The sequence below is a fragment of the Cornus florida genome, unplaced genomic scaffold, assembly GCF_030987335.1.
Source record: "Cornus florida cultivar Cherokee Brave unplaced genomic scaffold, ASM3098733v1 CherokeeBrave_3.0.0_Hap2_Chr02, whole genome shotgun sequence".
NCBI classification, from domain to species: domain Eukaryota; kingdom Viridiplantae; phylum Streptophyta; class Magnoliopsida; order Cornales; family Cornaceae; genus Cornus; species Cornus florida.
The window spans coordinates 92,578,709-92,722,887 of NW_026775572.1; the positions used below are offsets into that span (position 1 = coordinate 92,578,709).

The following is a 144,179-nucleotide window of genomic DNA, read 5'->3' on the forward strand; positions in this document are numbered from 1 at the left end:
ACAAATTAATCATTAATTAGGCATGTTTCATCATCATATATACCAAGCAACACATAGTCACAACTTTGGCACAACATATATACAATATAGCATGAAATTTCTACAAATCAAGCATGCTAACCACAATTTAAGAAGATTAATTCACAAAAGGCCCAAGAAAATGTAAATTAGAAACCCCTACCTCTTAAGATGCAAAACCCCCAATTCCAAGCCTTAGATTTCGAAAATCCTATTGTTGGCTAAATGATGAATTACTTACATCAATGTATAGATCTTGATGTGCTCTCCGTTTTGCTGCAAACGACACCCAAAAATTCTCAAAATTGAGAAAGATTTCAAAGATTGAAGTTTTTGTTGAGAAAAGAAAAAGAAAATGAAAAGTGAGAGGGAGAAGGAGAAGAGAGAGTGCCGGGGAGAGAGAGAGTTTTTGAGGCCAAAAATGGTCTCTTGATCATTAAAAGTTGGAGTAATTGGTGGTGGGTCCCACCAACGAAAAAAAATATCCGACTTATTTTCTATATATATATATATATATATATATATATATATATATATATAATTCAATTAAATTTCCAACTACACAATTTAGCACATCACTACAAATTATGCATAAAATAAATGTACATGATATGCAATGGACCCAAGATGCAACCCCTGTACGCAACAATTCCAGTAGCGGGTGGTGCATTTCCAAGAATCTTAAACTCAATGAAATGCCCCAACCAACTCTTGGACACACCCGGCACACCACACGGTGTCCGGTACGTAAAACGAGAAAGGACGAAAATGCCCTCGCAAAAATAAAAAATTTCAGAAATGAAAAAGGAAGCAAAATAAAAATATTACAGAACATTCTTGAATCTTCTTGAAGCTTCATAATGCCCATTGATAAAGATTACATGTCTTTAAATTAATTTTACATTTGAAATACAATGGAAAAATATAAATTATGTCTTTAATTGAACTTTCAAATGGCTAAATCAAATCCTTAATTACATTCATCCAAAGCTAAAATTACATTTAATTAACATATAAGCTTCATCTATGGCCCAAAAATACATCATCATGATCCATTCACAAATATACATACATCATCATCATATATCAATATATATTAACGTATTAAACCATACATCAATATATACATATGTATATATAAATTAAATCCATGAATGATGATTTTCTTCAAAAAAAAAAAAAAAAAAAAAGAACATGATCTCTAGACATGAATCAAACCAAGCTCAATACCATTGTTAGGGAAACGGAAGTTTTAAAAACTTTTAGAGGGATTTTCAAATAAAGATCTTGATTCATATGTAGAGATAAGTTTTATGCGTGAAGAAGATGATGATGCATTCATTTAGAGTTAATAAACTTACATCAAGGTTTGAGTAAACATTAAATGTAACGACCCGGTCATTTGCCTTCCTTTCCTTTTTCCTGAAATTTTACGAATGAATTTTTTTCGTTTAATTTTCCTTTCTGAGCTCTGTTTCGTGCCGCTTAGTGTCATCTCGAGTGCTCGAAATTGGTTTCTAAGACTCTTTCATATGAATTGACAACTTCCTTTGAGGACGGAGTCATTTTCGCATTTTTCGTTTTTGGACACTATGCGTTATTTCGTCTTTTCCCTATTCTGTCATTTTCCCTATTTCGTCTTATCTCCGTTTGTCAGTTTTTGGCACAACCTCACTTCTCATGCTCGGAGTTGGTTTTTGACTTCACACGCCTTCATCTTGAGTGGTTTCCACGAAATACGTATCTTTACTTTTACAAGAAAGTACTCTGGTTGCTCCCGGTGTCCATAGGGGCATGGATGCAAAGTTGTTTGAAATTATTTTCTTTTGTTGGGGTGTTTTTCGTAAATATATTTTGAAGATATTTTATTTCAGGGTTTTTAAGAAAATATTTTTGGAAGATATTTTCATTCTGGGCCATAAGTGCAGTTTTCACTTTTTGGAGGGGCCGTTGTGCAATTAATGAAAGTTATTGCAAAATGTCTTGTTTTGAGCCTGGATCCTCATACGGGATTCATTTTCACATTTCGTCGAGTTGGGTACTCTTGGAATTTCCTCCTGGTCGATGTTTTCCAGTTTCAGGGTTTTTGGCCCCGGTTTTCGCCAAACTTGTTTTGGGCATCACTTTCTGCTCGGGACTCGGTTGTCAACACCATTTCTTCTGTTGTTCATATTTTATCATTTTGAATCTTTTTCGTTCACAAAGTTTTGCCATTTGAGCGTATCTGCTCAAATTTTACTTTTTCGGACCCGGCAGGGCCCGTTCGGGGCACTTTTTGAGATTTCTATAAAAGGGGGGTGAGATATTTCATTTTTGATCTTCTCCCCTCTTCATGCACGACTTGGAGCTCCCATGGCAGCCCAAGGGGTGCTGCCATCTTCTCTCTCCTCTTTTGGTTCACTTTCCTTGATGGAAAGTCTTCGGCCTTAACGTTTGTTGTTCCCCTCGACGTGCTCTACCTTTCCCCCTTATTAGAATTCAGTTTTGACCATTTCTTGAGTACGGTTTTGAGGTCAAGTTATGATTTTGATGGGGCTATCATGGGGGTTATGTTCACAGCGTTGTCCCCGACAAAACCTGTAATGACCCGGTCATTTGCCTCCCTTTCCTTTTTCTTGAAATTTTACGAATGAATTTTTTTCGTTTAATTTTCTTTTCTGAGCTCTGTTTCGTGTCGCTTAGTGTCATCTCGAGTGCTCAGAATTGGTTTCTGAGACTCTTTCATGTGAATTGACAACTTCCTTTGAGGACCGAGTCATTTCTGCATTTTCACTTTTCGGACAATATGCGTCTTTCGTCCTTTTCCCTGTTTCGTCTTTTTCCCTATTCTGTCTTTTCCCCATATGTCACATTATTGGCATAACCTCACTTCTCATGCTCGGAGTTGGTTTTTGACTTCACGTGCCTTCATCTTGAGTGGTTTCCTCGAAATACGTATCTTTACTTTTGCAATAAAGTAATCTGGTTGCTCCCGGTGTCCATAGGGACATGGATACAAAGTTCTTTGAAATTATTTTCTTTTGTTGGGGTATTTTTCATAAATATATTTTGAAGTTATTTTATTTCAGGGGTTTTTAAGAAAATATTTTTGGAAGATATTTTCATTCTGGGCCATAAGTGCAGTTTTCACTTTTTGGAGGGGCCATTGTGCAATTAATGAAAGTTATTGCAAAATGTCTTGTTTTGAGCCTGGATCCTCGTACGGGATTCATTTTCATATTTCTTCGAGTTGTGTACTCTTGGAATTTCCTCCTGGTCGATGTTTTCCAGTTTCAGGGTTTTTGGCCCCGGTTTTTACCAAACTTGTTTTGGGCATAACTTTCTTCTCGGGACTCAGTTTTTGACGCCGTTTCTTCCGTTGTTCATATTTTATCATTTTGAATCTTTTTCGTTCACAAAGTTTTGCCATTTGAGCGCGTCTGCTCAAATTTTACTTTTTCGGACTCGGCGGGGCCCGTTCGGGGCACTTTTTGAGATTTCTATAAAAGGGGGGTGAGATATTTCATTTTTGATCTTCTCCCCTCTTCATGCACGACCTGGAGCTCCCATGGCAGCCCAAGGGGTGCTGCCATCTTCTCTCTCCTCTTTTGGTTCACTTTTCCTTGATGGAAAGTCTTCAGCCTTAACGTTTGTTGTTCCCCTCGCCGTGCTCTACCTTTCCCCATTATTAGAATTCAATTTTGACCATTTCTTGAGTTTGGTTTTGAGGTCAAGTTATGATTTTGATGGGGCTTTGATGGGGGTTATGTTCACGGTGTTGTCCCCGACAAAACCTCTCGGTATCGTCGAATTCGGAGCACTTTTATTTTGGAGGGCCTTTCGAATTTTTATCTCAAATTGAGGTAGGAGATGTTCTAGGTTTAAATTCTTGTTATATAACATGCTTGTGATGCTTATACTACTTGTTTGCATGATTAAATATAAAATCTAGAGATTTTATTATTTATTTTTCTTGTACGAGATCTAATTTTCCCGGTTGCTCATGACTTGGTTTAAACATGTAGCATGATTTTATATTGCCCCTTGATATGCTCATTGTCGTGTATTAAAATTGGAACATTTGAATAAGTATTAAAGATTTTATTTAATATTTATCTTAGGTGAAAGATTAATTCACATGGCCTTAACTAGCTTAAAATCAATATGTGTTAGCATATTAAATTAGGCCTTTGCATGCTCTCCAACATAGTTGAATTTGAAAGTAATTGGAGGTGTTTTGAAAATTAGTAATTATTAATTAATTTGCCCCGAGTGCACTATTCACTCTATTTAAATTCCGACTTGATATTCTTGATTTACATGCCATATAGTTTCATATATATTTGATTTAGAATATTCAGTTAGGTTTTGAAACCTTTTATTTAATTAAATTCCATGTTTAAGATTTAATCCTCATGGTGATATACAACTTGGAATTGTATTGTAAAATTAAGCTTTGGTGTGGTTGTTCACATATATTAAATTGGGATTGATTGCATGAGAATTGCAACCTTTATTTTATATTTAACTTTAGTGAAAGTTTAATTTACATAGGTGTAACTTGTATGAAATAAACTTGTAATGTGATATTACATTAGTCCTTGGCATATTCTCTAAGATATGTTAAATTGAGAGCATTTGGTTAAGTTTAAAAATCAAGAGATTTTAATTAAAAGAATTAATTAAAATCTATTTTGTGTTCCCATTAGCTTAATTAAGGTTTTAACTTGATGTTTGTATTGGCCATGACTTGTTTACTAGTATATATTAATTTGGGACTATTTGAAGTTGTTTTAGAACCTTGGGATTTAAATTAGCATGATTTAATTAAAGTTCTACTTTGTTGTTCTAACAACCTAATTGAGTTTTAGAATGGATATAGGTGATGACCTTGCCATGCCCTTTAACATGTATTAAATTGAGGTTAATTGAAATTGAATCAAAAATCTAGAGAATTTAATTGTGTTTATCTATTTAAATTCTATTAATTTGCTCCATGATCTAGTTGTGTTTTAGAAGTGGTTTCTATATTCAAATCATGGACTTAGACTTGTTGTATATTCATTTGGTTATGTTTTGAACATTGGATAACATAGTTGCTATGTTTGTATTCATGAGAATATGTTTTCCCTTATTGAATATCTTGTTGCCTTGTGTAACGATTTGCACACTTCGTTTTTAACATCTTTCATGCATAGCGTGTAACGAATCGCACACTGAAGATTCGACATTCATCACATCATATTAGTTGTGGACTTAGAGCATGTATTGTATAGGTTTCCAAATTTGGTTGTGCTTGGTAGATAGTTGATTATCTTGCATATTCCTGTTGATATATGCGTTGTTGCAAAACTTGTTGATTTTGAAAACTTAGGGATGTCGTTGTTTGGCTATGGCTAGGACGTGGTTCTAGTACGGGGGATAGTCCCTCTATATATAGTCTAGTGCGCACATAGGGAGGTTACCCATGGGCTAGTAACCCTAAAGTAACTATGTTGTCTGTCTGATCCGACGTGACGTCCGAGTATCCACTTTGTTTGATTTCGCATTTCATTTTCAAGTTGATAACTAGATGATGTTGTAACTTGTTGTTTCTTATTTGTCGTTCCATTTTAAGTTACAGGATGTGAACTTTGCGAAATTGTGCTTTATGCGTCGTATTGGAAGTTCCAATGTTGGTTAAATTGCATCGATATTGAAAATCGTGTTTTGACGTTCTAATAAAGCTTAGGATTGATCCTATTGATTCATTTATAACATAGACGTTAGGTGGCATGAACCACTACTGTTATTTTGTGCTTTAGATTCTAAGTTGATGGCTTTGAGAACTTAAACCTTGTTGCATTGTATAACATGCTCTTTTGTTGTTGAATTGCATGGATAATGTGATTCTTGTTAACTTGTATTCAAATATGCTTTTGTTATGTTGTATGGATTACTCTAGACCTAGTTCAATTGTGTTGAAAATGCAATTCATGTTAATATATGCTCAAGCATTCTTCTTATCGTGTTCTTTAGATTATTCCAACCATGATTCGTTTCATACACGTATGTATATCATGATTCTTGTTGCTTAGACTCTAAGGTAGCTTATGATGCTCCCCGAGTCTCACTTGGACATAGACGTTAGGTGGCATGAGCCCCTTTAACATGTTTCACCTTAAGGTGATAAATTTGTAAAATGCTAGGTCGATGCATGCTCATCTCCTATGAGTAGCTTTATGTTACTCACCCCTACGATACTAGGATTTCAGGTATGAAGACTTGGTTCGTGACGCCTAGCATTCCTTGGATGTCGTGTAGCCTTCAAGTTTCCATTTCATGCAAATGTTAGCATGAAATGTCATTTTGTAGACTTATATGTCAAAATATGTATATTTGATTCCATGTATGTAATGTGTACATAAGTGCACTCCTTTCAATGTATTTGACATGTATGAGATGAGGCCGGAGGCCAATGACATGTATATTGTATTTTATGCAACTTTTTAACTTCATGAAATGTTATGAAAAACTTGAAAAATCGCAAGTCATTCCTTCACCACGGTTGCATCGGGTGTGGGAATTCCATTTTCATTCTTTTATAGGGTCTTATTAATCTTGTATGAAGTGTGGCCAAGGGCCAAACTGTCATTTGATCCCGTTTTGCATTTTTGGATTCCGAGTTTTCATTCCAAGTTCCATTTTTGCCTTTTTGCCCGTTGGGGGGTCGGATTTTGTATCGGCTATATTTTTAAGCCATGGACCATTGTAGTGCGTCTAAATTGGTAAGTTACGTTTGCGTGCATGGTCGTTTCTAGGAAAAACCTTATCGTTTGTGTTTTGAGCCTCTTGTGAATTCATTTCGCATTTTTTTTGCATATTCTGATCTAGGGGCATTATGGACCTTTCACATCAGTTTTATTTTCTTCTTTTGACATGGTTGAATAGAAAACATGATTTTAGGGGGGGTTTCTTCTTCATGTTTTTCTAGAAAATGTCGTCTTGATATCGGAAATCGCTTACGAATTTCAGTTCTCAGTTTTCAAAATAGCAGCTTTTTGGACCTCCATGACCAGATTTCATGGAGGGGCATTTCGGGCATTCTACATTGCATTTTTTTTTAATTCTCTTGCGTAGCATGTCGAAAACTCAATTTTGAGGGGGGTTTCTTCTTTGTGTTTTTGCAAAAAAGTTCATCTAGGCCTCCAAATTCAGCCTCTGTTCCGGATTTTTTCTGAAAAACAAACCCACAGCAGCTTTATAGGCTGCTGCTGCCAGCCATGTGTGCACCAGCGCGCGCACGGCATGCATGGGCGTGCGCATGGGGGGCTGTCATGGCCCCCTCGTCGGGCCGCCGCGACGTCATTTCTTCTTTTGGGCGTTTCTCCTTCGTCCGGACTCCGATTCAAGTGAATTTTTTTTGAACTTGACTAATGTTTCGCTGTCTTTCCAACGGTTTGCTCGGTTGCACCCGGTTCTTCCTAGATAATTACCAATTTACCCTTTTTGCCTTAAGTGCTCGTTTTTCTTCGTCATGCCGTTTCTCCTTCGTCCGGACTTCGAATCATACGATTCTTGAGTCCATCTTGATTAGTTTTTCGTTGTCCTTCCAGCGGTGTGCTCGGTGGCACCCGAATCTACAATTTTCAGATATGACTATTTTGCCCCTAGGGGCTTATTTGTCATATTTTCGATCTTTTGCTTCCGCATCAGTTCTTGTTGAGTTCCACGACCTCATGGAAGGTCACTTTGACTTCTTAGAGTCTTGTTTTCTATTTTCGCTTCCGCATTTGGATCCGTTATTGGATCATCCTTACGGTTCATCACAGGACACGCTGGCCTAAAAACCAGGGTCGTCACAAAACCTAGTAGTTTCGTCAGATTCGAAGCCATTCCATTTTGATGGGATTTGAGATTTTCATCTCAAATTGAGGTAGGGGATGTTTTAGGTTTAAATTCTTGTTATATAGCATGCTTGTGATGCTTACACTACTTGTTTGCATGATTAAATATAAAATCTAGAAATTTTATTATTTATTTTTCTTGTACGGGATCTAATTTTTCCGGTTGCTCATGACTTGGTTTAAACATGCAGCATGATTTTATATAGCCCCTTGATATGCTCATTGTCGTGTATTAAAATTAGAACATTTGAATAAGTATTAAAAATTTTATTTAATATTTATCTTAGGTGAAAGATTAATTCACATGGCCTTAACTAGCTTAAAATCAATATGGTTAGCATATTAAATTAGGCCTTACCATGCTCTCCAACATAGTTGAATTTGAAAGTGATTGGAGGTGTTTTGAAAATTAGTAATTATGAATTAATTTGATTAATTAATTTGCCCCGAGTGCACTATTCACTCTATTTAAATTCCGACTTGATATTTTTGATTTACATGCCATATAGCTTCACATATATTTGATTTAGAATATTCGGTTAGGTTTTGAAGCCTTTTATTTAATTAAATTCCATGTTTAAGATTTAATCCTCATGGTGATATACAACTTGGAATTGAATTGTGGCATGCTAGAAAATTAAGCTTAGGTATAGTTGTTCACATATATAAAATTGGGATTAATTGCATGAGAATTGCAACTTTTATTTTATATTTAACTTTAGTGAAAGTTTAATTCACATGGTCGTAAATTGAACGAAATAAACTTGTAATGTGATATTTCACTAGTCCTTGGCATGTTCTCTAAGATATGTTAAATTGAGAGCATTTGGTTAAGTTTGAAAATCTAGGGATTTTAATTAAAAGAATTAATTAAAATCTATTTAATGGTCCCCTTAGCTTAATTAAGTTTTTAACTTAATAATTGTATTGATCATGACTTGTTACTAGCATATATTAATTTGGGACTATTAGAAGTAGTTTTAGAACCTTGGGATTTAAATTAGCATGATTTAATTAAAGTTCTACTTTGTTGTTCCAACAACCTAATTGAGTTTTATAATGGATATAGGTGATGACCATGCCATGTCCTTTAACATGTATTAAATTAAGGTTATTTGGAATTGAATCGGAATCTAGAGAATTTAATTGTGTTTATCTATTTAAATTCTATCAATTTGCTCTATGATCTAGTTATGTTTTAGAAGTGGTTTCTATATTCAAATCATGGACTTGGACTTGTTGTATATTCATTTGGTTATGTTTTGAACATTGGATAACATAGTTGCTATGTTTGTATTCATGAGAATATGTTTTCCTTATTAAATATATTGTTGCCTTGTGTAATGATTTGCACACTTCGTGTTTAACATCTTTCATGCATAGTGTGTAACGAATCGTACACTGAAGATTCGACATTCATCATATCATATTAGTTGTGGATTTAGAGCAGGTATTGTATAGGTTTCCAAATTTGGTTGTGCTTAGTAGATAGTTGATTATCTTGCATATTCCTGTTGATATATGCGTTGTTGCACAAAGTGGATGTCGTTGTTTGACTATGGCTAGGACGTGGTTCTAGTACGGGGGATAGTCCCTTTATATATATAGTCTAGTGCGCACATAGGGAGGTTACCCATGGGCTAGTAATACTAAAGTAACTATGTTGTCGGTCTGATCCGGCGTGACGTCCGAGTATCCACTTTGTTTGATTTCGCATTTCATTTTCAAGTTGATAACTAGATGATGTTGTAACTTGTTGTTTCTTATTTGTCGTTCCATTTTAAGTTACAGGATGTTAACTTTGCGAAATTATGCTTTATACGTTGTATTGGAAGTTCCAATGTTGGTTAAATTGCATCGATATTGAAAATCGTGTTTTGACATTCTAATAAAACTTAGGATTGATCCTATTGATTCATTTATAACATAGACGTTAGGTGGCATGAACCACTACTGTTATTTTGTGCTTTAGATTCTAAGTTGATGGCCTTGAGAACTTAAACCTTGTTGCATTGTATAACATGCTCTTTTGTTGTTGAATTGCATGGATAATGTGATTCTTGTTAACTTGTATTCAAATATGCTTTTGTTATGTTGTATGGATTACTCTAGACCTAGTTCAATTGTATTGAAAATGCAATTCATATTAATATATGCTCAAGCATTCTTCTTGTCGTGTTCTTTGGATTATCCCAACCATGATTCGTTTCATACACGTATGTATATCATGATTCTTGTTGCTTAGACTCTAAGGTAGCTTATGATGCTCCCCGAGTCTCACTTGGACATAGACGTTAGGTGGCATGAGCCCCTTTAACATGTTTCACCTTAAGGTGATAAATTTGTAAAATGCTAGGTCGATGCATGCTCATCTCCTACGAGTAGCTTTATGTTACTCACCCCTACGATACTAGGACATATTTCAGGTACGAAGACTTGGTTCGTGAAGCCTAGCATTCCTTAGATGTCGAGTAGCTTCAAGTTTCCATTTCATGCAAATGTTAGCATGAAATGTCATTTTGTAGACTTATATGTCAAAATATGTATATTTGATTCTATGTATGTAATGTGTACATAAGTGCACTCCTTTCAATGTATTTGACATGTATGAGATGAGGCCAGAGGCCAATGACATGTGTATTATATTCTATACAACTTTTTAACTTCATGAAATATTATGAAAACCTTGAAAAATCGCAAGTCATTCCTTCACCACGGTTGCATCGGGTGTGGGAATTCCATTTTCATTCTTTTATAGGGTCTTATTAATCTTGTATGAAGTGTGGCCAAGGGCCAAACGGTCATTTGATCCCGTTTTGCATTTTTGGATTCCAAGTTTTCATTCCAAGTTCCATTTTTGCCTTTTTGCCCGTTGGGGGGTCGGATTTTGTATCAGCTATATTTTTAAGCCATGGACCATTGTAGCGCGTCTAAATAGGTAAGTTACGTTTGCGTGCATAGTCGTTTCCGGGCAAAACCTCATCGTTTGTGTTTTGAGCCTCTTGTGAATTCATTTCTCATTTTTTTTGCATATTCTGATCTAGGGGCATTATGGACCTTTCACCTCAGTTTTATTTTCTTCTTTTGACATGGTCGCTTAGAAAACGTGATTTTAGGGGGGGTTTCTTTTTCGTGTTTTTGCAGAAAATGTCGTCTTGGCACCGGAAATCCCTCGTGAAGTTTCAGCTTCCAGTTTTGATTTAGCAGCTTTATGACCCTCTTGTTCAGTTCTAATCTAGGGGCATTTTCGGGATTTCACAGTGAGTTTTTTTCGATTCCGTCCACAATGTCGGGTAGAAAACTCGATTTTAGGGGGGGTTTCTTCTTTGTGTTTTTCCAGAAAAACTCGTCTTGACCTCCGTTTCAAGCCTCAGTTCTGGCAGATCAAAAAAAAATGTAGCAGCAGCCAAGGGCTGCCACCATGCCATGTCTTTGGGCGCCGGCATGCACGCCGGTGGGCTCGCGCATGGGCGCCGTGTGCGCCATGGCCTCTCGTCGGGCCTCCGCGACGTCAATTCTTCTTTTGGGTTTTTCTCCTTCATCCGGACTCCGATTTAAGTGAATTTTTTTTTGAACTTGACTAATTTTTCGCTGTCTTTCTAACAGTGTGCTCAGTTGCACCCGATTCTTCCTGGATAATTACCAGTTTACCCTTTTGCCTTAAGTGCTCGTTTTTCTTCGTCATGCCTTTTCTCCTTCATCCGGACTCCGAATCATGCGATTCTTGAGTCCATCTTAATTAGTTTTTCGTTGTCCTTCCAGCGGTGTACTCGGTGGCACCCGAATCTACAGTTTTCAGAAATGACTATTTTGCCCCTGGGGGCTTATTTGTCATATTTTCGATCTTTTGCTTCCGCATCAGTTCTTGTTGAGTTCCACGACCTCATGGAAGGTCACTTTGACTTCTTAGGGTCTTATTTTCTGTTTTCGTTTCTGCATTCGGATCCGTTATCGGATCATCCTTACGGTTCATCACAGTACACGCTGGCCTAAAAACCAGGGTCATCACATTAAATATCTTTACCAAAGTGAATGTTCTCACATATTGTAGATCCTTTAGCTAGATGTCTTTTCATTGGATCTCTATCTTTTTGGTAGTGATCTTGCATTTAGAAATCACCTATAAACCTTCATGAATGACCTTAGAGACAAAGCTTGTGGGAGCCTCCTTTAGATGATCACACTCACCCTAAAAGCTTAGAGAGAGAAATATTTTTCTTGTCTTCCAAAATTATGCACAAAGGCCTAACCTAAAAAAATAAATAGACCCAATATATATTTAGTCAAAATAAAAATTAATGAAGACAATATATTTCTCAATCTCTAAAATTCACGTAAGATCTCAAAGTTAATGGATCTCCAATATTAAGTTGGGCTATGGGTGAGAATCCATTAGGCTTACTATTTTTTTTTTTGCTACAATGAATTAATAATTGGCCCGGTCCATTATACCATAAACCCAATTCAATTAATTCATAAATTAATTTCTACTCCACTAAAAGAAATTAATTGAACTCCAATTAAATAATAAATAACCTCTAAGTTAATATTGCATTTTGACCTCTCTATGCATAATTAGTTATTGGATAAATAAAGCCATCAATCTGACTACTAAATTAATATATATATATATATATATATATATATATATATATTTTGGTACCTTTGATTATTTCCGACTTGATCATAATAAACATTTGTTTGACAAAAATAATAATTTAGTAATAAATACATAGAAAATCATTTTGTCTAAAACACACGAAGGCCTTCGAATTTATTTTGTGATCAACCATAATCAATACAAAATAAATACAAATAGCAATAATGCAAATATTGAGAATATAACCCTCTAACTATTAATTACATAACCACCCAAAGTGCCAGTATTTGGATTCCGAAGAATCCGCCGAACAAATCAAAATAATTAGTAATTAATAAAAGAATCCACTACAAGAAAAGATGGGTCTAGCAGCAAAAAATTAGCAAAAAATATTAAAAAATGTTGTTAAAAAATAATTTTAAAAGCACTTTATAAAAAATGCCATGAGAAAAATGGTCGTACGTGTCATCCCAACACTTTTCACTCCCACAAATAATTTTTCTTATTTTCTTTTTCATTTTCATTTTTCTCACCTCTATCCCCTCTAGTAAATCCTTACTCTCGCTCTAGGTCATGAACTTAGGGTCAGTTTGGTGCAATGGAAAATGGTGGAAACGGAAGGGAAGGTGATGGAGAGGGATTAAAAATTTGTGTTTGTCAAAAATTGTTAGAAGGAAAGGGAAGGGTTTGGAAGGATATCAGTAGGCTTAAACAGTGACTTTCTTAACCTCCCAAAAATGGGAGGAATTGGAAGGAAAGGGAAGGAGAGACTTGATGAATAATTTCTGATTTCAAATTTACCCGCACAAAATCAAGGATTTAGTTTGCAAAACAAAAATTACAGACCTTGATTAGTTGATTTAGAAAAAAAAAATTAAAACAGAACCCATACATACAAGTTAGCAGTTGCACAGAGAGAGAGAGGGAGGGGGCAAGCTTACAGCGGGCCAGCGGCTGAAACTTGCGAATGGCGAACCCGAAGTGGAACAGCCGGCGATGGAAACAGCGAACTCGAACTAGAACAGCGGGCGATGAAAACTGAAAGATATGGGTTTTGATTTTTGGAACAATCTGAAACAATATGCCGATATGGGTTTTGAACTTTTGATTCTTGCAGACAGATAGATAAACTAAAATATATGGGTTTGGAACTTCTGATTCTTATAGATTTTGTAGTTTGCAATTGGAGAAAGAGAGCTGCAGAGAGAGAACGAGAATGGAGATGGAGGCAGGGGGCTAAAATGATTTGCCCTAAAAAATTATATTTATATTACATACGTTTTTGTTTTTGTTTTTTTTATTTTTTTTATTGGCAAATATTACGTACTTAAATTTATAAATTTTTCTTTTAAAATATAAAAGGGTATCATAATAAATTTACTAAAATACTTTCCTTCCTTTTTTTTTCCCAAACATGATCATTATCACTTCCTTTCTTTTCCTTCATTAATCAACCAAACACGACAGGGGATTAAATTTATCCTTCCCTTTCTTTTCCTTCCCTTTCCCTCTGCCTAATCTTATCATTTCTTTCCTTTGCCACCTTACGAAACATAGCCTTACTCTTGCTCCATTCTCAATCAACTGATCGCATTACTTTCTCTCACTCCATGTGAAAAAAATTCAATTTGAGAGCTTCGTTTCCATTTTCAATCCAGAGTTTCGATTGTAATTCAAAGAGAAATCCAAACCAAACTGTTGAGTTCATTAATCAGTTTATCCACTTGCAGGTAAATTCCATTAATATTGCTTGTTGAATTTCATGCTTTAATTGGGGATATATGTTAATATTATATAAAACCCTAGCTTTCTAAGAGTTTGAAGTTGATTTTAGAACTCTGTTTCAAATTTTATCTATCTTGATGTATAATTTAATTCAAAATTTTTGAGAATTTTGTTGAAATCTCTTTCCTTCTCCTTTTCTGTCGAACCAAATGAACGTAAGAGTCCAAAGTTTTAACTTCTTTGTTCTCTGTTCATTGGCCTCCAATTTCTGGGCGACCAAACGGACCGCTGCTATCAGAGTTAGACATCTTCATCTTTCGTCTCCTTCTGCAAGAACTTAGTTGTGATCGCAGATATCTCTGAATAATTACTTTAAGCAAGTTCAGTTACAGATCTCTCTCTAATAATATAAACAACACTAGTTTACTCACAAATTTATTGAATTTTCACAACATTTCACTTCACTAGGGTTGATATATAGTTTACTTATATTACGAAGCCAACTGACTTTACAATATTGCATATATATATATAAATATATATCATTATAACCTTTGGTATTTGTGAGTTGTATGTGATTCGGTTTATGAAGGAGGTCACAAGTTTCATCTTGGTCAGTTGACCTTGATATTGGTATTTTTCTAGTTTTTAATCGATCTAACAGGAAACTTGTCAGAATACAAATAATATTGGTATTAATTAAATAGTACTTGTTGATGTTTTTTGAGTTTAACTTGGATCAAATATTCATATGGAGTAAATTTGAAAATAAGAGAATGAATAGGTGGTTCTGGTCACGAAATTGGTATTTTTCTTGCTTTGGGTTAAGATATTGCTTGATTTATTATTTATTATTTATTATTTATTTATTTATTTATTTATTTATTTTTGTTGTTGTTGTTGTTGTTGGACTGGAAATCCATTCTCAGCATGTAGACTATTCAATAGTAAAGATACTGCCTAAGAGTATATCTTGACCGGGGTCGGCTTGCATTTTGATTATTACCACTCTTGTTGTCTTCGGATTTGTCTTAAAATTACCATTACTAAACGCATTATATGCTATTGTAGAAAATTAGAAATAAGCTAGTGAATAAGTAAAAAGTGTACTTAAAAAATAAAAAAGAAGTAAAAAGTGTCCTGTTGATTTTTATTTAATTATATGTTATTGTAGATCACGCTTTGAGCACAACTCGAGGGTTGGGAAATAAATTAGCGAATTCAGTGTCATAGTGACTGATTAATGTTTAGGCTGTTGGGAAATGTGCAAGTTTTAAAAACTTTTCGAGGAATTTTCATTCACAGATCTTGATTCATCATATAGAGACAAGTTTTATGCAAAAATAAAATATGATGTATCATTTAATTAATAGATTGAATACTTACATCAAACGTTTGAGTAAACCTTAGATCTCTCCTCTAAAGTGAATGTTCTCACTTATTGTAGATCCCTTTGTTAGATGCCTTCTTCTTGGATCTCCATCTTCTTGGTAATGATTTTGCCTTTAGGAATCACTCATAAGCCTCTATGAATAACCTTGGAAAATTAGGCTTGTGGGAGCCTCCATTAGATGAAAAAGCAAACCCTAAAATCCAGAGAGAGAAAAATATATTACTTTTTTTTTTCTTCTAAAAGTCTCTCCTAAAATATACATGAACCCATGTATATATAGGCAACATAAAAATAAGAAAATGAAATAATAAATCCTTCTCCATCTCTAATTCACATATCTCAAATCTAATACGATTCTAATATCAAGTTGGGCTATGAGTGAGAATCCTATTGGGCTTATTATTTTCTTGGCTACAATGAATCAATAATCGGCCCTGTCCATGGACCCAATTAAATTAATTCATTAATTAATATCTACTCCATTAAAAGAAATTAATTGAACTCCAATTAAATAATAAATAACGTCTAAGTCAATGTTGCACTTTGACCCCTCTATGTATAATTAGTTATCGGATAAATAAAGCCATCAATCCGACTACTTAATTAATATATTTATTTTGGTACCTTTGATTATTTCTGGCGTGATCACAATAAAACATTTATTTGGCAAAAATAATAATTTAAATAAATAAATATATAATAAATCATTTTGTCTAAAAACACACAAAGGTCTTCGAATTTAATTTGTGATTAACCGTAATCAATACAAAATAAATACAAGTAGCATTGATGCAAATATTGAGAATATAACCCTCTAACTATTACATAACTTTGGAGGTCTAAGGATCCCGAAATATCTGCTGAACAAATCAAAGTAATTATTAATTAATAAAAGAGTCTATATTTCTCACATGCTTAAGAGTCAAATGCCATGACAGTGATAAGGAGCAATTACTTACGACAACTCTCGCAATATATCTCAACCTAACGCGGATCCAGTTCAAGTCTTAATTAATTATAAGTCCATCCATAATTACCGACTATGAACCATTTATGATTACTATTTATATTCATGTATTGATCGCCATCACATATATATATAAATATCTCTTGTAATCAAATGGACACTATCAATTTCATAATGAATTGAAACATAATACATTGAATTCACCAATTATATAAATCATAAATATTTCAGATATGTCAGGAACATATGTCACTATAATCCAAATAGGAATTTGCTATGCCAGGGCATATAAATCCCAACAGCTCCCACTTACCCTCATATCCAATTCAAATTGCATCTAACTCCAATATTATCCAGGTGTTGATCAAAACTATTAATCGATGACACCTTTGTAAATGGATAAACAAAGTTGTGTTCCAATGCAATGTCCGAGCCATGAGTCCATTTTATTAGCGGACAATATCATGTAAAATATGATACTTCGTTTCAATGTACCTTGTTCCTCTATGGAACCTTGGGTCATTGGTTTGGACTACTTCTGCACTATTGTCGCAATATAGCTCGATAGGCAGGCTAATATGCTCCACAACCTCTAAATCAGTGAGATCAAACTAAAAGGCTTCCTTTACCGCCTTTAAGGCTGCAATGTACTCCACCTGCAGGTTTGAGTCAGTAGTTGAATCTGCTTAACAATCTACTAACTGATTTCCCTTCATTGAGTGAATATACACTAAGTCATGGACCTTATATAACTGATTTGAAATTAGAACTATCATAACTGACTGGAACCACATCATCACATCCATAAATGAGTATGAGATCATTGGTTCTCCTAAAGTACTTTATGATATTTTTCACAACAGACCAGTTATCAAGTCCGAGTTCGGACTGATATCTACTGACTATCCCTACCATGTAGCGGATGTCCTATTTGGTATAGACCATGGCATATATGAGATTCTCATATGCCAAAGCATATTGTTCCAGTCTCATTTGCTCAATCTCCTCTGATAGTCTTGGAAAACTACTTACTAGAGAAAGCAATCTATGTCAATAATGCAAGTACTCATTCTTTGAGTTTTGCGTACCAAACCTGGTCAAAACTTTATCAATGTATGATTATTAAGATAAGCCTATTTTCCTTTTAACCTAATATTGCAAAAGCTTGATCCTAGGAATATAGCTTACATCTTGAAGATCCTTCATTTTAAAATAATTGAACAACTACCTCTTTAATGATGACAAAACTTCCATGACATTATAAATGATTAGGATGTCATCAATACATATAAAATTAGAAAAAATAATGACATTCCCTTATACACTCGTGATTTAATCACTAAGAAATCTTCTGGTATTCTTTTGTAGATTAACTTGCCTTCCATAGGTATCACCCTACTAGAAAGTTGTATAAGATCCCAGATTTTATTAGAATATATAGATTCCAACTCTGATTTCATAGCAACTCGCCAAAATGATCTGTATCCATATCGGTTCACACTTTCGTGTAGCTTACTGGGTCCAACTCATGTTTGACAGGGATGTCCATAAAGGTCTCACCTAAAAACATGATTCTGTCGGATTGGATGATAATCCTCCCACTACATCAATGTACCGATGTAGGAATCTGTGTACTAGATGATGCTGACGCATCAATAGGGAATTCATCTATAATTCTTAATCTCTATAATAAGTGTGTTCATCTTATGGTACAACTGGTACTAATACCATATTCTTAAACATTATGCTACTAGGTATATGATTCATAATATGATCCTCCTACAGATAAACAGTGAGTGTAAACAATCAACTTTTACCATTGAGATCATAAAATAATCCATCCTAGTGCCTTTAGAGTAACTATCAAATCTATCATGCATATGATTTGCTTCGAACTTACTTGTCTATATCAAGCGCACATGTGCAAGACTACCCTATATGTGCATGTGATTCAAACTAAAATTTAGTAAAAAACACAGCTCAAAAGATATCCTTGAGATAGACTAAGATTAAATGCAGTTCATAATGTGCATCGATATCATTAAAGCTAATCTCTAAAATGAAAGAGATAATGTAGCATATCAAATCTTAGATCTAACCATGTTAAGCAGAATTCTGTTATTCCTATTTGACACCTCAATTCATTGAGCGTCAATTGCGGAAAACTGGTACACAACACCCTCGTTGACCATATAGTCTTTGCACTATCTCGAGAAATACTCATATCCACAATCAGATCGAAGTGTTTTGATAAGTTTAGCTAATCTGTGCTCCACATCAGTCTTAACACTCTCGGAATATACCAAAAGTTTAAGACTTGCGTCGCAACAAGTAAATTTATCTAAAACGTGAGTAATCTTGCTTAGATGTTCATAAGACCACACGTGTCTGCGTGTACCGACTCCAATTGTTCTTTATGTCTATTTCATTTGGCTGATTAAAGCCCTTAGGAGTATTTATCATTCAATACAGGATTCACAAGTTGGTTTAGGCTCTTTTGCCTTACTAGGTAATAAACATTCTTTGACCAATCTTTGAATCTTATTTTGACTGATTATAACCCAAAAATAGACACTAAAAATACAATGAGTCAGGAATAACAAATTTTCTCTTAACATTCAATCCAAAAAATGCAACATTAATTTCTACATCATGCAAATATTAAGAGTTTGTGATTATAGTATATCAACCATTTTTCAATGCACCAGAAGCAATCGCACATCTATTCAATTTTATAAAACTAGTTTTACAAAATAACAACACAGTTTTTATAAACCAAAAGTGAAACAAGAATTAGATTACGTCTAACATCTGTGCATAAAGATAGTTCTCTAATACTAATATTCTCATACTCTCTAATTTCAGATGTAATACTCCCACTGACTTAGCTACAACATTGACATCAGGTCAAGTACAAATATATATCCATATTATCGAGGCTTCTGAATTCCTGAAATCCTTGTAACGAATTGCAAACATGTTTAGTGGCTCCAGAATCTATCCATCAGGAATTAATAGATACAACCACATAACATAGCTCAATGATTAAATATATATTTTCCTATGCCACGTCATTGCTTAGACAGTTCGTCCTTTAGTGTCTTAGTTAGCGACAAAAGAAACAATTTCCTTCGCCCTCAACATACACTGCCTTATTCCCTTTAACCTTTTGGATACCTATGTTTTGTGCTAGCCTAGTCCTATTCTTGTCCTTCTTCTTTTATTTGCCCTTCCACTTGGGCCTAGAAGAAGATGGTATAGACTAGGTTAGATTGATAGGAATGCCTATACTTTTGATTATCCCTTCATATATTACCAATTCTATAAGAATATCAGCGAGTGTGAACTCAAACTGGTTCCTTATTTAGTTCACTCTAAAAGAGTCAAACGAGTTTGGTAACAAGGCAATAATCATGTCAACTTAAAACTTATCATCCAAGTTAGCCCTTTTGACCTCCAGTTAATTTTTAAATAATAAACAATCATTTTCCAAAATTCAATCTTTTACTGGAGATCCTTAGGCTTTCTTGATAGTATTTAAATCTGACATAGTACTTAGACATATGCTCTATCTAATCTCACCAAAACATCTTATTAACATTTAACATGATGCTTGAAGAAAATAAAATAATGTAAATGTTAGCTTTGGAATGTATTCGAGATAAACTCTAGAATATTGCACCAAATCATATCATTTGCCTTATTTCGCTTATTAAAAGCATTAATGTTTTCTTGGGTATCTTAAAGTAAAAGGATTAGGTTTAGGATTAATATATACATTTGTACCCTTACGTTGTGAATAAAATATCTAAGTTCCTTTTCCAGTCCGTGTCAATGAGGTCCTATTACATTGAATATGTAAGCAAACAGATAAAATGGATTGGACATAATTAATCTGAATATAAATACATTCATACAATATGCAAGGTGAATTATTAATACTATCATGCATATTTAAAATTAAAATAAGTTTGTCAACCACATAGTATAATAAATCTCAATAGAAAAAGAGTTTTTTATCACTATTGGTGAACAATCTCTTTTAATTAATGCGGGTCCCTCAACTTCGTAGTATAATAAATCACACAATCAATATGTCAATAACTTATCCTGATTGAGGAGTTCATTATTACTATTGTTGAGATTTATTTGCTATTAGGTGAGCACTTCTATTAAAATAGTATGTGGGTCCCTTAACCACTGCATGAAAAATCGAATAACCAATACGCCAATAACTTATTCGGTTGGCGAAGTTCATTATTGCTATTGGCGGGCAAATCCCATCTTTTCCATATCTCTTAAGACAATGCCTTGTCTACCATATGAAATGATTCCCGATTTTGTTTAGCCTTTCTAAAATCACCTAGTGTAGACCACTCCGTTAGGGAGCTAACACTATTAATTTTAGATTGAGTGTATAACGTTATTAAATCTCTAATGAAAAATAAAACATTAAATATCTTGTCATTATAATCTAGACTCTTTAAATCATGCGTAGGGCCTTGTTTTTAAATATCTAATTATAATGAATATTTAATATTTTTATTTTCATGAAACAACCATTCTTGTAATCTCAGACTCTTCAAATCATGCATAGGGCCTTATTTTTGAAGATCTAATTACAATGGGTATAATAATGAAGGCCATGGGGTAATGTATAAAAATCTCCGCTCCCACTCAATTTTTAATTATATATAATTAGGGTTTTTTAATTCATGATTTAATGCATGCAAAATGCCTAGATTTTAATCCAATTAAATTTAGAAAATATCTGGAATATTAAATGATTCATTAATATTTAATTTGAGGTACACTTTTAAAAATAATTTACAAAAATAATATTTCGTTTCCCCTGCTGTGCCCTCAAATAATTAGTAATCTAATCCAATTAATTTTCATAATTTAATTAATATAAATCAAGTCATTTAAATAAATATCATGGATCCAATGCATGAATAATAATTAACAATTATCTATTCTACGCATTTCATACATCACATAAATAAATAAATAACAGATAAAGCAAATAAAATGGCCAATGGACTTAGCTTTTAACATTTAAATGCTCTAATTATTGCGCGAGGGTCCACTGAAACGTCCTACGCACCTGCAGGAGTCAAAACACGGTCAAATACACCCCACACGCGCTCAACATGTGTCTTCACGCGCGCGCACGCGCGTGAACGAGCAGGCAGAATGCACCAATGCGTGGCATGCGCTGCCAAGCGCCTGGTGCGCTGGAAGTGACTGGCGCATGAGGAACACACGCCATCCTCACACACCAACTGTTTGATTGGTGCATGATTGCACCACGTCTGCGCCTCATATGATCTTACCTCTCATGTTGATTTCAATATAGTGACATTGGATTCAGGTGCACCGTATGATGGTGCACCGCAAAGTATTGGAGCAACAGCTTGCACTTTCGGCGCCTCCGTTGCAGCCGGCGCCGCTCCGGTCACTGGAATATTGCCGGAAAATCGCCGAAAATTATAAAAAGTTCCAGAAAAATTAAATTTAGGCTCTAAAAATTCCAGAAAAATTGCGAAAAATTTCTAAAAAATCCCAAAAAATTCCTGAAGCCTAATTTAATCCTTTTGGACCTTCTTGAAGTTTCATAGCATCCTTTGATGAAGATTACATGGCTTTAAAAAATATTTACACTTGAAATACAATGGAAAAAATTAAATTACATCATTGAACTTTCAAATGGCTAAATCAAAGCCTTAATTACATTCATCCAAAGATAAAATTACACTCAATAACCTATAAGTTTCATCCATGGGCCAAACATACATCATCATTCATTCACAATTATACATACATCATCATACATCAATAAATATATATATATATACATATATAATTTGGATCAATGAATGATAATTTTGATAAAAACATGATCTCTAGTAATGAATCAAACCATGCTCTGATACCACTGTTGGGAAACATGCAAACTTTAGAAACTTTTCGAGGGATTTTCATTCACAGATCTTGATTCATCACATAGAGACAAGTTTTATGAAAAAATAAAATATGATATATCATTTAATTACTAGATTGAATACTTACATCAAATGTTTGAGTAAACCTTAGATCTCTCCTCTAAAGTGAATGTTCTCACTTATTATAGATCCTTTTGCTAGATGCCTTCTCCTTGGATCTCCATCTTCTTGGTAATGATTTTACCTTTAGGAATCACTCATAAGCCTCCATGAATGACCTTGGAAAACTAGACTTGTGGGAGCCTCCATTAGATGAGAAAGTAAACCCTAAAATCTAGAGAGAGAAAAATATATTCCTTTTTCTTTTCTTCCAAAAGTTTCTCCTAAAATATACATGAACCCATGTATATATAGGCAACATAAAAATAAGAAAATGAAACAATAAATCCTTCTCCATCTCTAATTCACATATCTCAAATTTAATATGATTCTAATATCAAGTTGAGCTATGAGTGAGAATCCTATTAGGCTTATTATTTTCTTGGCTATAATGAATTAATAATCAACCCGGTCCATGAACCCAATTAAATTAATTCATTAATTAATATCTACTCCACTAAAAGAAATTAATTGAACTCCAATTAAGTAATAAATAACTTCTAAGTCAATGTTGCACTTTAACCCCTCTATGCATAATTAGTTATCGGATAAATAAAGTCATCAATCCGACTACTTAATTAATATATTTAGTTTAGTACCTTTGATTATTTCTGGCTCGATCATAATAAAACATTTGTTTGACAAAAATAATAATTTAAATAAATAAATATATAATAAATCATTTTGTCTAAAAACACACAAAGGCCTTCAAATTTAATTTGTGATTAACCGTAATCAATACAAAATAAATACAAGTAGCATTGATGCAAATATTGAGAATATAACCCTCTAACTATGAATCACATAATTACCTAAAGTGTTGGTTTAAAGATCCCGAAGTATCTGCTGAACAAATCAAAGTAATTATTAATTAATAAAAGAGTCTATATTTCTCTCATACTTAAGAATCAAATGCCATGACAGTGATAAGGAACAATTGCATACGACGGCTCTCACAATATATCTCAACCTAACGCGGATCCAGTTCAAGTCTTAATTAATTATAAGTCCATTCATAATTACCGACTATGAACCATTTATGATTACTATTTATATTCATGTATTGATCGCCATCACATACATATATAAATATCTCTTGTAATCAAATGGACACTATTAATTCCATAATGAATTGAAACATAATATATTGAATTCACTAATTATATAAATCATAAATATTTCAGATATGTTAGGAACACATGTCACTATAATCCAAATAGGAATTTGCTATGCTAGGGCATATAAATCCCAATAACTCCCACTTGCCCTCATAGCCAATTCAAATTGCATCTAACTCCAATATTATCCAGGTGTTGATCAAAACTATTGATCGATGACACCTTTGTAAATTGATAAACAAAGTTGTGTTCTAATGCAATGTCCTAGCCATGAGTACATTTTATTAGCGGACAATATCATGTAAAATATGATACTTCGTTTCAATATACTTTGTTCCTCTATGGAACCTTGGGTCATTGGTTTGGACTACTTCTGCACTATTGTCGCAATATAGCCTCGATTGGCAGGCTAGTATGATCCATAACCTCTGATGAGATCAAACTAAAAGGCTTCCTTTGCCACCTTACGAAACATAGCCTTACTCTCGCTCCATTCTCAATCAACTGATCGCATCACTTTCTCTCACTCCATGTGAAAAAATTTCAATTTGAGAGTTTCGTTTCCATTTTCAATCCAGAGTTTCGATTGTAATTCAAAGAGAAATCCAAACTAAACTGTTGAGTTCATTAATCAGTTTATCCACTTGCAGGTAAATTCCATTAATATTACTTATTGAATTTCATGCTTTAATTGGGGATTTATGTTTATATTATATGAAACCCTAGCTTTCTAAGAGTTTGAAGTTGATTTTAGAACTCTGTTTCAAATTTTATCTATCTTGATGTATAATTTAATTCAAAATTTTTGAGAATTTTGTTGAAATCTCTTTCCTTCTCCTTTTCTGTCGAACCAAATGAACGTAAGAGTCCAAAGTTTTAACTTCTTTGTTCTCTGTTCATTTTCCTCAAATTTCTGGGCGACCAAATGGACCACCGCTATCAGAGTTAGACGTCTTCATCTTTCGTCTCCTTCTGCAAGAACTTAGTTATGATTGCAGATATCTCTGAATAATTACTTTAAGCAAGTTCAATTATAGATCTATCTCTAATAATATAAACAACACTAGTTTACTCACAAATTCATTGAATTGTCACAATATTTCACTTCACTAGGGTTGATATATAGTTTACTTATATTACGAAGCCAACTGACTTTACAATATTGCATATCTATATCCCTTATAAAAGTGGATTCTATTTCTATTATTTATATACATTTAATCAATTATTTAATTTCAAAAAATAAACATGACTTTTCAAATAGTCACTTCTTAATTATATAAACACTTCTTCATTAAAACATTTTCAAGCTAATTATTTTTTTAAATAGTAAATAATTGTTACCATATTAACTACAAACACCTCTCTTCTAAATGACACATTCTAACTGCAAACACCTTCAGTATTTTAATATATATGCGTAGCATGTATGCCATTTATATACACTTTAAAACAATTATTTAAATTTTAAACAAACAAAATTATATGACTTTTCAAAAAACAAAAAAACTATACTACTCAAAAGTTTTAACCCTCTTAACTACCAACACCCTTTCCGAAAAGTCACCTACTTAACTGCAAACACATCTCATTAATGGTAAGTCACCTTCTTAATATGATCAGTTATCCAATATATCATCAATACAACAGCTGCGAGACAACAACATTTGTAGGAAAACCAACATTAACACGAATATCAAGAGAGTAGTCATTGGAAAAAATGTCATCGATCATCATCAATTTGTATCTGGAGATAAATTTCATGCTCCAATATATATTATTCTTTGTTCACTCAATAGCAATTTATTCTGGCCAGTGCTTGGGGTTAATAATGGTGGTTGTGGTGCTAGGCTTCCTACTGATCGATTACCCTTTCTTACTATCAATTGTTCTTGGATTTTTTTTATATATAATTATTATGAAAAAATAACATAAATTATTGCAGTTGCACAATTGCATTGCAGATGAAAGTGAGGAGCAGATTTCTGCTACAAAAAAACGTACATACATTCTTTTGCATGTTCCAGTGAATAATTGAGTAAGATTTTACACCAGTCATCTTATTTGTCATTTGATATTCCACAACGTGTTTCATTTTTTCCTATTGTCATTCTAAAGGAATTTCTATATGTAGTATATTATATGTGCAGTTTTCCGTGAGAGCATGATACTAAAATGTATGATGCTTTAATGCATGTTATTTGTTTTGTGGCATATCTTATTGCTTCACTGCAGATTCTACACACAACAAGAGCATGGGATATCTAACTTTTTGTTATCTATATTTATTTTCTTGAATTGAAAAACTGTAGAAAGTTAGAAACGTCTTTTATTTTTATTTTCTAATTTCTAAGAAAAACTTTAGATCACACTAAAAACATTAAAATTTATTTTACAAGTTTGACAATGCTACTAATAACAATGGGGTTTTTCTTTTCTATATTATTTTTGTACATTTTAAAATAGTTATTTAAATTTCTTTTCTTCTTTTTTATATTATTTATATACATTTTAAAATAGTTATTTAAATTTTAATTTAAAAAATTAAGTGACTTTTCTTTTTCTATTAAAACAACTATACTTAATATTTATGTGATTTTTCATTCCTTGGAAGAGTTAGTGTTATCACAGAGTTGTCTCGCTCGAAAAAAAACTCTAGAAGGAATCCAAAATATATTTGCACAAACAATCTTGTAAGTGTTTTGATTAAAAAAGAGTTGTCTATGATTCACATACTCTATTGAGTGCCTCAAAAATATGATTACACAAGTTATTCAGAATATATCCGACAGATCATGAAATGTTTTTCCACTCTGAGAGGTACTATTTCAATTTCTCCTTTTTAACCAACCATAAACCAATCAAATTTAAGGAAATTATGTTTCAATTACAAATCAACTGTCTAAAAATAAGAACGTTAAATAAAATTTAATTTCAATTTTTTAAAAAAAACATTGACTGTTGTTAGTAAGTTGGTGTCCGAAACTTGGCGTCTCTTGAAATGTGTCCATTCCAACTTATATAATCTATCTCGGTGTCTTTTCAAAAATTGAACTCTTTTGAAAGAGTTCTATGATTCTCACACTGTGAGCGTTCGGAAATACAATTGTATAAGGTATTAAGAGGAATGCTCATATTGGAACGTTTACTTCATTCTAATAGGTACTATTTTAATTTCTTCTTCTTAACTAACTCTAAATCAAATAATTTTAAGAAAATTATCCTACAATTGAAAATCAACTCTAAAGAAAATTTTAATTTTAATTTTTCCCCCCTAGAATACAATGACCGATTCAAGTTGGTTGATATTTGAAATTTCGCGTTTGTTGAAATATGTCGGTTGCAACTTATATAATCTTGACATCGAATTTTTCCTTGTATTAGTTTCTCTCTATATTTCTATGCAAAAATTGTCAGATGTACTTTATGTCTTCCAACAACACCTTTAGGAGGAAAGCCGTTCTTGGTTCATATGCATCAATTGCAACTCATTAAGACCTTTTTTTTTTTTTTTTTTTTTGAAGGTATGTTTCATTTTATATCTCCCTTGGTCATTGAAAATGAAATTTAAGTCGCCAATAGCACGAGCTTATTTTTGCAACCTCATTTGTAACCCCCAATAACCTACTATATAAATACATACATACATACATACATACATCTATATATATATATATATATATACCCTATAAAAGTGTATTCAATTTTGATTTTTTATATACATTTTTAAATAATATCTTTAATTTACAAAAATATTATACCGACGTTATCGTTTTCAAAGAGTTGCAATATTTCTCTTTATTAACATCACTTTTCTTGTTCCATATTTTACTTTCCTTTCTCTTTTTTTTTGCAAAGAGTTCTTGTCTTAAAAGGAGTTTCTCTTAATTAAACATCAAATTGATGCAACTTTTTTTTTTTTTACATCTATTCGGTTGGATTTTGACATCTAAACACACACGTCGGTTCAAGATTATATAATGAGCGGTTGACATTCAGATTTCTCTCTGTCATTCTATCCTTTTTTCTATAAATTGTTGAAAAAAATTTTCTTCTATGTTCTATTGCAACTTTAAATATTTCCAAGAAAATTCGTATTTGATTGAAGCGCATGACTCAAGCTTTATTTTTATTGAGGGTATGTTTCAATTTGAATTTCGGTTCAAATTTGATCAAATTTAATCAACATCTGTTCATTTTTTGAAGGTAAGTTTTAATTTGAATCCTATACCAACCAATTTCTAACCTTTTTGATAAAAAAGCCATACAACTTTTGTTTTTACTTTTAGCGTATGATTACATCTATTTTAGGTTGCATCATTGAGATGTAATAGTTCTATTGTTTTTCAACATTGTTTCTTGTTTTGCATAGATCGAGCCAAATTTAACATCCAAGTCTTTTTACATTATTTCTTTAGAACTAAAAAAAATTAATAATTATTTTGGATGCAGAAATTAGAATATCGTGTCAAAACTACGACGGTAATCATCTACTGTATCAGGAATGTATTATTTTTCCGTCTGGGACTTAAAATTTTGGTTTAAAAATTTTAACCCTTTAAGACAATACTTAAAACATCGTGTCTTCTATATGTGTGATTTAGTGAAACTAAAACACCAGTTATAATATAATTGTAAAAGTTATATCCTTTGGTTAAAACTCATTTAACCTTGATTATAAGAGACATCACTTTTCTGATATATCAAAGCTCTATAGATAAGTTAGAAAGTTAGGACAGTGCTTGGGAAGAGATAAACAAGATGATTATTGAATATGTTTAGAGAGGACAAACAATTATAACGGCGAGAGTGGAGAAGGTTTTCTCTCTATGGTTGGGATGTAAAATCTATATGGATCAATTTCGTGCCAGTTCTTATAACGGAAGCTTGGCAAGGCTTTCCTTTCAAAATGAGATATGAAATTGATATTGATGTTACTTAGTGAGTTAATGGTGAAGGATTCACATGGTTCCATGCCTTTCTGACTTTTTAGTATTTTTAATTCAACCGTAACAAAATTTAAAATAAGTATTATTATTATTATTTATTCAAAATGAAAATAGTTTTCACAGACGTGACTTTCTACTATTTTTCAACAGATTCCTGTTCCTAACATTAATTAATAAAATTAGAGACAAAAAATTCATAATTACCTTAAAAGTAATTTACTCCAAAACAAATATTGTTCTATTCAAAATTGAAGTCAAATTAAATAACTAAATGGAACAGAGTTCCAAAATAGAAACAATAAAGCACCTATGAAATAAAAAATGACAGAATAAACATGCTAGAAACAAATTTTTAGAATATGTTTGCCATTAGAAAACCCAGATCTAAACACACACAAGGACATCGCCTATAGCAATTTCTACCATTAATTCGGAGTTGACACAAAGTATCGGTGATATGTAGAAGTCCTTATATGAGTATAATTATTCAACGCCATTGTTGTATTTCAGCATAACATCATTCATTGATTGTGTTCAAACTCATCTATATAAGTCACCATTTTCCATCTCAGAGCATCCGTCATTTTTTTTTTTTTTCCTCAGAAACTCCTAAATTCAATTGAGCCTCCTATTCTAAATTTTACCACTATACAAACCTACAGTCATAAAACTATAAAAAAATATTTCATTCAACTCTTTTACTGCAAAAAAAAAAAAAATTGTATAGAGAAAATCTTTGGAAAGAAAAAAACATAGGAGGTATACAGAGAGGGATTAAAAAGCCGTAGGTAGTTAGATTCAAAGCCTTGTTGTAATGTCCTGTGGTTTATGAAAACATTAACATGTAACTTTTCAATGAAAAACAACATACATTCAAAAAATCTTTTGAATTTTATTACCATTAGATTGAAAACACTAAAAAAAATTTATTTTAAAAAATATTTGAAATTTTATTATTATCCTTTTTCAAACGTATTTTAGAAAAGTTATATACTAATACAAATTTCTTGAAAAGTCTTATAGTGTTTTTTATTTATTTCAGACACCTTTTATTTAAAAATTTATTACAATTTTATAAGTTCGGCCTTTTTAGATACATGGTTAGTAAAAGTAAACCTACTTTTTTTTTTTTTTTTCAAATATGTTGACATGATCAAAGAAAACATTACTGTTACTTCTAGTATTTGTTTTAGTTTAAAGTTATATTACTAAAACAATTTTTAGAAAGGAAAAGTAGAATTTATATATATATTTGGAAAATATTCACAAGCATATCTCTATTTGAAGAATAAAATTAAAATATTCACAAGCATTTTTCCTCACGTGCGATGCACGTTCATTTTTCTAGTATATATATATATATCATTATATCCTTTGGTATTTGTGAGTTGTATGTGATTAGGTTTATGAAGGAGGTCACAAGTTTCATCTTGGTCAGTTGACCTTGATATTGGTATTTTTCTAGTTTTTAATCGATCTAACAGGAAACTTGTCAGAATACAAATAATATTGGTATACTTGTTGAGGTTTTTTGAGTTTAACTTGGATCAAATATTCATATGGAGTAAATTTGAAAATAAGAGAATGAATAGGTGGTTCTGGTCACCAAATTGGTATTTTTCTTGCTTTGGGTTAAGACATTGCTTGATTTTTTATTTAATATTTATTATTTATTTATTTATTTTTGTTGTTGTTGTTGGACTGGAAATTCATTCTCAGCATGTAGACTATTGAATAGTAAAGATACTGCCTAAGAGTATATCTTGACCGGGGTCGGCTTGCACTTTGATTATTACCACTCTTGTTGTCGTTGGATTTGTCTTGAAATTACCATTACTAAACGCGTTATATGCTATTGTAGAAAATTAGAAATAAACTAGTGAATAAGTAAAAAGTGCACTTATAAAATAAAAAATAAAAAAGAAGTAAAAAGTGTCCTGTTGATTTTTATTTAATTATATGCTATTGTAGATCATGCTTTGAGCACAACTCGAGGGTTGGGAAATAAATTAGCGAATTCAGTGTCACAGTGACTGATTAATGTTTAGGCAACATAGGAGATCATCTGCACTCATTTGAAACATCATTAATACTACTCTACATTTTCATTTTACTTAGCTTTCATACTCAATTATCAAAACCATTTCAAGGTCACATATCTCTCAGGTCTAATCTAATTAGATATTTGATAGTAATTGGTATAATTTATAACCAACAGTAAAGTGTAGAGAAAAATCAACTCCTAACCTTTAGGCAATCTAACACTACCAAGATTTCATGAAGGTATATCTTCTTTATATCTTATTTGTACTGTAATTGAATGTGTGGTATCGGCTGCCATCGCTAGAGAATTCCTGTATCAGGCTTTCTATTCTGTGGATGATATACATGAGGCTTTCTATTCTGTGGATGATATACACACACACATATAATTCTTCCTGTATGACAATAAAGAAGTAAAATAAATTTGAGTGTCTTTTAACAACATGGGATGTTTGATGTGTCCATTGCATCATGTAATTTTGTAGGCTGTTCTAAAACTGAATGAAGCAAGGAAGCTCGAATCAACTGAACATTACAATGATGATTTTGGGAAAGAGTAGAAGTAACGTTATTTGTTTATAGAGCCATGGATATTTGGGCAGTGCGTATCCTTTACTCCGCTCCTACCTACATAAGCTCGACCTTTTAGAACTCTGCACACTTTAAAACAGTCTTGTTCATTTGTTCATTTATGACTTGTATTACCTGAGCTTGAAAAGATGGCCAGCTGCATTGAAGGCAAAATGTTTGCTATGTGGATGTGAGATTCTTTCTTTTTAAGAAAATTTTATCCTTATTTAGATGCTGGTCTGTTTTAGTTAATATTGGAGGTTCAACTCCAATGTAGTCATCTATGCAGAGTATTTGGAGCTTCCATGGAACGCTGGTCATTCCATTGTTCTCAGTAGCGCATCTGGTATGTGCTTTTTTGTAGTTCCAAAATGGCTCAATTTCTACTTTTCTAGCACTTAAAAAGAAAAAGAAAATACCCTTATTATGATTTGATCTAATAACTTTATTTCTAATATCTAGCATTTGTTTGTGAAGTGCTTTGTGGCAGCTGGTGGATAATTTCATTTTGATGCTTTCTTATAAAATGATAATTGCATCGACTGCTTGTTCAAGTGTGCATTCTTCTTATTTCCTAATGTTACAAACAAAACAAGTTCGATGCTAACTACTAAGCCCGAATCCTTAGGAATTGTTTATGAGAATATCTTTTTAATATTCTGTTTTGTTACTAATTTGTTTAGTTTGGTAGATAGGCAGCTACTTTTCTATTTATCTTGTCTTGGACTCTTATTTTTAATGTAGGGAATCCAAAATAGCATTTGATGGAGAAGTTTGTGAGACTGTGTTGTATGGGTCCTCTCTGTTTCTGCTTCTTGGGCTTGTTCCATTGGCTTTTGCTGGGCATGACTATGGCCAAGATCTTAGCAAGAGCGATTCTCTTCTTTGAAGCTCAGAGATCTGGTTACCTTCCCAGTAGCCAGAGAGTCCAATGGAGAGGTCATTCTGGTCTCAATGACGGCAAGACTAGTGAGGTATGCTCTAATTTTCTCTAATACTTCAAATTTTCCCTTTGTTTTCCATGTGAGCCATCATAATATTCGTGAACTGCTACAATTAAAGTTTTTTCTCATGTGTGACTAACTAATAGGCTTTTACTGGAAGTCTATAACTTATTTATGATCCTTCATTGTTGTGTGTGGTTTGGTAATGTTTGGTTCCATTGTTTCTTTTTTCTCTTCTTTGTACTATCACTTTGTGAAATAGTTTTTGATTTTAGTTTTTAACCATTATCTTTAGTAAATTATTGAAAAAGTTCATGAAAGAGGATTATATAGATGGAGTTGCACATAATTATGATAGCATCAATAAAATTATATGCTAGATTGGAGTTGGCTTTATCCATCTTGTTTATTTGACAATGATTCTATAAGTCATCGAAAAGTGGAAAAAATTGTCTTTGAATTCGTATGAATTACCAAATTTTGGATAAAAGCTTGGCTTTGAATTCTTTTGCTTTGCCAAATTTTGGTTCAGTGTGTGTACAGATCATCAAAACTTTTAGTTATTCAACTCAACTTCTTTTTTTTTTCTCCTGTAACAGATCATCATGAATTCTTTTGATTTGACAATGCTTCTACAAGGCTCTGTATTGTGTGTGTTAGAGAGGGCCCACATTAGATACCTTTATTTTTCTTCCATTGGTTTTGAATTGAAAGTTGGAACCAAGCTGGATGGAGAGTATTTAAGTTGAAAGGAGAAACATTTAGTTCTGAAATTGGACCTTTTGAAGAGTTTTAAGGTTTTGAATTGTGTGTACAGAAAAATTGTGTACTGTGTGAAGTGACTGGATGGACTGTGAAAACATAAAGCAAACTCATTTTGGTTATTATCCCACTAGATTTGAATTGACAAGGGAGAGACTGACTTTTATAATCATCTTGGATTTTCTAGTTAATGAGAAAGTTGGATGAGCTCATTTGAGAAAAATATGTTAATGGGTAGTTTTGAGTTTTAGGAGTCTTATTACACACTGGGTTTTAGGTAGGGTTTAAGGGTCTGTTAAGGGGAGAGAAAGAAGTCAGAGGGAAGGAGGTGTGTGAAAAGAAAAGCAAAAGAATGGTATTTTTCTTTCTAATACATACATACATACATATATATATATATATATATATATATACACACACACACACAGATCCCTATGGAATGCAGGGATGCATCCCAGCATTGCTTGCTGGAATTTATTCTTTTAGTTTAGTTTAAAGGAACCAACTTTGTTCTCTTCAGTAAGAGAGAGAGAGTGTGTGTGGGGACTGACAGGAAGGGTTGCATAGATAGGAGAGAGTTTGTTTGGTTCTTGGGATAATATTTCTTGGCTTCATAAGTTCTGGAACTAGACTAAAAAAATCAAGAGAGAGTGGTAGGAAAGAGATTTCTTTTGAAATGATTAGCTTGTATTCATTTAAATAATAGTTGTTAATTTCTAATACGTTAAGTGTTTTATTTCAGGTTGTACGTAGAGAAGGATGACACTTGGAGGATAACAAGGCTGATACATCGAGTCTTTTCTCTTCTCTTTTTAGGATTTGAGACATTAAAAAATCTTTTATTTCCCCAGAGACATGGTTACACTCATAAATGCATTGTAATTATTATTATTATTATTATTTTTATTGTTGTCGTTGTTGTTTTTGTTGTTGTTGATGATGATGTGGATTGGATTTATTTGGTTAGTAAATTTGGTTTATGAATGAATTGAACTTGATTATAAAAATTTAATTTTTTTAAACAAATTTGCATCATTTAAATATATTATTATGACCTTTAAAAATAAGTGTCATTTTTCGCAGCATTTATCTTTGCTGCCAAGTAATGGTACAATTGCTGTCATGCTTATCGCTGCACAGGTTATGACAACAAATACAAATCCTGCCATAAATGCTGCCAAGTAGCTATAGTAGCATTTTTTCTACTTTTAACTGCAAATAAAATTGTTGGTAGAGACCATAATTGTTGTAGTGGTTTATACTTCTCTCATACTTAAAAGTCAAATGTCATGACAGTGATATGGAGCAATTGCATATATACGACGGCTTTTGCAATATATCTGAACCTAGCGTGTATCCAGTTCAAGTTTTAGTTAATTAAGAGTTCATCCATAATTACCGACTATGAATAATTTATGATTACTATTTATGTTCATGTATTGATCATCATCACATACATATAAATAATTCTTGTAATCAAGTGGACACTATCAATTTCATAATGAATCGAAATATAATATATTGAATTCACCAATTGTATAAAGCATAAATATATCATCTCAGATTTACTAAGAATATATGTCACTTTAATCCAAATAGGAATTCGTTATGCCTGGGCGTACAAATTCCAACATTAACAAGTTCAATAACTTCTTCTAACTCAAACACTGTATCATTAGTGAATTTTTCCATTTTTTGAGAAAAAGAAAGGGAGAGAGAGGATGGGAGGAAACGTGAGAGATATTAAAAAAAAAAAAATCTGTTCTTGCTTTTGGCGCCAAGAATCCAACCCTTAAGGAAAGGGCAATTATGGAATTAAAATTATAAGAAATAAACCTTGTGTGATGTGAGGGTAACATTGTAATTTTAGTTTAGGGAAGAGAGAAAGTGGAGTGCTTTAGAATTATAATGGAGTGCCAATGTTAGCTCCTTATACACACACACAAACACACACATATATATATATATATGATGGTAATTTTGTAATTTTATCCGGGGCATTTGGGTCAAGGTGTTAGTAGTATATTTATCATTTTATAGTAAATGTAGACTGTGAATGTCTTTTCACATGAGGTAAGAGTAACTTTGTCATTTTTAAAAATTTGTTAACAATTCAGAAAAATAAGAGCGTTCTTGAGGACACACGTCAAACCTCAATAAGGTAAAAATAATAAGTCTTTTAAGTATTCATGGGTGTATAATTTGATAAAACTTGAGGAGAGAGGTAGGTGTAATTTACCATATTCCATTGACTCCCATTCATGTAAACAACTCAATTGAAAAACAATGAAGCTCTCCAGGATCATACATATGGCAGCATGCCCATGAACAATAACCACTACAAATATTCCTAATCCACTTTAGAAGGATTTCAAAGAAATCAATTCATGTACATATAATAACTTAAAAACATGACAATTGATATAATAATTAGGGGTGCAACTTGGGACGGGCCAGTCCAGCCCAACCTGAACCTAGCCCGAGATTTTCGAATTGGACTGAGTTCACCAACAAATCGGGTTGGCTTTGGGTTAGACACATTTCAACCTGGGCCTATTTTCGGGTTGGTCTCGGGTTAGAACATGGTCAACCCGAGCCCAACCCGAATTCTTACCCAACCAAACATGGCAGCCGTCCCTCTACCACCCCTCCACCTGAGCCGCTGCTCCATTGATCTAGTCTCTGAGTTTGTGGGCTTTTTACACAATCAATCAAGTTCCCTAGCCACCCGGCCCGAGCGAGGGAATGAGTTTGATCTTACAAGACAAGAAGAAACTCGCAATGCCACAATAGTTGCAACCTCAAGAGGTTCCTTCTTAGGGGCGAAGCCAATTAAGGCCCAGAGGTACATATTTTTGCTATATACATATACTTATATGGTAATTTTAAATAGTGTCCCCCTAAAATTTTTAAATTCTTTTAATTTCCTTTTGAAAAAAAAAAAAAAAAAAAAAAAAAAGTTACATATATCTCCTTATTCAAGTGACGTTTGTGATTATATTTAATTAAAATATTATTAATCAATATTTTGATTTTTCTATTTGTAACTATATATATATATTTACAGTATTTATTTAATATATTATTTTTTTCTTGTTTGTCTTTTGATTTAAAAAAATTAAAAATTCGTATTTGTTATATTTATTGATTTTTTTTTTTTTGCAACAAGTGCATTGTGCAACCTCTGAAATAAAATTCTTGCTCCGTGTCTATTCTTGTTCGACGAGGTCCGGGTCGTCGGCTCACTGTAAAGCCTCTTTGATTCTCTCTGTCTCTTCTCAAGGAACTCAGATTTGAGGCGCCGTCACTTCCATTTTTTTTTTCAAAGCCCAGAGAGGCATTGGTTTCTCTCTCGATCTTCTTGCCTATCTCATCAAATCTCTCTCTGCCAAAGAAGCAACACATATATATGGGGAAAATATCTATATTATAATTGTTATGATATAATAGCCTAAAATGGAAGTAATTAGGGTTTTTGATACATGTTACATACCATTTATGAATAAATTAATAATACCATATCAAAATTGTATTTTCCATCTAACAAAATAAAAAATTTGGGAAGCTGATTTTCTTTTTTGTATTATTATTATTATTTTTTATTAATTTTCTAGATATATATATTACTACAATTTCAATTCCTTTGCATATATTCGATCTTATAACCACCATAGACTCAATAATCCTCTATTTGAAATTTTTCGAATTAAAAATCAACCCGTGAAATCCGGTCCGACCTGTCCAAAATATTCAGGCTGAGTTATGATCATAACCCATGTTGGGTACAATTCGAACTGGCCAATCCAACCCGATTTCAGGTTGAGGTTGGGTTGGGACTGAGCTGGGTTGAGCCAGCCCAACTTGCAGCCCTAATAATAATGGATAAATTATACTTACTTCACTGAGGTATGAACAAATTTCACACAAGTTGAGCGTTTAAGTGAATGCTCAACAATTTCTTCTTCATCAAAATTTGTAAAAAAAAAATCATAAAATCATCAAGTTGTCCTTCCACTCAATTTTTTATTTACTTACAATATTTTTTTTTAAGAAGGGATAATGGTGATGGAGAGAAAAGAGAAAGTAATAAAAGAGAGAGGAGATAAAAAAAATTGATTGAAATTTGTCCAAACCTAGAAACAGGTAAGTGTAATTTACCCTAATATAACAACAACAAATGTATCTTATAAACAATACAAAAGTTCACTGTGACTAAAGCATAAACATGCTGGATGAAGAAACCTCTCACCATTCAATTAAGTCATGCACCAAAATTGAGAGTTGCAATAGAGTGAGAAAAGAAACCACAAAACTTTAATATACAATTCAAAAAGAATCTGAACCTTTTGAATCAATAAATAAATAAACATCATATAATTTTAATTCTCATGCTAAAAATATATAAATATATATATAATTTTAATTCTCAATTTCCATCTCAATTACTGTATAAATTATGGACAAGTCTTTACATGTAACTATAGCCACTTTTGTGGAATGACAGGGGGAGGGAAATTGCACAATTGTGATTGACTGGGGAAGCAGAGGTTCTCTTACGAAAATTTGTCCGAGTACACAATTAATTTAAGAATATGAATTTATTAAAAATCAAATGGAATCACATATGTCAAAAAGACAGCTGCGTCTTGGTTCTGACCAGCCATCCAAACCTTGAAGTCGTGATCAAAGTAGGCAGCATCACTCTATCGCTTCAGTGAAAGCATCAGAAAAGGCCTCTGTACATTGCCCTGAGGATCCATATAGTGCCATATTAAGCTTTCGGGATTATCATCATCGCTCAGATCAATCACCAGAGGAGCCCTAACCCACTTGTCCATAATTTCCTGAAAGCTCTCTTGTTCCCGGCCACCACTTTCACTCCTTCTCAAAACTGCTGGCCCTTTCTGCTGTTGTATCTGCTGCCTCTTTAGGTTATCACATAAACTGATCAAAAACCATAGTAAAAGCTATACAACATTCTATTCTCTTCAGGTCACATATATGGCGAGATGGCGACATACATATTTGGGCCCAAAAATGATTCCTTTATATATGATTCTGATATTTGGGCCAAAGATTAGGCTCAGAGAATATGTGTTTGATTGGTCATTAATGTAATAAATAAAAAAGTGAAGGATCTCATTTTTTTTATATTTGGCATACATTGGCCAATTAACACTATTCGATTGAGAAATTAGGTCTATCTCATCCGTCTTAAAATCATTTTCTTTTAATATATATATCCTCAAATTCAAATATATATATATATATATATATATATATATATATATATAACTGTAATTAATTAAAAAAAAAAGTTTAACAATTGTACATAATTGATGATTAAACCACACAATACTTTTAAATTTTGGAGAATATCTTGCAAAATCTTTGAGTGCTTTACCTCCGTCTACAGTTAGAATTAAATTCCACCAAATAAAATTAGAAAACCACAATTCAAATGAATAAAACCATACTCTCATACCATAAAATTAAAAAATATAACTCAATCTATCAAATATCAATAATTATATTACAATGCATTTTTTATTTCTTTATCATCCTACACAATAGCTGAATTGTTTGTTATTTAAACATACCTTTTTCTTTTTTCCCCTTAACGGACTAAAACGTTGTAGACAGCTTTAATGTTGTAATGTTTCTCCCTAAATTGGTTGTTTAATTGTCGTTTTTAGTCACAGCGGCATAATTCAATGCAGTTTTAATTATCATTTACATATACACAGTCTAAATGGAATGTTCAATATCTTTTCATTTTTTGGGGGTAAATTGTTAAACTTTTTATATGAAAACAACCACCATGATTCAATTTTGCATTTTTATTCAGGACACAGGAAGAGAGATCCTGAAGAATGCTCCTGGTGTAGTGGGTATAGATGATGGTGCATTTCCGAACCCATTGAATGTCTCAAAATAAGATGATGTTGCCATTTCATTGGCGGAATACACCATGATGTTTCCCAAGACGGGAACCGTGGATAAAAATTTGATTTATGGCCAGTGCTTCTCCCTAATTCTTTTATTATTATTTTTTAAAAAAAAACCTCCCTTTGAATTCGACAGGTCAGAGATGTTACTATAGTCCAGACTTGATTATGTTGGTGAGGTGTCAATTCATGAAATTTATATATAGTGAAAATAAGTAAATTCAGTCAGAGATCATGTTTAGTTGTCAAAATCATAGTCATTGTTGGAAACAAATTTGATTGTTGCATGTAGCACAACCCATCAAGAGTTTTTCGGTTGCAGCTTCAGCTCAAATCTCATTTTAAAGTGTTCTTATCTGTTTTTTTATTTTATTATATTTTTTATTTTATATATATATATATATATATATATATATGTATACATATATAATTGAATTTTTGTACTGGTTGGAGGGTTGTTTTTATTTTTTATTTTGATAATTTTACAATTTGCGAGCATTATATTGCAAAATTGCATTTACTAATAATAGCATGTTATCGGTTTTGCTCTTTTAGGACACCGGTAATTTGTGCATCACAATTTTCTAAAATAATTTTTTATTATTTTTTGGTGATTTGGCATATTCTCTCTATATAGAAGCACACCCGTGAAGGATATGGTTCTTGAAGTAAGTGTTTGGGAATAAAGAATTACCCACAACAAAAAAAACCAATCATTCATAGCAGCAAACCCGCATGAGATATAAGTTGTTCAGCAAATACATGCATGCATTCATGGAGAGTAAGATTTTCATTTAAGTTTGTAAATTATACAAGATAGAGAATTTCACACAGAGATTTCACTCAACACCCTCAACCCTTCACATACCCAATCACTTACAAGGAAAATCTAATCTTTAAGTTCTTCGCGTGAAGTGTCCTTTTAATATATATATATATAAGTAGTCCTCTAAAACAAGTGTTTAAAATACAATGAATGTAATTTTCTCTATCAATCTCCCACGTGAGATAATTATCAAAGATAAGAGTTTATCGATCGCCTTGACGTTACGTCTGTTATAACGTGGGTGAACCCCAACAATCTCCCTCTCCACCCACGAGGAAGAAAAATCACCGAACATACCCGCACAACACATGAGACTCATACTTGCAAATCCAAAAACAGTCTATTACCCTTCTGGATACCAGCTACACATAACCGAACCAAGTTCAAACTCCGCCTTGATTTCATGGCCAATGCATACACGTAGCTAAACCAAGTCAACACAATCAAATGACTCTGAAAGGGGACCTCGATGAGACCTATTCACAAACAGGAATTTCCAACTCATCATCATTTGTCTTTGTCTTGAGACACGGCACCTCCATCTCTATTGCATTTACCAATGCGACCTGTCGCAAGATCTTGCTTTCACATTCTCGTTTCCAATCAGCAATCGAAGTCCGAGTACCATTAGTATCCCTCACCAAATGATATAAAACACCATTTTTTTCTCTTCACATCAACACCATACAACCCTTTGTAATTTTCATGACTCCCCCTACAATGGAACACTTGCAGTCTATGGAACTGAACCGGCTCAAGAATATCAAATTATACTGCAACTTTGGTATGAAGGAAACATCCCTTAAAGTGCATTCCACTCCATAAAAAATCTTGTTTTTTATCGTTCCCACACCATTCACAATACACTTATCATCATTAGGGATAGTAAAAGAACTATTCTCAAGTCCATCAAAATATTTTTTCACAGAACAAATAAGGTTCGTAGAACCCAAATCTAATATCTAGTCATGTCGAGTAAAAGTGTTACATTTAAATATTATGAGAGCATCCAAAGTCTTCATCTGACGCACATGCGATAGATGCATCATTCTCGCCGCCATCTTCCTTTCCCTTTCCACCTGGACAGTCTTTTTTGATGTGGCCCCATTCATGGCATCTATGGCATATATGTTGTTAGATCCGCGCTCCCTCCTCTTATTATTAGACAAGAGAGTGGATCCTCCATATTCAATGTTTCTTTTCCACGTGATTGTCATAAGTGCCCAAGACAAACAATACCAGTGTTATGACAAAAAATCTAGATCGAGAATTTTTTATCAAACAACTTGTGTGTAAGCCTATGGCTCTGATACCAATTATTGTGGAAGTAAAATAATTACCTACATAAAAATAAAAAAATAATAATAATAAAATAATAATAATAAAAATAAAAATAAAAAAATACACGGGAAATATACGTGGTTCGGCAAATACATTCCTACATCCATGGAAAGTAAGATTTCCGCTCAAGATTGTATATTGTACAAGATAGAGGATTATACACAAGGATTTCACTCAATACCCTCAACGGTTCATGTACCCAATCACTAGCAAGGAAAATCTAATCTCTAAGTTCTCCACACGTAGTGTCCTTTTAAATATAATAAAAGGTATCCTCTAAAACAAGAGTTATAACCCTTTCAAAATATAATAAAAACAATCCTCTAACAATCTCCTATAACATTATTTATTAGTTGTGTGACCCACATAATTTGGACATGGGATATATTTCATTAACTAGTGGTTAAGTAAATAGATATTAGATTAATATTATATTATTTGGTCAACTTATAAATTATTTTTTTAGTAATTAATTATTGGTAGGTGTTTTCCTATTTGTTCTTTACTTTGATGGAAAGTGGAATTAAGGTTACTGAAAGAAAAACTGGTCCTCTCTCTGTCATTATAAAAGTGCATATTCCCATCAATTATGTATGCGAATGAAAACAATAAGTATAACGTTTATGTGTGCAAAAGGTCAAGAGAGAGAAATCGGTTTCCACACTTTGAGTTGCAATTTAGACGTTATTCTTTCCGCATAAAGGATCTCGACGTTTGTCTTGATCTCTTCAAGATTTGCAAATACAAATTCAGGTATTTATATCTAACTATTTATTTTGGCATTAAGTTCAAAACTTTGATATTCATGTTTATTTGTAATTAATTGTTTGTACTAATAATTATAGTTTACATCTCCTGCATAAGATAAATATAAAAGATAAGAGTTTGTCCATGCCTTAATGTTACGTATACTACAACTTGGGTGGATCCCAACAGTTAGTTGGTAGAATTTTCATTGTTTTCACTTTGCCATTCGATTATAGATAATTCACAACTAAACTAACGTAATCGTGTAGTTATTGATATGGTTTCATATTAATTTTTTTATAATTAATTTATTTACTTTGTCTTTATAAGTAACATCACCTAATCTTAATATTTCGAATCAATTTTCCCCTCATGTATTATGCTTTAATATGTACATGTAAAACCATTAACTTGTATTGCAATGCTATGCTAGATCCAGTTTTTAAATTAAAAAGAAATCAATGACACTTCAATTACCCTTTTAATGTTTTAAAAAATGGAGTAAGTGCAAGAAACACCCTGAAATATACATTTTATAACACTTTTATTCCCTATTTAAAAAGATGTGCAAAAAACATCCCTATTCTTTTCAATTTGTGCAAAAACACCCCTCAATTAATATAATACCCATTTTACTCTTTTACTCTTCCAAATACCCCTACCAAACCTTACTCTCCACCCCAAAATGGCAACCACCGGGCAAAGCGAGTACATCGATCTTTATGCTCGGCTATGGCGACAAGTGGTGAAAGATATACATAGAAAATTACAAGTTGAAAGATATACACAGAGAATTAAATTACTTGAATCCCTGACATAGAGACTAGAGAAAGAAATGAAACCCCAATCTATACTACACCCAATTTTAATTTCACTCTTCTTCTTCATCATCATCACCGAATCAACAGACATCCAATTAGGATCAACCCTCTACGCCTTAAACCAAAATAGCAGCTGGAACTCACCAAACGACATGGCTCCGGCACCATCGTCTGGTAGACCAGCATCACCGACCGTGGCGTACGTCTACTCCACCGCCCTCGACCATTCAGGACATTGTTTCACCGGAGACTCGCCAAAAATGAAGACGGCTTCAACACACGATGGCTAAAGAACTAGTAGATTTTGACCAAAACCGGCGTCCCATCTTCTTCTTACTCACCTTTACATTGGTCTTTAGTACTGGGCTTGGTTCACCTTCAGTTGTAATAGAAAACTGCCTCTTCGACGTCATATTTTATGATTCTTTATGTTGAGGGCCGACCAAGGAGAGGGATCCAGCACTCATGGCTGGGCTTTGGTCCCCTCACCTTGACTTTGAAATATCACACGGATGCGAAGTACCACGACTCAGTATCGTGCACGCCGCCATCACCGTGCCCAGGTCTTCTTCACAGCCGACCGCAGTTCACCATCGTGAGTTCAGAGTCACAGCCGCTGTGAGTTCACCATTACAGCCCGTTGCTCGCCAGTCGCCAATTCAGTCCAGCCCTCTACCAACCGAGCTCTCCTTGCCGTTCCCCATCTCTTGCTTGCCGCCGCCTCCATCACGGCCGAGCCACATCACCGAGCTCTCTCTTGCTCACCGCCGCCTCTATCACAGCCGAGCTTTGCCTCACCGGTCGTCCTTCACCACAATCGAGCCCGTCTTCTCTTTGCCCGCCGATGCGGTGCTGACTCATCACAGCCGAGTCCTCCGTTCCAAGCTCGACAGTCAAGCTGTCGTTCACCCCTCCCTCACCACCCAAACCCAAATTCCAGTTAAGGGCGTTAAGGAACTAATCCTCTGATTTCGTAGAGTTCTCTAGCAGAGACCCAATTTAAGGAGTATGAGAGAAAACAGAGGGCTTTGACGGTGGAGAGTTGTAGATTCCGGCGACGGCGACAGACGGCTAATAAAGAAGAAGAAGGGCCAAACCCTTTTTTAATCATTTCACAAATTATATATATATTATAAAATGTGTTGCTAAGGTATTTTAGTCCAATTTAAATAAATAAAATTTATTTGTACAAATTTCATAATTTAGGAGTGTTTTTTGCATAGGAAGAGTACAATATATATTATAAATATAGTATATGGATATTTTTTTGTACTTAATTCTATTAAATATAGATACTTTTATAGCATTTTTTAAGGTTATTAAAACTTATCTATATAGTACTACAAACAAACATGATTATAATATTTATAGAATAATAATTCTTGAATGGAATTGTTTGAACTGAAATCAGATAAGAAATCGCTTAGCTCTCTCAATTTGGATTCAATATTTCGGTGACTGCTCACAGACAAATTTATTTATTTAGTTTTTAATTTAACAATAAATTATCTTCACAAAAACTCAAACTCGAGAAGTAAATAACAAACTCATGGCCATTGGCCTCCCCATGATTTTATTATATATATATATATATTTCTTTTTCTAACATGTGAATGCTATAGTAACTTTTCCCATCATCACTGAGGGGACCATGTGGATATGATAGTGAATAGAATTGGCGAATGGGACCAGTGAGTGTACTATCCAATCTCCATTCATTGCTTGGGTGCTAAGTTCTTGAATATTGGTGCAGATATAGTACTACTATATTTTTTCTTGTCTGAAGTGAGTGGACTGGGTCAATTGGCCCAAACAGAAACAAACGTTATAATTAATGGAACCTTCCTACTTTAAAACGGGAGAATTAGTACAGCTAAATTGTTATTCTCTGTCTCAAAATAAATAATTCTTTTAAAAAATTATGACTCATCTAAAAAAAATATTCTTTTTAAGATAAAGATAAAGATATTATGTCTTTTTGAATTAATGAAAGATCTCTTCTCTTTAGAGAAAAGGTGAATTCATTTAAGTATGAGAATAGGTCGGATGGTCCTTCGAAATGGGTCAATTTCACCTTGGGCGGTTCTTCTTTTATGGCCTTAGTCATGTCCTTGACATAGTAATGGGATCCTAATGTTCTTGTCCAACTTTCACGCCAACACATTCAAAATGATATTATTCTTGTTCATATTTTTGGTGATATTCTTGATTTAGTGATCAAGGACCGTTTGTTTTGATTTAGCTGCAGTTATTTGTTTGCTAGGTAAAATATATATATATATATACAAGAAGATACAATTTTAAGGTGCTATAAATAGCATCAAATGAGACGTTCTCAGCTCACGCAAATTTGAATATTGCACGTGTGAAAATTAAAATCCATTCAATATAGTACAACATTTAAAACACCGCAACAAAGATGCAATCCAATATCACTTGCCCTCAGGGGCTTGGCTCAGTTAGTAGGTGTTTGGCATTGGCTCACATTAGGTCAGTGTTCGATCCCTGCCAATCCCATTATTACCCCTGACTTACCTAGTGTATCTTTGGGGTTTGACTCTGCACCTCTAAATTTGTAACTTAAAGTGGGTCTCGAAAGAGCCCTGCTTAGGTAAATTTCTTGTGCTAACTGAAAAAAAAAAATCCAATATCACTGAGTAGCAGGTTGAGATATGTATGGATTCTTTCGGTGGGGATTAGATAATGAACCTTGGTCTCCACAATGCCTATTATTAAAAGTAATAACGACAAAAGCAGGAAAATAAAGAATTTGTGCTTGACTTTGGCAACAAATCATCCTCAATGGTAGTGTACGGAAGCTTTGGAAAATGGCAAAAGAAGTCCAATAAAGCGGAAAGCATCAATGATCAACCCCATGTTATGGAATGCCTTTAGCATTCATTAAACTAATGTAAACACTCTTGGTCAGGAATTGCTTTATTAAAGAAGATGTGTGTGTGTGTGTGTGTGTGGGGGGGGGGGGGGGACTCTTGGTCATAAAGAAGATGTGGGGGGGGGGGGGGCTGTCTAAATCCTTTCTAGCTTTATTTATGGTTAATAAGGTTTATTTGAAGGGAAATAAAAATCTTACTTTTTATTAAAATAAAAAAAGAAAAAGGGAGAGAATTTGAAGTAAATAAATAAGAAAAATTGTTTATGTGGTTTGGTTCTCCAATTAGATGAGAAAAACTAATACATTGAGTTGTTTGGAAAGAGAATGTCCTTTTCAAGCTCACAAAATTGAGATAATATGTGGTACTTCTTCTGTTTCAAAATTCTTGCGTAATCCAAGAATTAAATTTTTTTTTTTTTTTTTTGTAGTATATTTTTAATATAATTTTTTATTGTAATGATAACAATGAATTTACAAATGTATTCTTGTTAAAAGATAAAATAATACTTCGTAATTAGTGCATTGTTTAGTAAAAATGATATATTGAGAATGTTATAAAAAATAATACATCAATTTTTAAAATGAAACATGTATTTTGAAACATCCCAAAATAAAAAGATGGAAATTAATTTTGGATCAAAATGAGTAATGATTATTAAAAAAAAGTATAATAAAAAGTATAATATCATATCGTATCAGACAAGTGACGCAAGGATGTTTTGTTGCAAGGGACCTTGATTCAGTTTTTGATCTGTTGAAATGTGTTTTGCTATAGTTATCTAAACGCATTATTTCCTCTAAAGTTAAGAAACTAAATAAAATAATAGGGTTATTTATAACGACACGCCCTGACGTTTACCTATTGACAACCATATACAAATTGACTCATTTCTAAATAATGACACCCCCTCAGGTTTAATAAAATTAACAAAGACACCCCTAATAGTCACCACACATGGTGACTTGACATTGCTACCCCTGACCTATTTGAAATATGGAATTACTTTTTTAATCTTTAAAATTCATTTTTCTAGGACCAAACTACCCTTTAAATAGGTAAAATGATCCTCACCCTTCCTTCTTGCATCATTGCCACATCCGCGCCACCGCATTACCCATATTCGATGCCATCTTTCTTTCTCTCTTTCCACTTACCACTAAAACCTCCACCCCACAACCACCACCCACCATTAAAAACACAACCTACCAAAATACATATTATTATTTCTATCGTCTTCTTTTTTCTTTTCTTTTTTTATATTACGGTACTCATATGATGAAACAAGGTTTTCTCTTTCAAAGTATGATCCCTACTCCTTTATCTCTCTTCTTTGTTTGTGTTTCTCACGTAGTTATAGGAGGTGTGTTTTAGCCACTCTCTACTGGGCAAGTGTTGCTCACCCCTTTCTTAACATTTTCAGGAAATGGAAAGAATGTAGAGGAGCTTGTGTTGCTGATCTATTTTGCCTATTTGGAGAGTTACTTTGGACACGTATTTTTATGGTTAATGTATGTATACCGAGGATGTTTAATGTAATTGTTGGGTGATTAATTTTCGGGTCATTATAATACAAGCATGTGAATAAGCATTAAATGAACGAATTGGGAGCATTACATATTTAATCAACATTGGCATGCTTTATGCTTCTATCAATCAACCAAACATGCTTGTCATCAATGCAATGTCATCAAAGCCATCTATGCATTCTCAAAATAACAATTTCTACACATAACATGCTCTTTAAACAATTTAGCACCCAGATATACAAACCAACATTTGAACATATTTTCTTCACATAATTACATAGCTAACATTTCTACTCAGATATTATCATTTAAAACATGCTTGGTGTGAAAATCAAAGCAAGAGAACTCAATAAAAGGCAAAGTATGATAGGTTAAACACCCCTACATCTTGAAGAGCAAAACCCTAAGCTTGGCTCCACATGAAACTCCATCAATTTGGAGGTTAGGGCCCTTCAAAATGAAGAGGAAGATAAGGGGAACATATTTTCCTCTTGAAGCCACCCCAAAAGCCCAAACCCATGCTTAGGTCGAAAATCCACGATGGTCCAATGGCCTACAAAATCACATCATCTTGTAGATCAAGACATGCTATACAACTTTCCTAACTAGCCCCTTCTTCAATTCCAACTTCCAAGAAACTCGAAATTTCAAAGTAGCTTGAATATATAATTTTCTTCCATGGTTGTGAAAAGGAGAAGAATGGGAAGAACTTTTTCTTCATGGGAACCCTCAAAATCAAAGGTTAAGGGCTCCAAATCCAAGCTCTTCCATGCATGTACATGGTGGACGATACATAGATAAATATAGAAAGAAAGTGTAAAGAAGAAAAAGGTGAATAGTGGTCCATAGGTTGCTAAACATTTATATATAGTCCTCTCTTAACTTTTCACTATTTACATCACTTAACCCCGAATGTTTATAACTAATTGCCTTATCCTCCTAGAAACTTTAATGTAACAATCCATCGGAAATATAATAATGATGCCCTCTAATGATCTTACACTTTGGCTCTCGTCATTTCCATGCATTCACATGGCACACGAAACGAGACTCGAAAATAATGAATGCAAAAATACAAAAAAAAAAAAGGCCAAAAAATAAATTAAAAAAAAATCCAAAGCATTGCAGTTGGAATCTGGGCTTGTTGCCAGGATCCTCATTGGTATTTATCTAATTTCTCACCCTCTCATCGGAATTCTCTTCTCTCTAAGACTTCTCTCCCAAGTCTGGCACACTTCTAATGGGCTCACCTCAAACCCTTTTATAGGACCTCAAACCCTTTTATAGGGCTCCAACTTATGGGTGCACTAAATGTTGCATTTAATCGATAAGCCCAAAGGTCGTCCCACTTCCCATGTTGAATGGCCCAGAGAGTCTCGATAGATCAGACAATACACGAACCCGAGACCTTTTGTGCAAAATAAAACTCATAATCTTCATCTACCAACTAAGCAACTTGTTGATTGTGTTATAAAATAAGAAATAAATATATCAAGAATATTTTAAAAATCTATATAAAAATAACTATATATTTTAAAACACGTTTCGAACAATAATTACACAAAGGAAGAGAGGCAGACTGGTTACTTGAGTCTGATCATTGTTTATAATTTAAGAAAAATGATATTTTCGCCGATGAATTTGACCGATTTGTTAGGCAGATTCCTATATGGCGTCTAGCTAGCAAAAAGAATGGGCCCCAGTCTCTCTCCTCTTCATCCATCTGAAACAGCACATAGAACCCACCACAAATTAGCAACTATTCCCTTTACTCAACACAAGAAAATCATGAAGATGAGAAACATAGGTAAAGTATACCCATCTCCACCTGTATCTTCATCATCATCTGTGCCCTCTCACTTCGTGGCAAACAGAGAGGCTTTATCTGTGTTGAAGTTCCTCGCCACTGCGATTCTCTCTCTAGCTTCGGTTATCTTTATAGAAGACTACATGATTACTAGGTTGATGATGATGTCCGCCTTGAACCCTTCTTCGATCAGCGCCGATGACAAGAAGAAGAAATCGACCAACAAATCTGACGCCCGCAAGTCTCCGGTCTTCGATTGTGGATGTTTTAACTGCTACACGAGCTACTAGTTCCGGTGGGACTCGTCACCGAACCTGTGAGCTCATTCACCAAGCGATTGAGGCCTTCGAGGAACACTTGGACAACGGCAAGAAGTCTAAGAAGGGAGAGAAAGGAAAGAAGAGAGAGAAAGTGGGTCTTTCCCACCGGAAAAGGCTGAGGAGACGACGGAGAAGAACGAAGAGGAGGAGGTGGTTGAGGAGGAGACCACAGAAGAGGAGTGCTTGCTGGGAGAGAAAGAAAAGGCATCGACGCTGTCTATGACGGCGATGATTAATCGACGCTGCCTTGTTGTTTTGGTTGTTGGTTGGATATTCGCGGGCCTTAAGATGATGTTAATGATTAATTTATGCCAGCTGAACCGCCACCTCATTTCTGCCTAGCAAATCGGTCAGACACTTCTCCCTGAGTATTACGACCCATAATTTAAACTTAATAAATACAATCATAAACAAATCAACTCAGATATATTTAATAAAATTATACATAAAGTGAAATATTTAATAATTATAATTATAGATTTTGTTAAAGAGAAATATTTAATAATTATAATTATAGATTTTGTTGACTTTATGATTAAAAATTCAAAAATATCATAAAATTAATGAATAGCACAGAGTTTGGAGTGAAACAAATTAAACAGCAGAGAGTTTGGAGTGAAACAAATTTGAACTCTAATTAGCAAACGAGTTCCTGATTAGAATATAATTAAATCATTTCTATTAAGTGGGCGAATAAGTTTATTTTTTTTCGGGAAATTAAGGGCCGAATAAAATTGACACCCAAGAGAGTTGATGTAAGTAGCAAACGACAAACGCGCGCACCCATGCATGAAATATATGGATATATATTACTACGTATTATATATATGTTGGTATATATATTTTGAAGCAATAACAAGCCGAAACGTGTAATTTGACCCAAAAAAAAAAAAAAAAAAAAAAAAAAAAAAAAAGGTTCCCAGAGTAACATGGAATTGATCTGATTGGATGATAAAACAGTTGCAACGTAAGCAATATAACATCAGCGAGTACTACTTTACCGCGAAGCTCATGCGAAACATGGTAGCCTTTTCCAATTATTTCCTATTAATCAGTACTACAAATGAGAGAGAGGGGCAGAGGAGAGAGAGAGCTGTTTCTTCTCCACTAAGAGAGAGAGAAGAATTGACTAGGGATTGACGATAAAGAAACAGCAATGAGAGAGAAATTGACTAGGCATTGACGATCAAAGTGTCCCTCTATATATATATACACACATATAATTAATTAACTGAACTATCTTCAACTGGTCTTTGTTTGTGTGAAAATAGTAGCAGTTGAAGCCTCTGCGCTTTCTGGTGAGATTCTTTATTTTCTTCCCTTGAATTTACTTTATTTGATCAATTGTTGCTCTTTCTTGATTTTCTCTTACATGTAAGAATGTGAACTCTTGAATTTACTTTGATCAATAGTTGACTAGGTTCATTACATGATCATTGCTTCCAGAGAGAAGAGGGTTAGAGTGATCTGGACCATTTTCCTGTATGCATTGTGGTTTCTTAATTTGAGGCCGTTTGGCTGCTGAGAAAACTGGAGTAAAGAAAAAGGAAATGATTGATTGTCAAACTTGCTGTTCTTTTGCTTTCTTATCATCTAAGCCAAATATTTCTAATATGATCGGTGAAGTGGGTTCTTTTTACTTTCTGGGTTGAAAACTCGTTTTCTTGAACTTGAAATTTAATAAAAGTATAAAATGGATTTGATGCTTTTAAAGCCCTGAACTTGAATTAGGGGACAAGGCAGAGAAAGATCCAGGGGAAGATGTTGATACTGTGAATATCATTCCTTTAGATTGACACTCACTCATCCTTTAACTATGTAGTTATTAGGCATAAAATTTTACTTCGAATATGATGCAAAATATAAATCCGTTGACTATATAGTTCGATCTATATTTGTGTCCAAGGTTTTATTTTTGTTTATAATTTTTTTGAACTGCTGGTTGTAATTAGTATTCTTAGGAACTTATATTAGTCCTTGGGACCTGGTAATCCCTTTTTGATAGATTAGAATCTTATGATCCTACGACGCAATTTGCTAAATCAATTCCGATCGCATGAAAAATCGCTTGGAGGTAGGATCACAGTAGGATCTGTAGATACGGAAATAGGGTAGTAGAATCTTATGATCCTATGACGCAAATTGCTAAATCAATCGGGATCGAGGGAAAATTGCTTGGAGGTAGGATCACAGTAGGATTTGTAGATACGGAAATAGGATCGTAGAATCCCATAGATCACATGATCCTACGGATCCTACTAAATATTGTTATTTTGTTCTTCATTTATTTGGACCTACAATGCATTTTGGACAAAGAAAATTTGATGCTTTTAAATATGAAGCCAAAACTCTTTAGCCTAATTGAAAAAAAAAAAAAAAAAGGGTCAAAGGTAGAGACGATTCAGCTAACTTTCAAAGGTATGGTTCAAAACTTCAAAAAAAAAAAATTCTTTATTTTGCTTTATTCTTCTTAATTTCTCTTTCCCTTTCTTTTTGAAAACAAGAAACAGAAAAAACTCTATTTTCCTGCCTATTCCTTTCCCATTTTGAAACAAAAAACAAGCAGGCCCTTTGTTTTTTTCCCACTGTGCTTTCTATCTGTGTTTTGTTGTTGTTGTTGTTTGTTTATTTATTTATTTTTATAATTTTAATTTCTGAACCAAAAAGTAATTTTTTGAACTAAATTTCTCAAACAATTCGGCAATTAAATTGTATTTTTCTTTCTGTTTCTTTGTGCCCTTTTTTCATTTGTTTAGGCTTTACTTTAAATTTTTTTTTTTTCACTTTTTATGTGATATTCTGTTTGACTGGTATGCTGATGCTTTTGTATAATTGATTTCAAGTGTTTGCCATGTGCTTAGTATCTTTTAATACTAATTGATTTTGCTAGGATTTTGACCATGTTGGTTGTTTAGCTTTATTCTCTACTTATATTGAAGATATTTTGATTTAAAAGGATAGTTTGTGTCATTTTTCTAATAATATTATAAAATCTTACAGTTGTCGATCCGATTCTATGATTCCGAGCCTATGGACCCCTCATCGATCTTACATAGAATCCCGGTCCTTACAAACTTGATAATTATCAATTGCATGATTAATTTTGGTGAATTATAGTGGGCTTTCAAGCATGATAATGTGAATTTGAAGATTAAGCAGCTAATTTGTGAAAATAACACCAAAGATTAGGTTTGTATCTAGTCTATGGCTTCCAATTGCCTTGAATTACCCATTTCTTTTAACATCGGGAATGAAAAATTTAAATGCAAATATTAAACTTCTAACTTCCAAACTATCATTAGTTGATCAACTAGACTGATTGGTTACAATGGTTGCAACCTCGTCTGACTTCTGATTTTCAAATGTTATCGTGTTCTTTATTTTCAGGCACCATAAAATATTCTAGCTTTTACCAACCATGGTCTACCATGTTTTTATCCCGGTTGTGTTTCTTACTGTTCCTTTTAAGATGTTATTCCAGGAAGTCAGGAAAAGAAAATGCTATCAAACAGATCAAGAGAAACCTTAACATTCAAAAGCCAATTTTGTGTAATATATCTGGCAAGCTTTTAGCATATGGAACCACTGTTTGCTCAGTTCTTGCAAGATATCAAGATGTTTTCACCTTTTTCAAATCCTATTCTATGATCCCCTACTCTTGGTATTGAAACTACAAGATTATGTCACACTGATAATCTTAGATTTTGTTCCATTGATAATTAATCTTTAACCAGATGAACTGAATTAACAATTAGAACTCCATATTATTATTCAGTGAATCCTTTTGTGTTTTATATGATTTTTGCTAGACACTAGTTCACTTGGCTAATATAAGTGAACTAGGTCTTTATTGGCTTCATTCTATGTTATGCTGTAAAATATGGTCCTAAAACATAAATTCCCAGAATGAATGTTTTTCCAGGCAGGTGCCTGAAAACCTTTATTACTGCCATTGTGATGTAAAATAGTGATTTTTAGTAGGTCCTTAGCCTAGAAGAGTATGTGAACAAAAAATATTTATCTTTTGTAACAATTAAATTTCTTTCAGACATGTGAAATATAATGCTAATGTTGGAGTTAGATTGTTATACTAAACCTCAAATACATGAAAAGAAAATAAAAATAAAAAGAGAAATAATAACTTTATGTTTAATTAGTTCAAAGAAGTAAAATAATATATATTGCTTCTACTGTATTTTATACAAGTATATTTTGGTAGTGTTTTGAATTTATTATGACATTCACATTAAAAGTTCACTTCATATTCCTTAAGACATGTCAAAGTATTTATTTTATGAGGAAAACGTAAAGATTGAAAAGAGAAGGTCATTGCTTGGTGCAACTTTTAAAGTTTGGACTGCCAACTAATGAATATGGCTATGAATTTGAAGGCTTCCACTTGGTGGAAATAATGTCAAAGTTTAGGTTACATGAGGTAATGGTTTGTGTAATCGCTTAGGCAACATTTTAGGTCTGCATTGATAACAATGAGTTAATTACTTTCTACTATTTAAAAGGAATTTGTTAAATATTTGTTTGCAGTCTGGCAGTAAGGATAGTGAGCATGTTCAAATTGATGTATCCAATACTCTTTCCTAAACCTCAAATTGGTGGGGATTAGGTTTGTCTAATGACAACTTCAGTTAATGCTAAAGCACTTTGGGTATTACCCAGTGGCATAGTTGGTAGATCGCCCAGCTCTCCCAGTTGGTGTGCCTGTGTTTGAGTCCTCCTCTCCCTAACTTGCAGGGAAAAAAAAAAAAGAAAAAAAAAAAAGAAAAAAAAAAAGAAAGACTTAAGCACTCTAGATACAAGGATCAGAGCAGTGAAATTGATAGATTTTACAGATCAAATTGGAAATATGTTGTAGATAAAGAAGAAATAATTCGATAATCACTGCATGGTGTTTAGGAGTAATAAAAATTGCATGAATCTCAATAAGAAAAAAATAATTTTAATTGTTGATCACTAAAGTTATTTATTTATTTATTTTTTATTTTTAAAAGAGATTCGTGTAGATATCCATTAACTCAAAAAAGCTAATTCTGCTTCTCTAGGTGGTTCAAAACGGTCAAATTTCAAAATCAATGGAGGAAATAGAGATTTATATATGAATCTCATTCATTTCTTCTATTTTTTATCTATTATATAGAATTTTCCCATAAATATATATTTTATATATGAATCTCATTCATTTCTTCTATTTTTTATCTATTATATAGAATTTTCCCATAAATATATATAATTTTTCGGTGGAGACATGTTCTCATGGCTTGGATACCTGATGTTTAGATGATAAAAGCAATGTACCACATGGTAGGTTACACATTGGAACTCATGCACAATGTCTTTACTTTTAATGCCTCTGGCTCATAGTAAATGCCTCAACTTTTATTGAAAAAGCTTAATGTCTTTGATTGCTTTCACAAATGAGTTGGGGAGGGCATAAGGGGATCTTATGACAGTGAATTGATTGAGGCTCCCAATCTAAGCAGCACGGACACTTCTAAGGAGTCGTGTTTGTGTTGGACACCAACAATTCTTTGACACATCCAAAATTTAAAAATAAAATTCTTAATTTCGGACACGTGGCCGACACTTCTTGGACACATGAGAATAAAAATTAACATTTAATCAATGAACCTTAACTTTTATAAAGTTTGATCTATTATAGAAGCAAATATGAAGGTCAAAGAATGGATATACGAGTAGGACAGGGAGGAGTTATCAAATTGAAGTGTATACATTTATATCTACATAAATGTATAATTGAATACATATAGTGTCCTTATTATGTCTTTTTCGATGTGAAATAGTTGATTATAATTTTTTTATTTATAAGCTATAAACTTCATATTACAAACATGCAGTACTAAATGGTCATATATAATATAATTTGGGTATAAAAATATATATTTTACTTCCGTGTACTAGTCGTGTCTGCGTCTACTTTTTTAAGTTTTGAGGTGTGAACGTGTCCGTCTCATGTTGTATCCGCTTACCATGTCCGTATCCATGTTTTTTGGCTCCCAATCATGTTTTTCTATATTGGTGTTTGTCAATGCATCTTCCCTGCATCTTGATCCTCGGAAAGGACTCAGTATCAACTCAAACACTGTATAGACTGTTTCTATATTGTTGTTTCTTTCTACAGCCCTGTTGCCCCTGTTCCTATGCAGTACAGTATACGTGCTGTACTGCAGAGGATCCACTCACTTCTTTTGGATCATTGGAAGAAATAAAAAAACTATATAACTGGAAACGGGAATGTTGACATGCATTAATTGTACACTTTCCATCTACAATATGATTAGAAATGTTAGTACAGCCACTGTTGAATTACTCTATCGCCACTGTTTATTATTCAAGGAACTATAAATGCGTATGGGGATGTTGATGTGCCTAAATTGTACACGTTACTACCACAATTTGATCATAAGGGTTGGTACAGTTGCTGCCACAATAATTTACTGCAAATATTCTTATTGTTTTATTGTTCAAGACTCCTGAAAGTTCTCAAACTTGTAAGGTTGAACCTTAATGTTCTCTTCACAATTGAAACCTTAGTATATGATTTTTGAAGAAGGTAGTGAATAATTCTGGAAAAAAGTATTTTTATGTTTCTCATATTTTGTTTTATACTCCCTATTGTAACATCAGTCACTGATTATCAGAGTGGAGCCTTATGTATTTGCAATTGCTGACTGTATCTGATCTGATAATGAAACTGCAGATAAATAACTGAGACTGGATGGGTAAGACAATTAACGTGCATGGATTCCCGCAACGTGAGCCTGCAGAAGAAGTGAAGCGTTTTTTAGAGTGCTATACGGGTGATGGAACGGTATATGCTATAGAGATTTGGCAGTGTAAGAAAGGAAGAGGAGGTGCTAAAGTCCAATTCACGAGCGACAAAGATGCTGATCATATCATGTCCTTGGCTAAAAAACGCCTACGATATGGATCTTCTTTTTTGAAGGCTTGGGACGTAAAGTCTGATATCATTCCAAGACCAAGGACCTATGTAAATAACATGGAATCTGTAACCCTGCATTTTGGATGTCAGGTCTCAAGGGATAAGTTTTCAGTGCTCTGGAAAAGTGCAAATGTTTCTGTGAAATTTGGGTTTGGACTGAGAAAAATGTATTTCTTCATATCCTATCGATCTGTTGACTACAAGCTTGAACTATCCTATGAAAACATCTGGCAGATTGAGCTACATCGTCCACGTGGTCAACCAAAGTTTCTCCTCGTTCAGGTTTGCACAATTAAATTTCTATCATTGTTGATATACCCTTATTTTCTTTTTTTAGCCTTGCTTGTTAGAAAAATAAATTCTTTAATCATTTTCGTGTCCAATACAAGATTCAATAATTTGCACGTTTTTGTTATGTGGAGAATTGGTTTCAGTATGAGTGTCAAATTCATTAATTGATACAATGCTTAATGGTGTCGTAATGAGGCTTAATTGATTGAAGAATAACAATTATGTGAATCCTATACAGTTATTATTAGTATTATTATTATTATTATTTTGATAACTGTGAATTGTAAAAGTTATGACAAGGCCACAACAATTGGTTCACCATTCTTGATTTTGAGGAAGTCATCATCGTCATCATCATTGCCTTAATCTCATATAAATAAGGTTAGTCATATGAATTCTTTGTCTGCATTCCTTTCTATTACATGCCATTTCATCTATATTTAGCCTTTTAAATTCATTTTTAACAACCCCATACCGTGTTATTTTTGGTTGCTCCCTTTGTCTCTTACCTTCTACATAAACTAGTCTTCTTTGTCACACTGGCGCATCTATAGGTCTCCATTGTATGTGTCCAAATCATTTAAGTTTTCTCTCTCTATTTTCTCGTTGATGGGTGCCACTCCTAATTTTTCTTACACTTTTATTAGTGACTCTATACCTTTTAGTAACTCCAATCATCCATAGCACTCTCATTTCTGCTAGATGAAGGCACTCTCTTTTTAAAATCCCAACACTCATATACCATAGTTGGTCTAATAACGGTCCTATATAATTTTCCTTTTAATCTTATGTGTTCTTCTTTTATCACACAAAATGCCACTAGCTTGTCTCCATATTGTCCACCCTACTTCAATTCTATTAGTCTTATCACTAGCTATCTCACCATTATTTTGTATTATTGATCCTAGATATCGAAATTGGTTATTTTGAGTAAGCTTTTGGTTTTGAAGTGTTAATATGATGTAATCAAGATTCGAGTTTTTTTAAATTGATACTCCATAAGTTTTAGCTCGTCTAATTCTCAGTCCTTTGAATCTAAATCATTTCTCCACATTTTTACTTTTCTTACTAAGTTCTCCTTAGTGTTGTCTAATAATACGATATCATCGGCAAACATTATACGGATATCGATTTGGAAGTGTTTTATTATTTCATCTAAAATTATTGAAAGGAAATATGGGCTTAGGACTAATCCTTGGTGTAATCCTATGTTTATGGAGAACTCACTTGTTTCATTACACATGGTACAAACTGTAGTTTTTGTGTTCATATGCATATCTTGGATACTCTTTACGATTTGTCAAGTAGTTTGTTTTCTTAGTAAAGCCCACCAAATTATATCTCTTGGGCTGTATCTAAAGCTTTTTCTAAGTCTATAAAAACCATATGTAGATCTTGTTGATTTTAAGGAAGTGTACTTTGTATTGAACAAATTAAAAGAGGGTAGAGATGCCTGGGTGTTTTAGTGCAAAGTTTTAAGTGAGGCAGAGATTTTACTTGGTAATATTGTCTTCCTAGGAGCTAGTAAGCTTTATATGGAATATGTGGCATTTCTTAGGTAGGCTATTTTACATGCCTTAAAACATTTACAAGGTTTGTGGTAATTGGCTACTATAGGCTCATGGACTTCATCAACTTGAGTCTTCTAGGCATAATCTCTGCAAAACTTGTAGCCAAGTTAGTTGGGGCTATATTTTGAACATTTCATTAGGTAATAGGTGACAACTATGCCAAGATTTGCAGAACTTCCCTTGTTAGACGGGATTAAGTAATTGGTGTGATTCCTCTTTATATTCAGGCACATTCTTATCCTCTTAGTTGTTAAGCACCCTTGAGCTGTTATAGTAATATAGGACTTGCACTGCAGCTGACAAGTGCTAAGCTCTTTCAAAGAACCCTAGTGATTTCCACCCTTGAGGGTGCCACATACTATGGTGCATTGCCTAAAATGATGTGCTTCCACCCTGACGCATTACAATATTTACGAGAAAAAGTAAAATATGTTTAAATTAGCCTGACTCTTAATAAGACTAGCCACTCTTTATATATATGCAAAAATGAGTAAATAGTAGAAATATAATATAGTAGAAATATAATATAGAAGAAAAATGAGAGAATTGTGTAAAGCCTAGAATGAGATGTCTTAAACACTCATTCACAACTCTCATATTTATATACTAAAAAGAGCACATGTTAATATTACAATAAAGGAAATTGAATGAAATTATTGCATATTCTATGCCTAGATATATGTGTAAATAAAGTCAAATCCATGATTTGTGGCTATTATATCTCAGATAATATGGTAAGTCACAATCCATGATTTGTGCCTATAATATCTCGACTAATACTCCCCCTCAAGTTGGTGCGTGGATGTCTGAGATACCCAACTTGGACAATGCATCCTTAAACACGGTCTTGCTAACACGTGCAAATCTAATTAGCGATGTTTTTCTGTCAAATGAAGTGTTGATTAACAAATAAAAAATGTCTTCTCAGACCATAAACAATTAATCATGTCTCCTCAAACTGTAAACAACCAACAATGTCTCTTCAGACCATTTCCCTTCATACACATGTTTAAAACATGTAGATGGAAGAGTCAACAATGTCTCTGTTGTCAGGGGCTTATTTGTTATTACTTATATAATGTTGGGGCTTATGTGTAATTTCTAAAACTTGTTATTATAAATAGAATGTGGTGGAAGGATGAAAGTCTTCTTTCATTCTTTCCCTCTTTCCCCATCTTTCTCTCTCTCTCTCTCTCTCTTTCTCTCATTCGCTTTCTTCTCTTTTTCTTCTTCTTCTTTATCACTTACTCTTGATTTGATTATACCCTGTTGCTTTCTAGGGTTTGTGTGGTGATCGTGTGGTCGTTTTTTTATGCATCTTAGAAGACGGTAATATTTCTAGTTGAAGTTGGTGTGTTAGAAAGGTGGTTCTCTACGTATTTTGTTGCTACTTTTGTTTCTGTGGATTGTATACCCAAAAGCTGTTTAATAAAATGTCTGGCTCAGAGGTCACTTCAAAAGAAGTTGGGTCTTCTCTTAGTCTGACTCTAGTATTGGGAGGTAGTAGTGATCACCATCCAGGCCTTTATATTATGACTATTAGGCTGGATGAGATGGAGTGGGCTCAATCTGCTCGTATGCATATCATTGGTCGTAGGATGATCGACCATATCGAAGGGACTATCACGTATCCCTCTAAGAGCGATCCTGAATTCAAATAGTGGAGTGCAAATAATGCACCAGTTATGACGTGGTTGTTGCAGTCAATGTAGCCACAGATCAGCAAAGGGTTTCTATTTTTGAAAACAGCTAAAGAGCTATGGACGGCTGTGGAAGAGACGTATTCCTCGGTTGGTGATTTTGCAAAATTGTACGAACTCCAACAACATATTTCAAGATTCAAGCAGGAAGTCCAAACTCTTGCTACATATTACCACACTCTACGTGGTAAATGGGAAGAGTTAGATCACTACCAAGACTACATACCTGTATGTGCAGCTGATGTTAAAGCATTTCATGCTATGGTAGAAAGGAATCGAATCTATGAGTTCTTGGGTGGTCTGTATCCGAGATACGAGCATGCCAGGGTACAAGTGTTAGGCAGGTATCTAGCCCCTACTTTTGTTAGAAATGTGTTTTCATATATCCTAGCTGAGGAGAGTGAAGGCTACGTCTGCACCTGTATACACTAAGCCTGAGCCAGAAGTACCATTGTTTGAGAGGTCTGCTCTTACCACACAACAATGGAACAAGCCTAATCCTCCAAGAGGAGGGAAGTAGGATGACAAAAGCAAGTTGAGGTGTGATCACTGTGGGCGTACGCGCCACACTAGGGAAACATGTTAGAATCTTCACGGTCGCCATACTTTAACTCCTGCTCATGCAAATGCTAGGCCAAGGCGTAGTCCATTTAGGGGGTTATCTACAACACATACTGTAGAGCGTGAGACTGCTTCTACTGATCATACCTCCTCAGGGCCACCGAGTTCTTTGTCTGGGCCTGAACTTGATGCTTTCCTAATCTTACCTTATCCTCTATTCTTCATGTCCCAAAGTTTACCAATAACTTCCTTTCTGTCAGTCACATTACAAAAGGCTTGAATTGTAGTGTAACCTTTTTTCTATCTCACTGTGTGTTTCAGGACTTGGATATGGGGAAGACGATTGGAAGTGGACGTGAGGACAATGCCTTGTATTTGCTGAACACGAGGCCAACTTCTTATTATATTGCAAATCAATCTAGTGTTAGGAATAACAATGTCAATAAAGATCTGTTAATGCGATGGCATAATAGACTAGGTCATTTACCTTTTCCTGTTTTGAAGCATGTGCTTCCCCAGTTTGATTTTGTTGAATCTTTTGAGTTAAATTGCGAAACATGCGTTCTTGCCAAACTATGATGGCCTTGGTTTTTCAAGCCAATGTGTCCTATGATGACCCGAAGTTTGATCCAATAACAGATCTCGAATGCGGAAGCGAAATAGAAACCAAGTCTTTAGAAATGTACCGCATCCCTAAGACACCAAGTGACCTCCCATGAGTCACGGAAACCAAAAGGAAAACAAATGCGGAAGCGATGTTTTAAAAAAAACGAACAAGTTTAACCCTAGGGGCAAAATGGTCTTTTCAAAATAGAAATGAGTGCCACCGTGCACACCATGGGAAAGACAATGAAAAATTAATAAAGTTAGACTCAAGAATCGCCTGATTCGAAGTTTGGATGACAGAGATATGGCCATTTGAAAACGGAGCATCAAGGCTGCCAAGGGGAGGGCACCATAGGTGCCCACGACGCACGCCCCGCGCGCATGAGCTGCATCCCCCGACATTGCCAATGGCCTGCACTGATTTTTGGGATTGAAATGCTATTTTGAGGGCTTAAACGACATTTTTTAGAAAAAAGTTGTGAAGTAAACCCCCAAAATCATGTTTTTTACGTGACCATGTCAAGAGAAGTTTTTATTTTTCAAGTGAAATATCTAAAATGCCCCTTAGATTAGACTTTTCCGTGAAAAAGTGCGCGCACCAGAAAATCAGATTTGACACGGGGTTTTCGAGATCGAGACGACATTTTTTGGAAAAATATTGTGAAGAAACCCCCCTCTAAAATCACATTTTCTAAGTGACCATGTCAAGGCCGAAGCTTATTTTTCAAAAGAAATTCCCAAAATGCCCTTAAACCATATTTTGCATAAAACTTAAAAATAAAAGATGCTCCAAGTGCTCATTTCATGTCAAGCGATGTTGTTTGCAAAAACGATTATGCTCGCAAATGTAAAATGTCATTTTAGGCGTGTTGCAATGACTTACGGCCTTTAAATAAACCCAATGCAAAATATCATACCCCAAACCTCAATTTTCATCATTTTTGTAATTTAACATGAAATCAAAAGTACTTAAAAGTAAACTTAAAGGTTCTTGGCCTTGGCATCATTACATACATGTCAAATACATCCCAAAAGGTACACTTATGTGCACATTACATATTTAGAACAAAAGATACAAGTTTTGGCATATAAAACTAAAATAAAGTAAAAACATGTTACAAGTGCATTTAATCAAATATTCAAAATTACTCCATGATACCAAACTATTCAAAATATTCAAAATTACTTTAGGGATGTTGTGCATTCCCAAGGAGTGTTTCCTTACCTGAAAAATATCCCAAACAACTAAAGTTAGTAAACAAGTTACTCGTAGGAAATGAACATGCGTATAACCCAAAATTTTACAAGTTTTGCAAGTTAATATAAATCGATCCATGTGATTCACGCCTCCTAACATCTATGTCCAAAGTGAGACTAAGGGATCCTAAGCTACTTTAGCACATCATCTACGTAAACCACAAGGTTAACATAATTAAACCACATTGGGATATCTAATACCACACAACAAGTTATAATTTCTCAATATTATCAACTTGGAAACGAAAATGCGAAATCAACTAAACTGGTTCATGCCACCTAATGTCTATGTTCCAAATGAGTCTATAGGATCATTCCTAAGATACATTACAATAATTCAACATAAACTACAATATTTATGCAATTTAACAAAATTGGAGAACCGAAAATACAACAAGAAGTTACAACAATTTAGTACTATCAACTTGAAACAAAAATACGAATTTAATAAAAGAAACAACAATTTAGTGATATCAACTTGAAACGAAAACCAAAATCATACTAGGTGGATATACTTGGACATCACGCTGGAATAGACACGACACAACGGTCACTTTTGGGTTACTAGCCCGTGGGTATCTTTCCCCTAAGTACGCACTATAAAGTAGGGAGAACTCGTATCTCCCGTACTAGAGCCTTACTCTAGCCATAGTCAAGACAACGACATCCCAAGTTTCCAAAATCAACAAGTTGTGGAACAAAAGTATATATATATATCATCATGTATATACAAGGCAATAAGCTATCTACCATGCACAACGAAATTTTGGAAGCACACAATATATGCTCTAAGTCTTTAAACTATAATGGCATGTAATATGTCAAATTCATAAAGCGTATCAACATAAACTACATCTACGACATCATTCATAAAGTTCGCTTATGTAATCGTACAACAAGTTCAAATCACATGTCAATTTCATAATATGAATAAATACAAACTACAACTATATTTTCAATACATAAAGTCCTATTATGTAATTATAAAACAAGTTCTAATTTCATGATTTAATTTTTAAAACAACTTCAAATATATAATTAAATCATCACATAAAAAAAAAAAAAAATAGAAGTTCACTAATCAAATTAATGAAAAATACAAGATTTCAAAACATATCCAATTGAATAAAGCGTAATATATGTTGAAGATCAAGTCAAGGCCTTAATAAACATCAAGTTTAAAGTCGATTCCACGCAAGATACAACTACTTACAATTCTAGAATCTAATTAAAATCATATAATTAAATCTCTGGATTACAAAACATCTTTAATTGATTTGAAGTTCATGAATGTCTTCCAAATAAATGATTAAATCACTAGAACAGTTAAATAGAATTTAATTGAATAAAATAATTAAATTCCCTAGATTTCAAAACTCATCCAAATTATTCCAAATTTATATATGTCAAAGATCAAGGTAAAGCCTAATTTAGTATCATGTCATAGCCTAATTAAATCAATGGAATAATTACATAGAAATTAATTAAATAAAAATAATTAATTTACCTAGATTTCAAACCTACTCCAACCGACTTCAATTAATTATATGTCAAAGATCATATCATGGTCATTACATATATCAGGTCAAAAATATAATAAAAAAATGTGGAACAATTAAATAGAATTTAATTAAAATAAAATAATTAAATCTCTGGAATTTAAAACAACTCCAAATGATTCTAAATAATTATATGTCAAAGATCATATCATAGTCATTACACATATCAAGTCAAAACTTAATTTAAATTAAAGGAACATATAAATAAAAATTAATTAAATTAATTAATTAATTAATTTCTCTAGGTTTCAAAACAACTCTAAATGACTTCAAATTAACACAAGTTATAGATTAAGTTATGGTCTTTCCAAATATCATGTCTTAGCTTAATTTCATGCAAGGTAACACTATCAACAAACATTATAATTAAGTTAAAGACATGCATATAAATTATATTAAGCTATAAAAGCAAACACTAAGATTATAAACATATAACACCCCCTACCTCACTAGAGAAGTGTTTCTCTAGAATTCAAAGAAAGCAAGGTTTTTCAAGAAACCCTTCAAGGGTTTTGTAGAGGAGGGTGAGGGGAAGTTTTTGTTTTCCAAGGGTTTAGCTCTAAGGTGAGTGGAAGGGGACCAAAATGGTGGTGGTAGGTCTAAGTCAAAGCTTGTTTCAATGGAGGCAAGCTTAGGGTTTAGAGATAAAGAGATGAGAAGATGAGAAGAAAATGTGTAAGTGGAGAATCTAGTATTCCTCCACTCACTATGTGCACTAGCATCATCACTTACACATCTTTAGATAATTGCACACCACTTTTTATATAAATAAACACAAAACATTCCAAAATAATTCTAAAATAATTGCAAAATGGTCCCTCTTCCAAATGTCTTGCAAATTAAATTGCAAAATAGTCCCTAAAAAAAAAGTAATTACAATTTTTAATTACCTGTAAACCCCAAAAACAACAAATGTTTCCGAAGAAACTATGCATCCATGCCCTTTACAAAAAAGTAAACAAGTAGCTTGCTTTTTCTAAAAAGTAAAACTACTCATTTCATAGAAATCAAATGTTAAGGATGTATGCAAAGCTAGGATCAAATCCTAGCACAAAAAGTGAGGTTACGCGAAGGAAATCGAAAAACGGGAAAAAGACAAAAAAAAAGAAAATGCCGAAAAAGAAAATATGAAGATGACACGGTCCCCACAAGGACGTTGTCAATCCAAAGGGAGGAGTCTCAAAAACTATTTCCGAGTACTCGAAACAACCCAAAGGGACAAAAACCCGAACTTGAAAAAAAAAAAATTCAACGGAAAAAAGAAAATCCGTAAAAATGGAAAAAAGAAAGGAAGAAAATGACCGGGTCATTACAACTTACCCTCCTTAAAAGGTTTCGTCCACGAAATCAGGAACATCCCGAGGAGAACCGAACAAGGACCATATGCATGGTCACACCGAGGAATATAGAGCGCTAAAGGACAACTCCAGAAGCCTCAAGATCAGGCGAAGGAACACGAGACCACGAACCGTGGGACAACTCTCTAAACGAATCGAAAAGCAACCCCAAGGTTACTCACCAAAAGGAATTCCCGAGACAATGACACGTCGAATCAAGACACCTAACTAAAAGCAACATGGCAGTATGAATAGTGACCAGAACCCGCCCACAACGTACTCAAATGCGTGGTAGCAACGACAGCGTCTAGTGCCCGCCCACACTTACTCGTCAATGAGGTAGCATCGACGACAACTAGCACTTGCCCACAACACACAACTTTGTACGGTAGCATGACAGTATAAGGCACCAGTTCATAACTTGCCCCAACTTCTCGATACAAATGACATCAACGTCCAAAATGATCATTACCTAAAGCACTACGGGAACCAGACATTTTGTGAGAGTTGGGATATGGTCCAAAGATGTCTAGCTGGACCATCTTGGCTAATCCCAAACTCTAATAACAATGTCATAGGCACCGCTATGCTTAAGGTCTTAAATCCTTAATGCAAGTAGAGCCAACGACTCCTACATTGCAGAACACCTTTATCAACAACCTCCAATTACGAATCCAAAGCCTGATAAGTCTGTGCCCTCAAGCCAATGGATCGGACCCCACGAAAACGAAACCCTAAACATCACCCCAAGTCTCTAATGACAAGGGAGAATAATTAATTGCACCAATGCAATTAATTACACGAAACTGCTCACATCCCAACCGTAGCTCATAAGAGCTGTCCAAGGCAACACAAAATGGATTTTAGGTCAGCACACCTATTAAATCCCAAAACCATAACTCTAAAAAGATGAGACATGAGAACCTCGTCGTTGAGGCTCACAAAGCCAACTCCCAACTACCTAAGGAAAGACTCAAGTCAGTCCTGACTCATTGTCCCATGACCCTAAAAACAAAGACTTCAATGACATTATCACATCAAGGTCACCACAAAACCCTAAGAGATGATACCAACACCTTAGACACCCCATGACCCTGTCACGAAGCTATGAAAGAAAAAATGGGATGAAGCGGTGCCTCCACGACCCACGTCTCGTTCCTTCAAACAAGGATTGCAACTCTATGCTCACTTGAGCCCTGACGAGAAGACCCTCCACGAGTCAAGACCGTGACGCTATATGCGTGAAAAAGAAACGAGGTCAATAATAACATGAGTTATCATGACCGAAAGCAACTCACTTCGTGAATGCATGGAACAAAAGGCACGTCAATGTATGCATCATACGGTCGTGCTAAAACGGTTAAAGTAAAGCTTCTGACCATACGGCCACAAAAGCACTTAAACATGGAATCACATCAAACATGTTAACAAGAAGCACGTAAGCATATAGCATGATGACACATGCGAAACAAAACATAAGGCATGAAGACGTGTGTCACATACCATCATTTTAAAGCAAATAAGGAAAGCGTTTAGAAGTTTTCAAACACATAAGCATGTAAACATGTTATCATACAAAATCATGTTAACAAAAAACATATAAACACGTAAAGCATAGCAACAAAAACATGATATGCACCAAAAACCTGTCGTCCTAAGGTTTTCGAACTCGGACGCTCTGATACCACCTGTGACGGCCCTGGGTTTTCAAGCCAGTGCGCCCCGTGATGACCTGAAGTTTGAACCGATAACGGATCCCGAATACAGAAGCGAAAACAGAAACCAAGTCTCTAGAGATGTACATCGTCCCTAAGACACCAATGTGACCTCCTATGAGTCATTGAAACCAAAAGGAAACCAAATGCGAAAGCGATGTTTTAAAAAAAATGAACAAGTTTAGCCCTAGGGGCAAAATGGTCTTTTCAAAATGGAAATGGGTGCCACCGTGCACACCATTGGAAAGACAACAAAAAGTTAATAAAGTTAGACTCAAGAATCGCCTGATTTGGAGTCCGGACGAAGGAGATATGGCCATTTGAAAACGGAGCGTCAAGGTTGCCAAGGGGGAGGGCACCATGGGCGCCCAAGGTGCATGCCGTGTGTGCACTGCAGCCCCCCTGACATTACCAATGGCCTTCACTGATTTTTGGGATTCAAATACTAATTTGAGGGCTTAAACGACATTTTTTGGAAAAAAATTGTGAAGTAACCCCCCCCCCCACTCAAAATATATATATATATATTTTCTACATGACCATGTCAAGAAAGTTTTTATTTTTCAAGTGAAATACACAAAATGCCCCTTAGATCAAACTTTTCCTTGAAAAAGTGCGTGCACCACCAGAAAATCAGATTTGACGCAGGATTTTTGAGACCGAGATAACATTTTTTGAAAAAATGTTGTGAAGAAACCCCCCCTAAAATCACATTTTCTAGTGACCATGTCAAGGCCGAAGCTTATTTTTCAAAAGAAATCCCCAAAATGCCCTTAAACCAGATTTTGCATAAAACTTAAAAATGAAAGATGCTTCAAGTGCTCATTTCATGTCAAGTGATGTTGTGTGTAAAAACGATTATACACACAAACATAAAATGCCATTTTAGGTGTGTTGCAATGGCCTACGGCCTTTAAATAAACCTAATGCAAAATATCATACCCCAAACCTCAATTTTCATCATTTTTGTAATTTAACATGAAATCAAAAGTACTAACGTAAACTTAAAGGTTCTTGGCCCTTGACCTCATTACATACATGTCAAATACATCCCAAAAGGTGCACTTATGTGCACATTACATATTTAGAACGAAAGATACAAGTTTTGGCATATAAAACTAAAATAAAGTAAAAACATGTTACAAGTGCATGTAATCAAATATTTCAAATTACTCCATAATACCAAACAAGTCTAGGGATGTTGTGCATCCCAAAGGAGTGTTTCCTTACCTGAAAAATATCCCAAACAACTAGGGTTAGTAAACAAGTTACTTGTAGGAAATGAACATGCGTATAACCTAAAGTTTTACAAGTTTTGCAAGTCAATATAAATCGATCCATGTGATTCATGCCACCTAACGTCTATGTCCAAAGTGAGACTAAGGGATCATCCTAAGCTCTACTTTAGCACATCATCTACGTAAACCACAAGGTTAACATAATTAAACCACATTGGGATATCTACTACAACACAACAAGTTATAATTTCTCAATATTATCAACTTGGAAACGAAAATGCGAAATCAACTAAACTGGTTCATGCCACCTAAAGTCTATGTTCCAAATGAGTTTATAGGATCATTCCCAAGCTACCTTACAACAATTCAACATAAACTACTATATTTATGCAATTTAACAAAATTAGAGAACCGAAAATACAACAAGAAGTTACAACAATATAGTACTATCAACTTGAAACGAAAATATGAATCTAATAAAGGAAACAAGAAGTTACAATAATGTAGTGCTATCCACTTGAAACGAAAAGTGAAATCATACAAGGTGGATATACTTGGACATCACGCCGGAATATAGACAAGACACAACAGTCACTTTTGGGTTACTAGCCCATGGGTACCTTTCCCCTAAGTGCGCACTATAAAGTAGGGAGAACTCGTATCTCCCGTACTAGAGTCTTACTCTAGCCATAGTCAAGACAACGACATCCCAAGTTTCCAAAATCAACAAGTTGTGGAACAAAAGTATATATATATATATATGTATATACAAGGCAATAAGCTATCTACCATGCACAACGAATTTTTGGACGCATACAATACATGCTTTAAGTCTTCAAACTATAATGGCATGTAATATGTCAAATTCATAAAGCGTATCAATATAGACTACATCTACGACATCAATTCATAAAGTCCGCTTATGTAATCGTACAACAAGTTTAAATCACATGTCAATTTCATAATGTGAATAAATACAAACTACAACTGTATTTTCAATACATAAAGTCCTCTTATGTAATTATAAAACAAGTTCTAATTTCATGATTTAATTATTAAAACAACTTCAAATATATAATTAAATCATCACATCAAAAAAAATAGAAGTTCACTAATTAAATTAATGAAAAATACAAGATTTCAAAGCATATCCAATTGAAGTAAGCTTAATATATGTTGAAGATCAAGTCAAGGCCTTAATTAACATCACGTTTAAAGTCGATTCCACGCCAGATACAACTAGATACAATTATAGAATCTAATTAAAATCACATAATTAAATCTCTAGATTACAAAACATCTTTAATTGATTTGAAGTTCATGAAAGTCTTCCAAATAAATGATTAAATCACTAGAACAGTTAAATAGAATTTAATTGAATAAAATAATTAAATTCCCTAGATTTCAAAACTCATCCAAATTATTCCAAATTTATATATGTCAAAGATCAAAGTACAACCTAATTTAGTAACATGTCATAGCCTAATTAAATCAATGGAATAATTACATAGAAATTAATTAAATAAAAATAATTAATTTCTCTAGATTTCAAACCTACTCCAAACGACTTCAATTAATTATATGTCAAAGATCATATCATGATCATTACATATATCAAGTCAAAAACATAATCAAATATGTGGAACAATTAAATAGAATTTAATTAAAATAAATAATTAAATCTCTAGATTTTAAAACAACTCAAAATGATTCTAAATAATTATATGTCAAAGATCATATCGTGGTCATTAAACATATCAAGTCAAAACTTAATTTAAATCAAAGGAACATTTAAATGAAAATTAATTTAATTAATTAATTAATTTCTGTAGGTTTAAAACAACTCTAAATGACTTCAAATTAACACATGTTATAGATCAAGTCATGGTCTTTCCAAATATTATGTCTTAGCTTAATTTAATGCAAGGTACTACTACCAACAAACTTTATAATTAAGTTAAATACATGCATACAAATTATATTAAGCTACAAAAGCATTTAAAAAACTAAGATTATAAACATATAACACCCCCTACCTCACTAGAGAAGTGTCTCTCTAGAATCCAAAGAAAGCAAGGTTTTTCAAGAAACCCTTCAAGGGTTTTGTAGAGGAGGGTGAGGGGAAGCTTTTGTTTCCCAAGGGTTTAGCTCTAAGGTGAGTGGAAGGGGACCAAAATGGTGGTGGTTGGTCTAGGTCAAAGCTTGCTTCAATGGAGGCAAGCTTAGGGTTTAGAGATAAAGAGATGAGAAGATGAGAAGAAAATGTGTGGGTAGAGTGTTCCTCCACTCATTATGTGCACTAGCACCATCACTTACACGCACACACTAGACCTTTTTAATATAAAAAGATTGAATCTTTGAAAGAAAATGAAAGTGTTTTGTTAAACTTATTCGAGTTTTCTTTAAAGTCACAACGAGTTTTTTAGTGAGTAAAGATTGAATCTTTGAATGAAAATACCTCAATCAAGGTACCTACTATGTCACTAGACCTTTTTAATATATAAAGATTGAATTTTTGAAAGAAAATGAGAGTTTTGAGTTAAACTTAGTTGAGTTCCACATGAAGTCGCGAAGAGTGTTTTAATGAGTAAAGATTGAATCTTTGAATGAAAATACCTCAATCTGTGTGCCTATTATGTCACAAGACCTTTAAAAACCCCTTTTTTACATAAATAAACACAAAACATTCAAAAATAATTCTAAAATAATTGCAAAATGGTCCCTCTTCCAAATGTCTTGCAAATTAAATTTTAAAATGGTCTCTAAGACAAAAAGTAATTACAATTTTTAATTACACATAAACTCCAAAAACAAAGAATGTTTCCGAAGAAACTATGCATGCCCTTTACGAAAAAGTAAACAAGTAGCATACTTTTTCTAAAAAGTAAAACTACGCATTTCATAGAAATCAAATGTTAAGGATGCATGCAGAGCCAGGATTAAATCTTAGCACAAAAAGTGAGGTTACGTGAAGGAAATTGAAAAACGGGAAAAAGAAGAAAAAAAAAAGAAAATGCCGAAAAAGAAAATGTGAAGATGACACGGTCCCCACAAGGACGTTGTCAATCCAAAGGGAAGAGTATCGGAAATTATTTCCAAGTATTGGAGACAACCCAAAGGGACAAAAACCCGAACTCGGAAAAGAAAAAGGAAAAAAAAAAAAATTCAACGGAAAAAAGAAAATCCGTAAAAATGGAAAAAATAAAGGAAGGAAATGACCGGGTCATTACACAATCAATGTCGTGTTTCTTATCCTACTAGTATTAATAAAAGTACAACTCCTTTGCAGTTTGTTCATTCTGATGCGTGGAGTCTTGAATCTATTACTTCGTTACTTGGTTTTCGTTACTTTGTTGTGTTTGTTGATGACTTTAGTTGATATACTTGGCTTTATCTTATAAAAACCAAAGATAAAGTTCATTCCATTTTAAAAACCTTTCATAGGATGGTATGTACTCAGTTTGGTTGTCCCCTCAAAATCCTTCGATCTGATAATGGAGGAGAGTTTATGTATGGTGGTCTTGCCTCCTTTTTTGCTGATAATGGGATTGTCCATCAAACCTCTTATGTCGATACACCACAACAAAACAGAGTAGCTGAAAAAAAACGTCATATTACGGAGGTGACCCGTTCTCTTCTAAGTGGGATGGGAGTTCCTAAAAGTTATTGGGCTGATGCAACCTTAACAGCTACATACCTTATCAATCGCATGCCTTCAAAGGTTCTTGGCTATCAATCCCTGATCTCTATCTTACACCATGACACTGCCTTATTTACTGTCCCTCTAAAAGTGTTTGGTTGTGTTTGTTATGTTCACATTCATCATCGCAAGGACAAAATGGACCCTAAGGCAATCCGATGTGTCTTCCTTGGATACTCCGCCACCTAAAAAAGGTATCGGTGTTATAACCCTACCACTCATCGTCACTTTGTCTCCATGGATGTTACATTCTTTGAGTCTGTTCCTTTTTTTTTCCACTGCTCGGGATTCGCTACAGGGGGAGACTACTATATAGGTAGAGAATCTGTTGTCCATTCAGAGGGAATGCCCCCTTCCTTTGCCTATTCCTATTCAGGGGGAGCTTCTTACTGAAGTGCCTATGTCTAGTCATCCTAACACTAATGATTTGCAGCAGGGAAAGCAGCCAATTGTATACACTAGGAGGGCAAAAAAAGTTATTGACTCACCCCAAGACCAAGAAGTTTTCTTCGATTCAGGTAATTTCTTAGTTGACATTGATACTCCTGATTCTTTTCCCAATAACATTCCTGTTGATTTTAATGTCCCTATTGCCTATCGTAAGGGTGTTTGTAGTTATACAAAACATCTTATATCTCAGTTTGTATCCTATGATGCCTTATCTCCAACATATCATGCTTTCACTTCATGTATCTCCTCTGTATCTGTTCTTTCTAGTGTTTTAGATGCTCTCAGTCAAACTCTATGGAAGAAATCCATGCTTGAAGAAATGAAGGCCCTTGAGAAGAATGGTACTTGGGATATTGTTCCATTACCTAGGGGTAAGAAACCAGTAGGTTGCAAATGGGTCTACACAATAAAGTATCATGCAGACGGAACAATTGAGAGATATAAAGCTTGATTAGTTACAAAGGGCTTCACTCAGACCTATGGAATTGATTATCCAGTTGCCAAGATGAACTCTATACGCGTTCTTCTTTCTTTGGCAGCTAATTTGAATTGGCCTTTACATCAGCTGGATGTAAAGAATGCTTTCCTTCTTGGTGACTTTTAGGAAGAGGTGTATATGACTATGGCACAAGGGTTTAAGCTTGCCAATGGTCAGAATTTAGTGTGCAAGCTAAATAAAGCCTTATATGGGTTAACGCAGTCGCCACATGCTTGGTTTGAGAGGTTCAACACTGTTGTGAAAAGAGTAGGGTACACACAGAGTCGGGCAGATCATACTCTCTTCATCAAGAAGCACCAGGGTTGCAACACTGCCCTTATTGTATATGTAAATGATATTGTTATCATTGGAAATGATCCAGAAGAGATTCGTCGAAAGAAGTTATTCTTAGGGACAGAGTTCGAGGTTAAAGACGGTAAAGACCTCGAATCATTGAGATACTTTCTTGGCATCGAGGTGTGCAGATCGAAGAAAGGGGTGTTCATTTCTCAACGAAAGTATGTGTTAGATTTGTTGGTTGAAATAGGCAGGCTTGGAGCTAGACCTATTGATATTCCCATTAAGCAGAACCATAGGCTTAATGATGTAGATGAAGACTTATTAGATGATGTGGGAAGATTTCAGCAATTGGTTAGGAGACTGGTTTACTTATCTCTTACGTGCTCGGATATTGCCTACACTATTAGTGTGATTAGTCAGTTTATGCATGTTCTACATACACCTCACCTTGAGGCAGCTGATCATGTTCTTCGCTACCTCAAGGGTTCACCTGGTAAGGGGATATTGTTTGGCAGTCATGGTCACTTGTATGTTGAAGCCTATACTGATGCTGATTGGGTAGGGTCTATGACAGATCGACGATCTACTTCAGGATATTGCATGTTTGTTGGAGGTAATCTTGTTTCATGGCGAAGCAAGAAACAGTCTATAGTAGTTAGATCTAGTGCAGAGGTTGAGTTCAGATCCATGACACATGGAGTTTGTGAGTTGTTATGGCTACGTACGATGTTGGGTGAGTTGGGTTATCCTGTTCGCGAGTTAATGAAGTTGTATTGTGACAACAAGGCTGCTTTTAGCATTGCCCACAATCCAGTTCAACATGACAGGACAAAGCACATTGAAGTTGATCAACACTTCATCAAGGAAAAGCTTCCTCTTGGGATGATTTGTACTCCATACGTCAACACACATGATCAGGTTGCTGATGTTTTGACTAAGGGTGTGAGAAAGACTTGCTTGCAAAATATGTTAGTCAAGCTGGGCATGATGGATATCTTTGCACCAGCTTGAGGGGGAGTGTTTTTAGGAGCTTATTTGTTATTACTTATATAATGTTGGGGCTAATGTGTAATTTTTAAAACTTGTTATTATAAATAGAATGTGGTGGAAGGATGAAAGTCTTCTTTCATTCTCTCTCTTTCCCCATCTCTCTCTCTCCCTCTCTCTCTTTCTCTCATCCGCTTTCTTCTCTTTTTCTTCTTCTTTATCACTTTTTATTTGATTATATCTTAAAGTCAATATTCTCCTCAGACCATTCTCCTTTATACATATGTTTAAAAAACAATGTCTCCTTAAACCATAAAAAGAAACAACTATGTCTCCTCAGACCATTTCTAAATGGGTGATGCCAAACTCGCAATGCCCTTATTGAGGTCGAACCACCCTGCCTACTCGACACCTACCGAATGGGTGATGTCACCTTAGACCATTCCCAAATGGGTGGTGCCAAACTCGTAATGCCCTTATTGCAGTCGGACCACCCTGGCTTTGATACCAAGTAGAAATATAATATAGAAGAAAAATGAGAGAATTGTGTAAAGGCTAGAATGAGATGTCTTAAACCACTCATTCACAAATCTCATATTTATATACTAAAAAGAGCACATGTTAATATTATAATAAAGGAAATTAAATAAAATTATTGCATATTCTATGCCTAGATATATGCATAAATAAAGTCAAATCCATGATTTGTGGCTATCGTATCTCAGATAATATGGTAAGTCACATCCCATGATTTGTGCCTATCATATCTTGGTTAACATAAATCAGTCCTTAACATAAGGAGCACAGCAAGCCTTAATATAAGGAAAGAAAATAAGGAAACATCAATCCTTACCATAAGGAATGGAAATTAAGGAAAGGAAAATAAAGTCAAATTTCCAACACTCCCCCTCAAACTGGAGCGAAGATATCAACCAAGCCCAGCTTGGCTATAGATAACTTTGGTAAAGATGATCCTATTGATTTTGTAAACATATCTGTAGTGATGAAGGAACAAAAAAATGGAACAATAATGCCTGACCGAACCTTCTCCCGGATGAAGTGAATATCAACTTCTATATGTTTTGACCTTTCATGAAGAACAGAATCTGAAGCAAACATAACCGCAGACTTATTGTCACAAAATAATTTAGATGAACCTTTGACATGTATACCCAACTCAGTGAGAATAGATCGAAGCCAAAGGAGCTCACATGCACCCTGAGCCATAGCACGATATTTAGTTTGAGCTAAGGATCTCGAGACTAAGACTTGCTTCTTACTCTTCCATGAAATAAGATGATTGCTATAGATGTACAAAAGCCAGAAGTAGAACGCATGTCTGTCTTACATCCTGCATAATCTGCATCAATGAAGCTGAAGCATGAAACCCCTGATCTCCTCATGCATAGAATAAACCAAGTCCTGGACAAGATTCGAGGTACCTCAATATATGACAAATTGCATCCAAGTGAGATGTACGAGGAGCATGCGTAAATTGACTAATAACGCTTAGTGCAAAGGGTCTGGCCTAGTATTGGTCAAATAGATTAGGTGACCTACTAAGCGCTGATACACAATTGGATCAGGAAGCAACTCCCCAGACTCAACGGAAAGTGTCTTGAAGAAGATCCAAAGTGTATGTACACTGAGAAAGAGGCATCCCATGACAAGAGCGAACAACCTTAATGCCAAGGAAGTAACGAAGGGAACCCAAATCTTTCACATCAAAAAACCGACCAAGATCTCTTTTCACATGTGCAATATCTGCAGAATCATCTCCTGTGATAATGATGTCATCAATATATACTAATAGAACAATAAACCGACTATCTGAACGGTGACGAATGAAACAGGTTTGATCAGAGTGACACCTCACAAAGTCCACAGAGAGAATGACATCACTAAATTTGGAAAACCAAGCCTAAGATGACTGTTTTAGCCCATAGAGAGATTTACGAAGGCGACATACCTTCCCTGTATACTTCCCTTTAGCCCGAAAACCCAGCAGAGGATCCATGTAAATCGTCTCAAGTAAATCACCATAAAGAAAGACATTCTTGACGTTCATTTGATGAAGAGGCCAAGAATGAGATGCAACTAGGGACACAAGAAGACGAACTGTTGTCAATTTAGCCACAGGAGCAAAAGTAGCACTGAAATCTCTCCCAGGTAAATCCTTTGGCTACAAAATGAGCCTTATATCGGTTAATGGTACCATCTGCCAAGTACTTCATAGTGAAGACCCACTTACACCCCACAGTCTTTTCATCTTTAGGTAATGGAACAAGTTCCCATGTTTAATTCTGCTCCAAGGCATCCTTCTCTGCTTTCATGGCAACCACCCACTTATGGTCTTGTAGAGCTTTAGATACCGACCGAGGAATATGGACCGATTCAACCATCCTCAAAAAGGCCTGATATGAATTTGAAATGCTCCGATAAGAATCATACTGGGCAATAGGACGATTAGTACTTTCAAAAAAACCATATCGAGAAGGAGGATTGCGAATTTGAGAAGGATAACGGGATTGGGGCTCAGAGGCATTAGGAACTATATGGGCAGGAGAATTACTTGATTTCGTGGAAGATTCTGGTAGAGGAAGCTAAGGGCAAGGGCGATGAGAATAAACTTGTGAAGGGGAAGGAGAAGACTTTTGCACTAAAGTTGGCTAAAAAATGGGAACATGACGAGCAAGTGGAGACTTCTCTGTAGTACCAGAGAGAGGGTCCTACACTGAAGGGTGAATGCCATAAAAAGGAACATCTTCAAGAAAAGTAACATCAAGAGAGTGATATAAGTGTTTTGATATTGGATCATAACAACGATACCCTTTAGACATGATAGAATACCCTAAAAGTATACAACGAATAGCCTTGTCATATAGTTTAGAATGAGTAGGACTATGATTTTGTACAAAACAGGTGCACCCAAAAACCCGAGGCAAGAGAGAGAACAAAGTACTATTGAGCTGAAATAGTTGAAGTGGAGCTTTACCATTAGTGACCCGACTGGGAGTACGGTTGATCAGATAAGTGGTTGTGAGAATAACCATATGCCAAAAGGTTTTAGATACTTGCATTCCTCTTAAGAGACATCAAACCATAACCATGACATGACGATTTTTACGTTCGACCACACCATTTTGTTCAGGTGTATAAGGATAGGTAAGTTGTTGCAAGATGCCCTTTTGGTTAAGTTGAGAGCGGAACTCATTTGAGATGTACTCACGCCCATTATCTAATTGAATATTTTGCACAATAGTGTTATATTGAAATGAATTGAGAGAATAAGGTAAACACATCAGACTTCTTTTTCAATAAATAAATCCATGTACATCTAGAGTAATCATCAATCAAAGTCACATAATAATGATTCCTAGAGAAAGCAGTAATGGGGGAAGGTCCCCACACATGAGATTGAATTAAGTTAAAGACACGAGGAGCGCGATGCATTCAAGGAATATGACTAGATCATGTATGTTTAGAAAGTTCACATACCACACAATGAAATTTCTAAGTCTTTTAAGCTTTTATTAATGACAGAAATAGCAAACATAGATACTGAAAGTTTACGTGCCCTAAACGAGCATGCCATAATTGCGAAGTGTCTAAAGAAAAACCTAAGAGCCTGAATCAAGTAACACAAATGCTTGAAGACCAGAAGAAGGTGACTTCAAAGGTGGTGACTCCTCAAAGTAATACAACCCATTGCGCTCATACTCCCTGCCAAAAATCCTTTTCGAAAACAGAAAGCAATTGGGTAAGAATGTGACTGCACAATTAAGATTTGAGTAAGACGACTGACAGATACAAAATTAAAGGCAAAGCTAGGAACATGGAGAACAAATTTTAGGTTAATTTCAAGAGATAGACACATATCACCTTTACTACAAATAGGAGTGGATGAGCCTAGGTTTTCCAGTCCTAACATGAAAAGAAGTACATGTGGTAGTCATGGCAGTTGAAGCAGATGTTGCACGTGCCCTAGCAGCATGTTTAGAGAACCAAGCTGGTTTTGAAGCTGGCTAATCTGAGACCAAAGTTGACTGAAATCAAGAAAAGTAGTAAGGGGTCCGGTAATAATGGTAGCCTTAGCAACTGTAGCTGTGTGTGAAGGACCAGAGATACGATTTCTAACAAATTTCTGTTTCAACTCAGGATGTAATTTGAAACAGCAAGCTTTGATATGTATTGGTTCCTTACAGTGATGACAAAAAATCTAACCCCTAGCAGAGTGAGATCCTGAATTAGCAGCAAAGGCCATCTGATTAACCGCAGGAGTAGGATCGGATATAGGAACCGAGATAGGTTGAATCAAATGACATCCATGCTCATCACCATCAATAATAGCAAAAGCCTCGAACAAAGATGGCATGGGAGATGTGTTTATGATCTGTGTTCTAAGGGATTTAAACTCATATTGTAAACCCATTGGGAACTGATATGTATGCTGATGATCAAGGCGTTTTGCCACAATAGAAGTTGCCTTTGTTGGAAATTCACTTAGGGGCTCATATTGAGCCAACTCCTCCCACCTGGACTGTCAATACCCAAAGTAACAATCCTAATTTTTCTTGAGAAATATCTCGATACAACTCAAAAAGTTGGAGCATCATTGCGCGTATGCGCATGTAACGACCCGAACCCGTAGGTCCGAACCGTTAATCGGATCCTTACCCGGACCCAAGGTCAACTAAGGGTAACACTGTCCTTTGCTAGGCCCATAGATGGTATACAGATCATTCTAAGGTCCAAGGTACTTCAAGATATGACTTGGGAGGAAAGTCAAAGGTACTGGTCAAAAGGTGCAAGATCAGCCGGCTGATAGCCCTTCGTTAGCCTGCTGAAAATGCATGGTCAGCCGGCTAACCTACAGGGTCACCGGCTGAAACGATCCTCAAAGTTTCATGCTCTCGGGACTTTTACAAAATGGAGTGTCGGCCGGTTGAAGATGGAGTGTCGGCCAGCTGATGATGGAGTTTCGGTCGACCGATGGTGAGGTTCGGCCGGCCGAAACAAGGTTTTGCAATACCCAACTCACTGGAATGGTCATGAAAAGCCTGTCAGTCGGCTAACATGCCTTGTCAGCCGGTTGATGAGCTCTGGGATATTGCAATGTGCAGCCTGAAGGTCCAAAAAAAAACTCTAGGCTCTTTGTGAGCTAACTTATACCAAACCTGAAACATGACCCAAATTCCAAATTTACGGCAACAATGCATGATATAATATATTTAAAAGCATCCATAAATTCTGAAGGTATAATATCACATTCCCATTCAACATGAAATATCTACTTAGTCTCAATTTACATCAAAATATTATCAAGTGTCGTAATTACAGTACACGGCCATGCTTTACAAATGAAACACATTTTCAAGGTGACACTTTACAAAAGATCGGGTTTCCAAAAATACAAAAGTTAACACAAGTGAACTCCAAATCTCCGAACTAAGATTGTGGTAATCCGTCATCCGCCACTTCTTTCCCGAGACCTGAAAAATGTAGGGGAGTGAGCACATTGGCTTAGTAGAGATTGCCTAAGTGGCACCTCCTCAACAAGAGTAAGTAACCCAATGCTTTACACACAATGAATAGGAAAAAGGAGTGGGGTCATGCGAGGGATTTCACATATGGCATTTAAATTTCCAAGTAATTCTCATCATTATCACATACAATGTAATGCATAAAAATATCAATGCAACCGCACGTCACACCATACCCTCACTTATTCACACATCCCGTCCATACCACCATGTATCCATACCTCTCTTTCCCACTCCCACATATCTCATCTACACCCTCACCTCTCTTATGCCCTTCAATGCCCTCATGCCATGCATATAGAACATTTTAATTTCAACCATTCAATTTTCAACATGCCTTCATTATGCAATAAACAATTTCATGGCCACAACAAGATAATTAAACAACTTTAGCATGCTTCAACATACACCGAAACAACCATACTAGAAGTAACACTTATATAATCCACCACATAGTCACTTTTTAGCATGTCATTAGAAATTCATATACCAAATAAACATTTAGTTTCATCAAAACCATCAATTGGGTTAAACTCAAGCATAGACCAAACCCTAGAATTTGCATTATTCAATTAATATCAAATTGACATGCCAAAGGAGGGGAAAAATATCAAACTAGCTACTAAATCCAAGGAAATCGACAATTACACAAACCCTACCTCAAATTGATGTAGAAAACTCCAAAATTCCCTAATCCAAGCCCTAATTTTCGAAATTCCAAGGTGCACCAAAAACACTTTTGCTCCGATCAAATCGTAGATCTTGCCGAGCTCTCCAACTTGCCACCGGCACTAAAAACTCCAAATGGTTGGAGAGAAATCAAGGTTTATAGCTTTGTAGAATAAAAGAAAAGAAAAAGAGAATGAGGGAGAGAGATTTCGTAGAGAGAGAGAGGAATGAGGAAAAATGAGGCCAAAATGGCCTTTTGGCCATTAAAAACACAAATAAGTGGTGGTGGGTCCCACCACTTAAAAAAAATCCCATTTTCCTATATATATAAATATAACTTAATTCTCAACCACACCAAATTCTTAAATCACAATAGCATAAATTTCTCAAACACACAAAATTCTTAAATCACAATAACATAAATATACACAATTAATTATGCCTGGAATGCAATGAACCCATGACACCACTCCCGCACACAACCACCCCGATAACAGGTCCCACCCGGGACTTTCGGGTCCGAAAAACAGAAAAAATGCCAAAATGGCCACCAATAGATTTCCGAGAGTTCTAGACTCAAAGAAATGCCCCAAACAACTCTTTGACACACCCGGCACACCCCACGGTGTCCGGCACGCAAAACGAGAAAAGACAATATATGAAGTCATGAAGGTTATATATATTTGTATATGAAGGCAATATATGAAGTCATGTACCAAAGGACTACACAATTTTGGGAATTTAAGCAACCACAACAAACTCTTGTTCCCAACCGTTCGTTCCCCACTTACGTTTCCCAGATTTACATCCGTCAAAACTGAAGAGATGATCTCACAAGAATTTGTTATAAAAATGCAAAAGGGTATAGCGGTAAATTTGATACAATGGTTTATTTTCCTTTCCTTAATATTTTTTTTTCCAAACAAGAATAATGGTTTTCGTTATCCTTTTTTTTTTTTTTTTTTTCAAAAAGGGATAAGATTATATTTTTTCTCGCATAACTAATGTTATCCTTTCTAGGCTTTTTCATCTACTTATCAAAACAGTGTAAGAATTTGAGTTTCTATTAATTTTGGGCTGGTATATATATTTGTGTCTTGAAGGTGGATCTCTCAGGATTTCTTTATGGATTTTGAGAATACCTGGTTAAATGATCGTTACACCAATCTTATGCTCTTAATCTTAAGTTCTACCTTAATTCTATTGTACTTCTTTTTTAAAACCTTCTCTGTCATTCTAAACTCAATAAAATTCTAAATCAATTTTTTTTTTTTTTTTTTTTTTTGTTTACAACCCTATACTAGATTTGATCCATTACCCTAGACAACAGTACATGGACTATATCTGCTTAATTTTTTTGTTATTTTCTATGGATCAACTTATTTTAGCCTTCCACAGGTATGAAGACACTTCCTTGACAATTTGACCTGTTAATAACAAAAGTTGACATTCAAAATGTTTTTAATGTGTATATGAAATTGTTAGATGTCATTTTAACTATGCGCACTGACTCAAAATTTGATATGATTCATTTCATTGCATTAGAAATTTGGCTTTCTTTTATGCTTTCTATTACTTTCTGTAGTTCATGTTATTGTTGTTAGTCTATATGGTACAATTAGTTCAATATGTGTTCTGCTTGTAGATGAGAATTAAGTTTGATCATGAGCATCTTTTTTTTTTCCCTGTGATTGCTAGTTGCTTGGTGCTCCTCGGATTTATGAGAAACTAGAAGACTCTGTTTTCAGCTATTTTAAGGAAATTCCTGATGACCAATGGTTCAGGGCAACTGATTTTACTCCATCATGCTGTATCGGGCAATCTTCTACTTTTTGTTTGCAGTTTCCGTATAGTTTTCAACTTCCAGACTTAAGTGAAAATTTTGCTTATTATAAAGAATATACAAACCCCTTCATCTTAGAGAGTTGTTTTTCTTTTTCTCGCAATTTGGATCTTGTCCCCATCATTGGTCCTCCCCAAGGGCTTGAGTTGCCATTTAAAATATTATTTAAGGTATGTTCCTTGGTTCAGCATGGATGTCTCCCGGGGCCATCAGTTGATATCAAATTTTTACGGTTGGTTGATCCACTGAGAATATACATTGAATGCATAGAACATGCCCTGGAGAAGCTGTATAATTTAAAGGAATGTTGCTATGAACCTGTAAGGTGGCTCAATGAGCAATATGCAAAATACCTCAAGTCTAGGCAACTTCCTAAACCAACTGCCATTACTTTGGATGCTGGGTTGGTATATGTACGCAGGGTTCAAATAACCCCATGTAAAGTGTATTTCTGTGGTCCAGAGGTTAATATGTCTAATCGCGTGCTACGCAATTATTCTGAAGATATTGATAATTTTCTCCGGGTTTCTTTCATTGATGAAGAGCTGGAAAAAATGCGTTCCACAGATTTATCCCCCCGTATAACTTTAGCCAATGGTGAAAGAAGAACTGCCATATATAAAAGGATACTATCAATTCTTAGAAATGGCATCATTATTGGCAATAAGAAGTTCGATTTTCTTGCCTTTTCATCTAGTCAGTTGAGGGAAAATTCTTTGTGGATGTTTGCTTCAAGACCTGGTCTTACTGCTGCTAAAATAAGAGGATGGATGGGTGATTTTCGTCGGATCAGAAACAAGGCGAAATATTCTGCCAGACTTGGTCAATCTTTCAGTGCTTCCACTGAAACTTTGACTGTTGGTTTGCATGAAATTGAAATTATTCCTGATGTAAAGCTTTTAAGGGGTAGGACCAGATACGTTTTCTCTGATGGAATAGGGAAAGTTTCTTCTGACTTTGCACGGAGAGTTGCTATTAAATGTGGCCTTAAAAATACTCCATCTGCATTCCAGATCCGGTATGGTGGGTATAAAGGTGTTGTGGCTGTTGATCCCACATCGTCAGTGAAATTGTCCTTGAGAGAAAGCATGTCGAAGTATGATTCAGACAACATAAAGTTAGACGTTTTGGCTTGGAGCAAGTATCAGCCTTGTTTTTTGAATCGCCAACTGATCACTCTTTTGTCTACTCTTGGGGTTAGTGATCATTTTTTTGAAAAGAAGCAAAGAGAAGCTGTAGATCAACTGGATACTATCCTAACAGATCCACTGAAGGCACAGGAAGCATTGGAGTTGATGTCTCCAGGAGAGAACACTAACATACTAAAGGAAATGCTTATTTGTGGTTATAAGCCTGATTCCGAACCATTTCTCTCAATGATGCTGCAAGTATTTCGGGCATCAAAATTGCTGGAACTGCGGACTAAAACAAGGATATTTGTTCCAAATGGAAGATCAATGATGGGATGTCTAGATGAAACCAGAACCCTAGAATATGGGCAGGTTTTTGTGCAATTTTCTGGATCTGGACGAAGGCAGTTTTATGAAAATTCCTCTCGTTTGTTCAATGGTAGTGATTCTGATAAGTGTAATTATATTGTTGAGGGAAAGGTGGTTGTTGCTAAAAATCCATGCTTGCACCCGGGTGATGTTCGTGTCTTAAAGGCTGTAAATGTACGAGCTTTAAACCATATGGTGGATTGCATAGTTTTTCCACAAAAAGGAATCAGGTAAAACATTTCATAATATCTCTCCCCTGAATTTTGAATCATGAAGTCCTATAAAAACTCAACTCAACTCAACTCTACATAGCGTTTTCGAAGGGTTGGTTGCATGAATATTGTTTCATTACTCCACTAAAATTCTGTTTTGATGATGAAGATGAGAAATTCTATGTTGTTGTCTAATTATCCTAGGTTCATATTGGGCTAGCTACATAGTTTATAAATGTTAAATCCTTAGCCAAATAAGAATTTTGTAGTGGTTATTTATTCAGAAAAGGAACACAGATTTTATTATACATTGACAAAATTTTAATAGATCTTTTTCCTAATTTTTTTTTTTCCGGAAGGTAGATCTTTTTCCTAATTTGAATCCTCATATTGGGTAGGTAATATTTTTTCTGTTTGTTATTATGGACTAGTTTCTTTGGACTCCATTAACATGAATGTATAGAAAAACTCAGCTATTGTTTTTATCGTAGGAATAATACTAAAAGGGGTTGAAAGACCCTTGCCCCTCTATATAAGCAAAACTAAAAGTTATGGCTCTGACAAAGGAAATGTTGACCCTGCCAAAGGAAGTGTAGTTCCATAATTAATTATGGAAAGCTCTAAAAATCCATCCAATTTCTGGAACATGCTTCAAATGGCTTGAGAAGACTAGATTAATTTTCCCAAGTGTTTCCCGGACTTTGGTTTTTGACTTATTTACAAAAACACCACTGCCGCACATTGTGGCATGCTGGCAGCCTACTTGTGCCCCACGTTGGGCTGCCAAGGGCCTAGCTAAGCCTCCTTTGACTTAGGCCCTAGTGTGGAGAGACTGTTAAGGGTCTAATAGAAAGCATGGATCCATGGATCAACTTAGCAAGCTTCCTCTCTCTAACCATTCTCATTTGAACATTGGTAAATCTTTTTTATTAGTTGCATCCATGCCCTACTTTTTTAGAATTTGACGTATCGATGTATTTGTGTCGTATTGTGTCCATGTCCCGTGTCAGTGTCCATGCTTCTTAGGTTGTATATTTTTGTGTGTGTGTGTGTGTGTATATATATATATTATAGTGTAACTTGAAATAAGATGTATCCTGCATACAAAAAAAGGTTTTATTCTTGTTAATTGGGACATGGATTGTTCTCTCTACCTCAGTTGTAAACCGGGATGGGATTCTCGTTTCGTGCCTGTGTTGGGTTTGTGATGGTATGGTAGATATATTTCTATTAGGGCTAGGGTCGGGGGAGGGGCACCCTGTTCCTAACCTAGCCCAATGCCATTCTAGCTAGCATTGTAGAGGCATTGTTTTGTTTGTTGATGAGCACACTAGTCTCAAGATTAGCCTTTAATTTGCTTGAATATGCAATGAAGTGGAGGCCTCTAGATCTTCTGAAATCCTTCATTATTGATCTTTAACATGGTGAACCTTTTGAGATTAGGGTTGAGACTCCACTGAAGCCGCAACAATATATAGATTGTTATGTGTTAGAATATTTATATGTAAATATATATTTATGTTGGGGTCAGATTGTATTTAGATATAGGGTTTGTGGCCATTATGCAAATAGGCCTTTCTTGTATGGTATATTTACCCTTTTATGTTTAGGGTTGAATTAATTTTTAATGAAATATACAGAGGCAGAGCCTCCATCTTTGCACTCTCTCACTGTATCATCTCTGTCTCTCTCTCTCTACTCTTGCATTTTCACATTATGCATTTGGCCAGTCCACTAACTCTTGTCCTTTAAGGGTCTAGGAAAAACACAACCAAGTTTGGAGAATGAAGGGTCAGATTGTCAAATTTCAAAGGATTGATGGGAAAATGTGAGCAAGAAGTGTAAGTAGGAAATTGAGGTTAAAGACAATACTTCCACATCTAATTCTTTTAGTTTTCTTACTCATTTTGAGGTGGCAAACTTTATTGGAAAATAATATGAATTGACTAACCAAAAAGAAGGGGCTAGTGGTGATTTTTTTAAGACTTCTAAAACTAATGAGTCCGAGGTTGAGATTGTTGATATTGTGGATAAGAATTTGAATCAGTCTTAAGCTTGCTCACGAGGGGATGATTGTTCTTAGCTGTAGTTATTCAGGTAGTCCAGTTACTCAAGAGCAGCCTACTAGTTCTAGCAGTCATGACCACATTTCTATTGTCTTATTGGAGAGAATTCCGAATTCTTTGGGTCACAATATGTCCTTATTACTTCTCTCGTCGTTTGTTGAGAAGCTCCAAGAAGGTCCTCAAGCTTCTGGTTCTCCAAGGAAAGGACTTCTTTTCTTCCTTATCTCTCAACTTAACCATGTTTTTCGGATAGATTTCATAAACCTGCTATCAGGAATGAGTTTGTTGTTTCTTATCTTGAGTAATAAGAGGTTGTATCATTTATTTTCCTAACCTCTCAGGGTGTGACAGAGACTGTTCTTTTAAAACCCTTTTCCCTTTTCAAATTTGGAGTTCCTTTAGGATTTTTTATACATGCTTACTTTTCTTTTCTTTTTTTCCTAATAAAATTTTACTTGGCAAAAAATAAAAAATAAAAAATAGAAAAAGGAAAAATAGAAACAAATCATGCAAGGATGATTAGTTCTTCTCTTAGCATTAGCCATGCAATGAAAGAATGTAATTGTTGTGATTGCTTTCAGCTTTAACCGCATAATTTTATTTTTATTTTTTTATATATCACATGTATTTTTTTTTTTTCCAACATAGTACTTGCAACAAAAATAGAATGAAACTACAAAGTACACTGGCGCTATAATGGAAGCTATTTATTATTTTGTTTCTTGATCCATGCAAAAACTCTTATGAATTTATGCTTCCTTCTTTCATTGTGATTAATTTGAGGATCGTGAGTATAACCTTCAGGCCCTTTGGGTTTAACTAAAATTGAAGCATCACACGATTCTCATTAGTGCATGGATTGTTTACGTGAATGATGAATGGGCTCTATAATTTTCTCTGTTTATTGAAATTTCTTTTAGCATTTCATCTAAGAGGCTCAAATAAGATATTTTTGATGTTTGTAATAGCCACATTTTAAATTAATTGTAATTATTTTTGTGAAGTTTGTAATGACTAGCGGTTACTTTGATTTGATTTCTTGTTGCTTCTCCAACAGTTATAGTAGATAGTTATTTGTAGCTTTCTTTTCTGTTGAATATTGCTGACATTAGTTCAATTTGATAACAGACCACATCCAAATGAATGCTCTGGGAGTGATTTGGATGGAGACATTTACTTTGTCTGTTGGGATTCTGATATGATTCCACCTCAGCAAATCGAACCCATGGATTATACCCCAGCACCAAGTATAGAGTTAGATCATGATGTTACAATTGAGGTAATACTATTTCTCTTAATCACATTTTAAAGCAGTTTTGGACCTATTCATTTCTTTCCCATCACATGTTTGTCCTGTGGGTTAATATCTCTTAACTACACATGAATTATGATCTCTCTTTCCTTTTTGTTAAATGCTTCGTCAAAGTATAATCAATAATTAGCATAAGAACTTTGAAATTCTCATGTTGATGTGATATTGTGTGTGAGTGTATAAAAATACATACTGAAAAGCCGAAATGTTGTATGAAATTGTGGATAATCTATTCCAACTTGCTTCTATTAGGTCTATGGGACTAGATTGGTAAATTTCGTAGAGCAAAGCATGCTCAATGTAATTTTAGTTAGTTTTGGCCTAATAGTGTATTACCTGCCTCCTTAGCTTCAGGTTGTCAATGGTCAGAGTCTTTCACAAAACTGCTGTCCAACCAAAAAAAAGCCACCCTAGGAAGGGCTCTGATGCACCAAGTAGCCTTCCAAGGAAAGGATTCCCCGTTAGGGACAACAAGCCTACGAAAGAAGGTCCAGCACTCAAATCTCCCATGCTGAAAAAAGATCCAAGTCCACTCATTCATCTCTTCCACGACCATAGTCTGATGATAGATTAAAGCCAAGAGATCTCCCACATCTTCCACCTTCTGGTCCTGGAAATGCCTAGAGAATTGTTCATCCCAAGACAACCTCCCGTTATTAAGCCGATAACAGTCAGTGATCAAGATCTGTGGATCAATAGCAATCCCGAAGAGCCTCAAGAAAATGCATGCAAGTGGTCTATCCCCCACACCAAATGTTCAGCCAAAAGCGAATATGCCTCCCACCCCTCAACCTAAATTCGGATATGCTTTGAAAGTTCATCCCATCCTCTACGGATGAATTTCCAAACACCCACACCAGCTAGAATCCTCAACTCCAAGGAACGCCAACAACAACTAGAATCGCCATATTTGTGGGAAATCACTCTCCTCCACAAGCCCGGAAAATGATTCTTGAGGGAGGGTGAATAGAGTCTTTAGGCAAGCTTACTACTTTTCTGAAGCGAAGGCACTAAGGGTCTAAGACTAGTTAAGGAAGAAACGCGGAACAAAGACAAACAATGAAATCAATGAATGGAAAGCTAGGGACTGATTTGGTCTCTGTTTTCTTGCTTTCTGTTTTCTTGCTTAACACTTTCGTATATGCGTGAAGTGCTGCAAGTGTTAGCTAAGAGAAACAACCTGAGAGCAAATACTCCCTCTGTCCCATATTAGATGTCCCTTTTGGGGAGTAGAACTTTTCAAGGGGACATGTAATTATTGCATTGTTTTCTTTGAAAATTACCAAGTTTGAATATGTATATAATCAAGTATGTAGTTTTTTTAAACTTCAAGGGTGTTTTATGGAAAGATGTGAAATATGTTGTTTAAACTTCTTTAAGTGGACAAGTATTTTGGAAATGAAAAGATGGACAGCTAAATTGGGACAAAGGGAGTAGTAATAAAACAAAGCTAAGCACAAATGGGTTTGCAAGAAACACAACAAAACAGAGTACTAAGTGTAAAGAGCATCCAAACACACACACACACACACAACACACACAAGACAACAATTTTACAAGGTTCGGCACCTGCCTACGTCATTGCCTTTGAAGCTCCTTTTGAGGATTCCTAATCTCACAATATGATCCTTCTCTTTACGGGTAGAGAAGAAGCCTTACAATGATTATTTTACTTAGACTTAGGATCAACCCTCTCTTTTACAGGCTCAGAGGAAATCTTTTCCTGCTGAGGGGTAGCACCCACTCAGAATTCCTATGAGAACTGGATCGACTGCCACAAACAGCTCCGTTCCTTCAATGGTTCTTATCAGATATGGTTTCTCCGATACACTGGAGACGACGAATATTCACTACAAGAAAGCGGAAATTTTTTACAAACAGAAACTTTACATGAAGAATCCTCAAAACAAGAGAGGAAAAGAGATAATGAAAAACAGATATCCCAAACTCTGCTAGAGCGTTGGTTTATATAACATTTTTAAAAGGTAAACAGTTCCGGAGAAGATAAGAAGGAATCTTTTCTTTTACTGTTTACAAAAGATGTGTCGGCAGCTTTCACTGTTTATGAATAGTGTGTCGACAACTTTCGGCTACTTTTGCTTTTGGAAAAGTAGACAAGACATTCTTCTGTCGTGTGCTGGATCAGGGTTGCAGTCGATCAGAGAAGAGTGTCGGTTATCCCTCCATGGCATTGATGATATTATGAAGTTCATATTCATCAAGTGAGGGAGGACTGTCTGGTGACTGAGCATCAGCAATGTCCCATTCGAGGTTAAGACGTTCGGCTCCATCTTTTACTCGAAAAGGGATATCAAGTGGACTGAGGCTGACGATATCTTTTAAGAAATCTTTAGCAGTCTGGACATTGTGTTCACCTTCAGTAGTATCGGCATAATAGCAACGAATGGTGGTGATGAAGAGTCTGCGTCCATCACAACAATAAAAAATGGGCTCCTGGTGGTAATATGATCCATCAAGAACTCGTCTGGCAGTATCTTGTAGGTGTAAGAAACTGTGGATCTCAAAATAATAAGGATCTAAGCTGTCGGCAAGCTCCTTGGAATTTAACAAGTTGTTACGTGAATATTCGTCGTCTCCAGTGTATCGGAGAAACCATATCTGATAAGGTTCGAAAAAACTGGTATCAGAGCCTACTTCGATTCTGGACCACTGTAAGTTTTTCGTAATAAAGTTTTCAGTTTTAGTTTGTGCTTATGATATATCTCTGATGTTAGTTTACTGTTAAAAGCCCAGATTATCCTGTCTTTGCTTATATGTCAATGTCTGTATGACCTTAGTGACTTTGTTAAGCTGCTTACAGGAACCTTTGGTTTTAGGCACCAGGACAGTTTATCCAACATCTAAGAATCTATCACTATGGCACACACTACTTCTGTAAATTGTATACGAAACCTTGCAGGTCAAAATATCGAAAATGAAAACTATCGTCATATCGCCCACTTTAATACTACCGAACCTGTTTCCTTCCCTCACGTCGGTGCCGGACTCAACTTCCTTGTCGACATGGTTACGGACTGGAAAATCGACTTCCAGCATAATTTAGAGGCAACCAATACCCATATGGCTTCCTCTTTTGATGATGTTCAACAGGGACTACTCTCCCTGAATGACAAACTTGAAACTCTTACCCAGATTTTCACTCTTTCCACTCCTCCTGATAAAGCCCTTCAGGACCAACTAAATCAAATGACTCTTGATTTAGCTAAACTTCAAAAGGCCAAACTGTCTGATTTATATCCTCCAGATCCACCCGATCCTCCATCTCAGGCTACGGTTCTCCCTTCTGAAGAGACTCCCCCGACGACCACAGACCAATCCTCTGTCAAGAAACCAACCCGTTATAAAGTCAAACCTTTATTCTACGGTCATGAAGACACTGTTGAAAACATTAAAGTTTTCTCCACACCCTCTTCATCCTCTTATCGACGAGATGATTATGACAGCATCATAGATCAGCTCAATTGCTTGCAAGCTTTATACGTCAATCCCCAACTCACGTTTGACGAAAGCGCTCATATAATCACTCGTATGAGACAGATCTCCTTACAAAATGAGAATCTACTTTCTCACTTTGGTTACACCCCAAATGAGACCTCAAGTTCCTCTGACGAAGAAAACACTTCTGACGACGAGCACATTTATGCCTTTTCAGACAAATCGGATTCTTCAGAAGAACTCGATGAAACCATAGAGGCCGATCCTCTTCCGGCATCTTCCTCTTCTTCCGAGACAACTATCGAAGAAGCCCCAAAACCTTCTAAAAGAAAAACTTCCAAAGGAAAAAAGAAGCGTCAGTCCGATACGATTCTAGACGAATCTTTCTATGGCAACTTTCCTACAGAAGATTTTCTTCCCGCCGAAGAAGTCTCTGGTTCAGGTCAAAAAACCGACGAAGAAAAAGCTAAACCAGCTGCTGAACCCAAAATTTATACGTCTTCGTATAAATACGACTTTTCTACGGTCCCTTCTACAGTCCCCACCTGGACCCGAAAAGATGACCTCAATAAGTTCCCCATTTCACAAAATGGCACTTATCTTGATCTCACACATGTTCCGTATAAGGACCATTTGAAAACAATCGACGAATGGGCTCAGTCGTTAGCTATTCTCGTCAACAACTACAAAGGAACCTGGGAACGTCCCCGATTCCTTGATTACCTATCAGCAACCCTCCAAGGCGATGCACTTGACTGGCTGCGACAATGGGATCAAACTCCTCAAGGTAAACAGCAAAAGGATGCCCTGTTAAATAACTTCGATAAAATCGATGGTGTTTTACGCGGTTTTGTCAAAATCCTTAAAGAAGAATTGGTCGGGCATACCGGTGAGCAACTCCTCACGGATGATGCAACATGTGCTCTTTCGAAAATCGAATTATGCAACATTTGCCAATTTCCCGAATACGTAAAGTTATTTACCAAATACTTTCGTCGACTCCCACCAAATGCGATCGAACATTGGTTACCTCAGTTCTTTCACAAACTTCCAAGTCCTTGGGATGAACTTGCAGCAAAGGGCTATCCCGATTTCCTCGTTCGCATCCAGAAGAACGATAATATAGGTTTCCGAACCAATTTTGTCTATCGTCTCATTAACGAAAAATGTCTTGAGACCAAAGCCAAAAAACAGGTCAAAAACCAGATCAATGGCACCGCAGAAGGACAACGCTGTTGTGACAAAATTCTCCAGGAAACTTGGAAAATTGGTTGTGCTCCCTACCGAGCGACCTCCTCAAAGCGACCCAAACGAAAAAATTTCCGTTGGAAGAAATGGAAAGGTCGCAAGCCTAAAGCGTCTAAAAAATACGTTACCCAGGCTTCTCCTCCTTCGAAACCTGCCAAAGGCCGAAAAAAAGGATCCAAAAAATCCTCCAAAGCACTCGAAACCAAGAAGGATTGCAAATGTTATATTTGCAATGAAGCTGGTCACTATGCCACAAATTGCCCCCAGAAAGGCAAGAAGGCCTCCAAAATGGTTAAACGTTTACAAACTGATAACCTTTGTGTTGCCTATGGAAACGAAATCACCGATCCCTCTACCATTCTTTATGAACTCTCCAGTAGTATGTACTCTAGCGACTCCTCTAGTACATCCGACCCTACTTCAGATGACTCGTCAGATATTGACACTATCTGCATGATGAACGTCACCCCTTCTAACCCCGAAGAGAATACGAATATCAAACTTAGTGACATCATTGGAGAAGAAGTCCAGTTCACTAATGAACAATTGATTCAGTTCGATAAACTCCAACGAATCAAAAAAGAAGAAGTCTACAAAACTTCCAGATTTGCCATTTTTTCTAAACGCATTTTAGAACAATTCAGTGGCAATACAACAATTGACTATACAGCAAATGGTCAATGTGGATTTAATATCCTCAGTAAAGATAAGGTTGAGCGGTGGAAACTACAAAATCCTCTGGCCCGTTATATCCATATTGGACTTGTTCAAATCAAGATCACTTCCCTCTTTCGACGAGGAACAGATCAACCTTTAATTGCCCTCCTTATGGACAATCGTTTTCATAAACCCGTTGATGCACTTATTGGCGGAGTTCAATCCAATCTGGTGAACAATCTTATTTGGTTTAAAATCAAACCAAATTATTTCATCTCACTTTCCGACCCAAACATCGAAAAGGTCCTCCAAGTCAAACTCCAGTTTTCCAAACTACAAATGGATTACGATTCCCCTAGCCTTGGAATCCAGTGGAAAGTCCTCTATGAACTCACTAGAGAACCCGAAACTGCCACTGTTCCTACACTTGACTCTAAACTAGTCACTCTGTTTGAACCTAGACCATTCGATACCATAATTGAGCCCAAACTACTCAATTGGACTGATCTAGAGATCCCTAAAACTTGGTTATTTGATAACATCATTTCTGTTCCCAAGTTACGTATCACAGAACCCACTGTGGCTACAATACATGCTCCTGGTTCAAATCTTTATGTTACCAATAAAGCGAAACCACCTCAGCTACAACGATCTGTATCTGACCGAAATCCTGGATGGGACAGATTCCTTCCCCCAAGAAAATCCGTCGAAATACCTCCTCGACGTCGTTTTACATGGACCGAAAAAGGAAAAACTCCTATCGATCCTCATGATGCCCCCTTTTTGCCTGGATCCACACACAAGATGAATTCTGCAAAATTCTTCCATTTCCGCACCGGAAAAGATGAAATTTTGATTGCTCCTTCGCAAGGCAAAAAACGAAAATATACTTATGTTAACGGCATCCTCAATTTCAAAGGTTATAAACCATATGGCCTTTGTGTTTTAATAGACACCGGCGCAACTACCAGCTGTTGTAGATACAATGCTCTGCCATCCGAAAAATGGCAACAAATGAAACATCCTATTGGTGTTCAAGGAATTGACGCTGAAGCACCTTTAAACGTCATCCAGTTTAAGGCCAAGGATGTAGCAATCTGGCTTAATGATAAAAAATTCATTATACCCAAAATCCTGTGTTTCCCATACATGCATGGCGATTTCATTTTAGGATGTAACTTTATCTATAGTTACCTTCCTTTACAATTAAACGAAAAAACCATTTCGTTAACACTAAAAGATCAAACAGTTGTTGAAATTCCTATACAGGAAAATTTAGCCTCCGTTTGTAACGAAAAGTTCTCTCCACCCAAAAGAGAATCTGATGCCTTGGTACTACAAGATACCCATTGGCTCTATAACTCTCTTCGACAAAACTTCTCTGAAAATCCACTTACTTTGTGGAAACGAAGCCCTCGTTTTTGTCGTCTACAACTCAAAAATCCCAATGTCATTATTCGAGTTAAACCCATGATCTATCTACGCCGCGACATTGATGAATTTGATGCCCAACTTCAAGATCTCCTTGAGAAAAAACTCATTGAACGCACACGCAGCCCACACAGCAGTCCTGCTTTTATGGTAAGAAACCATAGTGAAGTTAAACGTGGAAAAGCCCGAATGGTCATCAACTATAAAAGGCTAAATGAACATCTAGTCTTCGATGGATACTTTATTCCTCGCAAAGACGTTCTCCTCAATCAAACTAGAGGTTCAACAATCTTTAGTAAATTTGATTGTAAAGCTGGTTTCTGGCAGATCAAACTACGCAAGAAGTCCAAACCGCTAACAGCATTTAGCACACCTCACGGCCATTACCAATGGACCGTTATGCCCTTTGGTCTTAACACAGCACCACAGATTTATCAGCGCTGGATGGATTCAATCTTTAATGACCTTAAAGATTTTGTTGTTGTTTATATTGATGATATTTTAGTTTTCTCTAAAACTAGGGAAGAGCATAAAAAACATCTAATCTGCCTCTCAGAAAAACTAAAAGAGTATGGCATTATTCTCTCTCCAACCAAGATCGATGTTGAACAAGAATCCATTGATTTTCTTGGTTTAGTTTTAACCCACAAAGGAATAAAACTACAAGAGCACATCATAATCAAGATCCGTGATTTCCCTGATATACTTCAAGATAAAAAGCAACTCCAAAGCTTTCTAGGAATCTTGAATTATGGCCGCTCCTTTATTAAAGGCTTAGCTCAAAAAGAACTCCCTTTATTAAAGAAGCTCCAAAAGAATGCCCCTTTTGACTGGACTGATAATGACACCTCCATTATCCAACAAATCAAAGCCGATTTGGTTCAGATCCCTGAAGTTTATTTTCCTCAGAATGGTGATAAACTTATTCTCGAAACAGATGCTTCTGACCTCTGTTGGGGATGTGTCTTAAAAGCCATTCCACAAGAAAAATGGACGGATGACACCCCATCCTCTCCCATGATCCGCGCTCGCAAGAGTCCCATCTCCAAGCGTCTTCAAAAAGAAGAGCTAATTTGTGGATATAATTCTGGAAAATTTAAACCAAATGAACAGAATTATATTATCTATGAAAAAGAGCTTCTGGCAATAAAATTAGCAATAAAACGGTTCCATATTTATCTTGCTCCAGAAGATTTTATTATTAGAACAGACAACCAAGCTGTTAAAGATTTTCTAATCAATAAAAGAAATTGCTTAGATGGTCGCCGCTTAAAATGGTATAATGTTATTGCTCAATATTCTTTTGCTATTGAACATATCAAAGGAACTAACAATTTTCTTGCAGATTTCTTAAGCAGACCTACGGAAGTATCTAACAAGGATATTTCTTCTCTCCTTCTAACAGATGGATGAATATCCTAAGCCTACGCCTGATAAAGAAGGTTGGATCACTGTTGCTAAAAAGGCAACCTCCAAACCATCTCCATCACAGCCACAAAAATGGTTCGTGGTTTTTGCAGGTCATCAGCCTGGGATCTATGAGAATTGGATCGACTGTCACAAACAGCTCCGATCCTTCAATGGTTCTTGCTTTAAAGCTTATGACACACTTATAGAAGCCCAAACAGTTTTCTATAATGTGGGCCAAGCCTCTAACAAAATGTTTTCAAAACACCCAGACATTTTAGAAATTAACAATTTCTATGATCCTGGTCTTCCAAACAATTTGTATAACGAACTTAACACTGTTTGGAAAGCACATAAACTCGGTGCTAATAAAAAATTCAGACAACATCTGAGTTCTCTTGCTGCTCTCATGGCTGAACAAACAGCTATGACGGTTGAGCTTAAACAGCTCTGCATACAAAGCTGTCTTTCTATTGACTGGGAAAAAGATTTTTCTCTTTCTCAAATTAATTGTTTTCTTAAACTTGCCCAGTTAATAGGAGAACAAGAGTTTCCTACGAATACGTTTGCCAAAATCAACCGTATTTGTCTCCTGGAAAAAGCCAGAGAAATCTTGCCTTCAGATATTTTTCGGTTTATCTACCGACAAATTGAAAATCATTATGCTATAATAAAAACATATTATACCACCTATCATGAAGATATCAATACCTTTGATACTCTTTATAATGGAAAAAAGGTCCTTAAACTTGACTTCTTTATCATCCCAGGCCTTGAATGGTCCATGGATCCGGTTGACTGGGGACTAGTTAATAAACTTACTTTTTCCTCTCATGACTCCTACCAGAATTTTCCAGCTATGATCAGGTCCATGATTTATAAAATCAGTCAACACTGGCACTACAGTCGTCACCTGACTTTCTGGATTTCTAGTTCTATTGGAAGTTACGAAAAAACTCGCTTCTTCCAACCTTATCAGATATGGTTTCTCCGATACACTGGAGACGACGAATATTCACGTAACAACTTGTTAAATTCCAAGGAGCTTGCCGACAGCTTAGATCCTTATTATTTTGAGATCCACAGTTTCTTACACCTACAAGATACTGCCAGACGAGTTCTTGATGGATCATATTACCACCAGGAGCCCATTTTTTATTGTTGTGATGGACGCAGACTCTTCATCACCACCATTCGTTGCTATTATGCCGATACTACTGAAGGTGAACACAATGTCCAGACTGCTAAAGATTTCTTAAAAGATATCGTCAGCCTCAGTCCACTTGATATCCCTTTTCGAGTAAAAGATGGAGCCGAACGTCTTAACCTCGAATGGGACATTGCTGATGCTCAGTCACCAGACAGTCCTCCCTCACTTGATGAATATGAACTTCATAATATCATCAATGCCATGGAGGGATAACCGACACTCTTCTCTGATCGACTGCAACCCTGATCCAGCACACGACAGAAGAATGTCTTGTCTACTTTTCCAAAAGCAAAAGTAGCCGAAAGTTGTCGACACACTATTCATAAACAGTGAAAGCTGCCGACACATCTTTTGTAAACAGTAAAAGAAAAGATTCCTTCTTATCTTCTCCGGAACTGTTTACCTTTTAAAAATGTTATATAAACCAACGCTCTAGCAGAGTTTGGGATATCTGTTTTTCATTATCTCTTTTCCTCTCTTGTTTTGAGGATTCTTCATGTAAAGTTTCTGTTTGTAAAAAATTTCCGCTTTCTTGTAATGGTTCGTGGTTTTTGCAGGTCACATCTAATCTGCCTCTCAGAAAAACTAAAAGAGTATGGCATTATTCTCTCTCCAACCTCCAAACCATCTCCATCACAGCCACAAAAATGGTTCGTGGTTGGTTTAGTTTTAACCCACAAAGGAATAAAGCTACAGGATCGCAGAGTTTGGGATATCTGTTTTTCATTATCTCTTTTCCTCTCTTGTTTTGAGGATTCTTATCGAACTGAATCAATTGTTCATTAGTGAACTGGACTTCTTCGGAAGAATTTTGCAGAATTCATCTTGTGTGTGGATCCAGGCTTAGCTCAAAAAGAACTCCCTTTATTAAAGAAGCTCCAAAAGTACAAGAAAGCGGAAATTTTTTACAAACAGAAACTTTACATGAAGAATCCTCAAAACAAGAGAGGAAAAGAGATAATGAAAAACAGATATCCCAAACTCTGCTAGAGCGTTGGTTTATATAACATTTTTAAAAGGTAAACAGTTCCGGAGAAGATAAGAAGGAATCTTTTCTTTTACTGTTTACAAAAGATGTGTCGGCAGCTTTCACTGTTTATGAATAGTGTGTCGACAACTTTCGGCTACTTTTGCTTTTGGAAAAGTAGACAAGACATTCTTCTGTCGTGTGCTGGATCAGGGTTGGTTTATAACCTTTGAAATTGAGGATGCCGTTAACATAAGTATATTTTCGTTTTTTGCCTTGCGGGACATTGCTGATGCTCAGTCACCAGACAGTCCTCCCTCACTTGATGAATATGAACTTCATAATATCATCAATGCCATGGAGGGATAACCGACACTCTTCTCTGATCGACTGCAACCCTGATCCAGCACACGACAGAAGAATGTCTTGTCTACTTTTCCAAAAGCAAAAGTAGCCGAAAGTTGTCGACACACTATTCATAAACAGTGAAAGCTGCCGACACATCTTTTGTAAACAGTAAAAGAAAAGATTCCTTCTTATCTTCTCCGGAACTGTTTACCTTTTACGAACTTAACACTGTTTGGAAAGCACATAAACTCGGTGCCAGTGTTGACTGATTTTATAAATCATGGACCTGATCATGGCCGCTCCTTTATTAAAGGCTTAGCTCAAAAAGAACTCCCTTTAGCAGAGTTTGGGATATCTGTTTTTCATTATCTCTTTTCCTCTCTTGTTTTGAGGATTCTTCATGTAAAGTTTCTGTTTGTAAAAAATTTCCGCTTTCTTGTAATTGGTATCAGAGCCTACTTCGATTCTAGATATCGTCAGCCTCAGTCCACTTGATATCCCTTTTCGAGTAAAAGATGGAAATTTTTTACAAACAGAAACTTTACATGAAGAATCCTCAAAACAAGAGAGGAAAAGAGATAATGAAAAACAGATATCCCAAACTCTGCTAGAGCGTTGGTTTATATAACATTTTTAAAAGGTAAACAGGTCCGGAGAAGATAAGAAGGAATCTTTTCTTTTACTGTTTACAAAAGATGTGTCGGCAGCTTTCACTGTTTATGAATAGTGTGTCGACAACTTTCGGCTACTTTCGCTTTTGGAAAAGTAGACAAGACATTCTTCTGTCGTGTGCTGGATCAGGGTTGCAGTCGATCAGAGAAGAGTGTCGGTTATCCCTCCATGGCATTGATGATATTATGAAGTTCATATTCATCAAGTGAGGGAGGACTGTCTGGTGACTGAGCATCAGCAATGTCCCATTCGAGGTTAAGACGTTCGGCTCCATCTTTTACTCGAAAAGGGATATCAAGTGGACTGAGGCTGACGATATCTTTTAAGAAATCTTTAGCAGTCTGGACATTGTGTTCACCTTCAGTAGTATCGGCATAATAGCAACGAATGGTGGTGATGAAGAGTCTGCGTCCATCACAACAATAAAAAATGGGCTCCTGGTGGTAATATGATCCATCAAGAACTCGTCTGGCAGTATCTTGTAGGTGTAAGAAACTGTGGATCTCAAAATAATAAGGATCTAAGCTGTCGGCAAGCTCCTTGGAATTTAACAAGTTGTTACGTGAATATTCGTCGTCTCCAGTGTATCGGAGAAACCATATCTGATAAGGTTGGAAGAAGCGAGTTTTTTCGTAACTTCCAATAGAACTAGAAATCCAGAAAGTCAGGTGACGACTGTAGTGCCAGTGTTGACTGATTTTATAAATCATGGACCTGATCATAGCTGGAAAATTCTGGTAGGAGTCATGAGAGGAAAAAGTAAGTTTATTAACTAGTCCCCAGTCAACCGGATCCATGGACCATTCAAGGCCTGGGATGATAAAGAAGTCAAGTTTAAGGACCTTTTTTCCATTATAAAGAGTATCAAAGGTATTGATATCTTCATGATAGGTGGTATAATATGTTTTTATTATAGCATAATGATTTTCAATTTGTCGGTAGATAAACCGAAAAATATCTGAAGGCAAGATTTCTCTGGCTTTTTCCAGGAGACAAATACGGTTGATTTTGGCAAACGTATTCGTAGGAAACTCTTGTTCTCCTATTAACTGGGCAAGTTTAAGAAAACAATTAATTTGAGAAAGAGAAAAATCTTTTTCCCAGTCAATAGAAAGACAGCTTTGTATGCAGAGCTGTTTAAGCTCAACCGTCATAGCTGTTTGTTCAGCCATGAGAGCAGCAAGAGAACTCAGATGTTGTCTGAATTTTTTATTAGCACCGAGTTTATGTGCTTTCCAAACAGTGTTAAGTTCGTTATACAAATTGTTTGGAAGACCAGGATCATAGAAATTGTTAATTTCTAAAATGTCTGGGTTTTTTGAAAACATTTTGTTAGAGGCTTGGCCCACATTATAGAAAACTGTTTGGGCTTCTATAAGTGTGTCATAAGCTTTAAAGCAAGAACCATTGAAGGAACGGAGCTGTTTGTGGCAGTCGATCCAGTTCTCATAGATCCCAGGCTGATGACCTGCAAAAACCACGAACCATTTTTGTGGCTGTGATGGAGATGGTTTGGAGGTTGCCTTTTTAGCAACAGTGATCCAACCTTCTTTATCAGGTGTCGGCTTAGGATACTCATCCATCTGTTAGAAGGAGAGAAGAAATATCCTTGTTAGATACTTCCGTAGGTCTGCTTAAGAAATCTGCAAGAAAATTGTTAGTTCCTTTGATATGTTCAATAGCAAAAGAATATTGAGCAATAACATTATACCATTTTAAGCGGCGACCATCTAAGCAATTTCTTTTATTGATTAGAAAATCTTTAACAGCTTGGTTGTCTGTTCTAATAATAAAATCTTCTGGAGCAAGATAAATATGGAACCGTTTTATTGCTAATTTTATTGCCAGAAGCTCTTTTTCATAGATAATATAATTCTGTTCATTTGGTTTAAATTTTCCAGAATTATATCCACAAATTAGCTCTCCTTTTTGAAGACGCTTGGAGATGGGACTCTTGCGAGCGCGGATCATGGGAGATGATGGGGTGTCATCGGTCCATTTTTCTTGGGGAATGGCTTTTAAGACACATCCCCAACAGAGTTCAGAAGCATCTGTTTCAAGAATAAGTTTATCACCATTTTGGGGAAAATAAACTTCAGGGATATGAACGAGATCAGATTTGATCTGTTGGATAATGGTGGTGTCATTATCAGTCCAGTCAAAAGGGACATTCTTTTGGAGCTTCTTTAATAAAGGGAGTTCCTTTTGAGCCAATCCTTTAATAAAGGAGCGGCCATAATTCAAGATTCCTAAAAAGCTTTGGAGTTGCTTTTTATCGTGAAGGATATCTGGGAAATCACGTATCTTGATAATGATGTGATCCTGTAGCTTTATTCCTTTGTGGGTTAAAACTAAACCAAGAAAATCAATGGATTCTTGTTCAACATCGATCTTGGTTGGAGAGAGAATAATGCCATACTCTTTTAGTTTTTCTGAGAGGCAGATTAGATGTTTTTTATGCTCTTCCCTAGTTTTAGAGAAAACTAAAATATCATCAATATAAACAACAACAAAATCTTTAAGGTCATTAAAGATTGAATCCATCCAGCGCTGATAAATCTGTGGTGCTGTGTTAAGACCAAAGGGCATAACGGTCCATTGGTAATGGCCGTGAGGTGTGCTAAATGCTGTTAGCGGTTTGGACTTCTTGCGTAGTTTGATTTGCCAGAAACCAGCTTTACAATCAAATTTACTAAAGATTGTTGAACCTCTAGTTTGATTGAGGAGAACGTCTTTGCGAGGAATAAAGTATCCATCGAAGACTAGATGTTCATTTAGCCTTTTATAGTTGATGACCATTCGGGCTTTTCCACGTTTAACTTCACTATGGTTTCTTACCATAAAAGCAGGACTGCTGTGTGGGCTGCGTGTGCGTTCAATGAGTTTTTTCTCAAGGAGATCTTGAAGTTGGGCATCAAATTCATCAATGTCGCGGCGTAGATAGATCATGGGTTTAACTCGAATAATGACATTGGGATTTTTGAGTTGTAGACGACAAAAACGAGGGCTTCGTTTCCACAAAGTAAGTGGATTTTCAGAGAAGTTTTGTCGAAGAGAGTTATAGAGCCAATGGGTATCTTGTAGTACCAAGGCATCAGATTCTCTTTTGGGTGGAGAGAACTTTTCGTTACAAACTGAGGCTAAATTTTCCTGTATAGGAATTTCAACAACTGTTTGATCTTTTAGTGTTAACGAAATGGTTTTTTCGTTTAATTGTAAAGGAAGGTAACTATAGATAAAGTTACATCCTAAAATGAAATCGCCATGCATGTATGGGAAACACAGGATTTTGGGTATAATGAATTTTTTATCATTAAGCCAGATTGCTACATCCTTGGCCTTAAACTGGATGACGTTTAAAGGTGCTTCAGCGTCAATTCCTTGAACACCAATAGGATGTTTCATTTGTTGCCATTTTTCGGATGGCAGAGCATTGTATCTACAACAGCTGGTAGTTGCGCCGGTGTCTATTAAAACACAAAGGCCATATGGTTTATAACCTTTGAAATTGAGGATGCCGTTAACATAAGTATATTTTCGTTTTTTGCCTTGCGAAGGAGCAATCAAAATTTCATCTTTTCCGGTGCGGAAATGGAAGAATTTTGCAGAATTCATCTTGTGTGTGGATCCAGGCAAAAAGGGGGCATCATGAGGATCGATAGGAGTTTTTCCTTTTTCGGTCCATGTAAAACGACGTCGAGGAGGTATTTCGACGGATTTTCTTGGGGGAAGGAATCTGTCCCATCCAGGATTTCGTTCAGATACAGATCGTTGTAGCTGAGGTGGTTTCGCTTTATTGGTAACATAAAGATTTGAACCAGAAGCATGTATTGTAGCCACAGTGGGTTCTGTGATACGTAACTTGGGAACAGAATTGATGTTATCAAATAACCAAGTTTTAGGGATCTCTAGATCAGTCCAATTGAGTAGTTTGGGCTCAATTATGGTATCGAATGGTCTAGGTTCAAACAGAGTGACTAGTTTAGAGTCAAGTGTAGGAACAGTGGCAGTTTCGGGTTCTCTAGTGAGTTCATAGAGGACTTTCCACTGGATTCCAAGGCTAGGGGAATCGTAATCCATTTGTAGTTTGGACAACTGGAGTTTGACTTGGAGGACCTTTTCGATGTTTGGGTCGGAAAGTGAGATGAAATAATTTGGTTTGATTTTAAACCAAATAAGATTGTTCACCAGATTGGATTGAACTCCGCCAATAAGTGCATCAACGGGTTTATGAAAACGATTGTCCATAAGGAGGGCAATTAAAGGTTGATCTGTTCCTCGTCGAAAGAGGGAAGTGATCTTGATTTGAACAAGTCCAATATGGATATAACGGGCCAGAGGATTTTGTAGTTTCCACCGCTCAACCTTATCTTTACTGAGGATATTAAATCCACATTGACCATTTGCTGTATAGTCAATTGTTGTATTGCCACTGAATTGTTCTAAAATGCGTTTAGAAAAAATGGCAAATCTAGAAGTTTTGTAGACTTCTTCTTTTTTGATTCGTTGGAGTTTATCGAACTGAATCAATTGTTCATTAGTGAACTGGACTTCTTCTCCAATGATGTCACTAAGTTTGATATTCGTATTCTCTTCGGGGTTAGAAGGAGTGACGTTCATCATGCAGATAGTGTCAATATCTGACGAGTCATCTGAAGTAGGGTCGGATGTACTAGAGGAGTCGCTAGAGTACATACTACTGGAGAGTTCATAAAGAATGGTAGAGGGATCGGTGATTTCGTTTCCATAGGCAACACAAAGGTTATCAGTTTGTAAACGTTTAACCATTTTGGAGGCCTTCTTGCCTTTCTGGGGGCAATTTGTGGCATAGTGACCAGCTTCATTGCAAATATAACATTTGCAATCCTTCTTGGTTTCGAGTGCTTTGGAGGATTTTTTGGATCCTTTTTTTCGGCCTTTGGCAGGTTTCGAAGGAGGAGAAGCCTGGGTAACGTATTTTTTAGACGCTTTAGGCTTGCGACCTTTCCATTTCTTCCAACGGAAATTTTTTCGTTTGGGTCGCTTTGAGGAGGTCGCTCGGTAGGGAGCACAACCAATTTTCCAAGTTTCCTGGAGAATTTTGTCACAACAGCGTTGTCCTTCTGCGGTGCCATTGATCTGGTTTTTGACCTGTTTTTTGGCTTTGGTCTCAAGACATTTTTCGTTAATGAGACGATAGACAAAATTGGTTCGGAAACCTATATTATCGTTCTTCTGGATGCGAACGAGGAAATCGGGATAGCCCTTTGCTGCAAGTTCATCCCAAGGACTTGGAAGTTTGTGAAAGAACTGAGGTAACCAATGTTCGATCGCATTTGGTGGGAGTCGACGAAAGTATTTGGTAAATAACTTTACGTATTCGGGAAATTGGCAAATGTTGCATAATTCGATTTTCGAAAGAGCACATGTTGCATCATCCGTGAGGAGTTGCTCACCGGTATGCCCGACCAATTCTTCTTTAAGGATTTTGACAAAACCGCGTAAAACACCATCGATTTTATCGAAGTTATTTAACAAGGCATCCTTTTGCTGTTTACCTTGAGGAGTTTGATCCCATTGTCGTAACCAGTCAAGGGCATCACCTTGGAGGGTTGCTGAAAGATAATCAAGGAATCGGGGGCGTTCCCAGGTTCCTTTATAATTATTGACGAGAATAGCTAAGGACTGAGCCCATTCGTCGATTGTTTTTAAATGGTCCTTATAGGGAACATGTGTGAGATCAAGATAAGTGCCATTTTGTGAAATGGGGAACTTATTGAGGTCATCCTTTCGGGTCCAGGTGGGGACTGTAGAAGGGACCGTAGAAAAGTCATATTTGTATGATGACGTATAGACTTTGGGTTCAGTAGCTGGTTTAGCTTTTTCGTCGTCCGTTTTTTGACCTGAACCAGAGACTTCTTCTGCAGGAAGAAAATCTTCAGTAGGAAACTCGCCGTAAAAAGATTCGTCTAGAATCGTATCAGACTGACGCTTCTTTTTTCCTTTGGAAGTTTTTCTTTTAGAAGGTTTTGGGGCTTCTTTGCTAGTTGTCTCGGAAGAAGAGGAAGATGCCGGAAGAGGATCGGCCTCTATGGTTTCATCGAGTTCTTCTGAAGAATCCGATTTGTCTGAAAAGGCATAAATGTGCTCGTCGTCAGAAGTGTTTTCTTCGTCAGAGGAACTTGAGGTCTCATTTGGGGTGTAACCAAAGTGAGAAAGTAGATTCTCATTTTGTAAGGAGATCTGTCTCATACGAGTGATTATATGAGCGCTTTCGTCAAACGTGAGTTGGGGATTGACGTATAAAGCTTGCAAGCAATTGAGCTGATCTATGATGCTGTCATAATCATCTCGTCGATAAGAGGATGAAGAGGGTGTGGAGAAAACTTTAATGTTTTCAACAGTGTCTTCATGACCGTAGAATAAAGGTTTGACTTTATAACGGGTTGGTTTCTTGACAGAGGATTGGTCTGTGGTCGTCGGGGGAGTCTCTTCAGAAGGGAGAACCGTAGCCTGAGATGGAGGATCGGGTGGATCTGGAGGATATAAATCAGACAGTTTGGCCTTTTGAAGTTTAGCTAAATCAAGAGTCATTTGATTTAGTTGGTCCTGAAGGGCTTTATCAGGAGGAGTGGAAAGAGTGAAAATCTGGGTAAGAGTTTCAAGTTTGTCATTCAGGGAGAGTAGGCCCTGTTGAACATCATCAAAAGAGGAAGCCATATGAGTATTGGTTGCCTCTAAATTATGCTGGAAGTCTATTTTCCAGTCTGTAACCATATCAACCAGAAAGTTGAGTCCTGCACCGACGTGAGGGAAGGAAACAGGTTCGGTAGTATTAAAGTGGGCGATATGACGATAGTTTTCATTTTCGATATTTTGACCTGCAAGGTTTCGTATACAATTTACAGAAGTAGTGTGTGCCATAGTGATAGATTCTTAGATGTTGGATAAACTGTCCTGGTGCCTAAAACCAAAGGTTCCTGTAAGCAGCTTAACAAAGTCACTAAGGTCATACAGACATTGACATATAAGCAAAGACAGGATAATCTGGGCTTTTAACAGTAAACTAACATCAGAGATATATCATAAGCACAAACTAAAACTGAAAACTTTATTACGAAAAACTTACAGTGGTCCAGAATCGAAGTAGGCTCTGATACCAATTACAAGAAAGCGGAAATTTTTTACAAACAGAAACTTTACATGAAGAATCCTCACAGTTTCTTACACCTACAAGATACTGCCAGACGAGTTCTTGATGGATCATATTACCACCAGGAGCCCATTTTTTATTGTTGTGATGGACGCAGACTCTTCATCACCACCCATCACAGCCACAAAAATGGTTCTCCCTGAATGACAAACTTGAAACTCTTACCCAGATTTTCACTCTTTCCATCTGTCTCATACGAGTGATTATATGAGCGCTCAAGAGGTGTGTAGGCTATCAGCACAATATGGAGCTATCCCTTGATGGACAGATATACAACGAAATCCTCACTACAAAGATTCTCTCAAAAGATAGATATACAATTAGCTCTTTTTCACACAAGCTCGAGAGTAGAGGATATGGCAATTAATCTGGCTCAACTTCTACAGTATGATTTCTTAAGACTTCTTCAGATATTCAATGAAGATCGAGTCTTTTTTTCCTTTCTTTTTCTGAAAGCTTTTTCAAAAGATAAGAGTGAAGTTTTGAAAAGCTTTTCTGGTTTTTCTTAAAGGGCTCTCTACAGGATTTGAAAAAAATGTTTGATAAGATATAACTATTGCTCTAGCTAATGTGGATAGCTCAAATGAGAGAGAAAAACTTTCCTTTATAGTCTCTTTTGAAAATATAGCCGTTTGAGGACTTTGAGACTTGTTTGGAAACTGGTTTAGTTATTCAGTAAAATGTTTAAGTTCAATAGCCTGTTTTACCGGTAGTGATCGTCTGCTGCTCGATTCTGAAAGCGTGTGCTCTCTAGCTACGAGCCAACTCAGCAAGGTGAAGAATCGTAATGTTGGATTGCTTCAGGGCCAGTACATTGCACTAAGATCTTATTCATTAAGTTTGGCCACACCATCGGCTAAGGATAACTTGCACATGCAAATCTTTGTTCCTTTGACTCTCTTGAATTTGAATTAAAGCAATCTGGATTCTATAGAGAAGCCAGCCAATGACCCTTGATGACTTCATTGCTCTTGTATCAAGATAAGAATTGAATCATAAGAGCTGAGTCATATAACCTTAAAGACCACAAAATCAGTGTCTTTTACCCTAGGTCCGGTTATTATCACCTATAGTTGAGCATAGAATCATCTTGCAACATAGCCAATACTGTGTATTAATTCTAACACTCACCAACTCAAATACCATATGATCTTGAACTTGATCTTCTATATGTTTGGTTCCATTGCCATGTGCTGGGTTCAGCCGTATGGTTGAGTCCATGTGCTTTGTAATGAATATAGCTTGGTGCACCATCCATTGATCAACTAAAACACCTGAGTTTTAATATATTCCTGAAATTCAGTACACTTAAGTAAGGTGTTAAATACACATATTAATAGGTCGTTATCATCAAATTTACTAAGTTTCTTTTGGCTTGAAACCTTGGGGCCAGCAAAGTTGTGCTTCTCAACTCCATATCTCCAATGCCATTTGCCTAAAACCGCTTTGTTGAAGACATCCAGCCTGCTAATGCCCAAGCCACCAAACTGAACAGACCTACAAACCTGCTCCTAGTTAACAAGATAGTTCTTAAACTTCTCAACCATACCACCCCCACATAAAGTTACGTTGCAATCGCTCTAACCTCCTCCCCACCGAAGTGGGCAAATGAAATAAAGACATAAAGTAAGTTGGGAGGTTTAAGAGGGTACTCTTCAAAAGAGTGAGCTTTCCTCCCTTGGACAAATATTGTTTCTTCCAACCAGCCAGTCCCCTCTCAAAGCGCTTCACCACTAGGTCCCAAGAGGAAGATCTTCTTAAAGACTCCCCCAATGGCAACCCTAGATAAGAAAAAGGGAAAGACCCAACTCTGTAACCTAAAATATTTGTCAAGGAGCCTAACTCCCAATCTACCCCATTGGCACTATCTCACTCTTCTGCAGATTATTAACTTTTAGACCAGAGACAACCTGAAAGCAGACCAAAACACTTCTCATGTGTCTCAATTGGGCCTCATCAGCATCACATAAAACAATAGTGTCATCCGCAAATAGGAGATGAGAGATCTTCACCTGACTGGAGAGTCTATGCCAACTCTGAACCCCTGATCATTCCCAACTCCACATCCGTCCTCATCAACTTGTTGAGAGCTTCCATCTCAAAGCCCTCGAATTGTCGAAGAAGCCAGTTGGGGAGCCATCGACTAAAACAGAGAATCTCATCGAGGAAATGTAGAACTAGATCCATCTCCTCCAAACATCCCCAAGACCCATCAGCTCCAAGACATATAGCAGGAAGCTCCAACTAACATGATCATACAACTTCTCGATATCGAGTCTGCACACAACCCCCGACACACCGCTACTCAGTCTGGAGTAGATGGACTTGCTAGCAATGAGAAATGAGTCCAAAATCTCTCTCCCACCCACAAAAGCATTCTGAGATTTCGCCACTACCCCATCCAATACTTTCTTCAGTCTCAAAGCTAGAATTTTAGCTATAAGCTTATATATGTACCCACTAAGCTTATAGGTCTAAAATCCTTCACATCCATGCTCCTTTATTGGGAATAAGCGCAATTGAAGTGGCATTCAAACTTTTCTCAAAGAACCAAAGTGATTAAAAGAGTTGAATGTCTCCATCACCGCCTCCCTAACAACCTCCCAATTCCGCTAGAAGAAAGCCATAATAAATCCATATGTACCCAAAGCCTTATCCCATTGCAACTCCTTAATGCCAGCAGGATCTCCTCCTCCTCCTCAAAAAGCTTGGAGAAAAACTTTGTGTTCTTGCCCCCCCTCCTTGAGCCACAAGGCTCTAGACTTCTATCTTCGTGAAATCTCCTTCAAATTAGGAATCTCGTTGATGCCGTCCTTGCACTCCTCTCTCAGGGATTGCTTCGCGTCACCCAGGCCCATCTCCACTTCCTATCCAACTTACTAAACTCCATCAATAATCTGTTCTTCCGCCGCTCAAGATTACGGAAGACTTCTTTATTCCATTGCTCAATCTCCCCCTTCAATAAAAGGAGCTTACTAGCAAGAATGAAGCTCTGCGTGCCTCCCACCTCAAATTCCACCCACCAACCGCTAATTCTTTCCTCGAAGTCTGCTGCCGCCTGGAGTCACATATTCTCAAATTTGAATGGTGTCTTCTGTTTCCTCAGAACCCCCACTATCCAAGAGTAATGGAATATGGCCTAAAATCGATCTCACCATTGCCACATAAGTTCTTTTGGTTTATAGTTAGGAAAAGAAGATAAACTTTTGGCATTGTTCTAGGGTTGTGATCAGTACTCATGAAGAGTAAAAGGACTTCTTTTTTTTCCCTTGATGCTAGGGATGAAATTTTGAAAAGTGGTTGGGCTGTTCTTAGAAGGATAAGTTTTTCTAAAATAGATTTAACATTACAAAATCTGGTGGTGGATTTAAGAGCTTACACAAAGTTAATGATTAGGAGGATAAAATAGGAAGTAGGGGTTAGGGATTGGAGGTCTGAATTGCATCAGGTGAAACCAATAAAGGTTGAGAAGCTTTTGAAAACAATCTTAATTGATCCCTGTGAGAATGAAAGTGTAACGGCCCGAAATTTCAAAACCCAGAGCATTAGCAGGTAACCCGAAACTTTGACCCGATAACGAGTCTGAAATGCGGAAACGAAAACTAAACAAAAGGTCACTAGAGACGACACCACCTCTAGGACCACAAAAGAATCCCAAATAGAGTCAACAAGACTTAATTAGAATACAAATGCGGAAGCAATGAACTAAAGGAATCAAACCGATTCCTAAAACGGAAGCCGAAGGGTAAAATGGTTATAATGACAAATTAGTTGTCATACAATGTCCCGAAAATACATATACATCAATATAATGAAATATGAGGTGATTTTGGTCAAGAAGGAGTGACAAAGAATGAACACAGAACAAGGAAGCAGCAAACTGGGAGCTGCTAGGAACCGGTCGACGGGTAAGGCTCACACGTCGACCGAAAGTTCTAACTCGGTTGATGTGAAGGTCACTTTATGTCGATTAAAAGCTGTGAGTCCCAAAAATGTGCACTGTGCTTCAGTAAAAATGAGATACCAGTTGACGTGAAATCCTTACATGCCGACCGAAACTCTCAGCTACACTAAGGTCCTGAAATCTGCAGAAAATACTTGGGTTACTCTTGGCTCAATTCTAAGCATGCAAATAAGCTTAAATGTGAAACAAAAGCTATTCTAAAGTCGGTACAAGACATGGCATGGAAGTGAAGATCCAACATGTGTGTGTGTCAAGGCAACATGTAAAAACATACTTAAACATTTAAAGCATAAGTTGAAATAAAATGGCTCATGGCCTTGAATACATTACTTTGAAGTCGAATATGCATACATTTCCAAAAGTGAAATATAAGTTTACATTTACAATGAAAGAAAAGTACATCATTGAGTGTCAAACTCCAAATCACAGATGATAGCTTATATACATCAAGAATGAATCCAAAAAGAGAGAAAAAGATGCAAGTCCACAAATGAGTCCCAAAATGAGTCTTCAACTCTAGAGTCATGTTCTCAAAAAATGTTTGTATGATAGGGGTGATCACTGCCGCTCAGTAGGATATGATGGATTATACAAATAAAATGCGTCCTTTAGAATCCCCAAGGACATGCGAGAAAATGATCGGCATCCCAAGGATGAAAGGTCATACAACCTGGAGTTTAAGCTCCGTGAAGTAAAAAGGTGTCATACACCCTAACTCTTATTTACGTAGCATGATAGTCCGACTCAACTCAAGTAATCCACATAACCAAGTCATGCATCAAATGTACCCAATTTGTAAAATAATAACCATAATGAACCATAAATCGAAATAAAGCACATTATCACATAATGGCTACCACGAAACTATAACCGTAACAAGATCCACATAATCCACCATGACACAACCTGCACACGTGAATGCTATGATGCAAAATGATAATGCATGCCCTACATATCCAGCTCATGAAAATAAATAAGTGCCCTTCCGCACCCTATGAATAGCATTTATCCATCAAATATCTCATGCATGCCATGCATACACAACCCATGAACTCAATAATAACCACAATGCACCCATGGTCAAAGTGTCACCCACACCATGACCCATGCATGATGAAAACAATGCAATGCATCCCAATGTCCGGAAATAGTCTAATAACCTCATATAAGCCAACCAAAGTACATATGGTACACAACAATACATATATGCATCAAATGCCCCCAAAATGAATACAAAGCCTCAAATAACTACAAAGGAAATACCATATGTCAAAACTTAACTCATTCCTTTCCTATTCTATCATGCTCAACAATTCCAAAACCCAATATAGCTGAAGGCACAATTAATAACAAATTTATACCTTAAATGTTGCATATATATCACATATATATAAAGTAAATCAAGGCTCACATATACACATTGCAAATAAGCATGCTTTACACCTCCCGCACCCATAAGACCCAAAGAAAGTGCAATTTAAAGGCATAAGACACCCCTACCTCAATTTGAGGTGAAAACCTCAAATGATGCCAAAACGAAACCGCTCCAAAGGCGACGTAACTTCGGGGTTACGTCGGGGACAACAAAGGCAACAACTAATTCTCTTGTGGCACCTCCAAAATCCAAACCTGAGCTCAAACCAAAAACTCAAAAATGCTATAAATGAAATACTGATCGGATAGAAAGCAAGACCTTACCAAGACAGACATATCTCTCTTCTATGGTAAGAGGTGAATCACAAAGGAAGGCTCTCATATGGAGGAGAGAAGAACTAGATCTAGAAAAAGAAAAAGGAAGAAGAAGAATGAAATGGCTGCTAATTTCTCTCTCTCATCCCTCACTTTTATACTAGGTCAAGAAAGTCAAGAAGTCAACAAATGGGTCTCACACGACCCCAAAAAGAAAAAGTCGTCAAAACGAGCTCAAACGGACAAAACTGTGAAAGTAAAAATACCAGTATTGAAAATAATGAATAAAAAAATTAACGGCGTCGAAAAATAATCCCAAGCTGAAAAATCCGTCCCGGACTCACACGGTGACCTCCAGGGTCAAAAATCCAAAAATGAAGGAAATGGTCCGGAATGCATTTCTAAGAGTCTAGAACTCGAAGAAAGTCTAAAAAGAATCTCGAGAACCCTGTACACGTATACCAATGTCATAAAAATAAAAGAAAAAGAAAATCCGAAAAATTAGAAAAAGGGTTGGTCTTTACAGAAAGATATATATGTGTGTGTGTGTGTGTGTGTATTGCTAGCTTCTGTTATATTATGTCGACTTTTCGAACAACATTTGTATAGTTAGGCAAAGGAGACAAATTTTTGGCATTATTCTAGGACTGTGAACACTACTAATGAAGAGTAAAAGGACTGATTTTTTTTTTTTTTTTCCCCGGATGCTAGGGTTGAAATTTTGAAGAATGGTAGGGTTGCTCTTGGAAGTGTAAGTTTTCTAAAATAGAATTAATATTACAAAATCTGGTGGTGGATTTAAGGGCTTACACAAAGTTAATTATTAGGAGGAGAAAACAGGAAGTAGGGGCTAGGAATTTAAGGTCTGAATTGCATCAGGTGAACCCAAGCAAGGTTGAGAAGCTTCTGAAAACACTCTCAATTGATCTCTATGAGACTGAAAGATTTAAACAGCATGTGTATAGAATGCACATTAGCATAATAATCTAAGGAAATAACGTAAGTATTCAACTCAAACTGAAACTTGATTACACGAGGTTTCAACCACATTAAAATTGGAATTATTATTATTATTTTTTAATTTTCTTTAATTTTCTTGGAATTTGTTTGTTTTTGAGCCTCTTGAGCACTTAAATTATTCCCCCTCAATTGGAGAAATCTCAACATTGCGTTTTAAACATTGAAGTGCCAAATATTCAAACTTTCATTGCTAACTCGTCATGAAAAGTTTGAAGACTATATTTCCCCCTCAACTCTATGTGAAATATATTTTGATATAGCTCTAAAAAATAAAATAGTGCTGCCTAAAACTTGTAGCTTTTTTTATGGACTTAGGTTATTAAATACAAAAGTAATTTGGTAAATTTGGCATACTCAATTTGAGAGCTTGACTATCATTATATACAAGAGGAAAATTACAAATATGGAAAGAGAACAAAAATCAAATTAGAATAAAAATCAAATCCCTAAACAAAAGCCTAAACACCAGCCTATAATGAAGACCCAATAAATCTACCACAATCATTGAGTCAACTTATAGATATGATTTCCAACACTCCCCCTCAAGCTGTAGGGAAGATATCAACCAAGCTCAACTTGACTATATTAAGATGTGAAACAACCGTATCCTTTCCACAATAAGATTGCAATGCTACCGAACACACCGGCAACCCAAATAAGGCAATAAATACTGTTGGAGATATGGAAACGGCAGACACCATGCTACTGAACTCACCGGTAGCCCAACAAGGCAAAGAATGATGCTACCGAACACACCGGCAGCCTAACAAGGCAAAGAACAATGCTGCGGAACACACCGGCAGCCTAAACAAAGCACAAACAACACTGAGAGACCCTTAGAACATGTCAAATGCTAAGGGGATACCCCCCAAAAAGGGTTCAGGGGTCTTAACCTGGGAGTAGAGCCCCCCTACACCGGAGCTATCCATCCGAGAGATGAAAAAGATCTGAAACAAAGTTGGAAATACCGGAACAACGCCAGGAAAAAGGCTATGCAATATTCTCTTGGGCCAAAATAGAGAGCTCCAACAAAATCAAACGACGAAAGAGAAATCTGAAAAATGACGCCTTGAGATGGCATGGTGGTTGAACCTTGGACCGTCGCCGGAGACGAGGCTTATGCCGCCATTTCCGGCGGTGGCTCTGATACCAAATTGAATCATATGATAGGTGGCTCTGATACCAAAAAGTAATTTGGTAAATTTGGCGTACTCAATTTGAGAGCCTGACTATCATTATATACAAGAGGAAAATTACAAATATGGAAAAAGAATAAAAATCAAATCAGAATAAAAATCAGATCCCTAAACAAAAGCCTAAACATCAGCCTATAATGAAGACCCAATAAATCTGCCACAATCATCGAGTCAACTTATAGATATGATTTCCAACAAATACTATGAGTGTGAAGTAGAAAATAGGTTACAGGACAATGGTTGAAGTTGTTTTATATGAAGGGTAAGGTTACTAAATTTTTTCGTAGTAGCTATTTTGTAATTCTAGGTGCCAAGGATCAAGGGTTGTAACGAAGGCTTTTGGACTAATGTTGATGATTGAACAACATACAAAGAGGCTTATACTGAGAGCATGCGCATATGGTTTTTGGTTTTCATCAATATTTTTTCATTCTATATTGGTGAGTTTTGTTACATAAGTTGGATCATCTACTTCTGTGTTTAACTGGAATTCAATGCAAGCTGATTGCTCTACAGAGATTACAACTAGTAGCCTAGAGATCCAAGTACCACAGAAGAAGCAGATTACATGAGTAGTGATATATGTTGACGGAGCAGACTTTGTGACTGTAGACTCTAGTTGACATAAACAGAAGCTATGAATGTTCACAAAGGAACGGTAAACAACTTTGAATCCACAAAGTTAAAAGAAAATTGCAAAGCAATCTGATATTTATTCATCAAAAGGCAATCTGATATTTATTCATCAAAAGGTTCTCATTTTGCTAGTGCAGTAAATGCATATATATATATAAAAGAAAACCTAACACTATAAGGAAACTAATAACATAAAGAAACCTACTAGCAAAAAGAAACTATTTGCGCAAGGAAACTACAAGCGTAAAGAAACTACTTAAAATTAAACTCTGAAAATTATAAAAATGAAAAAAAAAAAAAAAAAAAACTAATTAATAAAAATTACTAAATACAATAAAATTGTCTTATATCAATAGCGGACTACATCACTAGTGGAGAGTTTGGTGGATTAGTAAGGGTCAAGAGGTAACAAGGGGTTGTAGGGTTTTTAAATTGTTAATCTAGTGTAAATCTCTTTCTTTTAGTTGATTTGTTCTGTTAGGATTAGGTCGCGTGGTTTTTTTCCATTGAGGGTTGAACGTAAAAATCTGTGTCCATATTAGTCTACTTTTTACTGCTTTTACCTAAAAAGCTTGATTGGCCATATGATTACGGCATGATGGGTTGAGTGATTTAATAATTTGATATTTAAATTATTGGTAATTTAGTTAAAATTTAAAAGTTCGTTAAAATAACTAGCTAGACCTGTTCACGATCCCTCTAGGTATAAATTACGGGCTTTGTGCCAACTCTACGCTAGAGCCTAGGGTTACGGTCCTTTACTTCTCAAAGGCTTGTAATATAGGTATAAAAGAAGGAAAATTTTGATTGTACCAATGCTGCTCTACTGATTAATGGTGGTTTTAAATTATGGAAATTGGAAAGCTTAACAACCTGTAAGCCATCGTGAATTCTTTCAATTTTATAGTTTCAATATAGGGTTTTCTGTAGCATCTATTAAATCTGTTGAAAGATTATATAATGTAACTTAAACGCTATGTACAATATTAAGAATTTCTTGGAGCATTTTAAGTTCTGTTCACAACTTGTCTCTCCTTTTGATCTCTCAACTCATAAACCCAATCTTTTTGTACATACCAGTAACTCTTTTACCAAAAAAAAATAAAAATGAAAAAAATAAAAAAGAGAGTTAAAAGAATATTTGCTGCTCTCCTACAGTCCATGCCCATAAAATATGAATCTCCTAATATATCCTCGACTCAATAAAGCATGGTTAAGCATAAATGATACTGAATCAGCATCATGCAAATGTAAAGAATCTGGACATGTACTCGTATCTATATCCATGTTCTAGAAATTCTCTTGTTTTGATCTCTTGGTTTACTTTTTCCTCAGATACTCACCAAACATGAGTATCTTTACTTTTATCAAATTTTCTGCATACTAGTTACTTTTTCTGCTTCTATCATATGTTAATTTGGTGCTGATCAATTGTATTATTTTTATGGTGAACAGCCAATGCTGTGAGAAAGATCAAGTACTCGTATAATATACAAATGCTAGAAACCTTCTAGCTGACTTCATAGCATTAGTTGACACTCATGAAAAATTCCTTGAAATATTGATCTGTTGACTTACTTCCATGTACACTTTTACATGGTTGATATAAATTTATGTTAGTGAAGTCAATTGCTCTCTCCAATGTTCCATCTTTTCTCCCATGAACTTGTAGTTGACTTCTCTCTCTCTCTCTCTCTCTCTCATTTTATTTCTGCACTACAGGAAGTCCAGGAGTATTTCACGGACTATATCGTCAATGACAGCTTAGGAATCATTGCCAATGCTCATACAGTCTTTGCTGATAGAGATCCTAACAAAGCAATGGGCAAGCCTTGTGTAGAGCTCGCAAAGCTATTTTCTATAGCGGTTGACTTCCCAAAGACCGGTGTGCCAGCTGAGATACCATCTCATCTACGTGTCAAAGAATATCCAGATTTTATGGAAAAGCCTGACAAGACCACCTATGAATCGCAGTGTGTGATTGGAAAGCTTTTTCGAGAGGTGAAAGACATCGCGCCACACAAATGCTCTATTAAATCCTTCACCAGGGAAGTGGCAAGGCGGTCATACGATCCTGACATGGAGATAGATGGTTTTGAGGATTACCTTAGGGATGCTTTCAATTACAAAAGCGAGTATGATTACAAGTTGGTGAATCTAATGGATTATTATGGCATTAAAACTGAGGCTGAAATACTCAGTGGTAGTATCATGAAAATGTCAAAATCATTTGACAAGAGGAAGGATGCGGAAGCCGTTGGTTTGGCTGTTAGGTCCTTGAGAAAGGAAGCCAGAACTTGGTTCAACAAGAAAGGAAGAGAGTCTGATGATGATGAATATGCAAAAGCATCAGCTTGGTACTTTGTTACGTATCATCATACTTATTGGGGCTGCTATAACGAGGGAATGGATCGGGATCATTTCCTTAGTTTTCCATGGTGTGTTTATGACAAGCTCATCCGCATCAAGAAGGATAAATCAAATGGTGAAAGCGCTCTTAATATGCATTCACTTGGACAAAGATTCAGTTACGGTTTGAATTTGGGTTGAGAAATTCAGATCACGTCAGTTCCATGATTTAGAATTTGAAGCATGTGAAGATAACTGTATTGTTTTCCTCAACCAGCTTAGCATGTTCATATATTTATCCATTCTACGTTTGCTTGTTAACTTTAGTGTATATTTGTTTGGAATATTACATGTGTATATGCACTGTATTTGTGGTTATTTGATCTTCCTGAACCTGAAACTATGTTGTTTGTAAATTGTAATCGTTGGAAATCATATCTATAAGTTGACTCGATGATTGTGACAGATTTATTGGGTGTTCATTAAAGGCTAATGTTTAGACTTTTGTTTAGGGATTTGATTTTTATTCTGATTTAATTTTTATTCTCTTTCCATATTTGTAATTTTCATTTTGTATATAATGATAGTGTTTTGTTAGAGCTCTCTGTTCCATCATCATCCCCTTCATTTTTCAGATTTTATATTTGATTTTTAAGATTTCTCTTTCGTCATTTGATTTTGCTGGAGCTCTGTTTTACCAAGTTACTTTTTGGTATAGAGCCACCTATCATATAATTCAATTGTAACAGTCTGTTTCAATGTCTCAAGACTGTCATTTTTAATTGCTGACAAATCTTCTGTTTCCCTGGTAAATGCCGCAAGACACATAGGCTACATAGCACATACATCGAGTGTTAGGGGTTGTGTCTTATTCCACAGCTATTATTTACTTATGTTCAACACTTGCCACGCCCATCTCTTCTTGGAGTGTGAATTTGTTTCACCTATTTGGAGGTTTATTCATGACAAGTGCACGTTCTACACATTGAGTAGCAATTGGGGCCAGTTTGTCAATTGGGCGCGTCAACATTGGAAACAATACTCTCCTTGGTTTGGGGTACGTCATTTGGCCCTAGCTTCTCCTGTCTAGGATATATGGCGGGAAACGAACAATAGAGTCTTCAGGAACTCACCATCATCAGAGTCGAGTGGAAGCTTCAAGAAGTGAAAAGTCTCTCGTCTACAGCAATACGTCCACGGCCAATGCCTCCAGACTAACTAGAGCTCAAAGTAGCCATTTCTAACTGGCAAAGCTCACAGCCATTTTCAATGGCTATTTCATTAGAGGTTTGCTAAACTCATGCCTTTATTGCAGCTAAATTTAGTAGTAGCAATTGAACCGAACTCTTTATGCCATGATTCAGGTAACACGTTGTTTGAAGTTTGAACTTTGAGCAAGCCGCTTTCAATTTTGGCTCTTTCATCTTCCATTCTCCATCTTCTATCATTTCGAGCATTAATCCAACTGCTATCATAGTTTCATGTCACCAAGTTTAAGTGAAATTGTTGATGAGATGACGATGAAAAAGTTCTTAAAACAATGCCCTCCTCCATTAATTATGATTGGTTGTGATGATAAGTTTAATTGTTATTTTGTTTGGTACGAAGGGTTGTAGCATTTACATCGAAAATGTAATGTTATGCAACAATTGCATTAAAGATGTAATAATATTGATAGGGAAAAATATAAACCTACCCTACCCTCGATAAAATTGATTATATTTTATTATCAAGGATAATGAAATCTGACGTGGTTCAACAGGATAAGAATAATCCTATCATAATTGAGGTCAAAAGGATTATTCATATTTCCGACAAATCTGGCAACAAATCTCCTATGATCTCGCACAAGCGGAAGATAAGATCAACCATTGACATCGGCGGAACCAATTGGATTCCAATCAACAGCCATAAATAGGGCACCAAGCCGTTAAAGAATGTATGAGAAAAAACTCCTAAACAAAAGATACATAGTTATTATGTGATACGATTACAAGTACTAACTTGATCGTCGGAGGGTCCTTGGCTGGCACCCCACCGGTGCCATTCAAAGTGACGTCCCTTTGTTTTGCAGGTAAACGCCGTCGTTCCGAGTCGTGAGGATTTACGCATCAACAGCTGGCGCCGTCTGTGGGAACGATTAGTTCTCTGAAGAAATAATAATCCCGACGCGACTTGGCTCGGACGACAAGACGAAAGTTTCTGATCATGGAAACCTTCCCAAAGTCATCAGTTGACAACGGGTTTCCATGTTCTTATATAAGGACGAGACTCTACATCTTGATTACTTGTCTATCATACTGGGGGCAAAACAGTGGGTTACATGATGCCACCTTTCAAAATTTGGCACGTCGACCCAGGCAGTCCAATATGGTGTTTTCCATCTAGCGATGCTTGGTCCCTTCACTATTGAGGTTTGGTTGTCTAAGACCAGACTCCATCTCATATCGGGCAGCAACCAATTACCAAGGTCAGATCATTGAAGACTAAGGTCTGGTCTGTCTGTACCTACATAAATGGGTAGGTCTCCACCCATAAAAAAGATCACCACCAACAAGAGTGTCTCTACCTACTAGTAAAGCTTCTACTACTAAGGATGTCTCTAACAACGGAGTTTCATTACTCCGTCCGTTCATACAATCAGGGTGGCCTTCTACACCCAAGAATGTATAGAGACTTTCAGGTCTAAGGAGGTCCAATGTCCCTCAAGATCCCATGTCCAATGAGGTCTGTATTCCCAAGCAGGTTCCTAAGTTAAGGGCGATCATTGGACCCAACGAGGTACTGACCACTAGACCGTCATCTGGTACTGACCACCAGACCATCATCTGTCAGTCGTTCGGTACCACGCCTCTATCCACCAGGCATCAAGCCAGTCACTGGACACTAAGTCTCCACCTACCAGACGACAGTCGTCACCTCTCTTCCCTTGCAGGAATGGCCTATCGACTTCAGATTATGCAGAATTTTGGATTGATAATCCATTGCAGGTTAATTTTTAGTAATTACTTCTAACCCAATCCAATATTTTTAGACAACTGTAAATTGTTGCAGCACCAGACACCCCATCTGTTGCATAAACGTCTATAGAATGGGTCATCACCCAAGATCCCAACATGGGGGGCAGAATAGTGGATCATACGATATCAATCGCCGATCTACATATGATGACAAGGTTTAGAAGATTGATCGTACCTTGGTACATCGAGCTATTCGGTTTTCTATTCTCTACACGACTTGGTTATTATAAATCCTTGGTTATTATAAATCAAGGCTTGGTTATCCAAAACCAAGGCCTAGTTAACCAAGACTAAGAATTGATTGCCCAAAGTCTACAAAGGCTCGGTCATCCAAGATCAGTGCCCGGTTACCCCAAGTTTGGTCATCAAAGACCAAGACTAGGGCCTAACTGACAAAAGTATGGTCATCAGAGATCAGGACTTAACCTACAAAGGTCAGGTCAAAAAACGATCCTCCCCCTCACGTGTTATACTTATGTGTTAAGGGTTAATTTCGTTCAAAAAATTGCTTCAAAAAATCACTTAAACGGATATCAGTTAAAAGCACCCCATTAGGATAAGGGGGATTTTTTTACCAAAAATATTTATAAGGAGGGTTTTTCGCAACGGGGTAATAGTCGAGGGGGATTTTTTGCAGTTCACCCAAACAAATTTTCTTTTATTAACCATACGATTAGATCTTAAGATTAGGATTAAAAGTGAATATATTGCTCTTGATAACCAGGGAGCAATTGAATACCACTATATATATATTTATCAAAACAAGCAAACAAATTTTCATCCATAGCAAAATTTTACTTACAATCCATGGTAGCCAACTCAAAACATTTTGAGAGAAGTTGGACTCCCGAACATTGAACATATTAGCATACAAAGTAATTTAACTCCAACAATGGGCAACTTGATTACCCTTTCTCCCTATCCAATTAAGAGAGAATTGAGTCTGTTGCTAAATCACACACCAAATGTCCTCCCAAATTACTGCATAAGAGTTGTGTGGAATTGAGGAAGCCATCAATGATTTGCGGTCACCTTCAATAATTGAGTTGCATTGATTTAACAACTCTACTGTCAAATTTTAACAACTTTACCAAATTTTAAAATGTGGTCTGGGTCCAAGCAGTGTTCATAATTCTCAACCCGCATCTCATTATCCGTAAACCAGGGGAAAGAACTTTTACTTAGTAAAGCTTATCCTTTAACCAAAAATAAATAAATAAATAAATAACTTTTACTCAGCTTGACTTCTTGGACACTATTTTGAGGGGGGAAAAAACCACTATTTTGAATATGTTATAATTATGAAAGAATTATAAACTTATAGAAATAGAAAGAAGAAGTTTGAAATGATATAGTACATGCCTGTTTGGTAAAGCTATGGTTTTTATTTTTCCTGTAATTTTATTTTATGAAAATGATAAGTTTTGAAAAGTTGTGAATTATGCCAACCAGGATTGTTCGTGAATTCGCCAAGATCGATCGTAGATTTGCAGGATCGTTCGTGATTTCCCAGGATCGATCGTGATTTTTCACTTTATTGCCAAACTCCAAAAAGACTTTAATGCACTGAAATGAACCCTTTTATGATGCAACAATTTGAAAATGACAGTAATGCAAATAAGTACTAAATAATGAATAAAGATAGGGTTAAAGTGCTAACGATCATAAGAATAAAGATTGAAATATGCATATTTCAGCACTAATCAATAAACCTAAAAATAAAGCTTCTCTAAAAATTCTGAAAAATTAGAGAAAGAAACTTAATAAAATAAAACTCTAAATATAAAATATGAGTGCAATCCAAGTCGTTTAGATAACGAACGAAAATTCTGAAATATTCGACAAGCTTCTTTAGGATAGAAAAACCTCGTTTTGAGGTCCTAAACGATGATATTTCGTCAAAAAGCAAGTTACATCACAACATAGCTGTGAGTCTTGCTCGTTGGGCCATTTTCAGTTTAAAAAAAAAAACAAAAAAAAAAAAAAACTCTTATGTCGGGTCAAAAACTAAGGGTGGGCAAATAATCCATGAATCCGATCCGGTTCGATCCTTGTGGATCGGATCGGATTGCTACACTGACGAATCGTGGCAAATTAAAAAAAAAGGAATTCGTAACTCACGGATCGGATCACAGATTAAAATGTTAAAAATCCGATCCGATCTACGAGTCCGATCCATGAGATTTATATATATATATATATATATATATATATATATATATATATATATATATATTCAAATAATGTATTAGTTAATTTAATTAGTTGATTGTTATTTAATGAATTCTAAGAATGTAGTAGTAAATGATCATTTAAATATATAAATTAATGGTGGTAAATTAAAATTTTATCTATTGGGTTCTGGTTAAAAAATAAATACTATAGAATATTTAGGAAAAATTTCAATCCGTGAATCCAATCCAATCCAATTTGTTATTCAATGGATCCAATTCGATTCGATCCGTGAGATAATGAATTGGTGGTGGATTAAAATTTTTTCATTCAGTTGAGAATGAATCGGATTAAGATTGATGCCCAATCTGATCCAATCCAATTCATGACTACCTCTATAAAAAAATGCACACTACAAAATCAGCTTAAAAAATCTGTTATGATTTCGAATTAGGTTTTTTTTGCTTATGGTTTGAATCGGATGCCCAAGTTGTTGTGGATGGGGTGTTGCGTGGTGAGTCTTGTCCAACAGAAATTGCTGCTATATGTTTTGATATTAATTGAGATCTTCGGAGATTTTATTCTACTACTTTGACTCATGTTCGTCGCCGTGGTAATCGGGTGGCTCATGCTTTAGCTACTCTTTCACATCCTGGGCTTGGATTGGATAGGTTTTTGCCTTCTCTTCCTCCTTCCATTGTGCCTTTTGCTATGGCGGATGTCGAGTGTTAGTTGTTTGTGTAGCTTTGGTTTTTTCTGTATAACTTTGTCATAAATAATAATAATAATAATAATAATAATAATCTGTTAGCATATCAGTTTGGTCCCTGTTTCGATGGTCATAAAGATTCAAGAATCAGTACTGGATCAAGTAGTGTTCATAATTCTCAACCCGCATCTCATTATTCATAAAAGCTAAATGGGTGGAAAGTGTTATATATATATAATTGTGTGGGGTTCAAATGAATTATGTAATCCACGACATCACTGTTTTTGCTTGGAGAACAAGGCCACATTTGTGGCGTATCAGGGAAGCTACACTGTGAGCCTAATTAAGGCCTTGTATGTTTACTATTTTCTGATATACAAATACAAGCTTTTCATTCTCTCTTTGTCTCTCTTTCGTTCTCTCTCTCTTTCTCTCTAAAGTTTTCATTTCATTTATCTAATAAGTATTATACTATATATATATATATATATACTGATCGGTTGATCAATTATACATCAACCTTCGCAATAGCACGAATTATTGTAAAATAGGGCTATTGGTCGGGTAAGTCGAACCACTGGGACTGCGCTAATCTATGACAACCTAAGTGTCTAGAGTCATTTTAGAGTGATAAGGTGTAATAAAGAGTTGTTGATTGGTTTGTCACTAAGCTAGAAATGTAAAGATGCATAAAATAATAAATGGAAGGAGATTAAAAGGAGTGAAACTTAGGTGGAGAGGACTAGGGAAATGAATCCACCACACACCTCATAAACATGCTAGCTTGCAATTAACTTGGGGAGCTACTTATGTAAATGACCATGATATGTAAAGATGCATGATAACTACACTATCTTCAAGAAGTTCATACAATCAAGAGCTAAGCATAAACCATCTAAGTATAATCCCCTAGGAATGGCCTATCAAATCCCTTACTTTGTATGGTAAATGCACATGTAATCAAAGACTAAGTATAATCCATCCACGGTTGGTATGAACCATCTACTTAATTACATTAAACTAGGGGTGTAGTATGGTTCATCGTTCTTAGGAATGGACTATCAAAACCTTCACAAGACATGCCAAGAAAACCATTTCATAATCTCATCTCCATTCCCACTATGAAGATGCAAGCTATAAAATCATGAGAGAATATAACCTAAAACAAGATGATAAAACTCAACATAATCATTAATAGAAATTAAGATCCATTACAACATGTGTAGAGCTCTAGATTATGAAAAATACCACATACATACTTCATTCCCCAAATTAAGAACAAAACTAGAGTATGCTTACAAGGGAGGCTTCATCACCTCCCTAGAAGAAGAGTTAGTTACCCATTGGAGCCTTAGAATGAAGAAGAAGCTTGAACTCCATCTCCAATTTTCGAGCTCCCCTTTGTTAGCTTGAAGAACTCCTTTCTTTTCTCTCCTCTCTCTCCTCTTATCTTCTAAAAATGAATGATAGGATGCCTGTGGCCCTTAGTTGCCTTATAACTTTCAACCAAGCTCTCTCTCTCTCCTCCAAAGACATTCCCAACCACTTCATAAAGAAGGAGGGTGGAAATGTGGAAACCAATGCACAAGTGGGCTAAAGAGGGGTTCATTTCCGAGCTGCAATCTGGCTGATTTTCGAGCACTCGAAGAGTGGTCTCGAGCACTCTAAATTAGTGTAATGTGCAACATGCTCTTCTTGCTCAGCACTGACCTACTTTGGTAAAACTGCTATAACTTTGTGCCCCAAACTCCGAATGATGATCTGTTTGAAGATTTGGAGAGATGATTCAGTGCTTTAAAAACTTCATGTTTTGATGAAGACCCAATTCTCAAGTCTGGTTGGTCGAAAATGGGGAGAAAGGCAGTACTTCAGTGCTGCCAGGCAGTTCTGCGCACCTCTGTTAAGAAGATCATAACTCTCTGTTCCGAACTCCGAATGACGAACCGCTTGAAGATTTGGAAAGCTGATTCAGAGCTCTAAATCTTTCATGTTATGATGGAAGTCCAGTTCTTGAGTTTTCTAGGTCGAAAATGGCGACAAAAGTCAGGTTCTACTGCTGCCAGAAATTCAGAATTGGCACCCTTTTTGTTCATAATTCCACAAGGCATCATTTTTGCTTCCTTTTTGCACTTTAACCTGAATATGCACAAAAACATGCAAATGGAGTTAATCTACATAAAATAATCAATTAATGGACTTTGTTAATGTAATTTAGGGCGCCTGAATATACAGTATTCAGCGCTTATCACACCCCCAAACTTACATTTTGCTAGTCCCTTAGCAAAACCAAAATGCAAAGCTCAATGGAATGAAAACATGGGAATGCTATTACAAAAATATTCACCATGGCAAAAATAAACATAAACATAGCTCAAATACAACTTGAAACAGATAAAGAGCTGGAGACGGGATCATTGGGAAGACTACCTTGCATATATGAAGCATTGATACAAAAATTGGGAAAAACCATTTCAACATGCATGCATCAACATCATAGTCCATATAAATAATTCAATTGTCATCTCTTAAATGGAAATAACTCAAACTCCAGTGAAAGTGAATTGGATTCTCAACATGCGGCTTTTACTTTCTTTTCCAATTCCAAAGCACAAGTTTTCAAATCATTGAATTCCCCTTTAAATGAGGTCCCTAAGGCATGATTTTATTTACAAGACAACTTTTGTTGCTTGTTGACAATTTATTGCAATTCATAAGCGAAACATAGAATGGTTGTGCAATGCTGAAGTCCTTTAAGCTTTCTAACCAACTTATGTAGCAAGCGTTAGGCCAACAACTCCCAAACCAGATGGCTTTAGGGTGCTAAGTGTAGAGACACTCCATAGGGCTTAATAGCTCAAGTTGGAAAGGCTACGAACTCCAACGAACCATGTTTATTACAATTTTTTTTTGACTGACCGTGCAATGTTAAAGTCCTTTAAGCTTTCTAACCAACCCTTGTAGCAAGCGTTAGGCCAACAACTCCCAAACTAGATGGCTTCAGGGTGTTAAGTGAAGAGACACTCCAAAGGGCTTAATAGCTCGAGTTGGAAAGGCTACGAACGTCAACTGGTCATTTTTTCTTTCTTTCTCAGTTTTTTTTTTTTTTTTTAGACAACTTAAATCATGCCAAAGATATTCATCTATTAGGTTCATCAAATCAGATTAACTAAGCCAAGGTCAAGGTCGATTAAGTTGCATGCCTCACAGTTAAGTTTCCAATGTGCATCTGTGCATTGTGAAGCTTATAAGAGTGTAAATCCAGCAAGAATCTAATTGAGGCATTTATACAGACTACATTGTATTTGCATGATCACTTCAAATTCAAATTTCTTTATTTTCAAAAATTTCTCAATTGCTTCTATACACAAGGTATTAAACATATGCTTTGTCTCCGACAAGTTCCAAGTTACACTATCATTGCTTTACAAAAATATGATACCCAAAACTATGCCAAGAATGCTTTGATGCACCCCCAAACTTAAACTACACAGTGTCCTCAATATGGGACATGGATGTAAGTTAGAGACAAAAATGACAAAGAGTATAAAAAGGAATAACAATACCCAGGGGGAGGAAACGGCATGGTGATACAAAAACCCCCAAACTTGAATTGGACTGCGCAACCTGGAGAGCATCATGAAGAACAAAAAGAAACAACCACAAACAGCATTAATAGCACAAGCATAAATACAGAAAAAGAATGTACCGAAAGTTAATAGAACAGAAAGAATTTGCATTTCAAAAAGAGTTTACATGATTACAAAAAGAGCTGTACAGGGATGATGTCTACCAGAGCAACCTATACATAGCAAATTCTTACAGTTCAAAAGGAAAACAAAAGATACAAGAGAAATAGTTACATATGAAACAAAAAGATAAGGGCCAACACTCGCAACAAGCTAAGGTCCAGAGGGTAAACGGGCGAGGATGGAATGGAGGAGAGATTGAGTCTTACGCCGTTCAGCGGAAGCTAAACGACGTTCCTCAGCTGCGACACGATGGTCTTCAGCAGCAAGACGACGATCTTCGTCAGCACGTGAAGAAGTCTCACATAGAGTCCGAGTGTACGCGGACAAAGAATTCTCAAAACGATCCAGTCGCTCATAATACCGGCAATGCTAGCCAGGATGAAAGCCTGGTCCTGGTGAGAGTCGACCAGAGGCTCTACCCTTGCAGCGGCTGCTGCGGTGGAAGCATCCTCAGAAGGAGGAGGTGGTGGAGCTTGGATGAACAGGGGGGCAGCAGGCTGAGGGGTACTAGAATGGCTAAGAACATTGATCCACCGGCGCTTGGTAAAAATTTTAATCTTTTCGCCTTTTGGTTCATGGGGAGGAACAACGAAACCCTTGTGCTGAAGGAGCCGAGTGATGAAAAATGGAAAAGGCAATTTCTGATTTTCAACTCGCGGAACCCGTGCATTATGAGCGTCATGCCAAAACTTCATAAATGTGGTCCAAATGAGCTATGGGATGGAGAACCATTGGCCTTGGTCCATGGCATATAAGGCTTGCAAAAGGAGGCCCCGACGCTCGGTGCTATGCACCAAAGGGCAGACATTGTGCTTGAAGACAGTGTCAATGAACCAGAGGCATTTCGGAAGATTGGTTTTGCGGATAAAAGACCGGGGCCTAGTAGGATGGTCAACAGTGCAAATGGCAGCGGCAATCTGCTCCACAGTTAATGTATCCGGCTCCTCATATAAAGGGAGATTCTCATGATTGACAATGTCATCGGGGCACTCAATGGGGCAACTAGAAACCTGAATGATGTCAGTCATAGTGAAAGCATAGGTGGTGCCATCAATTGATGTAGTGAGAGAAATGGGTGGCTCTTCAGGGCATTGGAGATTCTGATAGAAGAGGCGCACTACACGGGGGTAGGCAACCCTAGCAAGGGGCGCGCAAATGTGCTGCAGACGCCGGTTAGTCAATTCGGCGACAGCCCACGAAGTTGTGGGGAGAATATCAAAGGCATCGGTGAGCAGAAAAGAAAGCTCGTAGTTGAGTTGTTTGCGATCCCAAGGATCACGTGGTCGTTCACGATTGACAGCACGGGCACCCGCAGAGGGTCTAGGAGGGCGAGAATGACTGGCACGAGACATTTAGAGAGGTGGACTTAGTTGAGGAATTTCGGCGAACACCTGGCGTGCACTACAAAAAGGAGAAGGTGAAAATGAGTGGGATGGATGATGAAACCCAAAAATTTGTGGCCCTGCAATTGCAATAACTACTCCTAAACAATCACAAATCGCCATTACATGCAAGCCCATCCTCCATTTATACCAAAAATGTGAAAGAGGAAGAGAAGGAAGAAACTCACCTAATAATGGAGATCCACAGGCCTTATGGATCGTCGGATTAAGTGGTGGGGATGGGAGGAATTTGCCTAAAGGTGAAGAGGATGGTGAGGTTGGTTGGGTTGGGTAGAGAGAGAGAGTTAGTTGCTTGGTTGGTGTGGGGTGGGGGATGAGCCGAGAGAGAGAGAGTTGGGTTGGAGTGGGGATGGGTTTGTGAGTTTAAAAGAAAGAGAGGGAGGCTTGGTTCGAGAGAGAGAGGTTATGTGGTTTTAAAAGAGAGAGGGAAGCTTGGTTCGAGCACTCGAAGGGTGTCTTCGAGTGCTCGAAATTGGGGCAGTGGCCTCGCCTGAGGATGGTGCATTGTGCTCCACACTTCGAGCACTCGAAATGGGACTTCGAGTGCTCGAAGTCTTGGCAGTGAGTGAGGTGAGGGTGGTGAAAGCATGGTGTGTGAGATGTGTGTGTGAGGTGGATGTGTGAGATGTGAGCCACCATGTGGGGGATGCTAATGTCGAGGGTGATGGTTTGATGGAGAGAGAGGCTGGTTTGGTTGGTGCCGAGGGTGGAGGGTGAATAGTGAGGGTTGATGGAGCATGCATGGTTTGCATGCTTGGTTGCTGGGGTTGAGAGAGAGAGGAAGAGGGAAGCCGAGAGGTAAGGGGTTGTGAGGTTGAGTGGGGTGGTGTTGGATTGTAGTTGTTTGGTGCATGCATGGTTTGGTTGGTGTTGTTGGAGAGTGCTCGAGCACTCTCCAGGTGGGTGCATGGGAAGGGTTTGATGCTGAAGGTGCATGCATGCATGGAGCTTGCATGCATGCAGGCATGGCTTGGGGATGGGTTGTGAGAGAAAGAGAGAAGGGTTGGGTTTGTGGAGGAGAGGGAAGATTGGTTGTGTGGTGAGAGAAGGAAGAAGATGGTTGTGCATGCATGCATGGGGCTTGCATGCATGCATGCAGGTCTGCATGGTGGCTGCGAGGTAAGGTTGTGTGTTGCAGTAGGTGTGATCGTGGAGGATGGTTTAAGGTGGTTCATGCATGGTAGGGTTGAAGTTGAAGAGAGAGAAGCCGAGATTGGGAAGGTTGGTGGGGTGTCTGCAAAGATGCCGAGATTGGGAAGGTTGTTGGTTTGGGTTGTGGTAAGCATGAGTTGGAGGGTGGTGCTCGGCTTGAAGAGGTGGTGGTGGTTTGGTCATGAGGAGGTGTGGGTTGTTTGGTTTGAAGTTGCATGTCTCAAGTTGCCGAGAGGAGTAGAGGTTGATGGTTGGGGGTAGGATGTGAGGTGGTTGGTGTCATGCATGTCACCTACAACTTGGGAGGATGGGTGTGATGGGAATGGAATGCATGCCGAGAGAGGGAGGGTTAGATGGTGGGGGTGGCCGAGAGGAGTGGTGTGTTGGCATGGAGGTTGGTTGGTTTGGGAGGGGTTTGCTTGGGTGAGGGGTTGCCGAGTGATGAGATTTGCATGGTGTGGCTGCATGGGAAGCCGAGAGAGAAATGGTTTGCATGGAGTGTGGGTGGGTTGGGGATGGTGTTTTGTGAGGAAGCCGAGAGTAGGTTGGTTGTGAGGTTGGTTGATAAGAGATTGAGGGAGAGGTTGGGTAGGCTGGTGGGTGAGATTGCATGGAGGTCATGGTTGATGGTGGAGTTCGAGCACTCGAAGCTTGGTCTTCGAGTGCTCAAAATTTGGGCAGTGAGTTGGGTTAAGAAGCTTGGGCACTCGGAATGGGGTTGGGATTGCTCGAGAGTAAGGCAGAGAGTTGGGGTCTTTGGGTGAGAGAAGTTCGAGCACTCGAAGTTCAACTTCGAGTGCTCGAAGCCTGGACAGTGAGCTCAACTGATGAGTGCATTTGAGTGCAAGCTTTATAAGGGCATTTGAAGATTAATCAAGCTGTTGCATGCAGTGGGCTTGAGTGTTGGGTAGGAGGAGTTCGGATGAATGAAGCTTGGGAGGAAAACTGGAGCACTCAAAGCTTGCATGAGGATTCAAGCAATGCATGAATGCAATGCAATGATGCCTTAATGCAACATGTGAACCTGAACTCTAACATTTCTTGACCATTTCATGCAATGCAAGTTCTTGAACCTGAACTTAATACAATGCAAGTTCCTTTGCATGCATGAATAAACTGTGCATCATGTTGGCATCAAAGCTGCATGCATTATGATTATGATGATGATAAAAATATGTATATATATAAAGATTTGATTATTGATTATTTATTTATTTATTTTTTGTTTTGTTTTGTTTTGTTTTGTTTTGTTTTTTTTTTTTTTTTTTTTTTTTTTTTTTTTTTTTTTTTTTTTTTTTTTTTTAACTTTGCAATTTCTAATGCATGGAAAAATTGTCAACTTTCAGAACATCACACAAAGCATGATTGAAATTTTCGGAGAAAATTTTAAACTTGCAAATTCATTCCATTCCAATGCATGGGAAATTTTGAAAGTTTTGTTGTGAAACCTTACAATTTTTCAACTTTTTAATCATCTCAAATGCATGAAGAATTTTGAGAAAATTTTCAGACTTTTCATTAAAAATGAGAAAATATGTACATGAGTCGCATTTGAAAAATCTAATGAAATTGCGAGAAAGCGATGGAGACTTCCGGGAATGAAAATTAGAGTTGAGAAGGTCTAAGAAAAATCAAACTTTTGGCTTTTCTACACCGTTTCCCAGAAAATTTGCAAGGCACGAGCAATTTCAAAGAGAAGGAAGCTTGGAAATTGAAAGAATTGCTTCCCTTGAGTTGCTAAATTTAATGTCGATAGCTAGACAAAGCTAGAGCAGGCACTAATCCTGATAAATTGGATCCGTCAAGAGGACTTCCTCAACTTTTCGGGTTAGGATTGTGCCGTCAATGCAAGGCTTAAGCCGTTGGCCATTTACCTTGAAGAGTGATCCACTTGCAGGATCATGAAGTTCGATTGCTCCATGAGGAAAGACGGTAGTGACAATGTATGGACCATCCCATCTTGACCGGAGTTTACCGGGAAAGAGTTTCAAGCGGGAATTGAAAAGCCAGACCTTTTGTCCCGGGGCAAAAGACTTCTTGACGATGTGTTTGTCATGAAAAGCTTTAGTCTTTGCCTTGTAAATTTTTGCGCTTTCATACGCGTCATTACGCAATTCCTCAAGTTCATTTAATTGCAACGCACGATTAGAGCCGGCTTGTTTGAGATCAAAATTGAACCTTTTTATGGCCCAATAAGCACGGTGCTCTAATTCTACCGGGAGATGACATGCTTTGCCAAAGACAAGTCGATATGGTGACATGCCAATGGGTGTCTTATAAGCTGTCCGGTAAGCCCAAAGCGCATCGTTTAGCCTTAATGACCAATCTTTGCGGTCCGGTCTAACCGTTTTTTCCAAAATGTGCTTAATCTCCCGGTTAGAAATCTCTACTTGACCACTCGTTTGAGGGTGGTAAGGTGTAACAACCTTATGAATGACGGAATACTTAGCAAGGACGGATTTTAGATAACGATTTCGGAAATGAGATCCACCATCACTAATGATTGCTCGGGGCACACCAAAACGACTAAAGATGTGAGACTGAATGAAATGGATCACGACTTTATGATCATCGGTTTTGGTAGCCTCGGCTTCAACCCATTTAGACACATAATCCACCGCTACAAGGATGTACTCATAGCCATAAGAAGATGGAAATGGTCCCATGAAGTCAATCCCCCACACATCAAAAATTTCAACAATTAAAATGTTGGTAAGGGGCATCATGTCTCTTCGGGACATGGATCCAAGTTTTTGACATCGTTCACACGATTTGCAAAAATTGTATGCATCCCGAAACAAGGTAGGCCAAAAGAATCCGCTTTGAAGAACTTTGTTAGCGGTCTTTTTGGCAATAAAATGGCCTCCACAAGCAAGAGTATGGCAAAAATTTAGAATGCTTGTGGCCTCGGTTTTAGGAATGCATCGCCGGATGATTTGGTCCGGGCAATACTTGAATAGTTCCGGATCTTCCCAAAAGAAATGCTTGACTTGGGAGAAAAACCGGTCCCTCTCTTGTTTAGACCAATGAGCTGGAATTTTGCCAACCGCAAGATAATTGACAATATCCGCAAACCATGGAAGAGTAGAATGTGAAACTTGAAGAAGTTGCTCATCCGGAAAGGAATCACGGATGGCTGCGAGTTCTGAAGATTTCTCAATAAGTAAGCGAGAGAGATGATCGGCGACAACATTGTCGGTCCCTTTTTTGTCCCGGATTTCAATGTCAAACTCTTGAAGTAAGAGGATCCATTGAATTAAACGGGGTTTTGTCTCTTTTTTCGCTAACAAATGCCTAAGAGCGGCATGATCCGAAAAGACGATGACCTTGGAGCCAAGAAGATAAGAGCGAAATTTATCCAAGGCGTACACCACAGCTAGCAATTCTTTTTCAGTGGTGGTGTAGTTTAATTGGGCATCGCAGAGAGTTTTGCGAGCATAATAAATGACATGCGGAAGTTTATCCACACGTTGGCCCAAAACCGCCCCTAATGCATAATCGGATGCATCACACATGATTTCAAAGGGAAGAGACCAATTAGGGGGTTTCATGATTGGGGCGGATGAGAGGAGAGTGCGAAGTTTGATGAAAGCTTCCATGCAAGCGTCATCAAAATTGAACGAAACATCCTTGGCTAAGAGATTACACAAGGGCCATGAGATTTTGCTAAAATCTTTGATGAAGCGACGATAGAATCCGGCATGGCCAAGAAAAGAACGAATTTGACGGACTGAATTCGGAGGAGGAAGATTAGAGATTAACTCAACTTTTGCCTTGTCTACCTCGATTCCCCGCTTAGAAATGACATGTCCTAAAACAATGCCTTCTTGGACCATGAAGTGGCTTTTCTCCTAACTTAGAATGAGATTCGTCTCTTTGCATCTTTGGAGCACAAGAGATAAATTTTTGAGACACGAGTCAAAGGAGGAGCCAAATACGGAAAAATCGTCCATGAAAACTTCCAAGAACTTTTCAACCATATCGGAGAATATGGACATCATGCACCTTTGGAACGTTGCTGGTGCATTGCATAAACCAAAAGGCATGCGTCGATAGGCAAAAGTACCAAAGGGACATGTGAATGTTGTTTTCTCTTGATCTTGGGGGGCGATTGCCACTTGGTTATAGCCGGAATAACCATCAAGAAAACAATAAAAGCTTTGGCCGGCTAACCTTTCTAGGATTTGATCAATAAATGGGAGTGGGAAATGATCCTTCCTAGTTGATGAATTGAGTTTCCGATAGTCAATGCACACACGCCACCCGGTGGTGGTTCGTTGTGGCACGAGCTCACCCGCTGAATTTTCAACAACGGTGAGACCGGATTTCTTGGGGACAACTTGTGTGGGGCTCACCCACTTGCTATCAGAGATAGGGTAGATGATTCCCGCATCTAGCAATTTGATCACCTCTTTCATGACCACTTCCTTCATATTTGGATTTAACCGGCGCTGGACCTCTCTAGTAGGCTTTGCGTCCTCCTCCATATGAATGCGGTGCATACAAATTGAGGGGTCAATTCCTTTCAAATCTGCCACTGTCCAACAAATAGCTTCTTTATGCTCTTGGAGCACCGCTAAAAGGTTGGTCTCTTGGTCTTTTTGAAGGTCCGAGGCAATAATGACCGGAAGGGTTTGCTTTGGACGAAGGAACACATACTTGAGATGGGCCGGGAGCGGCTTAAGCTCAAGTTGTGGCGGAGATAACAATGATGGGACCGGAGGAGTGGTGGAAAGTTGGGGAAGTGGTTCTTTTGGAATTTTCCAAGGAGGTACATCCATGATAGCATTAATATCAAGCAAGGAATTGACTTCTTGAATGGCTTGATCAACATCAAAGTTTAAGAAGTCAAAACGGGACATGTAAGTTTCAAGAGGATCTTTGCTTAGAATGAAGGGGAGAGATTCTTCGACCACTTCATCAATGACATCCACAAGAAAACAATCATCCTCACTGGAGGGATGTTGAGTTGCATGAAAGATGTGGAGTTTGACTTGCATGTTTTCAAAAGCAATGTCCATCACTCTGGTTCGGCAATTAATTGATGCATTAGCCGTGGCTAAAAATGGCCTACCAAGGATCACGGGAATGTGCTTTTTTGGGTCATAGACCGGTTCCGTATTAAGAACCACAAAATCTACCGGGAAGTAGAATTTATCCACTTTGATGATAACGTCCTCGAGAATACCTCGTGGATGCTTGACCGATCTATCGGCAAGTTACAAAACCACGGAAGTCGGCTTAAGATCTCCCAAACCAAGTTATTGGTAGACTGAATATGGAATTAAATTCACACTAGCCCCTAAGTCAAGGAGGGCCCTCTCAATTTTGGTGTCACCAATGATGCAAGAGATTGTGGGGGCACCCGGATCCTTATACTTCGGAGGAGTGCTGTGCTGAATGATAGCACTAACATTTTCAGTCAACCTCACTTTTTTTGGCAAATGATTTTTAGAAGTGCGTTTTTGAGTGCACAAATCTTTAAGAAATTTTGCATAGGGAGGGATTTGCTTGATAGCATCCAAGAGGGGCAAGTTAATCTTCACTTGCTTGAAAACTTCCCACATGTCTTGAATTTTACAATTCTTGTTCCTAAAATGTGTCGACTTTTGAAGACGTTGAGGAAACGGAGCTTTTGGCTTATAAGTAGTTTCCACATTTGGGGTGCCATGTGTGGGATTTCCGTGAATGGTATTTGGACAAGACTTTGGATTTGAAGAGCTTGGATTTGGATTTTTCAAAGGAGGGTTTTTCTCACTTGTGTCTCCATCAAACTTGTTGTCAACCACTCTACCACTCCGAAGGGTGGTGATAGCTTGAACTTGTTCATGAGTCGGCCCACTCGGAGGAGGGGTGTCATTAATTACATGCATTCCTCTAGGATTTTCAAAAGGTCGAGAGGGAAGCTTGCCCTTGTCCTTTTGAAGCAATTGATTCACCGAGTTATCTATTTGGCCCACTTGAGTTTCGAGATTAGCTATGGATTGAGTATGAGAGTGAACCATTTGGAGAGTAGGCTGCAAGGATGTCAAGAGTTGCTTGTTGGCATCCATTATTTGCTTATTTAATGATTCCATCATTTGCTTGTTTGCAGCTACTATCTCATCAGTTGGACACACAGGAGGTTGATTAGAGACATTTGGATTGTAAGGAGGACGGTAGCTTGAAGAGGCTTGGAAAGGTCTACCTTGATATTGAGAAGAAGGCTGATTTTGCCGCCCTTGGTTTTGGAATTGGGAATTTTGTGGGGCTTGTTGCCGCCACGAGAAATTCGGATGATCTCACCAACCCGGATTGTAGGTGTTGGAATATGGATTGTTCCCGGGCCACGAGAACATGGCATTAGCTTGCTCTTGGTTGGGATTGGGAAATTGCTCCGGTGTGGGGCAATCTTCCGAGAGATGGAATGGACTAGTACATGAAGCACAAACTGAACTTGCCGAATTTTGAGACAATGAAGGAGGAAGATGTGGTGCCATCAATTGGTAGAATTTATGAGCGATGGCATCCACTTAAGATGATTCCTCCCTTATTGATTTTGGTTGACAAGGGTTGGTGTTCTTTGCAATGGTTGCGGTCGGAGCCCTACGAGAATTATGTTGAAGTGAATTTTCTCTTAAATTCTCAAGTAGGGTCCAAGCCTCATCCGCATTCTTGGACATGAACATCCCACCACAAGAAGAATCAACCATGAATCTATGGGTTTCGGTCAAGCCGGCATAGAAAGCTTGCACTAATTGCCATTTTGGGATCAAATGATGAGGACATTTTCGAAGAAGATCTTGTAGCCTTTCCCAAGTCTCATGGAGTTGTTCTCCATCAACTTGAGAAAAACTTAGAATGGAACGCCTCATTTGGTTGGTTTTACTCATCGGATAATACTTCTTAAGGAATTCTTGTTGCAATTGAGCCCAAGAAGTAATGGAATTGGGAGCGAGGGAGTTCAACCAATATTTTGCCCTATCCTTTAGGGAGAATGGGAAAAGATGGAGATGAAGTGCATTGTCCGGAAAACCTCTCAACCGGATGGTCGAACAGATTTCAAGGAACTCATCAAGATGCTTATATGGATCTTCATTATCAAAGCCATGAAATGATGGAAGCATTTGGATGGTGCTTGATTTGATCTCATATTGAGCTACATCGATGTTTGGCATTACTATGCAAGAAGGAGAAGCATAGGTGGTAGGAATGAAATGATCTCTAAGAGTCATTGGTTCTACATTAGGAATTTCAGCCCTTTCATTCCCTGGATTTCCTACGTTATCCCCCATTGTATTGAATTCAGTTTCAAGATCCCTTGTAAGAGTGGGTTCCCTAAGGTTCCATCTAAGAGTTCTTTCAAGTGAATTTATATCAATAGGCCAGTCAAGTGTGGGTAGAGAGAGTGACCTACGGCCAAACATCAACAACAAAGCATAAATTCAACAACACAATTCATCATCAATACTCCACATACGATGTTCCCTTTCTCCTCAATTATCAAGACAGAAAATAAATGGCCACGACAAGGACCGATGCTTGTACACGAAATTAAACAAGATAATAGCCTCTACAAGGGCTTCACAACTAAATTAACTACTTCTAAAATTAACACATGTACTGTATCTATAAGTTGAAACTAGAAGTCTAGAGACTTACCTGGGGTCCTCTAGACTTACAATTTGCTAGCGTTCCCACGGCGCTTCAAGTCCCTAGAATCTTACAACACGAAAATGGTTAAACCACACAAGAAATATTCACAAAACACAGTATTCACAATCAAACTAAAATTAACCCTAGAACCTTGGTCGCTAAACCATTTGCAGTCCTCGGCAACGGCGCCAAAAATTAATCGGTTGATCAACTATACATCAACCTTCGCAATAGCACGAATCATTGTAAAATAGGGCTATTGGTCGGGTAAGTCGAACCACTGGGACTGTGCTAATCTATGGCAACCTAAGTGTCTAGAGTCATTTTAGAGTGATAAGGTGTAATAAACAGTTGTTGATTGGTTTGTCACTAAGCTAGAAATGTAAAGATGCATAAAATAATAAATGGAAGGAGATTAAAAGGAGTGAAACTTAGGTGGAGAGGACTAGGGAAATGAATCCACCACACACCTCATAAACATGCTAACTTGCAATTAACTTGGGGGAGCTACTTATGTAAATGACCATGATATGTAGAGATGCATGATAACTACACTATCTTCAAGAAGTTCATACAATCAAGAGCTAAGCATAAACCATCTAAGTATAATCCCCTAGGAATGGCCTATCAAATCCCTTACTTTGTATGGTAAATGCACATGTAATCAAAGACTAAGTATAATCCATCCACGGTTGGTATGAACCATCTACTTAATTACATTAAACTAGGGGTGTAGTATGGTTCATCGTTCCTAGGAATGGACTATCAAAACCTTCACAAGACATTCCAAGAAAACCATTTCATAATCTCATCTCCATTCCCACTATGAAGATGCAAGCTATAAAATCATGAGAGAATATAACCTAAAACAAGATGATAAAACTCAACATAATCATTAATAGAAATTAAGATCCATTACAACATGTGTAGAGCTCTAGATTATGAAAAATACCACATACATACTTCATTCCCCAAATTAAGAACAAAACTAGAGTATGCTTACAAGGGAGGCTTCATCACCTCCCTAGAAGAAGAGTTAGTTACCCATTGGAGCCTTAGAATGAAGAAGAAGAAGCTTGAACTCCATCTCCAATTTTCGAGCTCCCCTTTGTTAGCTTGAAGAACTCCTTTCTTTTCTCTCCTCTCTCTCCTCTTATCTTTTAAAAATGAATGATAGGATGGCTGTGGCCCTTAGTTGCCTTATAACTTTCAACCAAGCTCTCTCTCTCTCCTCCAAAGACATTCCCAACCATTCCATAAAGAAGGAGGGTGGAAATGTGGAAACCAATGCACAAGTGGGCTGAAGAGGGGTTCATTTCCGAGCTGCAATCTGGCTGATTTTCGAGCACTCGAAGAGTGGTCTCGAGCACTCTAAATTAGTGTAATGTGCAACATACTCTTCTTGCTCAGCACTGACCTACTTTGGTAAAACTGCTATAACTTTGTGTCCCAAACTCCGAATGATGATCTGTTTGAAGATTTAGAGAGCTGATTCAGTTCTTTAAAAACTTCATGTTTTGATGAAGACCCAATTCTCAAGTCTGATTGGTCGAAAATGGGGAGAAAGGCAGTACTTCAGTGCTGCCAGGCAGTTCTGCGCACCTCTGTTAAGAAGATCATAACTCTCTGTTCCGAACTCCGAATGACAAACCGCTTGAAGATTTGGAAAGCTGATTCAGAGCTATAAATCTTTCATGTTATGATGGAAGTCCAGTTCTTGAGTTTGCTAGGTCGAAAATGGCAACAAAAGTTAGGTTCTACCGCTGCCAGAAATTCAGAATTGGCACCCTTTTTGTTCATAATTCCACAAGGCATCATTTTTGCTTCCTTTTTGCACTTTAACCTGAAAATGCACAAAAACATGAAAATGGAGTTAATCTACATAAAATAATCAATTAATGGACTTTGTTAATGTAATTTAGGGCGCCTGAATATACAGTATTCAGCGCTTATCATATACACACACACACATCTATTTATTACACGTTATCAGTACGAGCTCTATCCATCTGAGATTTGAAGAATAAGCTTTCTCTCCCTCTTTCTATCCCAACTATATATCTATTTTGTGATATTAGTTTTGATAGATTGTTGGGTTAGTTTGCTTTATCAAAGAAAATAGTATTTCTGACTTCAAAGGTTATTTTGAAAACGTCAAACTTGACAAAGATGGAATTCGTGGCCCTGGATATTTTTGGCAAAAATTATTTATCTTGGATTCTGGATGCTTAGATCCATTTGGATGCCATGGGCCTTGGAGACACAATTAAAGAAGAAAATGATGCATCATTACATAATAAAGCAAAGACCATGATTTTCCTCCGGTGCCATATTAGTGAGGAACCAAAAACTGAATACCTCACTGAAAGAGATTCACTATGTTTGTGGAACAATTTGAAAGAAAGATATGATCATCAAAAAACAGTTATCCTTCTAAAGGCTCGGGCTGATTGGCAGCAATTGCGGTTGTAAGATTTTAAAACTGTTGCTGAATATAACTCTGCCCTATTTAAAATCAGCTCTACATTGAAATTATGTGGTGATCTCATTACTGATGAACTTTTGTTGGAAAAAACATTCACTACATTTCACGCCTCGAATGTACTCTTGTAACAACAATATTGAGAGCATAGATTTAAAAAATATTCAGAGCTAATATCATGTTTACTTGTGGCAGAGCAAAATAATGGGCTTTTGTTAAGAAACCACCAGTCCCGTCTAACTAGATCGACACCGATCCCTGAAACATATGTTGCCTCATCCCGTGGTCGTGGATGCGGATGTGGACGTAGTCGTGGTGGTAGAAATGAATATGGTCGTGGTAAAAATAACTACCACAATAATGAATATGGTTGTGGTAGAAATCATTCTTATTATCGTGAAGGATATCAATCCTCACATTTTCGCAATCAGAGATCCACACCATATCTCCAAAAGAGAATAATGAAATGAAACAAGTAAAAGGGAAGGATGTGGCTCAACCTCCCAAGGCACATGATAATACTTGTTATCGGTGTGGCATGACAGGGCATTGGCAAAGCATTTGTCGTACACCTAAGCATCTGGCTGAACTTTACCAAGCCTCAATGAAAGAAAAGGGGAAACAAAAGGAAATGAATTTTATTGATCATGATGAGCCCGTTGACATCACAAATCTGGAAATGAATTTCATTAATCATAATGAGCCAGTTCACATCACAAATCTGGATGTATCAGATTTTTTCGAGGACCGTGATGGAAAGATAGACTTCCTAATTGGTGATGGAAATGTCCACACCAATTAAATCCTATTTTCTTTTCATGTTCTGTCTGCTATGTTTCTATTTTCCTTGTATTAAAGTTTTTATTTTCTAGTTTGTATTGAAGTTTCTTTTCTTATAAAATTTTCGTTTATGATAAAGAAATTTGCATGAATATGAATGGATCTGACTAGTTTCAAAATAAATGGAGAAGATATATGTCTTGCAGATAGTGGAACGATACACACAATCCTTTGAGATCAAAAATATTTTTCTCACTTAACTCTGACAGACGCTAGTGTTAGTACAATATTAGGTCCCACCAACTTGATTGAAGGCTCTGGACGAGCTAACGTTATTTTACCACATGGACCAAGATTACTGTAAAGACCCGGTCTTTTTCCTTCCTTTCTTTTTCTCAGATTTTCACGGATATTTTTTTTTTCCGTTGATCTTTTTCCTTCCTAGGTTCAGTTCCTCGTTGCTTAGTGTCGTCTCAAGTGCTCTGGAGTGAGTTCTTAGACTCTTTTTCTTTGGATTGAAAACTTCATTTGAGGACCGAGTTAATTCCACATTTTTTCGTTTTTCAACACTATTCACTTTTCGTCTTTTTTCCTATTTCTTCATTTTCCCTATTCTGTCTTTTCCTCGTTTGTCACTTTGTTGGCATAACCTCACTTCTTGTGTTCGAAGTTGGTTTTTGACTTCACATATCTTCATTAAGTGGTTTCCACGAAATACGTATCTTTACTTTTGTAAGAAAGTACTCTGGTTGCTCCCGGTGTCCATAGGGGCATGGATGCATAGTTTTTCAGAATCTTTTTCTTTTCTTGGGGTGTTTTTCATAAATATCTTTTCAAGATATTTTATTTCAGAGGTTTTTAAGAAAATATTTTTAGAAGATATTTTCATTCTAGGCCATTAGTGTAGTTTTCACTTTTTGGAGGGGCCATTGTGCAATTAATGAAAGTTATTGCTAAATGCCTTGCTTTGAGCCTGGATCCTCATACGGGATTCATTTTTACTTTTTTTTGAGTCGCGTACTCTTTGAATTTCCTTCTGGTTGTTTTTCTCCAGTTTCAGGGTTTCCGGCACCGGTTGCCGTCGAACTTGTTTGGGGCATAACTTTCTGCTCGGGACTCGATTTTTGACGCCGTTTCTTTTGTTGTTCATATTTTCTCATTTTGAATCTTTTTTATTCATAGAGTTTTGTCGTTTGAGCGTGTTTGCTGGAATTTCACTTTTCCGGACTCGGCGGGGCCCTTTCGGGGCACTTTTTGAGATTTTCTATCAATAAAGTAACTTAAAAGAAAATATCAGATTTTTCTCTCTCTCTCTCCCCTCTCTTGGCTGGCCATCCATGGCAGCCATGGCTTCCGGTCTTCTTTCTTCTTTTCCGGCCACTTCCCTTTTATAAAAAGGTGTAGTGCCTTAGTGTTTATTGCTCGTCTTGACGACACGCGTCTTTCACCCTTATTAGAACTCGCTTTTGGCTAATTTTTGAGTTCGGGTTTGAGGCCAAGTTAGGATTTTGGTAGGTCCTCTTTGGAGTTTACTGTTCACGGCGTTGTCCCCGACAAAACCTTAAGTATCGTCGGATTCGGAGCCGTTTCATTTTGGTGGCTTTTGAGATTTTCATCTCAAATTGAGGTAGGGGATGTTTAAGGATTTTGTATGTGTTGTATTGAGTGTTCTTATTATACAACTTATTTGCATGCTTTGTATCAAATCTAGAAAAATTAGTATTATTTATTTCTTTGTATAAGATTGATTTAATTTTCAAGGATGTATATAGTCTAGAATTGAGTTGTGGCATGATGATTAATTATGTTTTAATATGTTTGTTAACATATATTAAATTGAAATTATTTGAATAAGAATTGCACTTTTTATTTAATATTTATCTTTTGTGAAAGATTAAATTCAATGGCCGTACCTTGCATGAAATGAACTTGTGATGTTCTTTTAAATTAAGTCTTGGCATGTCCTTTAACATACTTTAATTTGAGAGCAATTGGATAAGTATGAAAATCTAGAGATTTTAATTAAAATGATTAATTAAAATCCATTTAATGGTTCCATTGGCCTAATTAAGTTTTTAACTTGATATTCGTGATAACTATGGCTTGTATACTAGCATATGTTAATTTTGGACCATTTGATGTTGTTTTAGAATTTAGGGATTTGATTGTCGTGATTTGATTAAATTCCATTTTGTTGTTCAAATGGCCTAATCAAGTTTTTGAATTGATATATGTAGTGAACAAGTTATGTTGTATAACATGTGTTAATTAGGAACCATTTGATTGGGATTTGAAACCTAAGGAAATTAATTAGTTATTTAATTAATTTTCATTTCTATTACATTATTGATTAAATCATGTATTTGACATTGATAATATGTTTGAAGCATGATTTTAGACTTGTAATGGATGCATGAGTTTATGTTTCAATATTGAAATATATTGTGATAACATGTAACAAATCGTACACTGAAGATTTAACATGTGATGTTATTATAGCGCGTAACGAATTGCGGTATGAAGATTCAACATTGTCATCCTATAGTAGTTTTGGATTTAGAACATGTATTGTGTGGTTACAACCTACTTGTGCATGGAATGTAGTTTCGTGCTGTATATATATATTTCGTATATAAGTTGTTAACTTATTTATTTTGGAGTCACTTGGGACATGGTTACTATGATATGGCTAGAGTTTGGCTCTAGTGTGGGAGGTATGAGTTCTCCCCGTCGAGATAGTGCGCACTAGGGGTGGTATTACCAGTGGGTTAGTGCCCGTAATAGCCATTGAGGTCTCGGCATAATTTCAAGCTTAGATGTCCAAGTGTTCCACTAATTGATTTCGCACTTTTAGATTTCTAGTTGATAACGTAGAGAATCTATGTCTTGATATGTGGTATTAGAAATTCTAATTATACTAAATTGCTATATTTAGTTGATTTCGTATTTTAGATTTCAAGTTAATAACTTTGAGAATCTGTATCTAGATACTTTGTATAGCATGCATCTATGTTGGTTAAATTGCATAGATATTCTGATTTGCGTCTTGTTATTCAAATGTAGCTTAGGAATGATCCTATTGATTCATTTGGAACATAGACATTAGGTGGCATGACCCACTTTTGTCATTTTTGTATATTAGATTTCAAGTTGATGACTTTGAGAATCTATATTTTGTCGCTTTGTATAACATGCTCCTATGTTGTTTGAATTGCATGAATGATGTGTTTTATGCTAGAAATGATCTTAGGCAGCTTAGGATGCTACTTGAGTCTCACCTTTGACATAGACGCTAGGTGGAATGAACCATGATGTTTAAATCATGCAAACATGTAAAACGTTAGGTTGATGCATGCTCATTTCCTACGAGTAGCTTTATGTTGCTCACCCCAAAGTTACTGGGGTATATTTTAGGTACAGGATACAAGATTGGAGATTTGCACTTGCTTTGGGTGAATTGTAAAATGGAAGTTTCTTTAGAAGCATTCTTGTTCACATGCAAGTGTTAGCATGTTTAAGTTTTGCCTATGAAATGTAATTTTCCTAACTTGGAGGTTTGTCATGTCAAATGTTGTAAATAAATTGTAATAAGGCCATAGGCCATTTCAGCATGTTTAAAATGTTATTTTACATTTGCGTGTATGTTCACATTGTCACACAGTTGCATACAATTAAATTTGATCATACCATGAGGGATTCAAATAAAGCTTAGGGGCTTCTTCTTCATTGTGGTGCATAACAGGTTCATAGGCACTTTCTCGAGCCATTTCAGTTGACCGAAATGCTAGTTCGGTCGACCGATTCCCTTTTTGGTTTCGTTTGAATAGTGAAACATGCATTCCAGTAGCCAAATTCGAGTTTCAGGTCTATTTCGGTCAACCGAAGTGATTTTTCTTCACCTTCAGGATTTTAGGAGAGTTTTTGATCATTTTGGTCGACCAAAATGGCTATTTCGGTCGACCTAAATAGCTTCCATACACAACACTCTTCAGTTTTGTGTTAGCACTGTTGTTCCGACTTCAAACGGCCATATCTCCTTCATTTCTAAGCCAAATGGGGTTATTCTTGAGCCTAAACTCAAGGATTTTGAGTCAGCTTTCCAATGGAACCTATTCCATTCTCAGACTCCAATCACAGTGGGAGGTATCATGTTTTAGTAAAGTAGGGTCAGTTTTCGCTTAAACCGAGAAAGAGTATTTTGTGGGATTCTTGTCCAATGTTCTTGGAACCTCTTGGAATTTTGTGAAATGACTACATTAGGTTTTTTCACCTTTTTTGATTTGTTTAGAGTCAAGTTTCTCTTCTTAATTGTGAATTGACCATTTTGCCCCTTGGTTAATGGATTTTGCCCGTTTTGACCTTTGTTTTCGCTTTCGTTTCATTTGATTTCCGTGACTTCATGTGAGGTCACATTGGAGTCTTGGGGATGGTTTGCATCTCTATAGATTTTGGATTTATCTTTTGCTTCCGCATTTTG

The 144,179-nt window shown here is 36.3% G+C and overlaps 2 protein-coding genes and 1 long non-coding RNA gene across 11 annotated transcripts; all 3 read left to right on the forward strand.

The window, feature by feature from the left end:
• The first annotated feature begins 13,983 nt into the window (after window positions 1–13,983).
• LOC132295468 (uncharacterized) lies at window positions 13,984–33,981 on the forward strand. Of its 8 annotated transcripts, none has more exons than XR_009478490.1 (7): window positions 24,126–24,440; window positions 25,755–25,828; window positions 31,268–31,387; window positions 31,502–31,542; window positions 31,630–31,698; window positions 32,097–32,326; window positions 33,801–33,981. It is a non-coding gene; the product is annotated as an uncharacterized LOC132295468 (long non-coding RNA). The 8 variants fall into 8 exon arrangements; XR_009478489.1 differs by having other exon boundaries at window positions 31,642–31,698; XR_009478487.1 differs by having other exon boundaries at window positions 24,124–24,440; window positions 31,502–31,698.
• Window positions 33,982–48,853: 14,872 nt separating this feature from the next.
• Window positions 48,854–49,258, forward strand: LOC132296542 (uncharacterized). Its single transcript, XM_059794734.1, has one exon. It carries the CDS (start codon window positions 48,854–48,856, stop codon window positions 49,256–49,258), a length of 405 nt encoding a protein of 134 aa, XP_059650717.1.
• A 1,048-nt stretch (window positions 49,259–50,306) lies between these two features.
• LOC132295469 (probable RNA-dependent RNA polymerase 1) lies at window positions 50,307–117,126 on the forward strand. Of its 2 annotated transcripts, XM_059793745.1 has the most exons (6): window positions 50,307–50,586; window positions 52,676–52,837; window positions 56,022–56,546; window positions 81,925–83,798; window positions 86,975–87,125; window positions 115,974–117,126. In XM_059793745.1, the coding sequence occupies exons 3-6, from the start codon at window positions 56,040–56,042 to the stop codon at window positions 116,799–116,801; spliced, it is 3,360 nt and encodes a 1,119-aa protein (XP_059649728.1). In that variant the 5' UTR covers window positions 50,307–50,586; window positions 52,676–52,837; window positions 56,022–56,039; the 3' UTR covers window positions 116,802–117,126. The 2 variants fall into 2 exon arrangements, with proteins under 2 accessions (XP_059649728.1, XP_059649727.1); XM_059793744.1 differs by lacking the exon at window positions 52,676–52,837.
• The last annotated feature ends 27,053 nt before the right edge of the window (window positions 117,127–144,179 follow it).

Coding starts and splice junctions, on each gene's coding strand:
- LOC132295469 (XM_059793745.1), top strand. CDS start 56,040: ATGGGTAAGACAATTAACGTGCATGGATTCCCGCAACGTGAGCCTGCA. Junction 56,547..81,924: donor CAAAGTTTCTCCTCGTTCAG/GTTTGCACAATT, acceptor TGTGATTGCTAG/TTGCTTGGTGCTCCTCGGAT. Junction 83,799..86,974: donor TTTCCACAAAAAGGAATCAG/GTAAAACATTTC, acceptor ATTTGATAACAG/ACCACATCCAAATGAATGCT.
- LOC132296542 (XM_059794734.1), top strand. CDS start 48,854: ATGGGCCCCAGTCTCTCTCCTCTTCATCCATCTGAAACAGCACATAGA.